Below are 135771 nucleotides of genomic sequence, written 5' to 3' on the forward strand. Positions count from 1 at the left end.
GGGTGCCCTCTCAAACGCGAGATCGCCTCCCGGAGATAGCTCCATGATGAATCCGAAGTCAATATGCATCAGGCGACCGCTCTCCACGGAGATCAAGACATTGCCGTTGTGACGATCCTTCACCTGAGAAAACACACACGGCGACAGAGACTGCATCCCCACAAGTCCATTCGCACCGCCTGCGGCACAGAGCCTGGAAAAGCGAAGCACGAAAAGACTGCGCAGACAAATTAAGCTGCGCGACGGCGAAGGAAAGCACTTCAAGCCTCGACAACCGCCTTCTATCGACGCGCACCTGCAGGAGATAGCTGAAGATCGCATAAGCCGCCAAAGAATCCGCGAAGTTTCTTGCCGCTGTCTCGTAAGCGATACGCTCAAGCCGCTTGCTCAGCAGCAGTGCCTCCTGCTGCTGCTGCTGCGACGGCGAGCCCACTCGCTGCGGCTCCTGTTGCTGCTGCTGCTGAGGCGGCTGTGGCTGCCGCTGCCGCTGCTGCTGCTTGTGCTTGTGCTTGTGCTTGTGCTGCTCTCCCCTCTGCGGCTCCTCTTCATCGTCAGTGTCGTACGTGAAGTTGAGCACACAAGGATCTGCGGCGAGAACGGCCAGCGTGCCCCCGTGTGCTGCTGCTGCTGCTGCTGCTGCTGCTGCCGCAGCAGCAGCAGCAGCATTCTGCGGATCAGCCGCGTCTGCAGCCTGGGGAGAGAGAGAGGGAATTCCCCCATTGCTGCTGCGGGAGAAGGAAGACAGAGCAGGGGTGTCGTTTTTCTGGAAGGCGAGAGAAAAAAATTCTACGAGAGAGCAACCAAAGAGCTTCCCAATTTGATGTCTGCTGTATGTATCAGGTACAACCGAGACAGCACCCCCCACACAAAAGCCACCCCCTTTCGCGCGAGCTGGCGATGAGGTGTCTGCTGCTGCTGTTGCGGTGTCTGCTGCTGCTGTTGCGGTGTCTGCTGCTGCTGTTGCGGTGTCTGCTGCTGCTGTTGCGGTGTCTGCTGCTGCTGTTGCGGTGTCTGCTGCTGCTGTTGCTGCTGCTGCTGCCGGCCAGGAGACGGCTTCGCCCTCCCCAGATGAGGAGTCGAAGGCGAAATTCAGATTAACCGATGAAGGGTGAGCGCTGCAGCTGCGAGCAGGAAAGACGGCTCTTGTTGCAGACGCTGTCAGCACGCTTGAGGAGGCTTCATTTGCTGCTGCCGCGGCAGCTGCTTTTTTTTCGCTGCTGCTGCACGACGCAGCAGAGGAGCTGCTCTGTCGAGGCTGGAAATTTCGAGGCTTTATATGCTGCTGCTGGGGGTTATTGTTGCTGTTGCTGCTGCTGCTCGCGCCATGCGGCGGCGTATGGACCTGTAAGCGCTGACTGACTGCGGCAACTGCGTATGGACGGAGCCAGGAAGACTCCCCCGCAGATGCCAGTGCAGAAAGGCATATCTGAATACGCAAAACGCAGAAATATTTCAAGGAGCAAGAATTTCCTTTCCATCAACTCCTCGACGCTGCACTCCCCAGCGCTGCCTCCTCGAATGGCAGAAAAAAGCAACACTGGCAGCCGCAGGAGCAGCACCGATCGTTGCGCAGCAGTAAACAGCACACAGAGACACAGACACAGAGACACAAACACAGAGAGACATAGAGACATACACAGACACAGAGAGACACACACACAGAAACAGAGAGACACACACAGACACAGACACATATACACAGACAAACAGACACACACAGATACAGACACAGACACACACACAGACACACAGAAAAGCAAACACACACAAACAGATACACACAAACACACAGATACAGATACACACAAACACACAGATACAGAGACTCACAAACACACAGATACACACACACACACATACACATATACACACACATAGACACAGACACACACACACACAGACAAACCGACACACACAAACACATAAACGAAAACACACAAACACAAACACATATATATATATATATACACATAGACGCGTCAACTGCAACAGCTACAAAGGGGTCTGCGCGCATACGCCAGCTGCTTGGACCGCAAGGGCATCTTGCTGAAGATCGTCGAACAGCTTAAAGATACATGCCGGATGCGAAGTTTGATCAAGAGACTCAAAAGACAAAAGAAAAGGTGCCTGCAGACGCGCGTGGCGACATCCCATATCCACAGAGAAGCAGCGCTTCTCTCAGACCCATACATACCACACATATGCATGCATGCCTCCTGCATGCATGCGACACAGCGGCCATACCTACAAGCGTAAGTCTATAGAGAGAGACGTATAGCGCGCATACTCAGCTAGGGGGATCCGTGTGTATGCCTGTTTACAATTAGATCTATCTATCTATCTATCTATCTCTCTCTCTCTATATATGTATATATACGATGACGTGACACCTCTCCTGCTCCTTTCATGGAAGAGCACCCCGCGACACCCCCCTGTCAATTCGCTGCCATCTCAATTCACGACACTGCGGCATTTTTCCAGGCGACGCATGCGGTTCCAAGCAGACGGAAGAGGGGCAGAGAGAGTGCAGATTCAGAAAAGGCAATGAAGAATGCATCGGCGAAGGCGGCAGGGTAGCTGCACACGAGACAACTTGCCTTGGCAGCTGATTGCATTCCCTTGGCTGTGGATGGCAAAGCCTTTGCAATTCGCACGTCTTCCGTGAGCAGAAAAAATCCTTCACACGAGAAGACTTCCTGAGGCGTCGTTGATAGCCAGCCAGACACACGCGCAGACCTACCCATTCAACAAATATTGTAAATGCATTGATCTTTTTCACATTGCAGAGCACATATTTTATGCATATATTTAATACTGGCATTCATAGTAGAGTCCGCCAGCAGGGATCGGAAGCGAAGTGGAGCCCAAGCAGCATGGCGGCTGTACATACAGTCGGTCATGCAAGCAACAAAAACAGTGAAAGCGCAGAGAAATCATGCTGACAGGACATGTCGCCAGTCGCCAGCACACACACGTTAAAAACTGCTTTTAAAAAAGAACTCGGGTGGAGGAAACAGCGCGAAACGTTGAGAAGCAACACGAAAGAGAAGGCCGTAAAGAAGAGGCAAGCGGCGAGACTGGGGTGTACAAAAATATGCAGACTACGCGTTTTTTACAAGAGAAAATTAGGCCTAGAAGGCGTGCCTGTATGCGTGCGAGCTGCTGTTTGAAGAAGGCGTTTCGCGAGGCAGGAGGAATTTTAACAGCTTCTCCGCTGCAAACATGCGCAAGGTGGACACGGTAAAATGCATGCATGCGGGCTGTTGCAAGCATGCATGCATGCATGCATGCAACAAGGAAAGGAACGCGGTATGGCAGCACTGCACGGAGAAAGAGAAGCTCCGCGCAGTGCTGCTACACCGCCTGCCCTTTCCCTCCAGCAGCCTTTCAGTTTACCCCTTTTCGAGAAGCTGGGGAAAAGAAGAAGAAGCAGACAGTCCGTCCGTTGCAGGGGAGGCAGCGGTAGGAACGACGAGAGAGGATTTCACAAAGGAGGAGACGCGGCAGAGAAAGTGAGAAGACGAGGCAAGGGCCGAACTCACTTACAGGGAGAGACTAAGAGAAAGAAAAAAAAGAAAAAAAAGGCACAAGCCACAAAAAAGATCGACAAAAAAACGCACACTTGATGAGGCAGGCAGCGAGGCCGTTCGCAGTAGTTCGTCAAATGGGGATATATATATATATATATATATATATATATATATATATATATATACATATACATATATGTATATATATACATCTATGTATAGATACATATATACATACCTTAAGGCAATTATGGCATTCCAGTAATGAAGTTGTTGCTGGAGCGAGGCACGCGCTTCTGGCCGCATCAAGCGGAAGAGCTCATGCTGCGAAATATAAAGCACGAGAACAACAGCAGCAGCAAAATGCGCTGCAGAATATAAAGCACAAGAGCAACAGACACAGCAGCAAAATGTGCTGCAAAATATAAAGCACAAGAGCAACAGACACAGCAGCAAAATGTGCTGCAAAATATAAAGCACAAGAACAACAGACACAGCAGCAAAATGCGCTGCAAAATAGAAACAACGAGAACAACAACAGCAGCAAAACGCGCTGCAAAATATAAAGCACAAGAGCAACAGCAGCAGCAGCAAAATGTGCTGTAAAATATAAAGCACAAGAGCAACAGACACAGCAGCAATATGCGCTGCAAAATATAAAGCACAAGAGCAACAGCAGCAGCAGCAAGAGCAGCAAGAGCAGCAGCTGCTGCTGCTGCTACGCGAGGCATCGTCGTGGAGTTAAAAGCCGAACACGTGGATCTGAAGTAGCGTCCTTTGCTGAAGGAGCCTCTCCACTTCTTGAATTGCATTCGCGCATTTGCAGCCTCGCAACTGTATGAACACGCTTTTAAAAAATGTCAGTGAAGACGCAGAGCTGCGCTACAACGCGAAGGCTCCATGTACGTCTCTTACTCGAAGGCGCCTTGCCTTAGCGGCTAAAGGATCTCCCTCTACCTACACCACAGCAGCCAGCGCAGAGTGAAAAAGGCGACGCAGCAGCTACAGCAGAGCGGCAACATACACCAGATATCGGAAATTCTCGAAAAAGAAAGCGATGCATGCGGCTGCCAGACGCGTGCGAATGCGCAACACTCCGTGAACAAAATATCGTGCACGAGAAACAGAAACAGCTGCAAAATTAGAAACAGCTGCAAAATCAGAATCAGCTGCAGAAGCAGAATCCGGTGCAGCTGCAGAATCAGCATCAGAAGCAGAATCAGCAGCTGCACAAAGAGCTGCACCGAAATCAGCAGCAGCTACAGCAGAATCAGCAGCAGCAGCGGAATTAGCAGCAACCCCACCACCACAACCACCATCACTAGGGAGCTGCGACAAAGGACAGCCGCCTATGGAGTGGACCGCTCGAACGTACGTTGGCTGCGGAGTCGATCTGCAGCGCAAACGAAAGCTGTCGGAAAGTGCAAGCGCCATCGTCTGTGGCACCGCTGCTGCATGGTGAACGGCAGCCTCCTTGCGTGTGCAGCTGCTCTGTCTGCTGCCCACAGAAGTCTGCAATCAATGCTCCTTCAAGTGCCCTTCCAGGATCGACACGCAGCGCTTGCAAGAGCTGAGGTTGGAGCAAGGCGAACAAATGCTGCTGCCGCTGTACCGAGCAGCGTGCGCTGCGGGAGGCTGCCTTGCTGCTGAGCATCAACACGTTGCATGCGGCAGCTCGCATAAGCTGCACGGTGCCGAAGGCAGCCAGTGCATGCACACGCGGCTGTGCTGCCTCTGCGAAAAGCCTCCCATCATCCGTCTCCTCGCAGCAGCAGCAGCAACACGCAGCGGCAACGGCAGTTGCTGTGCCTGGATGCAGCAGTGTCAAGACACCCTGCACAGGCAGAGTGCTGCTGCAGTACAAAAGACACCGAACAATCAGGCCGATGGCGGGAAGGCGCTGCTGCAGTTGCTGCCGCTGTAGCTGCTGCGAAGGCTTCTGTTGCTCCCGTTGCTGAGGCATACTCTGGGGAGACTTCTGTAGCGCCTCCGGAGACGCTGCAAAACTCCCCGTGCATGACACGGTGTCTCCGCAGATCTGCGAAGATCTGAGGCAGCGGACTACCTGCTGCTGCAGCAGCAACAAGAGTAATCTCCAAAGAGGAGCAGCAGCAGCTCCTGCCGAGTGCTGCGTCTCCTGCTGCAACAGTGCTCTTGCTGTTCGTAGAGGCCACCTTGCCGCGGCTTCAAAAGCAGCACTCGTTTCGCTGCATCCGCCCACAGACGCAGACAAGGAAAAGTGCAGACAAATAGTGACAAAATGCTGCTGCAGGATCGCCAGGGTGGCCTCTGCTGACTCTGCATGCGCTGCTGTGTGATATCTGGTGCGCAGGCTTGCCAGTCTCTGCTGGGAGAGGAGAGAAAAAGAGAGGCAGAAAGAAAGAGAGCGAGAATTAGAAAGAAAGAGACAGAGAGAGAGAGACAGAGAGAGAGATAGAGAGAGAGATAGAGAGAGAGATAGACAGAGAGACAGAGACAGCGAAAGAGAGAGAAAGAAAGAAAGAAAAAGAGAGAAAGAAACAGAGAGACAGAGACAGAGAATGAGAGAGAAAGAAAGAAACAGAGAGAGAGAGAGACAGAGAGAGAGAGACAGAGAGAGAGACAGAGAGAGAGAGAGAGAGACAGAGAGAGAGACAGAGAGAGAGAGATATAGAAAGAAAGAGAAAGAGAGACAGAGAAAGAGACGGAGAAAGATAAAGAAAGAAAGAAACAGAGAAAGAAAGAAACAAAGAGAAAGCGACAGACAGACAGGTACATAGAGACAGAGACACATACAGCCTTCGCAACGACTCCCGAACTTACGCTGCAGCAAGCAGAGCAGAGGATGCCTGGAGTCGCTGTGCTGCTGCTGCAATGAGCGAAAGCGAAGCGCCTTGCAGCACGACTGCTGCTGCATCCTCCGCGTCTGTCATCTTTTGCGTTCCAGTTGCTGCCCCCGCGGTGTCTTCGGGGATGTCGGTACAGCCGGAGAGTGTTTTTGAATTTTTCTTGCGGGATGCATTGCGCTTTGCCGTTCCCCTGCTAGTGCTGCGCCTGCCTGCTCCCGTTGCTGCTTGCTGCAGCAGCTCCTGTCTCCACAAAACCAAGTCGCGATGCGGCGTGGCAGCCGTAGACACCCAGGGCAAGTCTGCTGCAGCAGCAGCTGCTGCATGCGCTGCTGTCGACACAGCGCGTGCCAGCAAGGCGAACCGTCCTCGCTTCGCGTCTGCTGCTTGCTGGCTGCGCGCGAATGCAGCGACAGTCGCAGAATCGAGCTCTGCAGACATCTGCGTAGAAAACGCATGCGCGGCTCGCAAGGCGCTAGCCTCCGCATCTGCTGCTGCTGCTCCCGCTGCTGTCGCGACTGCTGCTGCTGTCGCTGCTGCCCCCTGCGCATCTTGGGGAGGCAGACAGCAGACGGCAGCCGCTAGGCGCTCGACTTCCTCCAGGAGAAGCAGCCGCATAAGACTCCGACACGCACTGACGTCTTCCTGGAGAATGCATGCGCTGCTGCTGCTCTCGGCCCTTGCTGCTGCTGCATGGGCATGCGCTGAAGCGGCTGCTGGCAGCCGCTGCTGCTGCCGCCGGTGGGCAGAAAAAGAGTTGCTGCCGCTCCTCCTGTTCCCTGCTAAGCTCAGCAACGCACATGCCCTCCAGCGCAAGCTGCTCCCGCACTTGCTCCTGCTGCGAAAGAACGCGCAGCAGCTGCTTGCGACAGCCCCCCTGCTCCTCAAAGCGTTCGGCTGCCGAAGTGCCTCTGCGACGAAACTAATTTCGTCTGCCAACAGCGCAACTCGCTGTCTTGGATAGCAGAAACACGCGCTGTCTCCCCCCCTGCGGGGGTACTCCCCATGATACCAACGCTTGCAGCCAGCGCCAGTAGCAGCATTAGCAGCGGCAGCAGACGCTATGTCCACTGCAGCGCGTATGTCTTGGCACTCGCAGAAGCGTAGCCAGATCTCGTGGGGTGCTCTCTGCAAGAAGCAGCACACTGCGGCGTAGGTACAGCGCAGCAGCAGCAGCTGCTGCAGGTGTATCCCCGAAAGTGCCCCTCGACCGGCAAGCAGAGCCTGCTGCTCAGCAGCAAGTGTGCTGCTGCTGCTGCTGCTGCATCGCATGAGCTGCTGCGGAGTGCTGTTCGCCTGCAGCAGCCTGCAGCACTGCGCGCCGCGCTGCTGCTGCCGCTGCGAGCTGCAGCAGCAGCAGCCGCACGCTGCGAGAGCGGCGAGGCAGCAGCGGAGGGCAGCAAAGAGCAGCAGCGCCGCATGCCCCCTTCCAGTAGCCGCAAAACTCCCCGTAAGGCTGCAACAAGCAGGCATCTGCTCAAGACTGAGCTGCGGAGACAAGGCTGCGCCGCATCGGGCAGCAAAGCGACACAGCAACAGGTGAGAAAACGGCAGCGACAGACTCCCGTCTGCTGCTGCTGCTGCTTCGCGCGCAGCAGCGCAGCAGCAGCAGCCGTCACTGCAGCCGTCACTGCAGCCGCATGCACTCCTCGGCACTGCTTCCTGCAACAGCACGTCGGGAATTTGTGGGATGGGGGAGGAGGGGACAGATGCTGTTGAGGCTGCTGCTGCAGGGGAGCGAGCACCCCACATTTGCGTTGCGAATGTTTCGACGCTGCCACGAAAAGAAGCAAGACTCCGTCTGGAAGCGGCGAGCTGCCGCTCCAGTCGCACGTGGTGCTGCTGCAGAAGGGTGAAGTACACGCTGAAGGGGGGTCTGGAGTGTGCGGAGGCGCAGCAGCGCGATGGCAGCAGCAGCTGCTGCTGCTGCTGCTCCTCCTCCCGCAGCAGCAGCTGCTGCTGCTGCAGCAAGCTCGGCAAGTCAAGCTGCTGCGCCATACGCTGCAGCAGCTCGTCGCGACGCTGCTGCATCAGCAGCAGCGGCTCGTAGAGCGCCGCTGCTGCCGCCGATGCAGCAGCAGCGCCTGTCTGCCCGTGTAGCCGCAAGAGCAAATCAGGAGAGGGTCCAGTGGGGGAGTCAAGCGCTGCAGCGGAGAAAGAGGCGAGCGAGGCTGCCGCAGGCACGCGCTGCTGCTGCAAGATCAGCAGACTCTCCCCCTCTGCACAGAGCTGCTGAGATTGCTGCAAGACTTGCTGAGCGCCCAAAATCCACGACGCGCGGAGCCAGCTCCCTGCCTGTGCGGCAGCTACATCAGGAGCCGCTAGACAGTCGCCCTCCACGCTGCAAGCCTCCAGCAGCTGCATTCTCTCGGTGTCTTGAGGCGAGATCGCGTGAGCAGCAGCAACAAAGGCTGACCACAACCAAGCAGCAGTCCACGGCAAGCCGTCAGTGGCGATTTGCTGCAGCAGCTGCTGCTGCAGCACCAAGAAGGTGCCGTCTCTCAGCGCCGCTGCTGCTGCAGCCGCGGCAGAGACGCAAGCTCGCTGCAAGGCAGCCTCCTCTTGGGCGGAGGAGGCTGCCTTGCTAGGAGTCGTCCTTTTCTTCCCCGCAGCAAAAACGCGACGCTGGCGCTGCCGCAGCGTGACAAGGACGCTTCCCCACAGCTCAGCAGCGAGCAGCACAAGCGCCATAGGCGTGCCGACTGCAGCAGCAGCTGCAGCAGCTGCAGCAGCAGCAGCAGCAGCAGCAGGACCTCCCGTGACAGCGCCTCTTGCTCCTGCTGCAGCAGCTTGTGCTGCGCTAACAAAAGGCTCCCCTGTCTCGCCACTGCAAGCCTTCCCCACGAGATTTACAGCGGGAGCCGCACCCCCCTGCGTCGCGGTAAAGGCATCCTCGCCAGGCAAGTGCTCACAAAATCCATCAGCAGCAGCAGCAGCAGCAGCAGCTGCAGCAGCAGCCTTGCCAGCGTCCGCAGAGACACCCGCGGCTGGGGAAGCAGACGCTGCAGCAGCGCCTGCGTGAGCGGCGATGCAGCAGCTTCCGCTGCTGTACAGAAGCATCGCATGCCCTTCTCGTTGGCAACGCAGCAGCGCATGCAGGTGCTGCACTTCTCGAGCAGCAGCACGGACTGCAGCGTGGCTTGCGAAGCTCTGCGGCTGTCGTAGCTGCAGCAGCAGCGGCGCTGCAGCCGCTGCTGCCGCCTGCGAGCACATCCCCGTCCTGCCAAGGCTTTCCTGCAGCAGCAGCTGCCAGCAGCGCTGCAGCAGCCGCTGCTGAGAGCTGCGCGCAGCAGCACTTGACACTCGAGAAGCCCCCTGCTTCGGAGGCTGCAGCAGCTTCTGCTGCTGCTGCTGCTGCAGCTGCAGCAGCTGCTGCAACAGCGCGGAGGCGTCGGGCATCGCTTTCCGCCACGCGCCTGCCGCAGCAGCAGCAGCAGCGGCTGTTGCTTCTGCTCCACTGTCTGGCGATTGCGGAGGCTGCTTTGCAGCTGCAGCAGCTTCCGCAACCACCAGGATCGCCTCTAGAGATATGAGGAGGCATTGGTGTCGAGGCAGCGACGCCTCCTCTTCCTCCTCCGCAGGGGAGAGCAGCAGCCTGCTGAAGAGACAGAGCAGCGGACTGGCAACGCCTTTGAGGAGCCATGCACGCAGCGCCAGCTGCAGCAGCTGCAGCAGCAGCGCCTGCTGCAGCGGTTCTGTCTGCGGCAAATGCTGCTGCTGCGGCTGGAGACCGTCTAGACGACGCTGAGTGGCTTCTTGCTGCTGCTCTTGCAGCTTCGACCCGCCCGCAGACACTTGCAGCAACACCTGCGAGCGGCACGACACACAGGCATGCAGACGAGCTCTCCTGTGTGCTGCAGCCTCGAACACAGCAGCTTCTTCACCGCAACATGCCGACAGCAGCCCTTCTCGTATTTCCGAACGAACCTCAAGCAGAGCGTTCACGAATTTGCTGCTCTGAGCCGCCACCGGTGAAGCCTCCAGAAGACGCTGCACCAACCCGATAATGCCTAATGGCGAGTCAAAGCTCGTACCACGCAGCAGCAGCAGCTGCTGCTGCTGCTGACAGGAGCCGCTTCGCAGCGCTGCTGGGAGCAGCAGCAAGAGCTCTGCTACACCCTGCAACAAGAGAGGCATAGCAGCAGCGAAAAAAAGCAGAGTTTGAAGCTGTGGCTCATGCCTTTTATGGTGGTCCTCAACCCACTAGAGCATCCGCGAGGGGGCTATGCATGTGCAGCAGCACCAGCAGGGTGGAAAGCAGCACAAGCCTATTAAGCAACTTCTCATGCAGCAGTAGCAGCAGCTTCATGCAGAAACATCAGCAGCATCATGCAGAAACATCAGTAGCTCCATGCAGAAACATCAGTAGCTTCATGCAGAAACATTAGCAGCTTCATGCAGAAACATCAGTAGCTTCATGCAGAAACATCAGCAGCTTCATGCAGAAACATCAGCAGCTTCATGCAGAAACATCAGCAGCATCATGCAGAAACATTAGCAGCTTCATGCAGAAACATCAGTAGCTCCATGCAGAAACATCAGCAGCTTCATGCAGAAACATCGGCAGCTTCATGCAGAAACATTAGCAGCTTCATGCAGAAACATCAGTAGCTTCATGCAGAAACATCAGCAGCTTCATGCAGAAACATCAGTAGCTCCATGCAGAAACATCAGCAGCTTCATGCAGAAACATCGGCAGCTTCATGCAGAAACATCAGCAGCTTCATGCAGAAACATCAGCAGCTCTATGGACGTGCTAAAGCCTGCTTTTCTGACAGCTGCACTTACACCTGCCACCGCAGCCGGCGCTTCCGCGCACAGCACAGCGCTGCAGCTGTCGCCTTTGCGATTGCAGCCTACGCTGCTGCACAAAGCCTTCCAGCATTTTGCAGTGCTACCCCTCGAATTCACACCGCTGCCGCCAGCACTGTGCTCTAAAGCAACTCTTTCTGCCCATGCCTCCGCAGCAAAGGCTAAAGCCTTCCCTGCAGCAACAGCGGCTCATAGACGGCTAGCTCTACATCCGCCGTGCAACGGCAAGGGCAGCTCTGTGCCTCGCCACAGCTGGCAACAATGCATCCAAAAGGGGAGCCGCTGCTTGTCAAAAGCCCCCACCCCCCAACCCCCTACAGGCAGCTGCAGCTGCAACTAGAGACATGCCGAAATTGAACGCGCAGCAGCAGCACTACTACCGGAGGCAGCAACAAACAGCAGAGAGCAGCAGACGCACACTGCAGATGCCGCATGCGCAGAGCGCGCTCGCTGCTGCATGCATTCTCGGGGATTCCGCATGTCACCCGATCTTGGAAACAGCGTAAGGCTTCACAGACGCTCACACCGCTCTGTGCAAAACATCGTGCAGCAAGCGAAACGGCGAAAAGTGCAGCTGCCATCAGGCCGAAACGATGCAGCAGCAACAACCCAGGGCAGCAGCAGTACCAATCACACAAAGGCGGGTGTGGGTAGCATGTATATAATATATGTATTTACATATATAGAGCTATCGCGTGAAGGCGCTCAGCAGCAATAACACTCACATAAAGGCGGGTATAGGTAGCATATATACATAGATCGACCGCGTGAAGGCGGGTGTAAGTAGCACATGTGTATATATATATATAAAAATCGCATGAAGGCGCTCAGCAGCAATAACAATCACATAAAGGAGGGTTCAGGTAGCATATATATATATAGATATATATATATATCTATCGCATGAAGGCGGGTGTAAGCAGTACATATATAAGTCGCATGAAGGCGCTTAGCAGCAATTACAATCACATAAAGGCGGGTGTAGGAAGCACATATATTTGTCAATCGCATGAAGGCGCTAGGCAGCAATAACAATCACAAAAAGGCGCATAGCATCAAGAGGCCAGGGCAGCATCACGATCAATCCCTTGAAGGCAGTGATCGTGAATGGCATTCCCATAGAGGCGTAAAACAGCAAACCCGCCACGCCACGCTTGCAGCGGACCGCTTTTCTATGAGACGCAGCTGCCACTGTGGCTGCAAGTGCGCATGCATCTGCAGCGTCTTGCAGACCCTCGACGTGGCTCTCCGTCTGGTGCTGCTGCTTTTTCTCTGCGAGTCTCTCGCGCTGCTGCTGCAGCAGCATCAGCAGCGGCTGGGGGAGGGCACTGGCGGCTGCGTCGAAAGACAGCGCTGCCTGCAGCAGGAGAGACACGCGGAGGAGAAGCAGCAGCAGCACAGCGCTCACTCTCTGCTCGAGCGAGCGGCTTGCACGGCAAGCACAGCAGCACGCAACAACGAGAGGGCAGTAGCAGCTGCCGAGGGGGGAGACAGCCCACCGCTGGTGCCTCTGTGAATGTGTCTTTGCCGCTGCAGCGTTTGAAGGAAGAAGCCTCAAATCCTGGACCAGTCAGAGCGCTCGCAGTGTGCAGCAAGGCAGCGAGGATCTCCTTCTGCTGCTGCTGCTCTTGCTGGTGAACAGAATGCTTCTGCTGCTGCAAGTGTTGCTGCTGCGTCTCCTGCCTATCAGCCTCGAAAGCGTGCTTGTTGCCGTCAAGGAGAGCCGCTTGCAGCCACAGCTGCAAGTTGAGTGCACGCACAGACGCACGCACACACACATACGCAGCAGCAGCAGCAGCAGCAAAACAGCCATACCACGCGATGCAGCACGTCTGTCAGCCCTCCTGATAGGCGCCTCGATATCCCCCCCCACTGCAAACGCTTCAAGAAAAAAAGAGAGAGAAAGCTTTCACACGCTCACCTCCGCTGCCGCTGCTGTCACAGGAGCTACATAGAACGGCTCATGCAAAGCGCAACATGCACTGCTGGCGCTGCTTCTCGTTGTGCACTCCTGCTGCTCTTGTTGCTTTCTCTGCTGCTGTTGCTGCCCACACAAAAGGAGTGCCTTCCCCAAATGCAGCAGCTCAAGGCGAAGACGCAGCGCAGCTGGTGCTGCAGCGATGCCACAAAAACACACATACACAGACACATACAGACACAGACACACATACATACACAGACACATACCAAACCGCACGCCATCTGCTGCATGCGAAAGCAGTGACAGCCCCCAAACACTAACGCACGAACGCTTACACCGCTAGCAACGCCTCTGCCTCAACAACCCCACCAGTACCACCCGCGAAGGGCAACCTCAGGGAAAGTACCGACACGTAGATTGCGACTTGACTTGACCTTTTAAACCCCCGTAGATGCGGAGGCTCAGATCCACACCTACGAAGAACACCCTGCAGCATCGACAGCAGCACCATAGGCAGCAGCAGCTTACTCGCCAGAAAAAGCCGGCCTTATCTCCTGTCTATCTCTGTCTCTGTCTATCTCTGTCTGTCTATCTGTCTATCTGTCTATCTCTATCTGTCTGTCTATCTCTATCTGTCTGTCTATCTGTCTATCTCTGTCTCTGTCTATCTCTGTCTGTCTATCTGTCTATATCTGTCTGTCTATCTGTCTATCTCTGTCTCTGTCTATCTCTGTCTGTCTATCTCTATCTGTCTGTCTATCTGTCTATCTCTGTCTCTGTCTATCTCTGTCTGTCTATCTCTATCTGTCTGTCTATCTCTATCTGTCTGTCTATCTGTCTATCTCTGTCTCTGTCTATCTCTGTCTGTCTATCTCTGCCTGTCCATCTCTGTCTGTCTATCTCTGTCTGTCCATCTCTGTCTGTCTATCTGTCTGTCTGTCTGTCTGTCTGTCAAGGCAGGAGCAAGGAGAGGCGTGAGAACGGCGGGAGTCAGAGCAGCATGCGCTTCGAAGAGCAAGGAATGACGACTACACGAGCAGCAGCAGCAGGACTGACGACACACGCACTGTGTGAGAAGAGCTCGAAAAGACAAGCACGGAGGGTGGGCAGCAGCAGCAGCCGCTGCTGCTGCTGCCTCGGCTAGCACTGTCAGGAAGCGGCAGCAAACAGCTGCGCCTACGGCTGCTGCTCCAGCAGCTGCTGCGCGTCGCTCTGCAACGAGAGAAGAGGAGACACCCCCAACGGACGATGCGAGCTCCCCTAGCAGAAAGGATCTGACATGCGACCCCTCAGCAACATCCATCTGCTGCTGCTGCTGCTGCTGCTGCTGCTGCTGCAGGTGCTGCTGCTGCAGCTGCTGCTGCCCTGGGGACTGTCTGCGTGTCATGAGGTGCTGCAGCTTCTGCACACGCGTGGCGCTGCCTTCAGCAGCCATGAACATTTCCTGCTGCAGCAGCTGCGACAAGAAGCACGCTGCAATGCCTTTCGCCAAGGGAAAGCCTACCGATTTCCACATGCAAGGCGCTGAAAATTCGCCTCCAGCTGCTCTGCCCGCTCTCGAGGCAGCCTCAACTGCGGCAGCTGCTCCCTGCACCATAGACTCAACTGCCTCTTCAGAAGCCTTGCAGAGTCTCTCCGCTGTCATGCTACGCACAAGCAAGGCAGCCGTGCCGCTGCTGCATGTGCATGTGCCGCTGCTGCATGTGCACGTGCCGCTGCTGCATGTGCACGTGCCGCTGCTGCACGTGCACGTGCCGCTGCTGCATGTGCACGTGCCGCTGCTGCATGTGCACGTGCTGCTGCACCTGCTTGTGCATGCGCAGGAGAACCTCTGCAAGGTCCTCCCCGCAGCGACGGCAGCTGCTGCAGTCGTCTGCAGCGCGAGCTGTTGCTCCGCATGCCGCTGATGATGCGCAGAGGCATCTACGCCGACAGAAGACGACGATACAGTGTCAAGGAAGAGCCGACCTCTTGTGAAGGCTGAATTCTTTACCGCCGCTGCAGAGGGCGTGGGAGCAGCTGCTGCTGTGCGACATGCGCTTTCCGCTGCTTTCCCCAAGACGCTGCCAGCCACATGCGGCGAAAAAGCAGACACCAGATGGCGCTGCACAGATCCCAAGAGGAGAGCCAGTGCAGGAAGGGGAAGGGGGTGTAGCAGAAGCAAACGCAGCTCCTACACGCACGCAGAGGTACACATTTATTTACCCTTACACATACACACTTACACTTACACACTTACACTTACGCACTTACACATACACACTTACACATGCCATGCACACTTACACACTTACACATGCACCTACTCATACACCAAAACACATACACCTAAACATGCACATACACCTAAACATGCACATACACCTAACACATACACGTACACCAAAACACAAACACCTACACATACACCAAAGCAGATACACCTAACACCTACACATACACTTACACATACACCAAAGCAGATACCCCTAACACCTACACATACACCAAAACACATACACCAAAACACATGCACATACACATACACATACACCAAAACACCTACACATACACCAAAACACAAACACCTACACATACACCAAAGCAGACACACCTAACACCTACACATACACCAAAACACATACACATACACCAAAACACATACACCTACACATGCACCAAAACACATACACCAAAACACATACACCAAAACACATACACCTACACATACACCAAAACACCTACACACACACCAAAACACATACACGTACACATACACGTACACATACACCAAAACACAAACACCTACACATACACCAAAGCAGATACACCTAACACCTACACATACACCAAAGCAGATACACCTAACACCTACACATACACCTACACATACACCAAAACACATACACCTACACATACACCAAAGCAGACACACCTAACACCTACACATACACCAAAACACATACACCTAACACATACACCAAAACACATACACCTACACCAAAACACATGCACCAAAACACATGCACAAACACATACACCTACATCTATGCAGACACCCCTCCATCTTCGCTATATATATATATGAATAACAACGCAGCATAGCGAATCCCTGGACGCAGCATGCTGACGACATGGGCGGCAAGCAGCGGGAGGTACGGAGCGCCTGCCTCTGGCAGAGGAAGTCTGTGCTACCTTGGCGAGTTGCAGCAGCGCGTGTCGAGGCATCTTTCTGCCTTACCTCGCAGCAAGCGGTTGCAGCCACATGCGCGATAAGTCCATCGTGAGCTGTGGCTGGATTCGGCAGAGAGTGTCGCATGCGTTTCTGTCGACCGTGCAGCAGCCGCAACATGAGCGCCAAGCAACGCGGTCCGTGGTGTTTCCACAGGATGGAGAAGGCATCCTCCGCTCGCACGTCGTTGTCTTCAAGTTTTCGGAGGCGGTCTGTGACACTCCAGCTGCTCTGACTACTGTCGCTTCGGAGGCAGTCGGCAGCGAACCTCTGCAGCACGCGTTCGGAGACAGCTCGTGAGACGCCAGGGCAGTGCGAAGCCTCTTCCCCCCGCGGAGGCAATTCTTGTCGTTCTGCAGGCTGCAGTGTTGCTGCAAAGAGGCAGTAAGTTGCGACTTCGAGCATGCGGATGCGATGGCGCAGCATCCGTTCTCCGCGGAGCAGCAGCTTTCGATGCAGCTGCGCCTCTTGCAGCTCTCGAAAAGCGAGCTCGTGGTGGGGGGGGGTGGGGTGTTTCTGGTTGTAGTGGGGGGTGGGGTTGTGGTGTTTCTGGTCGTAGGAGTGGTGCTGCTGTTGGTGGTGCTCTAACGCGCTGAACTCGCACGGGAAAGCTCGCCTGAAGGCGATTGCGCCTTGCTGCAGCTGCTGCAAACTCCTGCGAAACAACTCCAGCATTTGTTGCGGCGTATCTTCTGCTGCTGCCGCCTGTGTCGTCGCTGTTGCGTCTGCCGGCAGGAACCGCGCTCCTGGCAAACTGAGCAGCACCAACCATCGAGAAATCGAGCGAGCACTCCACCAGGTGTCTGCATCGCAGCGAGCCGCTGCAGTTGCTGCTGCTGCTGCAGCTGCTGCTGCCGTGGCTGTACCTGCAGCATCGCCAACAGAACGCGCAGCTGCAGGCTGCAGCAGCGAAGGGCTTGAACTCTCGTCGATATGCACATCCGCAGTGCAGAGCGAGACTTCTTCAAGCGCCACTGCAAAGAACAAACGCTGCAGCTGCCTCTGCTTCGTTCCCATCAATACATCCGCTGTCGTCAAAGACCTCTGCTGTAGCTGCTGCTGCTCTAGCTGCTGCTGCTCTAGCTGCTGCTGCTCTAGCTGCTGCTGCTCTAGCTGCTGCTGCTCTAGCTGCAGTTGCTTCTGCTCTGAATCGCCGACTCCCTCTTGAGGCACCGTCGCTTCAGGTGAGCGCACGAAGAAAGCTGCTGCCTCTGCGAGCGCCAAGAGGGAGGCATCTCTGAGCTCGCAGAGCAGCAACACCAGCAGCGGCTGCATGCGCAGCTGCATTTGTCGGTGCAGCTGCTGCTGCGGCAGAAGCGCAGCAGACAGCAATCGTGGCTGCCCATCTGCACTCAACAGTTCTGCCACCGATTGCGCCTGCTGCAGCAGCTGTGGGGTTTTTTGGCAGCAGCGATCCGAAGAGGCAAGCGCAGCGAGGAAGCCGCTGCGCAGACACCCGACTGCAGCTGCGACGACACTAAACAGCGCGCATGCAGGCAGCAGCAGCTGCCGCTGCTGCTGCAGCAGCTCGACGCTTGGCGCAGCTGCACCCCCATGCCGCTGCGGCTGCGCCTTTGCGAGCGGCTGCTGCAGCGGCTGCGTGCTGGCTAGTGCATGTCTGGCTGCTACGAAAGCGCGCGAGATCTGCTGCAGCCAGCACAGCAGCAGCTGCACGAGCTGCTCCTGCATGCATCGCTCCCAAGGGCCTAGTGCAGCAGCCACGCTGGTCGCTCTCCGACGCAGCAGCGCAGCAGCAGCGAGGAGGGCGACGGCTGCCGAGACAGCCGAGGAAGCCTCGCTCCAAGTGGCGAGAAAAGCCTTTCTGCGCAAGGCAACGAAGGCAGGAGCTTGCCCTCCAGCCTGTTGCTGCAGCTGCAGAGGCTGCTGCTGCTGCTGCGCCAGCGACAGCGGCGGGAGTGGCTGCTGCTGCTGCTGCGAAAGCCGAGGAATGGGGAGCAGAGCATCCGCTGCCTGCTGGAAGCGCTGCGCCAAATTCGCTTTTTGGTGCAGTCGCGCAGAGGCTGTCGCAGGAGCGGCGCCTTCAGCCGCCTCTGGCTGTTTCGCCGCTCGCGCTGCAGCGCGCTGCAGCGTCTGCAGCGCGCTGCAGCGAGCGACGTCGAGCAGCTGCCGCTGCTGCTGCGGATGCTGCTGCAGGGAGAGCACGCGTCTCCGGAAAGGCTTCCTCGCGCCGCTTCGCGCAGCGGCAGCCGCTGCCGCTGCAGCGGCAGAAGCGGCTGCCGCCGCTGCCGACGAGCATGCTGCCGAGAGGCTCCCCTCTTCTGCCGAAGAAGACACGCTGCGTCGCAAGGAAGCGCTTCCCCCCACGAACAGGGAGGGCCGAACTGCAGCTGCAGCAGCAGCAATCAGGCTGCTGCTGCTGCTGCTCAAGTGGCTCGCGGTGAGCTTCTTCAGACTCGATCCTGGAAGGGAGAGCTGCAGACTGACGCACGCACAAAACTTCTGCTGTAGCGCCTCGGGAAGCAGCTGCAGCAGCCTCAGCAGCAACGCGTAGAGCTGCTCCAGTTCAGACACTTGCGCTCCGCAAGGCGCAGCTGCGGATGCTGTTGCTGCCGCCTCGAGAGAGGCGCCAGCTGCTTCCTCGCTTGCAGCAGCAGCAGCAGCAGCGGGAGACGATCCTGCCCCCACACGCTGCTCACACTGCTGCTGCAGCTCGCGCGTCTGGCAGACTACACGCCGCAGCAACTCTGGTCCCACTGTCTGCAACAACTCTGGCAGCGCGGCAAGCACATTTCGTGGAAGCTGCAGCAAACACAACGCCACCAGCCGCCACACAGCAGTCAAGACAGAGAATTGCGCCGGAATCACCAGCTCCAGCAAAACGGCTGAAGCAGCAGCTCGCCAGCTGCCTTTAGAGCACGGGGAAGCAAGCCAGCTCAACCAGAAGCATATCCCCATGCAGAAGCGGCTCGGCACTCGGAGAGAGCAGCTCAATAAGAAGCAGCTCGAGCACTCAGAGAGCAGCTCAATCAGAAGCAGCTTGAGCACTCAGAGAGCAGCTCAATAAGAAGCAGCTTGAGCACTCAGAGAGCAGCTCAATCAGGAGCAGCTCGAGCACTCAGAGAGCAGCTCAATCAGAAGCAGCTCGAGCACTCAGAGAGCAGCTCGATAAAAAGCAGCTCGAGCACTCAGAGAGCAGATCAATCAGAAGCAGCTCGAGCACTCAGAGAGCAGCTCAATAAGAAGCAGCTCAAGCACTCAGAGAGCAGCTCAATCAGAAGCAGCTTGAGCACTCAGAGAGTAGCTCAATCAGAAGCAGCTCGAGCACTCAGAGAGCAGCTCGATAAGAAGCAGCTCAGCACTCAGAGAGTAGCTCAATCAGAAGCAGCTCGAGCACTCAGAGAGCAGCTCGATAAGAAGCAGCTCAGCATTCAGAGAGCAGCTCGATAAGAAGCAGCTCAGCACTCAGAGAGTAGCTCAATCAGAAGCAGCTCAGCACTCTCTCATGCAATCGGAAGCAGCTCAGCACTCAGATTGTTGCATCCGCGAATTTGATGTGAAAAAAGGCAAGAGCCTCTCACCTCGCCGTTGTCTCTGATTGTGCAGCAGAGGGCGTCTGCCGTAAGCTCCTGCAGCAGCTCGACTTCATCCATTGTGCTGCGAGCAAGTGTTGCTGTGCATGTGTGTGTATGTATATGTGTGTACGTATGTGTGGCAGCTCTATCAGACAAGAAGGTTCTTGCAAGGGGTAAGCCTCAGCCTTCCCGCTGCAGGTGCAGCGTGCTGGTAGCCGCGAGAAGGCAGCTGCACGAGAGCGGCAGCTTCCGATGAAGCGCAGTGAGCTGAAGAAAAGCTAAGGAGAAGCCGAAGTCAGCTTCAGCAGCAGCAGCAACAACAGCGGCAACAGCGCGAGCACCAGCTGGTGCCACTGCTGCTGCGACTGCTGAAGCTGCCACTGCAGTCAACTCCCATCCGCACGCATTCTTAATTCGTTGAGATTCTGTTGCGCGTGTGCCTTGCAAAAGGTCACAATTTTCCCGCGAATTGCTGCAGAACGGCAAATCAACTGCACGACGGCAGCAGCAGCGGCACATGCGTTCTCTCAGGCCTAGTCCTCTGGGGGGAGAAGCCGACACATACAGCGAAAAGGCGTTCCGCTGCACTGCCATCTGAAACAGAAACGAATGAGACAAAAAGCTTTACTGCGCTGTTTGCGTGTTTCATTGGGATGAGAGGCGTAGGCGTCAGCGACACCCCTTCCTCTATGCAAAGGGCATGCGCGACTGTGTGTGTGAGAGAGAAAGAGAAATTGAAAGAGGGAGAGAGAGAGAGAAATTGAAAGAGAGAGAGAAAGAGAGAGAGAAATTGTAAGAGAGAGAGAGAGAGAAAGAGAAAAAAATCGAAAGAGAGAGAGAAATTGAAAGAGGCTCTTCGCTGCTGACGACACGCACCTCTTCTCCATGAAAGGCCGTTTGATGCGCCTCCAGGGTATCCACAGCCACTCTGGTAGAAATCGAATTTGGTGGCATGAGCACTGCGAGAGGGGGGGAACAAAACGCGCGAAGAGCTGCACGAGTGGCAACTGCAGAGGCTTCTCCGAAACAAATTGCAGCTGTCACCACTACTTGTTGATAGCCGAAGAGACGGCCACGCGGTGGCAGCGCCTGAAGATCGCTACATCAACCGTCGTCTTTTGCTGCAAAAGAATCTCAGCAAGCTCCATTGCAAACTTTGCAACTAGCCCTTGCGCAAGCATGCGGTAGAGGAATTGCGGTTCGCAAGGCAAGGCGAGGGGATAGCAGCAGCTCTACGCCTACATATGCAGTGAACTCACAAAGCCGACATTTCTCCTGCTGTTCGCAAATCCTCAAGATGCAAGCAGCAGCCTCGAACGCTTCAGAGGAGAGCTCTTGCTCCTGCTCCTCTTCTTTTTCCTCTTCTTTTTCCTCTTCTTCTTCCTCCTGCTCCAACAGCAACAGCAGGAGCGGCAGCAGCGGCGCTGCTGCCGCTCCTGCTGCAGTCCGTGCAACGCTTTTTTCCGGCTCTTCCAATGCCAGCAGCAACGGCAACAGCAGCGATAAGGCTGTGATGCTCTCCTCGGCAGCAGAGGCTGCGTCTGCTTCGCCCCCCCTCTCGAGTTGTCTGCTCCTGCAGGTAGGCAAAATCAACTTTCTTGTGGACTGCCCTCTGCTGCTAAGAGACCTTCTTCCCGCAGCACCGATCGGCTATCAAACTGCCACTGCTGCAGCAGCTGCAGCAGCAGCTGCTGCAGCAGCAGACGCCACTTCAGAAGGCGCAACAGCTGCAGCAGCAGCAGCAGCAGATGCAGCAGCAGCAGCAGCAGCAGCAGCAGCGTCAGGTCGCTTCCGTTGTTCGACACGACTTAGCGCGCAGCAGCTGCTGCAGCGCCTTGAGGGGACCGTGTTGCATGCGATCCTCATTACGCAGCCTCAAGGATTCTTGGGAGTGCCGCTGCTGCTGCAGCAGCTGCAGCAGCAGCAGCAGCAGCTGCCGCTGATCTTCGCCACACGGCCTGTTGCGCTCTTCGGCTGCACAGGAGTAGCCTTTTTGCGATCCGAGCAGGGAGGCTGCGTACTTCCTGCTGCTGCTTCAGCGGCGCCGGCAGTTTTTTCCGCAGCAGCAAGGGCAGCTGCCGCCCCTCCGCATGCGCCCGCTGCGCCAGGCAGTCAGAACCAGCAAGAGGCGCTGCTCCTGCTAGAGGATAGCAGCGACGACTTTCTCCTGCTGCTGCAGCAGGGGAGCACCAGCAAAGCAAGTGACATCAAAGGCTTCGAGACGCTGCTGGTGTTGTGCAGCTACGGCCAGCGCCACAGCATTCGCGCTGCAGGTGCTGCAGCAGCGGCTGCAGGTGCTGCTGCTGCTGCTGCTGCATGTGGTGTAGGTACAGCAGCAGCAGCAGCAGCAGCAGGCCCAGCGATGCAGCAAGAATACGTCGTGACATCCTGCAGCAGTGGATTCTGCTTGGGAGGCGCCAACTGGATAATTGAGACGCCTTGCGGAAGCAGAATCTTCGTAGTCGGGCCGAGCAGCAGCAGCAGCAGCAGCAGCAGCAGCAGCAGCAGCAGCAGCAGCAGCAGCAGCAGTAGTAGTAGTAGTAGTAGTAGTAATACTGCAGCGTATCAGCGCAGTCCTTTAGAGGCCGACTGGAGTTTGCTGCCTTCTGCGGATGCTGTCGTCTTCTTCGAGTGTATGCCTCCGCCACGCAGTCGCATGCAGCCCGTCAACAGCAGCACAGAGAGCAGCACAGAGAGCAGCAGCAGTGCTGCTGTCAAGAACTGCTCCGAAACGCCAAGTGATAGCACAGCAAGAGGCGGCAGCACAACCACCAAGTCAGAGCCGGCCACAGATAACAGCAGCAAGAGCAGCAGCAACACAAGCAGCAGCAGCAAGAGCAGCAGCAGCAACAGTAGCAGCGGCGCAGATAGCAGCAGCAAGGGCAGCAAGAGCACGCCTGGAGACGATGCCGTTAGCAGCAACACAAGCAGCAGCAGCAAGAGTAGCAGCAGCGCAGATAGTAGCAGCAAGGTGCGCGGAGACGTGACTGTACAGCAGCGGCTAGAGCTGTTGCTGCGCGTGGTTGCTGCTGCAGTTGCTGAGGGCAGCAGTGTGTTGATTGCAACGGATCCTTGTGGCGTGCAGCAGCTGGAGTTGTTGCCGCTTCTGCTACGTCGGCTGCCTCGCACAAGTGCCTCTACGTCGCCTACCTGCGTATACACCGTTGGCTTGAACGCGCCTCTGCTGCTGCGCTGCGCAGACGAGGCCGTTGAATGGGTTCAGCCGCCTCTTCAGCAGCAGCAGCACCACTTGAGAGGCGACTTTTCAGGAGGAGCAGCAGCAGCTGCAGCGGATCTATGCTGCGATCCTCCCTTTGGCTACGCAGAGCTGCAGCAGATGCAGCAGTTGTTTGCTGCCGAGTTGCTGATGCAGCTGCCTCCTGTGAGACGGCCGTGTGTTGTCTTGGCGGCTTCTGCTGCTCTCCGAGTAGGTCCAGCTGCGCAGCTGCTGCAGCAGTGGCGTAGCTGCAGCAGCGTGTTGCTGCTGCTTATTGATCCGTCGTTTGCTGCAGCGGGAGACATCTCCCGACCGCCTCCTGCAGCGCAGCAGGCGGTTCTCAAGGCGCAGCTCGCGAGGGAATTGGCGACGCTGCAGCGACGGCATAGCGGAAAACAGAAAGCTCTCGTCGCAAGCAGAGACAGCGGCACTCAAAGCCTAGCAGCTGCCATGGAGGCACTGGCGAGACAGCTGGCCGTTGCCGTCTGCGGCTCTCTTCTATGGCCGTTTTTTTACGGCGAGTCTTTCCTAGGCCCCTTGATGATGCATGAGCAGAACCAGCAGGAAGCCGCAGCAACAGCATCCACTGCTCCGGCAGTATCAGGTGATTTGAACATACAGCTGGCCGCAATCCCCTTAGACTTTCGGCTGACAGCTGCGGACGTTTCGCTGCTAGTGCAGCAGCGTGCGGCTCCTACTGCGTCTGTCGCTCTGCCCCCCTCCTTCTTCGGTTATTTCCCTGCGAGCGCCTGCGTCACCACAGCTGAGCCAAAGCAGCCGAGGCTGTTGCAGCTCATGCAGCCCACTGCGCTGCTGCCTCTGGAGAGGCGGGTATGCTTGAGTGACGCAGCGCTTCTCTCGCGGCAGTTCTCGTTGTTGCAGCTGTCTGCGGAAGGGCTTTCGCTCGTTGCACACGAAGCGCCTGTGGCTCCTCCGCCTGCTGGTGCTCCTTGCAAAGCCAGTTGTGGTGGTAACGGTGTGAAAAATCAGCAGCGTGTTTCTATCGCGCCTGTCGCTGAAGGGGCACTGCTCTATTGCAAGGCGAATGGCGCTACCTTATTTCCTCCTGCCGCTGCAAATGGAGCTGCCATACGGCCTGCAGCCGTGGCTGCCTCCGAAAGCTGCCGCTGCCCCTCGCTGCTGTTCGGACAGCCCGCGCTGCACGAAGTAGAGAAGTTGCTGCGGCAAAAGGGGTTCAAAGATGCACATAGAGCGTCCGCTGAGTCAGCGGCAGGGGCGCATTCATGCAGTCTTCTAGCATCGCAGATCCCTTCCACTGCGGCAGCGGAAGCAGCTGCACTTGCAACCACCCAGATTCGTGTGCCTTCGCTGAAGGCCTCTCTCGTGCACTACCCTTGTTGTGGAGTTATTGATGTATACACCTCTGAAAAGGCAGCACGGGCGCTGTTGCGCCAGCTGCTGCAACAGGTTCTTCTGCAGGCCACATTACACGAGGCAGCCTGTAGCAACTCGCCAGTTTCGCAGTAGCTACTGGCTCCGGCTCTTTATTCTACTGCCCTGCCATTGCTGCTGCGCGACAGTAACAAAAGATGCAAGGCGTCTACGGGAGCAGCAGCGGGCTATATGCAGCCGATGAGACGATGGCGTTCGTTTTTGTGCCGTATCACTAAATGATCCAGTTTCACACGACTTCTATAGCCTACCCTCGGGGCTGTCTGTCAGGGAAGTGGGCGAAGGTACTCGCTGCAGCTGCAAAGGCCCTACCCTACTCTGCAGCAGCAACAGCACCGCGAGCAACACATTCGTCGACTACCCAGCAATTGAGGCTACGACAATGCCACAGACACCACCGAAAGGGCCTTCCTAGCCATCTGAGTCATCAGAAATGTGAGGAGGGAGGGCAGCACGGGGAGAAGTTCTTGCGTTGGGTATGGAAGACAGGAAGAATGCCGCGAAACTCAGAGTGGGCATTACGCGTCCTCACGCTTCTCAGTGTGCAGAGAGTTTAATTATGTGTTAGAATTCTGAGAAGAGAGAAACTTCTATTGCGGTGTCAATGTTCGTCTGCAGCTGCTGGTAGCACATGGAATAGTGGTATTGCGTAACATACAAGGTCGTGGTGCGGCAGAAATGCAGTTCCTCTGAAACCTATCTGCTGCGCCGTTCCAAAAGCCGCGAACGACCCAAGCGTCCTACAATTTGGAGAGCATTCGCAAATTGCCTCTCCAATAAAGTAATACTGTAGACTTTTAATGAGCGGCTGCGACGGGTGCCGGCAGCTCTGACAGCCCCAGTTTGGAGACCTAGTTCTGCAGCTTGACGGCTTCATGAAGCGCTTCACGTCTTGTTTTAGGAGTTTTAGTCTAATTTTATCGCACATATGCACGCAATTTCACACTTTCTCCCGGCGCTACGGACTCGGTTCTACCCGGTGTGCGTTCTGGATGCATGGCGAGTTTGCTGTCTAGTGGGACTGCGGTACCCCTGCAATTCCATCAGGAGGCTCCTTGAGACTATTCAAGGGCTGATTTCCAGTCCGTGTGCTGAGAGCAATGCAACGCTGCCTCTCTTGGACCTCGTTGTAGCAGCGATAAGTCGCCGCTCCTGCTGCCTTCTGCTGCCGAAGGGAATGGTGGTTGTGGTGTTTAACCTTCCCTAGATTTTCTTCGCTGCATTCCAGGCTAAGAGAATGTTGCACGTGACGCTGCGATGGCTAGCCCTGATAACACTTGCGGTCCTGTTCATCCTGCAGCAAGTATTTGAACCACTCGTCACGATTTGGGTGGCTCTGGGGGAATTCTTCCACTGCGTTAGCTTTATTCTTCTGTTGGACCTCTTGATCACAAATAAGGGCTACAAGGGGCTTAGCATCAAGACACAGCTATGTTTTCTTCTCGTCTACTGGTTCCGCTACCTCGACAACTTCTTCACAGATCACCCCAATCACTGGATCAAGGTGCGCCCGTGGCTTCTCTCTACCATAACAGTTGGAAGCACTGTACAATTTGCTTGTTAGCATACCCCTATAGGGTTTCTTGGAGCGGGGCAGCACCAGCATTGATGCATTCGCAGCCGGTGCAAAAAGACCAATTTTTTCCCTGATGTTCTGCGAAAACGGTGCCGTAGCGAGACAAAAGTGTTTGCGTTAGTCTGGAGACATTATCTGCGCTCCCTTCATCTCGATTTCACGTGCAGCCCTCGTATTTATTGGCAATCTGTAGGTGCCAATGCAGCTTTTTGAGAAGGCGGGAGTACGTATGGCTTTCTACTAATGCCTGTACGATCCACGTTGCTTGATGTGTTGTGAACCGACCATTGCGCATCGTCTCTAAATGTCATGCTGTGATCTTTCGAGCTGATATGTGTGTAATCAGGTGCTCAAGCTGTTCTACATGATGAGCTCCCTAACACTAGTTGTATCGATTTACTGGCTGCGTCACACGTGGGAGAGGAGAAAGGATTCGTGCTCCCTGCCAGTATTGTTCGTGCTCTCTGTATTATTCGGAACAATCAACTTCATCCTTGACACGCAGCAGCCGGGGTCTACCCTAGAACACAGCTTGCAATATTTCTGGATCGTTTCTCACTACTTGCAGGTGCGCCGTTACTGGCCCTTCGTCACTTGTGTGTAATTCTGCTCTTCTGCGATATTTGGGGGAACCCAGCTGTATGCGGAGCTTCGCTCATGGGCAAATTTCATCTCAAGTGAACATCCTGCTGTGCTCTTCTGTTTCAGGGCTTCGCAATGCTCCCTCAGTTCATTTTTTGTTACCGGGATCCGGAAAACAGGGACTCACTCCTGACAGCGTATATATTAGTTCTAGGAACATATCGTCTCTTTTATGCGTTGAACTGGATAGAACGCAAATACACCAATAATTTCTTCTACATTTCAGGTCCCATGGGCCTTGGAATTCTAGCTGTCTTCCTCGCCGACTTCATTGCGTATAAAATCAGGAAGAAGAGCTGTATATCGTCGCTCGTCTTGCGCCTAGGTCCGCCATTGCTTTAGTGTGTCTCTCCCCCCCTTGTATTTCCTACAAGTTGTATTTCACGGCTCAGTCTGCGTGTTTTTGGCCACTTCGCATGAGCAAGCGCCTGAGTGTTCACTCTTTCAGCACGCGTAGGAGTCGCATTTGCCTGCTCGACCTGGGTCAGGCCGTTCCCTGATGATGCGAGCGTGCAAGATGTCGAGTTCATGAGAACCTGCGCTTTTTGGCTTTCCACGTGTGCGCATTGCTTGCGTCATGCTCCAGATGATAGTATGCAAGTCTCGAGACTCCCTCTGCTCTCTGGATTCGGGGAAGAATATGAACGGGTGGACCCCGGCAGAGCCGGAGCTTCCTCAGGCCCCACGGTGATATCAGTGGGCCGCATATCTCCAATGGAATTAGACACGCGTTCCGTTCAAGTTTTCGGGAGACCTCGAGGTCCATCACTTTATGACGAACCACCGGGTATGTCTGTTCGAGAAGGACGGCTCTCCTGAAAAGCACTTTTGCCCATCGCGGCCAGCTAGTGGCTCTGCCGATTTCTCACTCTCACAGTGTTTGCGTTGTTCGGTTCCTCTGCAGAGCCCTATGTCGCCCCTCCCTTGCCCTCGCTGCCTCACCCCTCTGCTGCTGCAAGTGACGCAGTTCTGGACCCCTTAGATAAGCAGACTGGCGATTGTACAGCTTCGTCCACACCTGCTGCTCACGAACTTGAACTAAAATCGGTTGTTTAGGATTTGGGCCCGACCGCATAGTCCTGATTTATTTCATTGCGGGGAATTCAGCGGCCTCGACTCCGCTGCGGCGAGCAAGTGCCCGCTCCGCATCCGTGAGGATGCTCAAATGATGATGCTCAGAAGCACTTTTTTGTTTTGTGGGCATGGAGGCTCCAAACTGCCTTGCAGGAATCCAACTTGCGCACCAGTTAATGAACAAAGGAGTACGGCACTTTTTTGATGATAAAAATGCAGATTTAACTGAGAGACTGCTGCAGAAAGTCTCGGCTTCCTACAACAGCACGGGTAGGCACACAGTGGGTGCGAACTGGGTAACCACGCCACCCCCGAAGAAGGCGGTCGGAAAAAGCATTACTGAGAATCAAAAAGGAGTAGGCACTATAGCAAGAGACTCTCGAAACTCGAAACTGGGAGGATGCAGTCACACAGACCCTTGGTGCAGGGCCACTATACGTGGATACGCAAGAAACCTTCGCCACCTTGCAGTGCATGGACTATAAGTTATCCCTGAACTCCCATGCCTTCATTGAGTAGTACGCCATGTTGGTCACGCCGATCGTTAGCAGAATAAGTGGTCCTACCTTTTTTGACGCCTGCGTAGACGAAAGGAACGCACACAGTGTGTTTCATCTGCCTGCCTGTTGCTCCCATAGGACCTCGGAGCGATGGCTACAACACGGTGGTGGCAAATCGCTCCTGCTTATCTACGCAGTGTCTCGACATTACAGCATACCCGTGCGAATCGCCTCGCGCCTATGGCGGTGCAGGCTGCTCCGGCTGCAGCAGCAGCGATGGAAGCATAGCCAATGTGGTCTGTCTTCTGGATGGCAAGGCCCGTTGCTGCGAACGCACTGCCAAGGATCGTTCCCCCAACAAGCGAAGCTTTTGAACCCGCACGGAAATATCCATACATGCCGCTGCCAAGTGCTGCAACGGCACTGCTGAGGGCTATGTGGTGGGCCATGATGCCAGCGATTCAAGGGTGCCCTTTTATGACCAGAAAACGACTTGTGGTAGCATTTAGGTAGCAGCCACACCGAAAAGTCGTCCTTTTTGTCGAAACACGTTTGAATCATGCGGTTGCGTGGCATCGTATGCGGCTACTCTGGCTGGGCTGCCCTGCAGACGACTACGAGGCGGTACTTGGACCGAAACAGCTTCTTCAGCTGCGGCGCTCATTGAGAGCGCATTCCTTACCGGATTCTCCTATTTTCTGGCATCAAATTTGTATACCCTACAGATATTGTTAGCCCAGTAGTGCGTTCCTAGGATCACTGCATGATCTTTTCCACCCCCCCAGGGCGGGATGCTGTGACCATCCAGCATCCGGATAAAACGTCTTCTTTCGTATATTACCCCTAGTGACAATCGAAATTGGGCATTCATGTCTGTGTAAATTACGTGTGTGTGGAATTTAGTGCCTCCCGTTTGCATATGCCTCCTAGGAGGGCCGGATTGACAGTCTACCTTTACGCCTTACGTTTGATGCACGCCATAGGAGGCATACAACAACTGCATTAAAAGGGTGGGACTATCGATAACTTCGCTGCCGTTCCACCATATGCTGTTCTAGGAAATTGACTACATGCAACGCTGACATTGCCTGTAGTGTCTGCATGTAACCTTTCACGATGTATCTGCATCGGTCGCACACCACGTGAGTGGACCAGAAGGGGACTGACGGCCATCTTGAGCCATATAGCTTGGATAATCTAGCGTTGGAAGCTACACTTTAGCAGTTTCTAGCGTGGTAGTCAGCACGAACGAACAGTTGACCCCTGCGCTTTCCGTTAAACCATTTTATGTGTTTGTTGTAGGGCACAGTTGGGCCCATACTGTTGTAGTGCATGCTCTGCGCCTATGCACTGGGTTACTGTGTGCTGCGGCACACAGTAGTTAGGAGAATATTGCAGCTGCCTGCACCTTAGCTGTCATTCCTTCTCTAGGGCTGATATCCGATATGTCAAATTCAAGAAGACCAAGGTTACGGAAAGCAACACCTCGATGTATTATCGTGTTTTGCTCGGGCATTTTTTGTGTGCGGCCGCAAAGAAACTCCGCGGGAAGAGTTTAACATGCCGTTTCTTACATCCGCAAACACTCTGGAGAGAACCTAGATTAATTCAACCCTTGCCTGAATTTCTCACGTGACACTGGATAGGTACACTATCATGTCCATCACAAGGCGCAGATACGAATTGTACTATGGCATCTAGCACCCGGAAATAGTTCATGTAGCTTCATATTTCTTAAAGGTAGGCAAGTCAACTAGGAGTAGAGGGAAGTTCCTCGCAGAGTTTGTACAAAGACGCTTGAAGAGACTTCTACACTAGGTCAGAAATTATCATTATAAGCGACTCGAATGGTAGCTTCATAGCTCTCTCTTTAGTGAGCCACGCCTTTCCGCTAGCGGCAAAATTCCAGGCAGTAAAATAGCTGCATAATGCTGCTTAACCCCCCAAAGGGCTGCAGGCGGCTTGGCTATTCACTGGCTTCGCTCCTACATTCGCCACTCCAACCAGTGCAATACCGCGAGGCACCAAAAGCATTTGCTCACATTTGTGAGGCATCTTCGTCCAGTTTCGAATGCGAAATATAGAGCTATCTATCTGCTTTTCAACCTGTCGGCTTCTCTGGCATATCAGCTTCAACCACGTACAAATATGCCATGTAACTGTGTCGCTTGAACTGCCCCAGGACACGTGTTGCATGAGGCATTTTCTAATGTGTCGTCATCTTTCGGGGTTTTCTGTGGAGGCTTGTCTGTTCAGGAAACACCTGGCAGCAAGCACAATCGCCGTGGGGCTCGCCACAGTGCGCAGCTACCCTCTTCTTGCTGCACTCAAAATACTCATTATTCCCTCTAGACGGAATAATGGGGGAAAGAAGGTCTTTAAAGGATTACATAGCGGTCAAACACAATTAAAGACATCACTCGAATAAGTTCATGCATAAGAGTCCAGGCCCCACGGAGGAGCAATCATTGATCAGCATATGCATGCAAGTATCCCATCTAGCGGTTTCCAGTTTCCAAAGTATCCGCGAAAATTCGTAGGGAGCTATGGTAGGTACATTCGATCAAGAATCGTAAAAAATTAACTACTGCGGTTTGTTTTTTTCGCATGAATTCTTTGTTGTGAGGTTCCCTGAGCTCGAAACAACAGAACGCAATGCTGTGCGCATGTGCGCTTGATGTTCTTTTAATTTGCTGTGAATGCTAGAAGTGCTCCAAAGGGGTCTTTATGGACACAGACACCCTAGCTGTCCTTCTGCCTGCAGATCGGGACCATAAGGGGCGCAGCAATGGGAATGGGGAGACCTGTTTGAAACCCCTACTTTACTCTATATTGAGGCCCCAAATAGTCTGGATTAGAGCACCGTCATACGGAGGCCTCAATCAGACCATTAGTTGGTAGCACAGCATGGTTTGATGCAGCTGCTACCCCGCTGATCCACCAACTGTAAATTCAAAAGAAGGCCATGTTTCCCAACAAGAGCTTTTCAGCTTTGCTTGAGCCACTTTGGTAGTTTTAGCATTCTATCCCTTTTTAGCAATAGGCTTGGAGAAAAATTTCATCTGTCGATGGAAGCATACGGTGGCGAAAGGCTGTTTCGGGCGACTAATGCCTGACTGCAAGTAGATGCGAATCCAGCGGTTCCACAGTTATTCAACAGGCATGAACCTACAGTCGATTGAAAAGCTTATACATTTCTTGCTAAGTTTATGCTGACCAGTAAATTATAACGGCCAAAATGATGGGCAAGTACTCGAAGATTTCGTCAGCCCGTTGGAGAAGAACCTTACTTTGAACAGGTCAGAAGAAGAAACAGGAGTCCTTTTTCTGGGCACTATCATCAGGCAAGCGATCGCTCTAGTTGTGAATATAAGCAAGAAAAGCAAATAAAATACCTGTATGTATTATCACTCTTCAAGCCTTCAGTTACGACCTGGTCCATTGCTCTATGGCGAGATAAGCTTAACGGCAAGGGCCAGGACAGTTTGGGAAGCTGATGTATGGAAATTTATTGATAGATCGGTATATCGAGCAATACAAGTCTTTAGCTTGCAAAATCCGCAACGTAGAGGAACAGATGCTTTATCACTGATATTTCTTAGGTCTATGGCAGTGGTCCGCTTGGTGGTCACAATGTCAGTGGTTCAACGGTTAAGAAAACAAGAGGGGGGGTCCCCGCAAGGCATAGACTATCCGACGTTTCTGTCAACTATTGTGTCTTCGCCTGAAAAGAAAGAACCATTTTGGGGATTTTATCATATGAATGTCAAAGACTGTCAACCGGCTCTAGCCTACATTCTAAAACCAACGAAAAAAACGCAAGGAGCCTGCGCTTCTAAGCAGCCTCAGATATCTATTTAATAACGCATCTGCTTCCAGTGTGGTACACTGGGTCATATACTTCGGGATCGCAAGCCCATGCAAGAATCCAGAGAACATGAGCACCGTAACTAAGCCCAGCGAGAGTGGGCTGCCTGGAGAACAAAGAGGTGTATCAAGTAAAAGGCAGTGCCCCCACGCAGGCTGCGCTGCAGCGAGCGGGGCCTAAGACAACATAGCCTTAGTCAGTGGTAAACCGCGGGTCAGTTCCACGGCAAACACATTTGCACACATAAACAAGAATCGCTAGGTTTTTGAAACCAGATGTGAAGTGCCTGTGTTATTCAGAAGCGCAAAAGTGTAATCTGTCTATTCACTCGTTCGAGCAGCCCCTAGGCCTCTAGCTTGCTAACAGTTGGCAGAACGCAAGGGTTGCGAGGGTTACGGTGGATTAATCCTGCCTTAAATCGTTCCGAGTCCGTGACTTATATGCTGGACCCATGCCTCACTACGTAATCCTAGGTTCCCACAAAGTTGTTGGAAGGCATGCATGAGACCACAAATGAACGCCGTGTAAATTAGTGTGCTGGAACGCGCCAGGCAGATGAACCCTCTAGTCTCCTCAAGAACCCTTATTTAATCTGTGGTATGCATGGTAAAGTTGGTGCGTTCACCGGTGGAGCAAATCTTCATGCTGGTGGCTCTGCGGCGCACTAAAAGAAGGCGATTCTGAGCACGCATTCCGTTTTCGCGGTTCTGTAGCCGGTTTCTTACTTAAGAATATGCTCGAACTTTATGCCCCAAGCAACTGGGATGAAAAGCACCAGGGAGTTCGCGGATGTGTGTAACTAGTGAGCGCTACTAGCAGGTCGGTCATCTGATGGTTTTCAGCACACCGTACTGAGCTGATTTCCAGATATGCCCCAACCCACGTTCCCCACGGTATCAGAATCCCCCACAGCATAAAGAAGAGATTGAGCGGCATGCTGATGCCTTGTTGAGAAGTCAGCGTGCAAAGGTCGACACGCGCTTTGAGGCATAAACCGGTGTTCGTGCCGAAAAAGGCGGGGAAGGTGGCGGAACCGTGTGAGTCTCGTGATTCGAAATACGGTCGTTCTGCGGGAAAGATTGGAATGCCTCATCAGCAAATCGCTTGACAAACCACACGGAGCAACAGTCCACTTTGAATTTGAAGCCATTGACACGCCTTCGTACAAATCATGATCAGTTGCTCTAAGAATGCGTAAGGCTACATCAAGTTGCCAGAATTATACACCCCGCTGCTGCAACCTTCGCGGACGATCCAACTAACCGCGGCGCTCGTCTAGGGTCTGTTGTTTCTACACCAACTCAATCAGCCCCAACCGCGCCACACCGCACGCTCATGGAAACTCATTGCTCAAGACTCTTCCTGGGAAACGCAAGCCAAGCACTCTCTGCAACCGGAAAGGCGCGCTAGCTTGGAGTTGTCTGCTGTGTGCGCATGGTGCTGGCTTGTTTAGATACTCAGGGGACTGAGCTGTGTGTGAGCCTTCGGACGTAAAGAAACGGCTTCCTCGCCATGAGGCTACTACGTGGCGATGCAGTCTCTGTATAGAGGCTCCTAAGAATCTAGGGATAGCCTGTTTTCCTCAAGCTCCGAGCATCGATTTTTGTGGCGGAAGGCCATAGAGATTCTTTTGCATCTGTCTGCTCGTAAGAACGAGTGATGCCTTTTGTTGTGCACAGTCTAGGGTTTTGCGTTGCGTGTTTCGGCCATACTGAAATGCTTACGATTCTGATATCCAGCAATTTGGTGGCTTCTGCGATCGCTGCATGCGGCCGCTGCCACCGCATGCAGAGACAGCCCCGTGGTACCCCTCACCACAGCGAGCCGATCCTTTTGGCCTAAGCAGTACACCCCAAATGCTAAGCGCGGAAGGCGAATGCATGCATTTGAGATGCTAGTGCTGCGCCATTAGTGTGGCATTCGTATTTAGCAGGCTGTGGGCTTGTTTCACCCCTTCCAGTAAAGACCGCCTGGAGAGCGCCAGAGAAGTCTGAGGCGATTTGAGGCTGTTCAGCCTCTCGTCGCCACTTGCTACTATGGAGTTGAATGTCTACAGAGCCGCCCAAAAGGTTTGCCTGCAGAAGCCACGCACCACTGCAAGCCGTAGCCGCAAGGCAGTCGGACTTAACGCAGGATGCATTTCCCCCTCCCCCTTGCTTCTCCCCTTCCCCCACTCCCCCCGCCTTCCAGCACCAGAAAGCCTGTGAGTTGCGCTGTGTACCTTCCTCCTCAGGATGCGGCGAAGGCGGAATGCCAAAAATGCATGCAATACGGGCAGTAAGCACACGAATCCTGTAGAGGGGTTCAGGCCGGCAGTTTTCTGTCTGCCTGAACTGCTGAAAGCTCCTTTGGCAGCAGGCGCTAAATCCTTTCTTTTTCGAGTGAGGGGTCGACTGTAGCACGCACTGTGGGGGCGCCTTTTCTGCAGCTGGACGTACCAGTGCCGCAATCGCCGGGTGTATCTACAGCGGCCCACACGGACGCAGATCCTTCGGTAATTTTTCGAACCTAGGATTCGCATCTTCCCGAGCTTGCTAGACACTATCCAACTAGCCGAACGATGACAGGTGCGCGGTATTTGAGCGGGGGAGGGGCAAGAGGGCGCTAGTTTCGAGGATGTGCTTTGTGGTGCAGCAATCCACGCTTGAAGCCCAAGCACGTGAACGCCGATGATGCTCCCGAAATTCCGCTGTAAGATCGCCCGTTTAAACGCATGTATCTTTTGTCCCCTGCCTCATCAGAGCTGCGCTGCAAACGTCTAACGCCGTACGCTTGGTGTGCTGATCTTCAGAATAACTGACGGAGACTGGTATCGGGATAGGCGCTTGGCAGAGCAGATTAAGCAGGAAGAAGTGGCTCTTTATAAGAACACCAAGAAGGGTGCCGAGAAACGCCGACACAGCAGTAGCAGCAGTGATAGCAGCAGCAGCAGCAGCAGCAGTGATAGCAGCAGCAGCAGTAGCAGTAGCAGTGATAGCAGTAGCAGTGATAGCAGTAGCAGTGATAGCAGTAGCAGTGATAGCAGCAGCAGTGATAGCAGCAGCAGCAGCAGTGATAGCAGCAGTGGTAGCAGCAGTAGCAGTAGCAAAGCATCGTCTCGTGCCTCACGTGCAGTTGTCAAGAAGCGTGATCCCTCTCTCCCCGGAGGAGAAGTAGCCGCAGCTACAGCATCTGCAGCTAGCGCAACTGGGAGCAGCGGCGTTGCACCTCTTGGTGGGAGTGTGGCGCTGCATTCGGGATCAAGAGTAGCAGAAGAGCAGCTTTTACTGGCAGTCAAGTCTGAGCCAGTAGATCCTGAGGTGCTTGAGCAACAGAAACAGGTGAAAAGGCACCAGCAGCAGCAGCATCAGAGCCCTCTGGTCAAGTCGGAGACAGAAGTGCCTCGCAAGCGCCTCCAAGAAAGCAGCAGCAGTGGTAGCAGCAGCAGCAGCAGTGGTAGTAGTAGCAGCAGCAGTGGCAGCAGCAGCAGTGGTAGCAGCAGCAGCAGCGACAATGAGAGCAACAAGAGGAAGGCACGTCGGAACCCAAAGAAATCGAGACGATTGTGCAGAAGCAACGAAGTAAGCTCTGCTGTTCACCGCACCAAGTGGGAGGTACACCACGAGGCGAAGAGTTTGGAAGACGCGATGATGAGGGAGAAGCAGCAGCAGCAAGAGTATTCGCGAGGGAGAGCAGATGAAGGCATATTTCGAGAAGGAAGACGCGACAGAGGTGTCGAGCGAGACAGAAGGATGGAAATGGGCAAAAGCGAAGCAACACGGGAGGCTAGGGGAAGGTCAGGAGATAATTCTTATCGAAATCGGCGAGGATCTGTGCAAGAGGGAGAGAGAGATGGACGAGAATACTGCAGAAGGGATAGAGGGAGTGACAGAGGGCGAGAGAGGCATGTCGAAACAGGGGAAAGAAGAAAGCAACTTGCAGAAATTGACGGTGAAAGAAAGCGGCATGCTGGACGAGAGAGCGGCAGAGAGAGATACGCAGAAGAAGAAGATCGAGAGAGAGAGTGGCATGCTGGACGAGAGAGCGGCAGAGAGAGATACGCAGAAGAAGAAGATCGAGAGAGAGAGTGGCGTGCAGGGAGAGAGAGAGGAAGAGAGAGATACGCAGAAGAAGAAGATCGCGAGAGAGAGTGGCGTGCAGGGAGAGAGAGAGGAAGAGAGAGATACGCAGAAGAAGAAGATCGCGAGAGAGAGTGGCGTGCAGGGAGAGAGAGAGGAAGAGAGAGACACGCAGAAGAAGAAGATCGCGAGAGAGAGCGGCATGCAGGGAGAGAGAGAGGAAGAGAGAGATACGCCGAAGAAGAAGATCGCGAGAGAGAGCGGCGTGCAGGAAGGGATAGAAGAGAGGAAGGCGGAGAGAGAGGGGAGAGAGGAGAGAGAGACAGAGAGGTTGTGAGAGACTCGGAGAAATGTGAATCTCGAGACAAGCAGCGTGGCAGGGGGGAGAGTGAAAGGGTAGGGCGAGGTAGATAGGGGGGTTCCTAGGGGTATTTGCTGAGTGCCAGAAACGCCTCTGCGTTTCCCCAGATAGGCTTATTGGCACTTGTAGTGTTTCTTTGGAGAGGTGTGTGCACCCCCGAGTGTAAATAAGTTGCCTCCTTCCACATTTTATCCCTCGCGCAGGCACTTCTGTCGGCTTTGCCTCCCACGTTCCTCTAAGCTTTTACCTACGCCCCCGTCGATTTTCTGTGCCGTTGAGGCTTGGGGAGTTGCGGCCTTAGTGTCGTCTGTAAAGCTCCAAAAGAGCTCCTCCGTAGTGTGTTCGAGCAACCGCCATGGCGCATGTCGCGCTGGAAGGCGCCTTGACGGGCAACTGCCTCGTTTCAGTTGGGGGGAGTACAGACATTGGGGAGCGAGAGGCGGCTGGTGTTGCCTCTGAAGGCGCAGAGTTAGAATTCTGAGGAGAGAAGGGGCCTAGTTAGCTTAATGCGGGGGATAGGAGAGAGAGGGGGAGGATCTTGGAAGGTGGGGATGTCGCGTGTCGGTTGGTAGGGGAGTGTCTGCGGCGAGTTGTGCCTGAAACGGCCCCCTTGGCGGGGGAACGCCTGGGGAGTTCGTAACAGGGGTGAACGTAGACACTCCTGGAAATATATTTACGCACATTTATATACATATCTACGTATAAGCGGATTTCAGCAGCGAGACAGCTGCCGCATCGCCCTCGCTGACCCTTCTTAAGCCGCACGCGGGCTGGAGGATACAAATCGGGGGGATGGCGGGGGGGTTCCCCAGAGGCGTCGAAAACAGCGTCTTCTACGACTTTTCGATTAAAATTAAGGCTTTTCGTGCGGATTCTTCGCGGAAGGCGGTCGACACATTGCGTTTCGTCTTTGATTTCGGGAGTGCAGCCGCGAGGGCGTGCCGGAAGGCGCCGAGAGAGGAGCCCTCCCAACCCTCGCTCGAGGTTCAGCGGCAGTTCAAGTCTTCGAGCGCGTGCGAAAAAGTGCCCAAAAGTGGCCTCGAATCTCTGAATGCTTATGACGGCGGCGCTGTCTGAGCGTTTATTACCAGCAGGAGAGACGCAAAGCATCGGAGAACCTCGAGTGGCGTGGCGTTCCTGTGGGGTAGGAGCAGCGGGCAGGGAGAAAGGCTGGCAGGCAAGGAAGCCTTCAGCCGTTTCGCGGATGACTGTCCGAAGTTTGGCCTCCTTTTGGTGTGGTGTTCTCTTGATCGGCGGCTTCTCTCGCGCTTCCCCTGCGCTGCGCTGCTCTGCTGTCTTAGATGGCGAGCAGCTCCCTCTTGAGACTGTCGCCTCCCAGGCTGGCGATCTCGTTGCCTCCAGCCGACGCGTTTGCGGCGTCTGCTGACGGCAAAAGCTGCGGCAGCCCGCAGGGGAAGCCACGCATGAGCGGCTGGCGCTCCTTCACGGAACTAAAAGGCAGCGTCTTCATGTCTCGCCGCCTCTGGAGGACGGTGTCTTTCTACTGGGCAATCGCCGCCGTCACAGCCCTCATCGTCGTCACCTGCGAGCCAGTGAGTGGCGACTCTAGCGATGCATTTGCGGCATGCATGCAACCCCTAAAAGCCCCAGAAGGAGAACGGCCGACGCCTGCTACTGAGTCTGTCGCTGTCGCCGTCGCTGTCGCTGTCGCTGTCGCTGTTGTCGCTGCAAAAAGAATCGCTCGGAGGAGTCTGCTGCGCGTCAAACGGCCGTGCGTGTAGACTGCGCCCGAAGCAGCTCTGTGGAACGCCGTGTCTGTCACTGCCGACTGAGTGTGCGTCTAATGCGCAGGCTGCATCCTCTTTGCGCTTTGGAGGATTGCAAACGCTCGTAGACGGCCTTTCAACCCTCGTCGGATTCTTGCTTGGACTCTTCGTCTCGACATCCTTGTCGCGCTGGTGGGCTTTGAGGCAGCAACTCACGCTTTTCTCCGCTGCAGTGTACGACATCCTTATTCTAGCCTGCTGCCACCTCGAGACGCGTGCTTCGCAGCAGCCAGTGCAGCGAACAACGCAGCAGCCGGTGCAGCGGGATAGCCACAGCAGCGACAAGGAGAAGGAAGCAGCTGTGAATTTGCAGTTCCCCTTGCGACTGCAGCAAGGCCCCTTTGGCACAGCTCCAGATGCACCAGACCTCTATTGGTGCTCGAGCCGTTTTCGCATCTTGCGGCGGCTGTTGCGTTTGGGGTGTGTGAGCTTCCATCTCGTTTTCGACGCTGCGCAAGGCAGGAACGAACTGCAGTATCTCCTCCGTAGGCTCTAAGACTCCCCTTGCAAGCCGCTGCTTTGGAAGAGAAGGGCTGCTGCTGCTCAGACGCAAGGCGTAGCCAGCCTCTGGCCGTTGCTCGGCTGTACCTGCATGAGCAGGCTCTCTCGAGCTTCCTGCGAGGGCTTGTCTAATGTCGACAGCTCAGACGGTGCTCTCTGTTTGCGGGGGTAATGCGTGCGGCATGCTCAGATGACGGAATGCTCTCCCCCATGGAGTACAGGTGGCTATGCACCCTTTCAGAAGGGAGGGCGCTGCTCCCGTGGCTGTCTATGGCGAGCTGTGGCACCGAGCTAGCCAGGCGGGAAAAACTGCTTTTCGCCCCCAATGCCACGCGAAGGTGGACCGAGATCTGCTCGCGTGTAAGCCCCCCTTACCTCCCCAATCCCTACTTGCCACCACTTTTCTCCTTCAAAACAGGCTATTAACGACCTTTTCGAAAAGTGTCTGTATGTATGTATGTATGTGTGTGTCTGTGTGTGTGTATGTGTGTGTTTGTGTCTTGGTGTGTGTATGTGTCTTGGTGTGTGTGCGTGTCTGTGTGTTTGTGTCTTGGTGTGTGTGCGTGTCTGTGTATGTATATGTGTATATATATATATATATATAAATGTATATATATATAAATGTATATATATAAATGTATATGTATAAATGTATATATATATAAATGTACATATATAAATGTATATATATGTATGTGTATGTGTGTTTGCGGGAATATCTGTGGGGTTTGCAAAATGCAGGGATCTTCATGCGTCTCGCAGTGCCTCGCTTACGTGAGAACTCCGCTGCCGTACTCCTACGTGCACCTGCTCATGATCATGGTGCTTATTACCAACACCCTCTCAGCTGTGCTCTCTGGCCTCGCAGCAGGCAGCAGTTTCTGCCGTCTCCAGGAGGTTTGGGGGGGAAGTCTCGTGGCGGGAGAGGAGACACCCGTGGCATCGAGCGCAGTGCTAGGGCCTGCAGCAGCAGCAGCAGCGGCTGCTGCTGCTGCTGCTGCTGCTGCTGCTGTCAACAAAAACAGCGGACACCTACTTACTCCTGTCGTTAGGCCGCACGTGTGGGAGGCGGTTCAGGGTCTGTGCATGCACTTGGTGCTGCTCCTTGTGCTTCCTACATTTTATCACGGCATCATCGACCTTGCACAGAGGATAAACAATCCTTTCGGGTCAGTTTCGCGAGAACAAGGACTTACAGAAGCTTCACAAACAGACGTGCCTTCTCTTTCTATCTGCCCATCTTCAGCTGCAGCATGACTTCTCTGCATAGACGCTCTCTCCCCCTCAACATGGGTCTCTACATATATATACATATACATATATCCAATTCGCCCATCTTCAGCTGCAGCATGACTTCTCTGCATAGACGCTTTCTCCCCCTCAACAAGGGTCTCTATATATATATATATATATATCCAATTCGCCCATCTTCAGCTGCAGCATGACTGCTCTGCATGGGCGCTTTCTCCCCCTCAACAAGGGTCTCTACATATATATATATATATATATATCCAATTCGCCCATCTTCAGCTGCAGCATGACTTCTCTGCATGGGCGCTTTCTCCCCCTCAACAAGGGTCTATATATATATCCAATTCGCCCATCTTCAGCTGCAGCATGACTGCTCTGCATAGACGCTTTCTCCCCCTCAACAAGGGTCTCTCTCTCTCTCTATATATATATCCCGCTGTCTTATTCCCCCTTCATCTGTTCATTCTCGTTTCTCGGGAAGAAGTCTCTGTGTAGGGAAGGTTCCTCCGAGGCTGCCTCAACTCCCGAAGCCGCGAGGCTTGAGCTGTGCCTTTCTCTGAGGTTTAGAGGTTCGTCTGTCCTCTGGCTTTCTTTCCGCCATCGCGTCTGCCTGGTTGCTGTCTGCCGCGCGCAGGGATACCTCCATCAGCTTCCCCAGAGATCTGTACGTACAGCAGCTGGAGGCAGAAGGTCGCGCCTTCTGCGTGGCTGCTGCGGCTGCAGGATGGTCTAACGTGTGCGAATCGCAACAGCAGCAGAAGGAACGAGAGTGGGGTTTTAACCCGAGGCTCACGCACGAGGAGATTGCTGCAGAGACTGCAGCTGACGCACTCCAGCTACGCTACCTTATACAGCAGCAGTCGGAGCAGCAGCACCAGAAGGACAGGTGTGACTGCGCAGAGACGCAGCCTCTTCTTGCAACTCCCGTGTGACTAAACTGTCTAGTTTCTCAATGTAAAAAGCTCGAATGCCTGTTGCGTTCCTAGATTTTACATGCTAAGAGAGGTGGCTGCGGGTAGACCAGCCCTATACACAACACGACGAAAGAACAAGCAGGAATCGACGCTGGCAGCTTTCCCCTAAGGAGGTTGGAGGCAGCTAGCGCGATCGCTAGCTCGAAGCAGTAGTAGCCGTCACAGCCTTCCCGAGAAGTGTAGCAGACTGTCTAGGGAAGAAAGCCTCTCTTCGAGTGCTACGGAGTGTGCCTTGAGCCACAGCTGCCGTAGATTCGCAGAATCTCCTCAAGTCTGTCCGCGTCGCTGCACCTCACACAAGCCAGCACCAAATGCATCGCACATGAGCTCTCAGGAAACACCCCACCCCACCCCAGTGCAGCATGCAACGTGCGTCTTGCTTGCTTGCCGTCCAAAACCCTGCCTCGACTTACGCCGTAAAGATCCACACTCGTGGGAAGGCGGCAGCACCCCTGCCAACAGACATCAGCGAATACGTGGCATCTGCTGCAGACATGCCCATCTGCTGATGATGCTGTTGCAGCGCAGCGGCAGCAGCAGCTGCTGCTTGTGCTTCTACGGGAGGCAGCATAATGCGCTTGCTGGTACTGCTGCTGAAGCAGAAAGCCGCTGCTGCAGCAGCGGCCAGTGTCACCTCCGACAAAGGCATTCGCTCCACTCTGAGGGAGAGAGGCTGCTGTTTCGGATACAGCGCGTTCTCGCTGCTAGAGGCGATGTGGCTACGGCAAGAGCTTGCAGCGACAAGTGCCGTCGTGGCAGCTTCCGCAGAAAGTTCGGCTACGCCTTCGTCTGGCAGCACAACCCCGCATATGAGGGGAGGAGCAACGTAAGCCACGAGAAGCTGCAGCGCACAAAATGCTCAACACACGTATATACACTCCCCCCTTCTCCGCAGGTGTTGTTGCAGCACCGAGGCAGGAGCAATCACGGCAGCCTGCACCCTCCCACCAATCCACCCTCGAAGCCAAAAAAACGCGCACCTCCGACGCAGTGACTCCCACCCCTGCTGCATGCAGCTGCCACGTCAACGGTTGCTGCTGCTGCTGCTGCTGCTGCCGCACATCGCCGACCTTGCTGCTCTCGCAGCTGCTGCTGCGAGGCTGCAGCACCAGCAACCAGGAACGACTTTCCCAGTATCCTAGGGATGCATCCGCTGGTGTCGAGACGTTCTTCCTGCAGTGAGCACTGCTGCCAGTGGTGTCGCTGCTGAAGGCGTTCTGCAGAAGGATGACAGGGAGAAGCCGCGTGCCGTCGCTGCTGGCTCTGCAGCGTCCTTCGCCTTCCCGCGGGAGCTGCTGTCGCAGCTGCTGCTGCAGCAGAGCTTCTATGCGATCCGGCTGCAGCATGCCTCGAGCAGCTTCGCTGGCATGCTCGAGGAGCATGTGCTGGTGTCGCCGCTGCTGCAGCAAGAGGGTGTTGCACACGCTGCAGCAGAAAGGATGCTGCTGCTGCTCGATTGCGTCCACAAGGATAGGCGCGCAGGCAGAGGAGACAGTCGAGAGGGCAGCCAGCAGCGCATGCAGCGGCAAGGCTACTGCACCCATGAGCGCCTTGGCTGCAGTCTTGATAATCTGCTGCTGATCGCGCTGCTGCAGCACCAACTCACGCAGCGGAAATGAGGGCAGCAGATGCCGCAGCGCGGCAGCCAAAGATCCTATAGGGACCAACGCGGCAGCGACTGCGTGCGCAGCAACCGCCCCAATAGCCGTGGGCTGTACATACACCGTACGCGCAGCAGCCACTGCGTGCTGGAGGGAAGCTCGAATGCTCCCCAACGCCCTTGCAGACACCAGGATTTGCGGTGTCTGCAGCAGCACCAGCGCAGTGTAGTGTGCCAGCAGCTCGCGCTGCAACAGTGACGGAGGGGCGTGCAGATGGCGCAGCAGCAGCGCAGGGAAGTAGACGCTGCAGCTGGAAACGTCGGCGAGAGCAGCAGTTCCTTCCAATTCTACCGACACGCAGAAATGACACGCAGAAACTGTCAGCTCCGCGATGCTGCATGCGCGCAGCCGCCGACCTCCCCACGTCTCAGAAGGCGCTCCTGCCACGGCTGTTGGTGTCGCTTGCAGCTGCTGATGCTGGAGAAGGGGGGAATGTAGGAGAGAGACTGCTGCAGCAAAGCTCGTTCCCCATCGCAGCAGCTGCTGATCAGCGCGCACGCACACGACGTGCCCCTTTTGCTGCTGCTGCTGCGGCTGCTGCTGCTCGTCTTGGGGTGTATCTGCTGCATCTATGGAGAGCAGCGGCAGCTCCGTCACAGCCGGAAGAAAGGCTGCCGCACGCATCCATGGAGGAAAACGCAGCTGCGGCTCGCAGCCTGTTGCTGCAGCAGCTGCTGCAGCAACAGGCTGCGTTGCTGTGTGCTTCACTGAGGCGACGAGACAGCTGATAGCTGGCAGACAAATCCACTGCTTCGTGCTGTTGTGCTTGCCGCTTGGGCTGGTAAGGGCAGCCGAATCAAAGAGCAGCGAATGCTCTACTCTGCGCGAGTCTACGAGGTGCTGCATGACTCCGCTGCTGCTGCGCCTGGTGCTCCCGCTGTGGCAGATGTAGCGCAAGCGCTTCCAATGAGCGACCGCAGTCTCCACGCGTTCCACGTCGTCAGCAGCAGCCGCTGCTGCTGCTGCTGCTGCCACGAGAGATGCTGCTGGCTTGCTACCAGCGGCGACAGCAGCAGCCGCAGTTGCTGTAGTGTCTGGTGCTGAGAGAACCGCAAAAAGCTCGTCGGCTGACACCTCCAGTGTGAACTGCGGCTCCCACTGCCTGCTGCTGCTGTTTCTGTGTCTGTTCGCGCTGCTGCTGCTGCTGTTCGTGCTGCTGCCGCTGCTCTTGTTTGTGCTGCTCTCTGCGCTGCGAGGTAGAACGCAAGTCTGCAGCGAGTTCGCCGCTGGATGGGCTGCAGCTAGCGCAGACGCAGCCTGCGCCGCTGCCGCTGCTGCCGCATGCACGAGGGTGGGCGTCGGAGTCTCACTTGGAGCAGCCTCCACTGCAGCGAAGGCAGCTGCAGCTGCTGCTTGCCGCTGCCGCAACAAGAATTCCACTTGCTGCAAAGGGCAAGGCACGCAGAGCTGCGTGAGTCGTTCAGCAGCTGCTGCTCCAACTGCGGCAGCGGCAGATGCCGCCAATGCCTCCCACACCAAAGAGCCGCGAAAAGGAACAAATTCCACGACGAGGCACTGCCAGCAGCTGCTGCTGCTGCTGCTGCCTGTGCTGCTGCTGCTCAGCTGCATGACAAGGCACCCGCCAATAGGCTCCACTGCGAGGACGGCTGCCGCTGCTGCTGCTGCGGCTCGCGAGGGAAAGAGAAGCGACCACGGCGTGGGGTAGCTAACAGCAGCACCTGCTGCACTGCGAATCGCGGAGTGCCCAGAGACACTGCTCGACGGAGATAGTGCTCCCTTCTCTCGTTCCGTCTCAAGATGCAAACTTCGAGTTGTCGCTGTTGCTGCCGCAGCTGCGTACTCGGCGGCGAACGTTCTGGGAATGCGCGACACGAAGAGACGAGTTTCGACGTCTTCTGCTTGCCGCAACAGCAGCGGCTCTGACCACTGCCCGCGCGATCTGATGCTGCCAAGGCAATTGCTGCTGCTAAAATTGCTGCCGCTGGGGGGAGTGATGCTGTTGCACAGCGGCAAGCACGAATTTTCGACGGCGGAGGAGTCTGCGAAGAAGAACGGCGCCACGCGGAGCACACACGGCAGTCTCGCACGACTCCCCACTCCCCCCTCTCCCTGCCCATCGTAAATCTCAGTCGAGCCACCTCCTGCACAAGGGAATTTCGAAGGCGACGGCAGCGCACGAACCTTCTGAATCCTCGTCTTCAAGGGCACATAGCTGCAGAAAAACTCCCTCCTTCGACGCCACGGCTCCTCTGCAGCACCGCGAGTTTCTGCATGCCGTTTGCTTGCTGAGGGCGCGCTGCAAGAGCGGCGAGTTATTTCCCTGTATGAAGACGGTTTCTTCGGCAGCTTGCTGCTTGTGCTGCCCAGGCAGTGGCTGCACGGCAGCTGGAAAGAGAGAGTCGCTGCCGATGGAGGTGGGAGACTGAGCATGCGCCGCTGCTCGCTGCCGCGGCTGCACTAGGGGACTGCCTTCCTGCGCAGCAGCTAGGGAAGCCGTCTCTCCCGTGGCAGCCTCGAAAGCGTCTGCGGAAGGAGCCAGCTCGATGTCAGCCTCTGCCGCTGCAGAAGCGGCCGTCGTGGAAAACACGGTGAAGGGCTGAAGGAGACTCGTCGCGATGTGCGCAGCTGAGAAGGGAGCCACGCGCTCAACGAGCAGCTTTCTCTTGCCGCTGCTCTTGCTGCTTTCAGAGACGGCAAGCCCAAAAGGCGTCCTGTTGAGCAACAGCAGGGGAGGAGACTCTGCAAAGGAGAGGCAAATGCAGAGACATCCAGACACGTGCAAGCCGAAGGAAACATGCAGCAGCCGCAACAGCAGAGGCGGCAAGCAGCCTATACTGCAGGCTGCTGCAGCACTCAGCGCGTGCTCCTGTCGCCGCTCATCCTGCTGCTGTTTGAGCCATCGGGTGTCTTGCAGCTGCAGCAGCACGTCACGCACTGTGCCGCCAGCTCTCCACTGCCGCTGCTGCTGCTGCTGATGCTTTTCCGCCGGAAAGCCTCCGAAAGAGACACCAGCGTGCAGCACAAGGGCCATGCTGCCAGTCCAACGCAATGCGGTGCGCTGTCGCGGTTTTCGCCGCTCTTGCTGCTGCTCTTGCTGCTGCTCTTGCTGCTGCTCTTGCTGCTGGAGGAGATACTGTGAAGCATCGGCAAGGCGCAGCGACAACGGGGGAGCGATCTGCTGAATTGAAGCCAGGTTGCGTGGAGTGCGCTGTTGGTCCTGCTGCTCTTGCTGCAGCTGCTGCAGGAGCTGCTGCTGCTGCTTGCTCACCTGGGGGTGCGAAAGGAGAGCTTGCGGGAGCGCTCCCGTGGTGCTGCTGCATGCGGCAGCAGCCAGCGCATGCAGCGTTATCGCCGTGAGGGGATCTAGGCAGCAGCAGGCAGCCTCCTCCGCCGCGTGCCTGTCGTCCTCTTGCCGCTGCGCCCGAACGAAAAACTGCGACGGAGACACCTGGGCTCTGCAGACAGCAGCTGCTGCTGCCGCAGGAGCTCCGAACTGTAGAGACACCTCAAACGGCAGGCTGCTGCGAACACGAAGCGGGGGAGCAACCTGCAGCAGCAGCTGCTGCGCGTCGAGACTGCAGCAGCAGTCATGTGGACTGCGACGACCTAGCGACAGCAAGAGCACCACATAGCGATCGACGGTTTCTGCTGCTTTTGCTGCTGCGAATCCGCATTTGTTGCTGCAGCTGCTGCAGCAGACTTGCGGGATGCAGATGCGCGCAGTCTCGCCCACCGCTAGTGTCTGCAGCGACTCCGTCCAGCAGATACATGTGCATGCAGTGTTGCGGCAGCCCGTGCTGCGCACTCCAAAGTATGCGAGAAGCGGCGCAGTCTCGCTTTGTCGCAAGCAACAGAGAGCCGACAAGTCCTCTGTCGACGAGGCTGCTGCTTCCAGGTTGCCGTCTTTGCTGCTGCTGCTGCTGCTGCTGCTGCTGCTGGGGCATGCTGCTGCTGCTGCAGGCAGCGTAGCTACAGCTCCGTAGACGTCTTTGACATAGACCTCCAAGGGGCAGCTGTTGCGAGCCAAGCAACGCGGGTAAATCTGCAGCTTCACAATACGCTGAGCAGAACGCAAGAGACGCGCATGCACCAGCACTGCCCCTGTCAGCTCCTGCTGCTGCTCTTGCTGCTCCTGCTGCGGCTGTTGTTTTTTCCGGGAAGTTGGATGCGGCTCTGCTTTAGCCGCTGCTGATTCTGAGAAGGTCGCTCCTTCGTCGCTGCGCTCGCCTTCTCTGTCTGGAGACTCCTTTTCTGCAGGCTGCCGTTCTGCCGCAGAAGAGGCACTGCCGTTACTTGTGCTGCTGCTGCTGCTGCTGCTGCTCTTGTGGGGCCGGTGAGGGCGTTGCTTGTAAAGAAGCAGCGGCATCCAAACACACGCGAACGTAGATCGCGATGCTGCTGCAGCACCGTTGGAAAGCCGTACAGCTGAGCTGCTGGCGTCACTCTCAGCCTCCAGAGACGCTAGTTCTGCTGCAGCAAGTGGTATTGTTCGGCGAGACAGCAGGGTAGCATCTAGAGACTGCTGCGCCTCCTCCGCTATGACCGATCCTTCCCCCGCAAGAGCAGCTGCACTGACAAGATGGATTGCTGCGGTACAAAGCTGCGGAGTCGATGGATCGATGAGCTGCGACAACGCCACACAAAAAAGGGTAGTAGCAGCCGGCAAGCAGTTCTGGAGCGCATGCACGCATGCACACATGCACACACACACTCCACGGACAGAAAACGAAGGCTCTACACGCCCTACGGCATGGACGGAAAGACTACAAGATACAGCAGCAGCAGCAGCATCGAAAAAATCGCCTTTTTCCACACCTGGAGAGAAGAGTGAGGAGTCAAAAGGAGTTCATCCGTCTTTTCTGACGGTTCGTGCTGCAGCTGCAGCAGCACACTGCTGCGTGTGTGGTTGTCTACACTTAGAGCTGCACGAATGCGCAGCATCAAGGGGCCTGCCTCGCCGCTGCTGCTGCTGCTGCTGCTGCTGCTGCGGCTCGAGCAATCCAGGCAATCCGTTTCCAAGCCGCCCGTGTAGCAGAATACGGCAGCCTGTCCTTGTTGCTGCTGAGCGCGTGGAAGCAGCTTCTGCTGGTGCATCTGGCACGAGAAGGCATCTCCCGCGGGGGAGAGAGGCACCAGTAGGAAGCCTGCCTGAAAGGGCTGCTGGTGTGTCTCCTCCGGCAGAGGTGAAGGCTTGAGCCACTGCAGCAGACTCGGCTGTCTCCGCGGGGGGAGACGCAGCAGACGCCGCTGCGTCTCCGTCTCGGAGACGAGCAGGAGCGGCGTGCTGAAGCTGCCGTCCGTGTCTGCAGCAGGGGATGAAGACGCTGCTGCTGCTGGGGGAGGGAGAGGAAGGCATGCGAGAGAAACAGACAGCAGCGCAGCTTCGGGCGGAAGTATTGCAGTAACAACAGAAGCGTTAAGGCTAAGTCGACCTAAGGAGGAAGCCGTGGCAGTCCAGTCGAAGGCGTCCTCTTCCCATTGCTCTTTGGCGTGATGCTGCTGATACGGATGCTGCTGATACGGATGCTGCTGCTGACACTGCTGCTGCTGACACTGCTGCTGCTGACACTGCTGCTGCTGATACGGATGCTGCTGATACGGATGCTGCTGATACGGATGCTGCTGAGCTTCTCCTGAGATTTCCTGCGCTTTTTCCACTTGTTCGTCTGCCCGTAGAAGACGCTGCGTCTCTGGAGGCAGCAGGAGTCGCAACAACTCGTGAAACGCAGGCACTTTGCTCTGAAAGCAGTGCCCTATGTCTCCGCGATGACGGAGGTGTGGCTGCTGCTGCTGCAGCACCAAGGGAGCGCAAATAAAGCAGGCAATCTGCAGTGGCGTTCGGTGGAAGGCTCCAAACCACACTTTATAGCTGACGCTGCTGCCACGACTGCTGCTGCCAGTATTGTTGCTGCTGCAGTTCGCTGCGAGAACGACGCAAGACGCTCGCGATCCTGCAGGCAGCAAGAGCGGCGTCCAGTGCACGAGAGACGCAGCGACAGCAGCACCACTGGCAGGTGACTTCGGAGCAGCAACATCGACACTGACATCGGCAAGAGCCGCGGGAAAGACGGGAGACGACCAGCCCCCCCCGCATGCAAGAGCAAACTGCAAGGCTCTCTTGTTCTTGCTGCTTTTTCTGCCGCTGTTGCTGCTCCCGCTGCCGTTGTGTCGATGGTGCGAGGGAGGCATACACCAGACTGCCGCTCTTGCTGCGCCTGGAGGCAGCGGCGCAGAACCTCCGAATCCGCTCTGTCGCAGCAGCAGCGGCACGGGGAGCAAATTCGTAATCAGCAGAGGCACTTGAGGGGGCGCCTGCTGCAGTGTCTCTGCAGCTTCCTGCGTCTCTTTGCAAAGCTCCTGATCACGCCACACCGACGTCTTCCTCCGTCTGTCAACGTCGCGTTCCTCGGGAGCAAAGACTGCGGCTGCCGCAGAGGCAGCAGCTGTGGCGCGCCACAGCCGCACGGCATCGAGGTGTATCGACAGCTGCTGCTGCAGCAGCAAGCCCACAGCGACGCTCCCCGGTTGGACTCTCAGCAGCGCAGGAGAAAGCGACACTGCCGCCTTCGCTGCGGCTGTTTCAAAGTGCCGTGCTGCTTCTCCGAAAGCCACGTGAAGAGTCGCTCGCGAACTGTGCAGCAGCTGCAGCGACTGCAACGTGGCTGGGTGCTGCACACGCGCTCTCAGGTGTCGTAGGATCAGCGCAAGCTCAGTGCCCTCTACTGCCCTCAACGACGACGGAGTGTCAGAACCGCGAGGTGCTGCTGCTGCTGCTCGTGGGGGGAGAGGCGACAATGTCGTGCGGTGTATGCACACCTGCAGCGTCTCTGCTGCTGCTTCCAACGCGGGAGCTTCAAAGCCTAAAGCGTCGAAAGGATACTGCGCAACTCCTCGAGCTGTGGCAGCCTCCGTGCCGCTTGCCGCTGAGTGTGCAAACGTCACGCAGCAGCCGCTGCACTGCAGAGAGAGTGCCCAGTGGTGCAGAGGAGTAGGCAGCAGTGGAATTGCGCCCAGCAGCAGCAACTGCAGGGGAGGCTGCGACGCTTCGAAGTGACTCTGCAGCAGCGGTAACTTCGGCGGGGAGCGATGCTGCTGCTGCAGCAGAGTCACTTTGAAGCGTCGAGATACGACATGGCTGCCTTCAGCTTGCGGCATTCCTAGTGGAACTGCAGCAAAACGCCGCTTCTGCGCGTCATACGACTCGATACTTCGCACCAACCAGCCCTGGTGTCTAGACACCTGCGTCTTCGCGTCGTTGGCATGAGGGGTGCTGCTCGCTGCAGCAGAAACGAGAAACACTGGCCTAGGGAGGCAGAGCAGCACTGTCAGCGTTTCGCAAAGCTCCTCTTCCTGTTGTGGAGGCTGGAGCTGCTGCTGTTGCTGGAAGGCGCATGCTGGATTTCCTGCGCCTACTGTCGAGGCTGCTGCTGCCTCCACTGCTTCAGCAGCTGGAAAGTTGGGCGCAGAAACTCTGCGGCAACAGATTGCCTGCAGGGGTTGCAGCGCTGCAGCCGCTGCAGCTTCTGCTTCCTCGTCTTCGAGGCGCTGAAACTGAGGAGGCAGCGCAGCAGTGACGTACAGCTGCAGGCAGTGAGGGCATGCAGAGGAATGCGGTGGACGTAGTGCTGCTGAAGAGCATGTCGCTGTCGGCTGCAGTGTCAGTGCAAAGGGAAGTAGCAGCCATTTGAAGTTCGCCGTGTGCCTCTCCTCTCGCTGCTTGAGCGCTGCTGCTGTTGCTGCCGCTGCTGCTGTTGCTGCCGCTGCTGCTGCGCTTGTTCCTTCGAAGCCTCCTTCGTGCCGGGCAGTAACAGCATGAGTATGACTATGAGTATGAGCATTTCCATCAGCAGCTGCACTTGCAGCAGCGAAAGTTGCAGCCATCTTGGAGGCGGAGCTGGCCAAGTCGCCTGCACTCGATAGGGTCTGTAGGAGCAGTCGAAGTTTCCACGGAGACAGCCGGAGCAGCAGCGGAGACACTTGGAAGTCTCCGGTTCCTTCCGTGTAGAGAAGGTGTTTCGTTTCGGCAGGTTTTGATAGGTCGACGTCGTCGCTTGTCGGAAGGGAGGCTGCATGCGCGGAGAGGTCTGCTGCGCTGTGCAGACACTTGAGGCAGTCGCAGCAAGTCGCGGCAGCAGCGCAAACGGTAGAGGTAGGGGAGCTTGCAGATTGCGCTTGCGCAAAGGCGTAAGCGGGAAGGTGAGCCGACAGGCGTGCTGCTGCTGCTGCTGGTGTTGTTGGTGCTGCTGCTGTTGTTGGTGCTGCTGCTGCCGTTGCTGACAGCCTTGCCGGCAAGACAAGGGCACTCCGATACAGCGACAAAGCGCCTGTAATTCGCACAGGTGAGAGCAGCGGGAGGTGCTGCAGCGGTGTGACTGCTGACCAGCAACAAAGAGACAGCGCAGCAGCAGCAACGTCTGCAGAATCGACGCTGCTGAGACTTGCAGAAGCGGCAGTTTTTGGAGACGCAGGAGAGCTGCACAGGCATGGAGTGCCTTGCACTGCGCTCCGCCGTCGCAGCGCATACGACTCAAAGGAGGCAGGGGAGACACGAGGCTCTCTCTGCTGCTGCTCTCCGCGATCTTGCGGCAGCTGCTGCTGCTCCTGTAGAGGCCAAATCACCACCGCTGCCTGGTGCAGCAGCAGCCGCAAAGCCTGCAGCTCCCTCTTGCTGTTTCCGCTCGCCATGTGCAGCAGCAGACGATCCACAAACAGCTTGTTGGTTTGGCATGGCTGCTCGCTTCGCGACGACAGCTGCCCTCGCTTTCTTGCCTGCGGAGAAGCGAACGACGCTTGCTGCAAGAGCGACACAAGAGAACTGCGCGCAAGCTGCTCCAGCTGCCGCTGCGCTGCATGCGCATGCAGCAACAGCGACACACTGCTGATGCACACTGTCTTCTGATAGGGGGTAGCTGGCGAAACAGCAGCTCGCCACGTCACCTCCAAGCCAACAGGCAGGCTGTGCTGCCTTTGCTGCTCGTGCTGCTCTTGCTGCTCTGCTGCTGCTGCTGATAGCGGGTGTACAGACAGCCTGAGCGCTCGACCGATTTGCACGACCACGCTCTGCAGAGAAGCTCGCGTGCTGCTGCTGCTCCTGGTATCGGCAGTTGCATGCTGCAACTGCAAGCCTCTAAGCCGCAGAGCCACTGGCGTGGCAATCGCTGCTGCCACTCCAGCAGATGGATGCTCTCCACGACGCAGAAGCACCATTTCCTGCAGGCAGAGACGATCCTGCTGCACACGCTGCAGCAGCAACGTGAGAGGTTCACCTTCTGCATCTTCCGACAGAACGGCATCTCCAACTGCGTCCTCTGCTTGCTGCTCTTGCGCTGGATTCATGCGTTTCGGGAAACTCGAGCGGCGAAAGCATCTTCGGCTGCTCCTCCGATTTCCGCCCTTGCTTCCACAGCAACAGCTGCTGCTCACACTCTCTCCGCTGCTGTGTCGAGTCTCCCCACCAACGCCTCCACACCACAGCGGATCGTCCAATGCGGCAGCACTGCACCCTCCATACGCATCCTCCGTTCCTCCTGCTGTTTCTGCAATGGCACAAGAAGAAGCTACCAAGGCTTCCAAGCCATCAATCTCCACGCACAGCTCGCGCTGCTCCTGCTGCTCTTGCTGTTCGTAATGCTCTTGCTCTTGCTCTCGTTCTTGCTCTCGTTCTTGCTCTTGCTCTTGCTCTTGCTCTTGCTCTCGCTGCTCCTCCTGCTCCTGCTCTTGCTCTCGCTGCTCCTCCTGCTCCTGCTCCTGCTCTTGCTCTTGCTCTTGCTCTTGCTGCTGTTGTTCAAAGCGTTGGTTCTGGAGTCTCGTTGATTTGTTGGGCTCAAGCTCTTGCGTAGACAGCGTTTCCAAGGCATTCTCTTCGCTGCTGCTTGGAGGATCTTCAGCTCTCAGTTCTGCAAACGCTGCCGCTTGGAGCCTCAGCTGCTGCACTAACTGCGCCAGCCGAAGCAGTACGGCATAGTTCCTCAGATCCACATAGACTGCGGAGGCGTGAACATAGACATATGCGCCGAAGGGCATTATGCTTCGCCGCTGCAGATGCCGATACTGCGTGTCTTTTTGCGGATGACGCTGCGGAAGCTGGCTGCACTGCAAAAGCCTGTGCTCCCCACAAGCAGCGCTCTGTGAGGCGCAGCTACACTGCGAGCACGCAAGGCAGCAGCAAGACTGCAGCAGCTTGCTGCAGCAGCAACAGGCTTCAAAGTCGCTGCTCCTGCAGCTGCTGTATCCCCCGCGCTTCCGCTGGAGCCTGTGAAGCACGATGCTAACGGGATGAATGAACTGAGTCTCGCAGCAGCTGCGCTGCACGACCTTCTCGACTGACGCGTGTGGCGTTGCTGGTGGGGTTGCTGGCGTGGTTGCCGCTGCTGCACTAACACTGGACAGAAAGAGCAGTTCTTGCTCCTGCATGGCATGCATTGCTTGTTGCTTCTGCTGATGCAGCGTGTGGTAAGCGTGAAGAGTTGAGAACGTTCCGAAACAATCGGAGACAGTCACTACGACGCTTGCCTCTCCCGCTGCTTGTGATGGCAGGCGCACTGTCAGATCTGCTCTTGCTGCTGCCGACGACTCTGCAGGGGTGACTGCAACAGGCAGATGGAGGCTGAGACAGCCGCATCGCAATTCCCAGCTGCTGCGCCTCAGCAAAGGCTTTGCGTCTTCTGCTGCTGCTCTTGCTGCTGCTGCTCTTGCTGCTGCTGCTCTTGCTGCATCGACGAGCACTTGCCTCCGCTGTCTGGAAAGCTCGCCGGCAATCACGGCAGCGGCTTCTGCAGCCTCTGCTGCTGCTGCACTGGCGGCGTTGCTGCCTGCATCAGTTGCAGCAGCAGCAGCAGCGAACGCCCGAAGGAACGCACACGCTGCAGCGGGAGCAGCAAGCGGCAGCTGCACAGCTAGCGGCAACACCACTACTCCACACGCATGCTGGAGCATTAGAGCTTCTCCGTCGAGACGACATGGGCTTGCAGGAGACTGCATCTGCTGCGTAGGTTGCTGCTGCTCCGAAGAACAGTCTCTTGAGAGTGAACTTGCAGCAGGCAGTGGCGCTCCTTCCTCGTTGTTGGCTGCTCCTGCTGCTGCTGCAGAGAGTGCTGCTGTTGCTGCCACTGCTCGCTGCGACTGCTGCTGCTGCTGCAGAGAGTGCTGCTGCTGCTGCGAGTTGTCGGGCAGCTCTAAAAAGCCTTCCCGCTGCGCCGCAGCCACAGCAAGCCACCAGCTGCATCGGCTGCCGCTGCTGCTTTCACTGCAAACAACAGACGGAGAGACACGGGGGAGACAAACGCTGTTGAACTGAGGGGCGGCAACTTCCTCCTCTGCATGCAGCAGCACTGCATTCGGGAGATCCGCTGCTGCACCCTTTTCCGCTGCCGTTGCAAGTGCCGCCGTCGCAGTCGCAAACTTGCCGAACACCCTGCCATGTGCTCCTTCCTGCTGCTGCTGCTGCTGCTGCTGCTGTTGCTGCTGCTGCTGCTGCTGCTGCTGCTGCTGTGCATGCAGGAGGCCAGCGTACGGCTTATGAACGAGAAGATACCAAGCGCTGCGAAGAGGAAGTCTGCTCGTGCTCTCGCGGTTGACGCGACTGCTGCGCACAGAAGGAGGCTTGTAAAATCCGAGCTGCATCTCGCCGAAGCCAGCAGCGAAACAGCAGTGCCAAGGCAGCTGCTGCTGCTGGGAGATCAAAAGCTGCACGGCGACGCTGCTGCTCACTTCCACGCCAATCTGTTGCCACAAGCTGCTGGAGCGCCTTCTGCTGCTGCTGCTGCTGCTGCTGCTGCGCTTGCTGCGGCTAGACTTGCCCTGAGGCAAAAGCTGGCGAGCTTGCGCGTCCTCACAGCAGCACGCTGCTGCTGCCGCCTTCTCTTGAGGCTGCATCATCATCGGCTCCCGATGCTGCGCCGTCAATATCCCTGCATGCGGATGCAGTTTTTGCAGCTGGAGCCACCAGAGAAAGAGGGCAGCAGCCTCTGCCTCCGTTGCATGCAGCAGCACGCCCTTCTCCCAGGTGAGCGAAATCTGCAGCGTCGGAACGCCATCTTCTGGAAGCCACGCAGCGGAGCAGCAGGCTGCTGCTCCTGCTGCAGCCTCCGTGGCTGCGGAAGCGCTGCAACTCCCCCTCCAGCGGCAGCGGCTGGTGCGCAGGTGTACAGACACTGGACCGATCTCGACGCGCTGCTGCCACTCCTTGAACTGCTGCTCCTCTTCTAGCAGCTTCAGCGGGCGGCTCCAAACGCGGAGTGCACTGCAACGCAGCACAGACCCTTCCAAGCGCATCCTCGGAAGTGCAACACACAGCAGCCTGCCGCACGCGCCGTCGTCGTCTGCTGCCACTGCATGCGGAGATTTGCAGAGATACAGCACAAGCTGAGGCCAAGTGCAGTCCGCTATTGGATCCAGCAGCAGTAATGCGCCTAGCCGCGCTGCTGCTGCTGCTGCTGCTGCCGTTGGGCTTCTGTTCAAACGCATCGCACCGCAACTGCTGCCTCGGCTGCTCGATAGACACGTCGCTTTGCTGCACGAGGACTGGCTCGCTGCGACGGGGAAGGCTGTGTTGGGAGTAGCAGCTGCTGCAGCGGCTGTGGCAGCTGCAGCAGCTGCTGCTGCTTCTTGCTGCATGCCTGTACAGGCGCTTTGCAGCAGGGTGACGACTTCGGGGTATAGGAAAAGGCAGCTCGCGCGACTGCTGCTGCTGCTCTCGCAAATCGCGAAATGGAAAAACGGCCGCTGCAGGGATGCGCCAGTCGCAGCCTCGGCACGCAGCAGCTGCAGCTGCTTGTGCCAGCGCGCAGTGTCTGCGGTGGGGAGAGCTGCTGCAGCTGCTGCGTGCTGCTGCAGAAGCTGCTGCTGCAAGGGCAGGAAGGAGGCGCAAGGCGGCTGCGGCAGCAGCAGCAACAGTGTGCTTGGAGGCGCTATCGCATCAAACGTTGGCAACAGGCACTCCCTGCTGCTGCTGCTGCCAGTGCTGCCAGTGCTGCCAGTGCTCCGAGGGTGTTGCAGGAAGGGCCGCACGGCAAAGCGCATGCAAATGAGTGCTATGGGCTTTTGCCTCCGAAACTGCTGCTGCTGCTGCAGAAGCTGCTGCTGCTGCTGCTGCTGCTGCTGCTGCTGCTGCTGCAGAAGCTGCTGCTGCTGCTGAGCTGTCTGGGGGGGCCTTTGGATGGCTGGCTGCCGCAAAGGCGTTCTGGCACGCCTCGCGATGGCGTCGACAGCAGGCGGATTTTGAGCTGCGCTTTCTCGAGTGGGCTGTCTTAGAAACTCTTCTAGAACGTTGCCTTGGCTGAAGACAGGGAGAGGTGTCGATCGTAGCGGCAGCAGCAACTCGGCGCTGCCGCTCGCAGCGGAAGCAAACACCTCCACGAAGAGCAGCATCGCGTCCCTTCTGCTGCTGCTGCGGCTGCTGCTGCTGCTGCTGCGTATCAGCTGCGAGCGGCTTCCAAAGGCGGACAAGCTGCTGCTGCTGCTGCTGCTGCTGCTGCTGCTGTTGATTCGACTGCGCATGTCGTAGAGGGCGCAGCGGAAGCTGCAGCATGCTCCTCTGAGGCTTAGCTGCAAACAGCCTAGCTTCCGTCCCCTGGCAAGCGTTGCAGCAATCTTATCGTCGGTGCAGACGGCGGCAGCGGCTCCTGCCTCCGAGAGAGCGTCTAGCCTCCCAAGGGGAAATCCAAAGCAGCCGACACAGCTGCAGCAGTTGCATGCACTGCAGGGGACTGCTGCTGGTGCAGACTGCGTGCCTGCTTCGGTTGCTGCAGCTGCAGTAGCGCTGGCTTCTGGGGGTACAGCCGCAGCAGGCGTGTTCAAGCAGCAAACGCCACACCCCCCGCTTTCTCCCCGCAATGCACAAAGCTGTTGCGACTCCTTTGGTCGAAGAAGACGCTGAGCTACAGCATACACTGCAAACGCATGCGTCAGCAAACTCCGCGCAGCTGCCGCGGCAACCTCCACATCTGGCGCTGCTACTCCAATTGCCAGATGTCGCAATTCAGCAGCTGCCTTCCAAGCTGACGTGTAGGGGCATCTCTGGCATGTAGAGCTCCCGGGGAGGATGCTGCTGCTCAATCTGCTGCTGCTCAAGCTGCTGCTGCTCAATCTGCTGCTGCTCACGATACTGCCGCTGGAAGCGCTCGAAGGAGGACGTCGAGGCTGTGGCAACGCCGTGTGCTGCAAAGACGCTGCTCCAAGCGGGTAAGGAAGTGCTGTTGCTGCTGTTGCTGCTGTTGCTGCTGTTGCTGCTGCTGCTGTTGCTGCTGCTGCTGCTGTAAGAGTCCCCTGAGAGGCAGCAGCAAAGAACGCACCGGAGCGACTTTCTAACGTCTCCTCTCGCATCATCTCAGCCTCCAAATCCTGAAGCAACACCAGCGGTATTTCCTGTCGAGCAGCAGCTGCCATCGTAGCACCCCCACACGCTGCAGCTGAAGGCGCGCGAATAGGCGTGGCTGCACTTGCTGCTGCACTTTCTCTTTCTGCTTCTCTCTCTGCTGCACTTGCTGCTGCACTTTCTCTTTCTTCTACTCTTTCTGCAGCGCTCTCTCTCTCTGCTGCGCTTGCTGCTGGATTCTCTCTTTCTGCTACTCTTTCTGCTGCGCTTTCTCTGTCTGCTGCACTTGCTGCTGCACTTCCTCTTTCAGCTGCACGTTCTGCAGCGCTTTCTCTCTCTGCTGCACTTGCTGCTGCACTTTCGCTTTCTGCTGCTCTTTCTGCAGCGCTTTCTCTGTCTGCTGCACTTGCTGCTGCACTTTCGCTTTCTGCTGCATTTGCTGCTGCCTGCTGCTGGAGTGAGAGCTGCAAACGTCCAACGCTCAGCGTGAATCCCGTGCAGCGCTGCTGTCGCTCCTGCCGCAAGGAGGCGGGAGATGCAGCAGTGCCTGGAACAAACAACCCCCTGCTCCCTTCGAGTCGATGCGGAGAAGCCTCGGCAGCAGATACACCGTGACTGCCGCTGCTGCTGCTGCTCGCAGGAAATGCAACATGCAGCACTGGAATAAAGCAGGGGCACCTGGAAAGCAGCAGCGGCAAGAGATCCGTTTCCACAAAAGCCGGTAGAGAGCTAGAACTCATTCTGAGAGAATCGCAAAATCACCACACACGCGACTCGCGCTGCTGCAGACGTTCGATCCGAAGGGCTCTTTACCTTTATTTTGAGGCTAGAGACATGCGAAGTGCGCACAACCTTTCAAGCAGTCACGAGACGTAAGCCCACTCGAGACAGCAAGGCGTAGGATTGCCCACTGCCCCTAAACACCCCTGCATTCATTCAGCGCCAACACGCTACAATGCATCCCTTCCAAATCGAGGAGGATGAGGCTCACTTGACAGCTCGTACGGCAAGCTGCAGCCACTGCAAACGGGGAAGTGGAGCGTCTTCAGCAAGACGCGATAGCCGCCTCTGCCGTAGCAGCGGCTTGCAGCCGCGCACGTCTCTGGGGGCGTTTCTGCCGCTGCCTTTGGAAGTGGGGAGCTGCAGAAGCAGCTTGACATCTACACTTGGTAGTGACACAACGAAATGAAGTTCGCCTGCAGCACCAGCAGCCGTCTCAGGAGATGCTGCTGCTGCCGTTGCAGCCGATTTCTCTCCCGCTAAACTCCGTGTAGCGTTCTGCTTTTGCAGCTGCCGCCGCAATTCTGACTCCTGGCTATCTAGAGAGCGGCAGAAGAGGGGTGGCTGCCGACCACTGCCATCCCTATGACTAATACGACCACTACTGCTGCTGCTGCTGCTGCTGCTGCTGCTGCTGCTACTACTGCGACAACATGTGCTAAGACTGCTGCTGCTGCTGCTGCACGTGCTGCTCCGGCTGCTGAGAGGGAGTGCAGCGAAGGTCTGCTGCCGCTGCTGCTCCTGCTTCTGTTCATCACGCTGCATGCAGTCTCCCGTTGGCTGCTCTTGCTGCCCCTGCTGTTCAAGAAGCGCTTGCTGCTGCGACGGCAGCAGCAGGAAACGGCGCAGCTCATGAAGCAGAGTCGGCGTGAGGCGCAAAGAGAGAGGGCCGATGAGGATACTTGCACGGCACCCTGCACCTGCAGCAGCGGCAGCAGCAGCGGCAGCAGCAGCGGCTGTGTTGGCAGCTGTAGCTGCAGGCGCTGCTTCAGCAGCAGCTGCATCTGCAGCTGCAGCTCTAGCACTGAGAACAGAACCTGCGTCGGATGGCAGGAAAAGCAAGCCGCACTGCAGCGCAGCTCCTCTAGCCGGTGTGCTTGCGTCTTCTAGATCCTGGAAGTTGTTGCTGCTGCTGCTTCGTGCACACGGAGGCGCAGCAGGCAGCAGCACTCCCTCTGCAGAGCTTGCAAGACGTGCAGCGAATTCTCTGGAAAATTTCTGCGCAGGAGGCGCTCGTCGTCGAACTTCTGGCAGCGTCGTCGCCACTGAGGGAGTTTTTTCTCCGGCTGAAAGACAGAAGAAGCCTTTCTCCTCGAGGAGAGAGTGCTGCTCCCCCGTCGGAAGCGCCTCCTCCTCACTCCCCGCAAAGCGCCGCTGCTCCTCTTGTCGGCGCAGGCAGCACCCTGCTGCAGTTGCGTCGCTCGCCCACACATGCAAAAGGTGTAGGTACACCTCGGAAACACCCAGTGCAGCTGGAGGTCGAGAGATCAGCAAACGCCCACCCTCAACCCCAATTGCGAAAAAAGGCACTTTCCCACTGCTGCTGCGCAAAGTCGCCGGCTGCTGCTGCTGCTGCCAGGGAGCTCTCCTGCTGCAGTTCGCCTTGCTGTGCTGCAGTCGCTGCGGCTCCTGGAGCTATTAGGGTGAGCGAGAAAACGGGCATTTGCACCGATATAACTGCATGCATCAGAGCACCCCACAGCAGGGGCTGAACTGGCGGCTGCTGCTGCTGCTGCACCCAGTCTTCAAGCAACACTGCGTCTCTCTCCTCCACACTGCCCTCCGAATCTTCTCTGCTGCTTCTGCTGCTGCTTCTGCTGCTGCTTCTGCTGCTGCTTCTGCTGCTGCTTCTGCTGCTGCTTCTGCTGCTGCTGCTGCGGCGGTGGCCATTGCTGCTGGTGTCTGAACACCTGCCCGAGCCACTCAGATGACTGCCCGTGTTGACGCTGCTGCTCGAGGAGCTTAATTTTCTTGCCACTTCATGCCCCTGCGCTTCTTCCTGCAAAAGCAGCTGCTGCTCCTGCTGCTGCAGGAAGCGCAGACTTTGAACTGTCTTGTCGACGGTGCTCGTGTTGCACATGCAATTTGATGCTGCTGCTCCTTCAGTCCCTGCTAAAGCCTCCCGCTCCAAGTCTGCCCGCCGAAACTCCTGCAGCGGCAAACGCTGGTGAACTTCCTGCGCGTGCTTCCCCTGCTCTTCTTGCACATCTGTCTCCTCCTTATCAGAAGAATCTCCTAGAAGGGCGTCCACAGCCCAATCGATCCAGCGGCGCACTCTGCTGCCACGCATGCTGTTGCTGCTGCGGCAAGGGGCCGCTGCGCTCACTTGGGGAAGTCTTAGCCAAGCGTCGCTCTGCAGGGAAAAGCGCGACTGCTTTTCTCCTTGCCTGAGCCAGTCAGGCTGCGCATGCTGCACCTGCTGCTGTTTTTCCACCCCAGCTGCCTGTGAATGCATGCAAGTGCTGCGTTTCCACCTTTCCATGTCATTTTCCTTGCAAACAACCTCTTCTTCGCGCAGCTGCCGCTCGCCGTATTGCCCTTGCTGCTCCTCCTCCTCTTGCACTTTTTCTTCTTGCACTTTTTCTTCTTGCACTTTTTCTTCTTGCACTTTTTCTTCTTGCACTTTTTCTTCTTGCACTTTCTCCTCTTGCACTTTTTCTTCTTGCGCTTGCTCTTCGTGCTCTTGCTCTTCTTGCACTTGCTCTTCGTGCTCTTGCTCTTCTTGCACTTGCTCTTCTTGCGCTTGCTCCTCATGAGAAAGCGAAGGCGGCTCTTCAAACATAAAAGTTCTCAGCGTCTGCAGTTGCGTGCTGTTGAGCCGAAGGTGCAGCGGCTGCAACAACACATCCAGGCAGAACCTTTCGTCCGTCGCTTTTGCTCCTGATCCTGTTGTCTGCTGCTGCTGCTGCTGCTGCTGCTGCTGCAGGGGCACAGAAAAGTAGAGGCTACATGACCATCGACGTAGCAGCGGCTCTTCAAAGCTCCGCTGCCGCGGCTGCAGCTGCACCTTCTCGCCGACTGGCGTGTCGTTCGCAGCCACTGCAGCAGCAGCTGCTGCAGCCGCTGCTGCAGGATCAAGAGGTGAGGATTTTTTGCGATCTTCTGTTGTTCTCGCCCCTGTTGCCGCCGTTGTGGAGGCGCTTCTTGGAGTCTCTGATCCGTCTGCTCCCTCTGCCGCAGCAGCAGAGAATCCTGTTGTCTGCAAAGTTTGCGCACACTCTGCTGTGGCGGGATGAACCTCAGAGCAAGCGTCACTTGCCAAGGCCGAAGCAGCTGTTGCTGCGTCTCTTGCTGTTGACGCTGCTGCACTTGTCGCTGAAATTTCATCGGAGTGATACACCGAAGCAGCCTTCCCAGTTGTGCTACCCGCTGCTGCCGTTGGTGGGCTACGTCGGCAGAGGGAGCTGCTGCTGCTGCTGCTGCTGCTTTTGCTGCTGCTTTTGCTGCTGCTGCCGTCGTTCCTGCCTCCCCACCTATTTTTACGCGGCTGCTGTTGCGTCTGCTCCCTGTCGATGCAGACGGTAAGGTCTGTAAGGATGCACTCTCGCTGCAGAGCATGCTGCTGCTTTTGCTGCTCCTGCTGCAGCTCAAGAAGCTCCGAAAACTGGTGAGGATGGTGTGTAGTGCTGCTCTTGTTGGCGTGCGCCGTAGTTTGCTGCTGCTGCTGCTGCGGGAGACGGACGCGGAGAGAGTACAGAGCAACCGACACGGAGTGAGAACCTTGCAGCAGCTTGATGTTGCAGTTTGTCACTTGCAACTCAGCGCTCAGCAGCAGCGGCATCACCAGCGAAGCACCCCACTGCCGCGTCTCCTCCATCAAGCTGCTGCTGCTGCCACTCCTCCTTGCCGCTGCCGCTGCTGCGCCAGCAGCAAGATCTCCGTCCGCATCGCCTTCACCTGCAGCGGCAGCAGTGGCTGATGCTGACGAAGGCACGACGTCTGAGAAAGTGTTCGAGTGTCTCGATCGGGCAGTCGCCGCTGCTGCTGCTGCTCCTCCTCCAGCAGAGGAATTAGCCCCCTCCGCTGCCGCTGACGGCACAGAAGCGCCATTGCTAGGGGAGCAGCAGCTGCTGCTGTTGCTGTTGCTGCTGCTGTTGCTGTTGTTGTTGCTGTTGCTGTTGCTGCTGCTGTTGCTGTTGTTGTTGCTGCTGCTGTTGCTGCTGCTGTTGCTGCTGCTGTTGCTGCTGCTGGTGCTGGCCTCTGCAGGAGCGCACTTGCTGCTTCCAGCCGGAACGTTTCCGTTCTCAGCGCAGCTCCCGCCAGACTTCTTTCTGGCATGTTGTCTCTCGAGAACGATATTGAGAAAGTGAATGGAGAGCAGCAATGTGGGAGGTCGCCCCCAGCAGACTGAAGCCTTTAACTCCTTGGCACGACCTTCAACGAGCCTGCGCATAAGACAGCCTCGCAGCAGCGCCGCTGCCGCATGCGTGGAAAAGTCTCCTGCGTGGCGTGGAATCTTTAGACGCGTGCAGTCGTGACGCTACTACAGCACGCGCAGCCGTAAAGAGTATGTGTGTGTGTGAATCGCAGCCACCATAAAAACCCTCAGCAAGTAAGCAGCACCGCCTCGGGAGCTTACTGTAGGTCGGCGAGTCCAAAGAGACTCTGCAGTGCCTCCTTCTTGAATTTCACATCGCGGATGACGAGAGCGCCTCTCCACAAGGAGACTCTTTCAGCGCTGCAGTCCTCCAACAAGCTGCTGCAGTGCTGCAGCAACAGCCTCTGCAGCAAGCCTTCCAGCATCCTTCTCCCCGTTGCTGAGCACGCTGCCAATCGAGGTAGGCAGCAGCCAGCTTCCCGGCAAGCCGTGCATCACACACTGGCTGAGAGCACTCCCTCGCCGGAGCACTTATACCGCCAGCGTCGAGTAAAAATTACGCATGCGCAGCACAGCTAGTGCATCGGAAGTCTCGATGCTTCGGCCCCCTTCAGTGCAACTGGACTTGAGATTTCGCAACCTCTGCTGCATGCACCACCCTTGTTGTGTGGCTGCTGGCGCTCTCAAGCAACGAGCAGGACGGCAAAACGCCTCTGCACACCAGGAAGAGAGCCTGATCTTTGCCTGCGGCTGTCGCTGCTGCTCCCCTGACACTAGAGCTGGAAGCAGAGAAGAGCTCGAGGGAAGCATGTGAAGAAGGCTTCCAAAACGAAGGGCACGCAGAGGCAGCAAGAAGAGGCGCAAAGCGGTAGCTGACAGCCCACAGGCAACAGCAGCAGCGGCGCCGACAGCAGCAGCACGCTGCAAGACTCCTCTGTCACCTCCTCGAGAAACGCATCTGCGCGAGAGGATCTTCTCAAGAAACTTGCACGCGCAACTGCTGCCTGTCCTACAGTGCCGCTATCGCTGGCAGTGGACGGCTGTGAGTCATCGAACGCTGCACCGCCTTCCCCCGAGCGGTCGGCTGCCTCTGACGCTATTGACTCCTGCGAAGCTTGACGCTGCGGCGCAAACGCCTGAGACGGTATGCCAGCTCCACTCCTGCTTTTGACCAAGACGACTCCGCTTGTGTTGCTGCTTCTGCTGTGGTGGTAACACCTTCTTCTGAAAGCCATAGGCTCGGCTGAGGGACGCCTCGCGCTCTGCCTTTGCGCTTGCCTCTTGCGCTGCTGCTGAGACTTCGTCGGCACTGCCCACTGCTGCTGCTTCGCTCGCTGATCTGCCGCGAGCTGCTGCGGGAGCGACAAGGTGGCTTCGCTGCTGGCCTTTCGCCTGCCGCTGAAGTGGTACCAGCTCAAGGATTGGCACTGGACATGGTGTTGCTGCTTTCGTGCTGCTGTTTTATCGAGGGAAGCAGCAAGACTAGGGCGAGACTGGCCATAGGAACTGCAACGGCGCAAATGCGGTCAGAAGGGACGATGAGCTGTCTCAGGAAGGCTAAATGATGTTAAACAAGTTAATTTTTGTGTCTTTCCGAATACTGGATACTGGTGCCCTTACTCCTGCTTGTGCTGATATGCGGTGGTCAGTCTTGTGCCCTGTCGGCAGCATCTCCTAGCATGCGCTGCTGCCGCTGCTGCTGCTGCTGCTACTGCTGCGTCTGATAGAATTTTACCAATCAAATCCCTTTTTACCAGTTGAAAGTAACGCAACTGTGTCGCTGCTGCCACCATTGCTGCTTTATCGCTCTCGTGGCTCTTGCTTCCCAGCTTCTGCGGCTATGATTGAGCTGTTGCTGTGCTTCCAGGTGTGTCCTCTAGTAGTTTTACGGCTCTTCCACCCCAAAACTCCATTTCCTATCTTTCATGGGCATTAATATCCCAAAACTCACTCCGTTACCCGACTCTGCCGCCCCCAATCCAAAGGGCGCGCAGTTGACCACTGCGTGTCTTCGCGTCAAAGCGGCGACTGTTCCTGTTAGGTTTGTGAGGCTCTCTGGGATTCATTACGCTCGTGTACATCCTTTAGGGTACTTCTGAAATGCACACGTAGCTCTCAGGCTTTGTAGAGATCTACGTCCGTAGGGTTCCTGAGCTGAGCCTCTGCGCTGAACTCCTTCGACTACATGCATCCGATGCTTTCGCTGAGAGTTGACCGCTTGATTTGGCTGTTGTTACGCACTATTCGCGCGAGCATAGAGCTATCTTCAAGTTATATGGGTGATCCGTGTGGGGTTGTTCGTCAGCTTGCCGCGTGCAATTGGGTATGTAAGCTCATACCTCTAATCGTGTGCAGCAAGGCTCACGCTCCCCATCCCCTTCCTACGAACCCTCCACCTGATACACACTATTACCTGGCACTGCTGGCTCTATGAAACATAAGAAGACCTTTTAAAACTGGAAGATAGCTTTTATTCACTACAGTCATGGCTTGAACTGCAAGCTTCCTAGACAACCGTGCTCTTGTCTTCCTAAGCTTCATTTGACTGATGCAAATAAAGCTCGTTTAAGGCTTTAGCACAGTGAATTCCAGCACCGACTCATATCAAATGACTGCGATAGGGGATATTCCAAATGAAAAAGGACATTTTTGTTCTGGTTATTAGGATTGATTGCTATCAGCTTTGCAGGCTTATATGGAATAAGACTGTTAAACGTTCTTCAGCACTAGAAATCCAAAATATTAAACATTGCAAGCAGCAATGCTTGGGATCCCGGCAACTTGGGGCTTCGTGGGGAACGACGCACCGTGGGTCGTACATTTGCAAACTTCTGGCTGCCTGTGGCGCTGGCAGACCTGAGCGAGTCGTTTGGCGTGGCGTTTTGAATTGCATGAGCGGCATGTTGCAAGGCATTACTTGGCTGGAATCTCGTCTTCTAGCGTATGGGGACAAGCAGCAGCGATTAGGAAGCTCGGGGAACTCACCAGATTCTAGAAGTAGCCTGCTGTAGGTACTTGAGTGGTTGCGCAACAAGCCCAAGCAGGGAGGTAGAAAGTATGCGGGCGGACTTGCAGCTCGCCAAGCACTAAAGCAAGTCAAAGCCAAAGAATTCCAAAGTGTTAGGTGACAGCTCACGGAAAAGGACGCTGGGAAAGTACGTGGCTGCCCGCGACAACCTTGGAAACTGCATCTATGTAATCCCTTGAGCGTGCCCCACTCCATCTGTTAATGACTTTCCTAGCAAGCACTCTTACGCAGAGTTGAGCACCCTCAGGATCAAAGTTTCTCGACTTTTTTTCCAGCCGGTGCCGCAGCTTTAGGCCATGTAGCTTTCTGCCATGCTACTCTCTCGGTCTGAACATCCACGGCCTCCAACCGCAGCCTGTTCTTGGACTAACACTTCCTGATTAGTTCCAGTGCCCTTCCAAGCCTCTTCGACGCGACGGAGTAGCAAGTATTTCTAAATGGACATCCCAAATCTGATGAACATTTTGCTGAAGGTTTTTTAAATGCTCATGCAGACCCATTTTTTGTGCATATATCAATTTTCTGGTTCAAAAGAATTGCATTAATTGAAAGGCATCATCAAGTTTAATCTGTTACCTCACTTTCACGCTCTCTAGGCTGGCTGGAGGCACCTACAAGTCAGACACCACCAGCAATAACGAGGGTTGCCAATACCACTGTACGGAAAGCAAAGCCTCAAAAGCTGGTCGCCCATCGAAGGCAGACTCTGTGTTCGACACTAAATATACACCAAGTTGGGATTTCGGGTTATGTGCCGCTTCAGCTACACACGCAGATAGCGAAAAGGTAGTAAATCTGCTTACTTACCCATTGTTCATACCTGGCAGTCGTGAAGCTAAATTTCGTTGTCAGGCCGCTGTGTATGGAATAATACACAACCAGAAAAGGGCAGATATGCCTGCTTTTCCCGCAACTGTCATAATAACCACGCCAAATCCGTTAATGTGTATGCTATGGACGGTCCAGCAAAATTCGCTAGGTGCTGAATGCCCTGATACACTATGTGTAGGCGTACAGCGAGCGCCTGTAATTCTCTAAATGTTAACGCTTGGGGCATGCTCTCAACTGCGAGGCGAACTGCTGAAGGAGCGATTGGGGTGTTTCTAAACTACACTGTCCTGTAAGGGAAGTTTGGCTCCAGAAAATGATCGCCAGCTGTAACTGCTTAGTGAGCTTATTGGTATTGAGGGCTAGTGTGTGCCAAAGGTTTGTTTTGGTGCCCCTGGAGTGCAAGGCAAGGTCCGTTCTTTAGGCTACTTGTTGGATCGACCGCAGTCGCTGAGGGCCTTTGTTATAGTCCTCCTTCTAAGGTCGTCGTAACGCTCTCTTGGCATCCCCTGCCCACTCCACTCAGTATTCTAAATAAAGGGGGAGAGGGACGGCTATGCTGCGCGTAGACGTACCTTCTTTGCACTCCGCCAATTACACATAGCACCTAGCGCAATGGGACACAAAATCGCGTCGTATTGTATTGAACTAACGCTGCTCTGCAATAGATGAGATGTACAGACAGATTTGCCAATCAGTCAATCATTCACTAACTACTAGTTGAGTGTAACTGGCTTAGCACAAAGTATTTAGGAGGAGCTGCACCCGCAACATTTAGCACCTGCAGCTGTAAAAATAGCATGTAAAGGCGAGACTGTACTGTCAGCTCACTAAAACATACCTCTGCACGCAGTCTGAAGCCTTGATAACGCATTGTGCTTGCAGAGGTTCTTTCCCCCCTTCCTCCCCCAAAGCCTAATGCACCCTTCTTTGCAAGCACTGCATCTTGGAATTCCTTCTATCCATGACTTCTCATGGTTCAAATCCATTTCATCTTTCTACGTAGCTAGAACCACAGGTTACAATTTTACCAATTTTGCTGACAACATGGTGAATAGATGAAAAATATAATTTGGTCCGGGCCAGACGCCTGCTTCAAGATAAAGCTCTTAGCGTAATAAACAATTCACCATACATACACCCACACTAATAGTTTCTGTAGCACAGTCTTTTCTTCGCCAGCAACATGGCCTTCCTAATGTGGTGCCACCCCTCCTTACCCCCCATCCACCGCCTTTACCTATGACAAAGGGCGCTCTTGGTTTTCACGCATCTGATAACGTTTTGGAGGCTGCATCATTCAGCATGCCAAAGCATCGTAGACGAAAAGAGCGCTTTCAGCCTTCGAGCTGGCTTGGCCCACAGCCCGGTGGAACGCAACAGCAAGAGGGTGGTAATGAGAAACTGAATATACTGTACCCTGGCACCTGATACTCAGCTAAAAGTCTGGTAAAGTCGAATACCCACGCAAGGTCACCATTTATCGGCTGCATTTGTCATTCACCTCATAAATTTTCTTGGCGTACAACTAAATTTCAGAAGAGAATTGGGCAAGGGTGGTCTTACATTACAAGTGTTTGTGTAGGGACATTATTCTCCCTAAAGCAGCAGAAAATCCTGCAGAATGTTTAAATTATCTATAACTTTTCGATGCATGATTTCTATTCAGTTTTGTAGTTCTTAGTGGCCACACGGCTGAGTGAACAATCATAACGGCGACTAGTGCCTCACGGCGTGTCCCCATGAGGTGTTGGTGAGTTCATAACACGTAGTTTATGCGCAAAATACTCAGAGAGACGCGTTTCATGTGCGAGCTATTCCTATCGAATTTGCGATTACCACAGAATCTTCGTAGTGATTTTTTAATCGCTTTTTGGTGCACAGTTTTTGCTCGGCTGGTCGGAAAATATCGAGTGTTGTAGGAGAGCGAAAGTAACCTCACGACTGGGGATTCACCGGCGACTTTGGGCCCTTTTATTCATTCGAGTTCAATAGAAGATCTAAGCTATTTGTAACTTGGTTGCTACCTCGAATGGCAAGACACTTTCAACTTAGGATGGCATGTTCGTCCGAAAAGCTGACGCAACTTCGCTTTTATGTCCTGTCTCACAATATCAGCTCCTGCTCCCATGAATGTTTGAGGAAATTGAGAAACACACTTTCTGAGCTTTTATCGTCCTGCGGTGCGGACCCACACCCATAACGCCACTAACAAAGGCACGTTTGCTTGGTTCTCTATTAGAGTCGCTGGCCCCAAGTCTAGAAGAAATACCTTGTTTGCACGAAGCTGCCCATCGATTTTTCCAAGAAATACAGGTTTGTCCCTTTCTCTTATATCATGCAGAGTCTTAGCTTAAGAGAGTGGAGACAATGGGCAAGTACGAACTTGCACTTTGATGGGTTTTCCCACAGTCGCACATTCGACTTCGGGCAGACACACAGTTACCCTTTCCCCTTTAAAAAAGCGGCGGGCACATGGGGGCAGGCAAGCTCATGCACAAATACCGTAGAAACGAAGTTAGCCTCGGATAATCAACGCCCCTACCCTCATGTGTAAAGCGCATGTCAGGCCACGGGGTTAACTCGAATATCCCATCTCTCCAAGAGTTGGTTGATGATTGTCTGATTAATGCTTGCATTATAGCTGTGAAGCGATTCGCTACCAGTGCGTCAGTAACCCACTTTTTTTTTCTGATACGCCATAAAAGTTTTAGACGCTCAATCTTACAAGACTATGTCAAAGATCGAAGCCATATAGGTGAGGCCAATTATTTGAAGGGGTACCGATGGAGTGTTTTTGGAAAGCAGCTTGAGACTGTAAGATCTCCAAAACGGCTTACATGCAGGTAGACCGCACGCAAGTATAGCCGGGGCCAAGTCAGGCGAAGGTGATTCTCAAGAGTTGTAAATACACAGACACGACAAACAAGGCACAAACTCTTCCGAAATGTATGCGTGCACAGGGAACAGAAGCGGACGAGGAAAAAGGTGACAGAAGGACGGATGTGGGGTCGCAACTGTAGGCGGCAGGTGTCTAAAAGACGGGCCGAATTAAGGGTTCTTGCTGGCCTTGATGCCTTATTCATATCTCTACGTCCCTCTGTATTTTCACTCTTCGGTATCTTCCCAACAGCGCTGTAAGTCTGTGGTCTGCCCGCATGACTGTCTGGTAGCTAGTCCTACCTCTTTTCCATCCTCTTTCTGTTGGCTTTGTGTAGCACGTTTAACTGCTGATCCCGCATATATCAGCTATCTGATGCACTGTGATGGATAGCGGTGCTGAAGGTTCCTGGGGGCAGTAGAGCCTCAATGCCTGTATTCTCCTTCAGAGGATACCCCTCCTTCCTCATTTCGGACAAGTGCAGTACCACCGGTTTCTGCTGCTTTTGGTAGTGTTGCTGTGGTGGGTGCAATGCTGCCTTTCCGCTGTAGTGTAGAGAGAAGTACAGTAATCTGAGCAGCCGTTTGCTGCTGCAGATGCCTCTCCTTAGAGTCTGTTGTCTCTTTTACCAGTACACCCAGGTGTGTCAGCTGTTGCTGCAGATGCACTTGCAGCAAAGGCCTCAGTAGCTGCCTCAAAGATGGGTGCATTGCCAGTATCGTGGCTAGTTGAAGGGCCTGTTTACATGAGAATTCAAGCATGTCCCCCATAGAGGCTAACATTCAAAGAATTGAGCGTGGTGTCTGTGGCAAAAGGTCTCTCTAGGGCTTACCATGTTGAGGTTGGCAGGTTCCTGTTCAAGTAGGCATGCGGCTGCGACGAGGTGTGCCAGGGACTGCGGGATATCCTCATCTCCCTGATGAAGCTGCTCTTTTGCTTCAGTCGGCATGCAGCAGCAGCACAGACAACTAAGGGCCAGGAGTCTCTCTGTGGCGTACGCGCATGGCGGGGGTGGGGGAGGTCCCTTTCGTGGGCCGAACAGGATGGCTTTATACTCAGCCTGCATACACAATTCACAAGCCATCAGCGAACGCCTTGTTCGCTACCAAGATAGGCTTAGGAGGCAGGCCACTTTTGCAGCTGAATTTGCTGCACCATCCGCGGTGTAGCTTTATCAGATAAAAGCCCAGAACCTACTTCGCCTAGATTGCCATGTGGGGTGAACAGCTGGACAGCAAATGCATTGGACGGTACCATGTTCACTGATAGCTAGGGTGTACATTTGGGAGCTTAATTATTTCCAGAAATGTGTGCGAATCGTTCCAGTTCTAAAGCTTCCAGGCCCAACCATTGGCACGCGTCCCTACTGAGCACGAGCCTCCGCTGTTTTGCGGAGCTTCGTGGCCTTCTAGCAGCCAGCTTACCACATACGATGGCACTATACTAGCATTGCACTGCTCTGTGTAAAATTCTCGAATACAGTCCTGTTTTCTTACAGTAAGCGCTTGAACAGCTTCTGAGGCCTTCTTGCAGTGCATCAACAGCTGCTGCTTCCCTGTATCCCACGGAGTGGGGAGTGTCAAGGGGTGCAGCGACACGGCAAGCCACTGCCCACCTGTCTTTGGGGAAGTCATTCTGCTACAGCTACTGCTGCTGCTGGCATTCGCAGCACCACATAACAGCAAAGACAGCAGAGCCTCTAGCCGCGAGAGTAATCCCGCGGACAGCAGCACATGCTTCTGGTTCTGCACCTTTAGGCCCCCCACAAGGGCTATGACGCGCAGCAGCTGAGTAATATAAGCCTTCCTTGAGGCGACATGATTTTCTGTAGCTGGTGCGTGTGCTGCTGCTGGACTAAGATTGGCGTTTTTAGTATCTGCTACGACGCATCCAGCTGCCGCTCGCACAGCGGAAGCTGCAGGAAGGCTCCGGGGGGTACTTTGGTGCGTGCCCGCAACAACGAGGTGCTGCTGCTGATCATGATGCAGCGGTCGCTCTAACGAAGGCTGAAACGAAACAGCTCCTGCCATATTCGTTGCTCTCCCTTCTGCTTTCTTGGTTACTGCACCTGCACCGGTGGACTGGTCCGATGTAGCACACATACCAGCGGCAGCAGCAGTCACCTTGATAGCAGCACTTGCTGGTAGTGGGCCGTGCATTTCTGGCACAGCTTGTGGGCTACCCTGAGCTTTGTTCCGTTGGCTGTTGTTGCAAATGCTGCTGGTTCGTGCCGCCCCTGCAGCACCATCGCATATTGGGGAGTCATTAGCAAAGCTCCAGTCAAAGAGCTGCTGCAATGCGGGGGCTTTGATGTCAGCCACCACGTCTAAAGCTGTGGGACACACCGCGGAAAATGCGTGGAGGAGCTGCAGAAGCGCTGCTCGTTCTTTCCTATTTTCTGGACAAGGAGTGCTGCTGCATTCTGCTGCACATGGTGCTGGGGTGTGCGCTGTTGTGTCTCCTGCTGTCTCGGTTGCTCGTGGACTGGCTACTCTGTCGTTGTCTACCGAAATTGTGCTAGCTGTAGGATTCGGTTCATGGTCAAGACAAGGGTCTGCTGGTTGTGGGGCTGCTGCTGCTGCCGTTGCAACAGCTGTATCAGACGAATTTAGTGTGACGGTTACTGCTACTGGTACTGCCGGCGTTTCAACGTGCTCGGGGTCAGAGACGGAAACAAGTTTATCCATGCGCTGTTGCCGCAACTGTTGCAGCTGTTGTAGCTGTTTTTGCTGTATCAACAGCTGCCGCTGCTGCATCAGCGGCAAATCATCAGCAGGTAACCATCTGCGTGTTTGTGCGTGCCATCTTCTGGGGTGCTGCTGCGGCTCTACGACTTCATAAAACGCCCAGCAGCAGGGAGATCCGTGCATGTAAGGAATGCGATTGCTCTGATGCTTGTGATGTTCCTTCTGATGGGCTGCTGCAGCTGCTGTTGTCAAGAATGGAAGTGCGGTGGCCTCCCTGACAAAGCCGTACGCACCATCAATGAAACCGCTACTATGCTCGATACTGCTCTTCACGCTGCCGCCAAAGATCCCAGAAGGAAAAGCAACCCAGCCGTAACCCCCGTCTGCCAACATACAGCTTTCCATTGAAATTTTGTTGCTGCTGTTGCTGTTGTTGTCACACAGGGCACAGGGGGCACAGCTGGGGTAGCTGCTGCCTTCACAGTCCGTCAGGCGTACATACCCGAAAAACCCGTCAATAAGCAAAGAGTCTGGGGTGTATGCACTAAGGTTGCTGCTATCTTCAGCCTCTACTTCCTTTGGATAGATGCTGCAAAATCCAAACTGTCCTTCCACCATTATAGTTTCTGATCTCTGCACGAGCTGCTGCAAGAGTCGGGCCTCGAGTTGGCACTCGCTGGTGCATTTTGCCGCTTCTCTCACAAAACCGTAGGAGCCATCAAAGCACCCCGGAGGGTAATTAGTCGAATTACACTGTTCCTGAAGCTCGTTATACATGTGCCCCTCTTGCGGCTGCTGTTGCTCCTGTTGCTGCTGGTTATTTTGACCTGTTTGCTGCACACTGAAGACCTCTGATTGGTCCCTTGTTAACTCGGACTGGCTTTGATGCCGTTGTAGCTGCTCTGGTTGTTGCTGTGGTTGTTGCAGCTGTTGGATTTCTCTCAGAGCTTGCTTTTGTGCTAGTTGCGCCAGCAATTGCTGCTGTGGATGTTGCTCCTGCAGTTTCAGCCGTTGCTCTATCCACCGCTCGTGGAGCTCTTCAACAAGAAGCGACACATACGTCTCGCTCACGGATTCGGGAGGTAGCAGCCGCTGAAGCACTCCCTGCAGCAGCCCATTCACTGTAAGATATTCTGCGCCTGCGGCAGCACGATATATTCAGAGTCGCAATCCCTTTGCTGCTATTATTTTGTCACCTCGCTTGCTGTCGTGCTCTCTGATGTTCCAGGTACTTGACTCTGCAGTCTGCTTCTGCTCTCCAGTGGCTGTTGCCATTATTGGCACTGCACCCCGTCCAACAGTATCAGCTGCTCCTACTAAAGGTTGTGCTGTTAGACTTAGTGTACGGCATATTCACCTTCCCTTCTTGCTGCAAGGTTCAGCGCAAACTGAAGAAAGGACAGCCTGGTTTCAAGGTCCGTGTCGTGCAGCAGCTGCAGCAACGGCAGCAGAAGCTCTTTTTGCGGCTGCTGCAGCAGTTCTTGCTGTTGCTGCTTAATTTGAAGCAGCTGCAGCTTCAGCTGCTGGTGCCGCTCTTTTGAAGCCCCTGGTTGGCTTAAATACAAACAAATTGTCTGCTGCTCTTGCAATAGTAACAGCAGTTGCTGCTGCTGATGCTCAGCGGGAGGTAGCAGGAGCAGTCGCCTTGGACCTTCATGTGCAGAAAATCTGCGACCGCAGCACCAGTGCGATCACCGCGCGCTTGAGACGTGGGTCGTTGCGGGAGGCAACGGAAAGCACAAAACTCGGCTGAAAGGCGGGCGGTGCAAAGACACACATGAGCAAACATCGAGACAAACAAAGAGCTGGAGGCTATTTGCCAGAAAGGAAGTCAGAGCACCAGATAAAAGGACAAATCCCAGCAGAAGGAGCGAATACAGGCATGTGCACAGGGGAAAGAGAACGAGAGAGGCGCATATACATGCAGGCAGATGGCCGGGCAGGAAAGGAAATTGGGTTACGACAAAAGAGCAGCAGCACTGGGCAAGCTAAGAGTCAGGTGAACAGTCCGGAAGCCAACAAGACGGACAAACCTAGTCAGTGCCTTGATGGAATGGCGACGCAGGGGCTGTTGCGCTCTGACGGCGAAGTCGATCAGTAGAGGAATCGCCCCTGAGGGGTATCAGGCGCCGGTTCGGAAGCTCCCTGCTCCCCATATGTCGTACGTCCCTGTCTGCCTATTGTGCGATGCTCCATGTGTATCGGGCTGCTCGTATATGATGCATACAAGTATTTGATTGTGGCCTTTCCCAGGCCTCGCTGTATCTCTGCGCATTGCTCTCTGTCTCAATTTCCTTCTCTTTTTGCTGCCACTGTTTTGAGGCCTCTCCTATGTTTGAATCGCTACACGCTGTTACTCTACGTGTCCCTAGCTGCACAATTTCTTAACGCGCACTCTATAATAGAGGGGCTTCGTTATTCGGGATGCTTCTTCCCGTTGATGCAAGCAGAGCAGAATTTACAGCCCTGTATAACGGGGAATCTCAAGCCTGGAGTGTAGGGTTTGCTCTTACCTGCTTTGTATGCAGCAGCGCATTGTTCAGGGTCCCTAAAAAGCGTCTCGAGAGAGGACACAGCCTTGGTCTTGACACAGTTGTTGTTGATCCTCAGCTGCTCTACCAGGGCAGCGGTCCCCCTATAACCCCTCTGCACGACTGTGGAGGGCGGAGGCGTGGGGTTCCTCATCACAGTTCCAAGCCTTGGCAATGTAGAATTCAACATTTTCTGGGGATCAAGGCCAAGTATTTCTGGTGCAGAATCGCAGGGCAGCGGATTTTTGCTGTTTACTGATGGTGGGATCGGCCGGAATGGATGGCCCAGAGCGCTGCTTTGCTTCAACAGCCAAGTGAATTGAAACTGTGATTTTGTTAGAGTTTCTTTATCCTAGATGCATCAAATAGTATAGAACGACAATTTCATGTGGGCTTACTAGTTTAAAACCCAAAGGCGGTGAATCCGTAGTCTCCCACAGGGTGCGAGGTCACTTCACAGCCTACTCGAAGGGAGCGCCTTGTACTTTAAACCCAACGTCAATTACCCATATGCTTTACACCACGGACTCTTATTGAATCCTCACTCGCGCTTTGGGGCTTTTGCGGCCACTTCGTTCCGAAAACTTCGTCTCTGCACTCGAGACCCCAGTCAACGTGGAGCCTCGGTGGCGCTTCCAGTACGTCCTTCGAAGTCAAACGCTGGTTTTATGACGAAGCCCAGTAGAGGTACTTCTTTATTGCTACAAAACACCTGTGAGAATTGTTCGCATGTCCTTGAGCCAACTCTCTGGGACCCTCCAGGTACGGTGTCGTCCAGGTGCTCGTGGATCGGATGCTGCCTAGAGTTTCTACAGAAGACTTCAGAAGGGATTCAGCCAACGCGTCATTGTTTCACTGGTGTAATTATCATCATATTTTCTGCTGGAGCAGCCAAAATTTCAAGCGAGGGCTCACCGAAATCACAGCTTGAAGCGGGCAGTGCAAAAGGCTTCAGTGCAGCTTGGTCCACAACATAGACCACCTTTACCAAGGCAAAACCCCTCAGCGTTTTTGAGCTAGAGTCACACAGTGTTTTGTTCTAAGTGAAGCCCACAAAGCGGCTTAAAAAGGGCCCCATACGCTCCTCTCTCCTTATCGTGTGGATCTACTTGGTTTTCGCTGGAATGCATACATCGAAGAAAGTTTCCTCCAGAAACAGCTTCTGGGACACTTACGGATCAAAATATCTCGGCCCAGGTCACCCTTCAGAATCCACTACCAAAACATTTTGGAGGGTACTCTCATGGCTTTCGTGAATTGCGCTCCTTTCGGCAGACATATAGAGAGCAGCAGAGTGTGGGCGCCCTACACGCCGCTGCATCCAGCGTCCTACAAGAGCATTTCGGCCTAAGCACAGCGTTGAGAACTACATACTCTTATACACACACACGCCCACGAAAGTGGCAGCCCCTCAAAAGATCCGTACTGCCGGCACTGTACACGAAGAATTTCTTCGCCAGAATTCAGTCACTTGAATTCACATGCGGGAAACCGGCTACTTGACGAGCATCTTGGGGAGCTAAAAGCCTTTCCCGATTGCTTGGGTAAGCCCTTTTACCGCCTGCAAAGTAGTGGAGTAAGAATTCCTACTCCAACTCGTGGATCTCCTGAAGCTGCCCCTGTGTGGAGGACAGCTTTTCACCCACGTATGCTCTTTACTCATTAAGGAGCCCTTGCAAATTCCCTCCTCCAGGTGCGGAGCCCATACATGTAATGCCTCCCCTACATAGGACTCTTCAGTATTCTTATGGCTGAACTCACCCGAAGTGCTAAAGTTTTGGAGTCCACTGGCTGCAGTATGATGCCGTCTTTCTTCAACTTCGCTTTTCGCTCATACTGTTCTTCGTGGCAAAATACTCATTACGGCTTATGATGGAAGTGACCGCAAGTCCGTTATTGCTAGCAAGTCCGCATTAAATTGGGGCACTAGTAATTCAGAAAAATGGGAGCCAGTTCATGGATAAATTAGTTCTTTTTCCGCATGCGGAAAGCCTGATTAAAGGCTTCCTGGAGGTCACAAAGTGGAGAGTCACCCACATCTAAGGCAGCTGATGGGTGACTCATAGAGCTCAACATCAGCAGATCTATTCCTTCATATGTCTCCCTAACCTATGATTGATGAGTGTTCCGATTTTTTTGCCATCCTGACGAGCACAGGATAGCATCAGGCGTGTAGGGATATCCATTTGCTTCCTCACATGTACAAAGAAGACTTCCGTATAGCGCTATGTTGCTTTTAGAACAACGGCGGAGACGCCCTAAAGGCAGGTGCACAGAGAAAGACATCGAGAGTATTTTGCAAGCGGAACAGGAAACTACTGTGAAGCGTCCATACGGAGCCTTCCACCTTCCGTTGGACAGTACCTTATAAATGTCTAGAGAATGGAGCAGAAAACTGCAATTCTGCACGGCAGTACACAGGGTGGAACAGGCACGACAAGTTCTCAAGAGATGTGTTGCGTATAAATCCTGTGCCGTCGTTTGGCGAAAGACACGCATGACCCTGCGCCCCTGAGATTGTTGCTTCCTTGAGCTCATTTTTCTTTTGTTCTGTGCCTTTTGCTCAGTAGCCATAAGGCTACTAGTGCCTGCGACTTGAGGGCCTTAGGCACCATGTACCCAGTAGAGCCCACCTGTGGCCATGCCTCCCCTGCAGCAGTCTAACACTCCTTGAGGGGGGGCGAGGGCTCCGAAGTTCCCAAGCTGCCCACATCCGTGCCTGTTTCCTGCCTTAGAGCGTGAACAGGCAGTGTGGGTGTTGCCACCCACGAGTCAAATGAGAAGCGCGCAGAGGCCTACTCGTAGTGTTCTGTGGAAAATACAGGGGAAGCGCCTGTTCCTCCTGCTGTGCTTGCTATTATCTTCAGCGCTTCACTGCTTGGTGCTTGCGATGACGCTGATGCCCTTCCTCCACAACTACTGTGATACTTCTATCGGTGCAGAATGCCCCTGATGAGCGCATTTCTTTCGTAGGGTGTTGCAAAGGCTGTTGTTTGTCCGTTTTACTAACTTTCCTTCTAATGAGCCAGGACAAGGAAACACCTTAGAATCCGGCTGCTACGCTTCTTCGTGCTCTGCTCCACGCAAACTCCCCCTTAAGAACGCTTTCTGATGCGCAGTATCGCTCGACTTCAAAGCATACCAGATGGGGACAAATCAGGTTTCCACCGACCAGGTATACTTTTATCTTGAAAGATGAAAGGAATCTAGGACTCGAATAAGCTATCAATGTGGTGGAGGCATAAATCTGGCTATAGTTGTCGCGGCACCCTGCCACAGACCCTGCTGTTCAGCAGGGGCTCATCAGTACCTAGCATTCGACAGGAAACGCCGCATTCGCTATGGTAGGAAAACAAATCAGAGCAAGCACGAGCAAACAGTGGGCATGAAATAGAGATGCATGGACAGCATGCACCAACGCAGGAAACCAAATCTGGGCAGACAGAAGCAAACGAGGGGCATGCAGAAGAGATGCACAACAGCATGTAGCAAATGGGCATGATCGCGGGCGGCAGCGACTTCAGCCAATTTCACTTGGCTTTTAGTGTAATCATGATGAATATTTTCAAGAACTTCACCTGGTTTTGTTTCCACTTTTCGCACTAAAACGGCACTTCGATCAATTTTGCTGACTTGCGCTCTAGTTTTAAGTGTAGCATCTTGCTGTAATTTGCAAAGAATCCCAAACACCGTTTGAGGGGCGTTCCTCTGTGTAAGCCTGTTTGCCTGCTACGAATCTCTCACTTGACTTTATGGCGCCTTTGGCTGCGTCTTCCTCTTCACTCTCTAGTAGAAATACTACAATGCTCATTTTAAGGGCTATGCCTATATGCTTACTCCTTCATTCCTAGACACAGCTTTGCAAATATTGCATGGGCAGCGAGAGCGATCTCGCAGGAGACCCCATGCCTCTCGATAAGCTGCATAATATCAAATGAACGAATCAAGGCTCACGCTGCCTTTGACAAATGTTGTTTCCTTTTAAAGATGCACGAATATCAGCTACTTTACTTGTGCGGTATCGCCTGCTCGCGATGAGGGGGACCCCAAACCGAAACCGTGTCACGCATTAACGATAGCACTTGCTTCGTTAACCAGATTTATCGCCTTCCTTGCCCTCAATCGAAATACTATCCTAGCTCAGCGGCAGGAGGGGCTGCCGGAGGCCTACTCAGCCACCGAAGTGACCTTCTCCAGGATCACAGCTGGGCACAACTCCAGTCAGTCAGAAACACAGGTGCCGCAGTCTCGAAGCGCTTTGGCCAATCGTGCAGTGTCGCATGCAATCATGTACTTCACAGGCAGGCAGCCTATATTCTCCTGCTGTAGAGTTTTCCCCGCTCCTTTGCACACAGACTACAGGAGCCACAAAGCCATGCCACCTACTGCCAAATATATTGTACGGACAAGTCTAAGAGGAACTGTCGAAGTGTGGCTCAGCCGGCTTGAAGCCGTGTGCATTCGTCTCCCCAGCCATCTTTATGGGCTCCCCCCACCCCCCCCGCCTGCTTTGGAGCATCGAGGCATGGTCCCTCCACAGCTTTCTGCGATGGTGTAAGGCGCCTCCAGCAGGCTGTCCTGATCTGGGCGTCTAGTACGCACGCCACTGGCTGCTCCCGGTGCAGCAACTACTGTTTGAAACCCTCCTGACAGCTGGCGTTAAAGTGTGAACCCCATTCCCCAGGCAGAAACTGCAGTCAAAAACAAGCACTTTAAATCAAAAAATATGACGTCACTGGTGTTCTGTGTTTGCAGAAAAAAACAGCAAACCCAAATCATCAGGGAGAGGTGGACCTGAGGCAGAGACTACACGAGTCTTCTTTCAAGTGAAAAATCGCCATACACGGGGCCCACCGCTTTAAAACCTATCGAACAGAATAAGTAAAGGCGTATAGAGACTACCCGTCGCTTTAAAGCGACACGCAAGTCGGGGAGTATCCCCCAGAACTTCCCACAGGGTTCCTTGGAACCTCTTTAGATGGCCGGCATGAAGCCCACAAAATTCATTTGGGCGTTGGTCGTCTGCAAACTAAAGCTGTCATGTTGACGTACACCAGTGGGGCTGTAAGGAGGCCCTTTCCTAGGATGCCTCGCTCCAGCACATGCTAAATTCATTTTGGACGTAGAAAAACTCGACAGCTTTTACGATGCGGGGTGCACGCACTGCTGCTATTTCTGCTAGTGCTAAATGGGTTGCCCCTGGAACTCCTCCCTCAATGGTGCTGCAATTGCTGCGTCTACTGCCACCGCTGCTCGTGCACTGTCTGTGAGGCTGCAATAATCTCGGAGATTTGCTGGAAAGGAACTTGGAACAAGGATATAAAAGGCTCCGGGCCGGCAGAAGCACCCGGAGGAGAATCTGTATCTCCACCCCAAGGAAAACTCGGAATATGACGGGTGGAAAAGTAGAGCGCGCGACCAGGTATGGCAGTGTCCTTGGTTTTAATCGCAGCATCGGTAATAAAGAGCTGAAGATCCCTGGGGTTTCGTAATTTACAGTTCTCGCCATCTTCTGCCTGCTTGGTGAGATCGACGAACAGGACAGGTGCTGGTGCCTCGCCATTTCCCAGATTCCAACCAATCTGAAGCACGGAATGAGAGGCCCACAAAGTGTAGAAGGAGGCAGCAACAACCCGAAAGAGGCATTTTCCAACTGTCCGCACCGTTCCTGGAATGTCTACTGGCGTCGGCAGCTCTTCAACGACCTTCGGCACCTTGCACATAGGACCAGACCAAAGAGCGAACCTCGCATAGACAGGGGGAGCACATCGCACGAAAATCGTGTCGATGTCTCCTTGTTGATTCGCCGCTACCGCGTAAGCAGGATTCTCGTGCAGCTTCACGAGTCGGCGGCAATCACAGTCAACAGGCATGACCCTCTCTACAGTTATTGGCAGCAGCGCCTCTCCAAAAAATTTCTGAAACAAGCCTGGAACCTTGGAATCATCCCATCCGCTGGGATGCATGGTGAACCGCAGCCTTCCAGACTGGCTCGAGCATGTCACCGAGATGGAGCCTGAGCTTAGAGCGCTCGCAGCTCCATCAGTCAAGTCTAGAACCTTAAACGTCAGCACCTTGGGGTACAGCGGGGTAACCAAGGTGAAGGGGAGTTTCAATGGCCGCAAGGAGGAAGAAATATCAATGTACGTCTGTTCGATCGCCGATGCTTCGTTAACCACCGAACTTGCACCTAGCTGCTCGCTGCTCTCTAGTCCACCAACCTGCGCAGACATAGAATGAGACACACCAGCGCCAAGACGGCTTCTTCGCATTTACTCTGCGCTGCGGTTGGTGCGCACCTGCTACCTCAGGGGAGAGGCTTGGATTCTTTGCGCTTACAACTCGAGGTCTTTCATCTTTGGATAAAGATGCACTAGACGACGCAGTACTGCTGTCCGAATCGCTGCTTTCTTCGGAGCTTTCTTCTGTACTATAGACGCCGACAGCTTCGTCAAGCTCGATACCCCTTGTGTTCAGGCTGCCATCGTCCGAATTCATGTCTTCGTCATCTGGTGCACCCCCTGTTCCGTATTTCTCCAAATCCAGCACCGTTTGCGGAATGAATTCCGATCGAGCTGGAACCTGTGCAGAGGTGGCTGGCTGTGGAAGCGCTGACACCTCGGCCGTTTTCGGTGTATCCTCAGGTTCTCGCTCTTCGTCAGCCACCGACGCCATCCCCAATACCCTCTTTACGGGGTCAGAATCTTCTGACGCTTCATCTAAGAGGCCAACCTGCATAGGCGAGCGCGTATTCACTGCTTCGTCTTCCTCACCTTTCAAGCCTGTTCCTGCAGCCGATGTCACTTTCTCTTCTGCAACATGGGTGCCAGGTGGGAGCTGCGGCTCAGAATCCCCTGCCGCTTCCCCCAAGCGGTTTGAAGTCAGCATATTCGCGGCCGTTTTCGTCTTGTCCTCAGTCGGGACAGACTCTGGCGCCGATGCGGGTGTCTCCTGCTCACTGCGGGAGTCACCGATTTTAAGCAGTTCCTCATAAAGTGCCGGATCCTCTGAGGCGTTTGATGCAGCATATTGCAGAACCCAAAGAGTTAAAGGCACGTAGGTTAAAGCTCTTAAAAGCCTCGATCGTCGCATCTCTACGCACAGTGACACTCGGAGAGAAGGGAGAGGCAGGAGACTGCAGAAGAGGGGGATACTCCAACTAGGCTCCCACGAGGTTGGGATGCACACAAAATGTACTCAGTTTATGAAACGGGCAAAGCTTTCCGTTTCAAGAATTTGCAGTCTGCCAAGGAGGGGGATGGCAACAGGAGGGGGGGACCGCAAGCGATCGAATGAAACGCCGGGGAGCGGCTGCTCTAGAGAGTCCATAAGAGACAACCACCGGGGGATGACTTGCATTGAGGAGAGCAATCGCTGCAAATATTCTAATGCCGCAGCACTAAAACCATGCGGTAAGAGGATATCTGGCAAACAAAGTGGATAACATGAAGAATAATTCCATTTGCACACACACCCCAATTCGAAGGGAACCCCACCCTCCACAAGCAGCCTGTACAGGCCGTCAAACTTGACACATACCTAAATGGCATCATGAACCCCTGGAAGTGAAGGAAAGTTCCCGTTACACAACTTGTGGCTTCCATCGACTTTAGCGAGTGTAAGTGCTCTCTTAACTTATTTCCTGCTTTATCTCCAGACATTCGCGCACGAACCATGTACGCTGCGATCGCGACAGCCTAGACACGGGAGCCTACGGGTGTGGGGCCAGGCTTTCTGTTCCTTTGCCCCACCTACCTTATCAATGATTAGGGAGAGGCATTTCTACACCTCTAATATGAGCGTTTCTTCAATCCTCTCCCCGTGTATGCCCCTCTAGCCTGATCTACTGCCCAGCTTCACCCCACTTGCAGGCTCCCAGCTCCATGCGTGTTCCTCGCTTTTCGGCCTCAGCAGCTCCGCTGTTGGTCGTTTGCACCTTGCTTCCGTTTAAAATCTTCTCGCGCGCGCGTTAGACTCTACAGAGGCACTCAATGGAGGTCGATGGCGCGGAAGCCTCGAACAGAGAGGGCCCCTCACCAGGAGCCTTCTCCAGTCATTCTCTCTCCGTAGGCAAGCCAGCCTCTTTTTTTCTATCTTCTGCGGACGACTGCCTCAATGCGTTCCCTCCCAACTTCAAGCTGGCCGTCAAATTCCTCGAGAAGGGCCTATCAATACACCCCAGCAATGTGGACCTGCTACAGCGCTTGGCGGGAGAATATGCAGAAACAGGCCAGACGCAAGAGGCCAAGCAGCTGCTAAACAAGGCAATCGAGCTAGAGGTATAGTCTGGTGGCTTCCGAGCAGGGATTTGCTACATATTGTGGGCACACAGCGCAGACTTTGAGTTTAAGCATCGAGCTGTAGTGCTCTTGGCGCATAGTTTGCGGCTCAAATATACGGCCCTCATTTTAGGCTATGCCGTCCCGTTCGAGACGCTGCATTCGGCGCATCTACGCCCCCCTCGTGTCTGTCACTTGCCATAGTTCGTTACGTGACGTGTACAGGGTGCGTAAATGTCTGCGTATGTGTTTACATAGCGCGATGCATGTGCAGACACCATGTGCATCCTTGTCTTGCGGAGCGCGCGCACAGCCTCTGACATCCACTGTTGCTTTCACGGTTGCCTGTGCCGATTTTCCCGGTGGCTTCATACCCCTGCGTTGATCCATACCACACGCGTTTCCGCGCGCGCTAGCTTCTGCAGTCCTGCCGAATTGCTTGCGCGTCTGAGTATGCTTGCTACTCTCTCTCTGTATTGGGCTGTCTGTCTGTGGTTGTGCTCTCCTTGACTACAGCCCTCCTCCGGCCCTCTCAAGTTCCTGCAGTTGGCGCAGCTAGAGGATGGTGTCTCGTGTCTTTCGCTGTATCGCAAAGCCATTGAGATGCTCGAAGCCGTGCTCTCCCAGTTGCTCGCCGCTCCTCCCCCGAACAAGCGCAAAATGTGCAAAAGCTCGAAGGCTACAGTGGCTTCGAAAAGGGGGGACCCCACAGGCTCTCTGAAGCACCGGGAGGCGCAAGAAACGAAGACTCGTTTGGTGGGGGCTTACTGCGCTGTAGCAGAGCTGTACTTCACCGATTTGTGCGACGAGGAAGAGGCGGAGAGAGAGGCAGAGAAGGCCATCCAGAGAGCCCTTGAACTAGACCCAAAAAACCCTGAAGCGCTTCTGTGCGATGCACAGTACAAGAAAGTCATAGGTGAGCAGCGGCTGCAGCTGTGCCCTCCTGCGATACAGCGGGCTGGCTTTTTTCCGCAATCTCCTGATGCGCGAGCGCGCGCTCCTGGCGCTGTGTCTGCTCTGAGACTCAGATGACGCCGAAGGAGCTGTCGCTGCGGCGCAGCGAGTGTTTTCATCTCTGAAGGCCACCCACGAACGGCTAAATGCCGCCAGTCTCTTAGTGCCGGCGTCAGGCAACGAAGAGGAAGCACTGGAAGCGGGAGATGAAGTCAGCGTGGAGACTCGCATCAATGCTTCGCGCCTCTTCGTCGACGTGGGGATGCACCAGGAAGCCATTGAAGTCCTTAAGGCCTGCCTCGAAGAGGACGAGGAGGACGTATGCTGCTGCTGCTGCTGCTGCTGCTGCTAATCTTAATGCTTCTGCTGCTCTTGGGGCTGCATGCTGCTACGTGTCTCTTTAAATCCTTTTCCTCGATTGTTTGTCGCGGCTTGGTCGGCGATCCTCGCTGTTAAGCTCCACGCTTATTTGTGTTGCTCTATTTCATTGTAAGTAGGGCCGAAGCCAATCTTTGATCCCCACTGTCGTCTTGCGAAGGGTTGGGGGCTTTTGTGGTGCATGCAGCCTCAGATTTGGCTTGTTTTGTGTTGCGCGCTCTTCAAAGCCGAAGACTTCGGCTCGTGTCTACACTGCCTTGAAGGGCTGCGAGAGGTGAACTCCACACTGCTGACCTGTCACTCGCGCAGGCTGTGCGACAATCGCGCTAGCTGCTCAAGTGTTGCTGCAGCCTGTGCAGTCGAAACGGCCGAGGGCTTGTTTGATCAACTGTAGATCGCGTAGTTGCTGCTGTTGTTGCTGCAGCGGCTGCTCCGGTGTGGCCTTCCCGACGACCATCCAATGGCGCAACATGAGCAGAAGCTAAGGGATTTAGTGCAACAAGGAATCGCAAAACAGCAGCAGCAACACGAGCAGGACGGCCAACAACAAGCGAGCTCCTCTGAAGTTTCCTCCTCGGATGATGACGAAGGGATGGACATGGCATAAAAGCCGTAAAACTACGACTTTGTCTAGCAGCGTATCTTGACTTTTACGCGTCACAAAGCTTATTCGAGCAGCTAGTTGCTGGCGCGTAGTTGTTGCAGCGGCTGTAGCACCAGGTTTGCTGCTCGAGCCCAGGCCAAAATCCGGCTTGCTACTACTGCTGCTGCTGCTGTTCATTTGTGCTGCTGTTGCTTCTCAAGAGCTGGGAGCATTTTATCTGTACCTTGTATGAAGTGTTTTTCGAAAACGCTGCACTGCAGCTCTTGTTGCTAGGTGCCATCGAGTGGGATTTAGATGCTGGTAATTACAGGCGGGTTTATCTAAAATTGGTCTCCAAATTCAATGCATGTGTAGCCTTGTCGAGTCTTTCAACGCCTTAGCTCCAATGACCCATTCTGCACTCCAACAACGCCTTAAGGCCGTAGCCACAATTCGTAGACGAGGCTTGTGCTAACAGGGGCGAAACTTCGACGCGTGGACAGGCGGCATCATTTATTTGGGAATCAATAAATAGATAGGAAGGCGAGAGAGCCGTGATCGCGGGAGCAGCCCAAGAGGTAGCGTTGAGGGAGTTTGCCTTCGGTAAATCCCTGCTGAAACTTCGCCTTCCCTCTAGTCACAGCCGCATTCTTCCTTAATGTCCACTTCTTAGAACGCACTTCTCAGGGCTACACCTGGTTCAAACGTATGCGCGTGCCTGAAAAGCTGTTTCGCTAGTACGCCCCCGGAGGACAGATTGGATAGCAAAAGCTGGTCAAAGGAAACACTTGTGGCGCGTTCGTTCTCTCAAATTCTGCTCCTGCTGAACGCCTTTGGTTCCAGAAGTAAGTTCATAAAAGTTTTTGGCGGCCTTCAAGCGTCGAAGAGCACCTTCGAGCAGCAGGAAGTTCACCGCTGCTCCTGATGTGTGGTCATTGCTGTGTCCACTATTCGCGAATGCTCTAAATTTTGACTCCCGGTAACTGTGCAGTCCGCTGCAATGGAGCCGGCTTCACCTTGCTAAATCTTGGAGGGCAAAACGGCTTTACCCTTGATAATTTTGCAAATTTATGAAAATCCGTTGAGTTCTCTTTCCACAATCTTGCCATAGAAGAGTACCAGGCCCCATGTTTCAGCACCAGTTTTCTTTTTTCGCTTCCAACTGCCTCGAATTATTCAATAAGAGGCGTTTCAGCAATAGGAATATCCGCTCATCGCCTGATCTGAGACGGACTAGAGATCCCTGCGCTGCTCTTCCAGCAGCAGCTTCCAGCACAGCACCAGGCATGCACAGCTATTTTCTGGCATTCCAGCAGCTGCTCCTGACACATTTCATGATCCACCGGACCAGTTCAGCGCTTTAGCTAAATTCCTGCCCTTTATTCCAGCTGTGGGTAGCTGCGCTAACCGTTCAACATACTTGCGAACACATGCTCTTTAAAAAGTTTCTAGTGTAATGCCACAGAGGTAGTCGTCGTATTGGTGATTGAGGGACTTGAGAGAGAAGTTATTAGATAGAGAGTCTCTCCCTGGTGGAACCCCAAGCCTCAGTTGTGTAGTGAGGAAGCATGCAGCTTGTATCAAAGTCTATTTATGACGATCGAACAAACGTCCCATGAATATGCGCTATGTCAGTAGGGCGTGGAGACTGTCGGAAAGTGCATCTACAACGTGGGTAGAAGTGTGATTAGCTGCAGCTGGCCAGCGCTGCCGTGAACCCTGATGTTCAATGGATGAGTCGACTCTTGGGGGTGCCCAGCTGAGAACAGAAAGCTCTGATGCGTTCTTGCGAGAGTATCAAAAGGTAGATCTTCTTTTCTGGCCAAACACGCAAAGCGAAACCAGGCTTTTGTATTAAGTTAGGGTGCACTTACCCATGTTCCACTACACTATTTTTATTCGACTAACATTTAGGAAGGAATTCGACTAGCGGGTATGCCTCTTTGTCTGTCTTGTTTATTGTTGAATACTTTAAGCTTCACCCAGGAAGACGCAAGCTTTTGTGTGCGTGCCTCGGGTGCAATGTACAACCAGGTGTAAATGCTTGGAGTGCTAAGAGGGTGCAGCAGCTACATGCACCCTACCTGTGCCCCTTTCTTCATACTTGGAACCCAGCGGGGCGCGGCAGGGGATACTGGGATTTCTCTCTGGCTTACACTGTAAACGCTTTGTCAACTTGTATCAACTCTGGAGTAAAGCGTCCCCCTCAGGAAAGTTTAGACGTAGCGTTAATACCCTGGAAGAGAACGGCACATTCATTCTCCAGGACGACCCTGGGCCCCCCAGGAAGTGTAGAACCTTTATAATGCAGACTGCGTTCCTCCTTTGGCTCAAAGTCTTCTTTGTTAAGTATTGAAGCAAGCGAAGTGTCACGAGACTTCCTCACCATGGGTTCCCCCGAGGCTTTATGTTGCCCCACGGTGCCCCGTTGCCTCGGTTGCAGGTAATGCTCTCTCTCTTTCTCTCATCATTTAATTTGTGTAGCCACGATATACTTTCGCGGGAAACCATATGTGACGCAGAATTTTAGGTCCATCCCAGAGGTGGCTATTCTGAGGTATGGATCTTTGAAACTCGCCGGCAACTTGAATTTTGCACGCCTCAAACTGCTGCAGCACAATTCTGATTGTATTACTCTTAGGCTCTCTATACTGATTATACATCCTTGGCCGAAAGCTTAAAAGTTGCCGCAAGCAAAGGAGTCGCTCATAGGGGTGCAGGAACCTACAGTTCGGGTTTACTGGCGAAGTATGCGAGAGCAAGTCCTGTATATGGTCGAGTTAGAGCCTCGGCAATTGTACAATTGCATTTCCTTCATTGTGTTCAATGAATAAAGGGGAATGAGCCCAGAAACACTCGCAACTAGTCTCCTGCGAGAACGGCTGGGGGGCCCTGAGATCCGTCCACGGGGGCACGCGGTGGGGCCCCTAAGGCCCCAGCCGCATGAGGCCACATAGGTCTTTTGGTAGCTAAAAAGAGCAACAAAGGAGATCCTCTCTCCTTTTGTTTGCCGATTCTCCGACCACCATAGGGCAACAAGGGCTCATCAGGATCTCGGCAAAAATGCTCAGCTTCGTGGATGAGGAAGAAGCCGAAGAAGCAGCGGCCTCACCGTCGCTGCTTCTTCAGCCTCACATGCAGCAACAGCCGCAGAGACGCCGTCTTCTCCTTGCTCCTGGAAACGGGGATGCCAGCAGCAGCAGCAGCAGCAGCAGCAATGACGCTACAGCAGCGGCTCCCGTGTTTCGGCCATCACGGAGCGCCAAGCAGCAGCAGCAACAGCAGCAACAACCGCAGATTGGTCCTTGCGCGAGGCCTGCCATGACTCACAAGGATTTTCTCAGACTGCGTGCCGTGGAGTTGGCAGCAGCAGAGGCAGACACTGAGGGAGCAGCAGAAGCTACAGCAGCAAAAGCGCCTGGAGGTGCCCCCAAACGCCGGCGTCGCACCGGCTGGAGCGTTGTGGAGGAGGAAGAGGACTCTCAGAAGCTTCCTTCTGGGGGCCCCTCGGGGGGCCCCTCTGGGGGCCCCTCCGGCTCTGGTTGGGGGCCACCCATAGACCCCAGGGTGCGGGAGGAGCGCGTGAAGGCTATTGAGCTGGCTGTCGAGAGGGACAAAAAGAAGATAAGCGGGGGCTTCAAAGGCATGACAGAAGAGGAAAAAGCAGAGACTGCTTTGCAGCGAATGTGGTAGGTGCCAAGTGCGATGCGTGAATTATACACCGACCGATGTTAATTTGTCCTACGGAGAAATGCTGCCTCCAGCACCCCCCCTCCGCCGCTTCGTCCTGACTGGCTGTGTGCTATTCAACCCTTGGGGCATGCTCCTCCGCCCTTTGTGTCTCTCCCTACATTTCCGTTTTTAAATAAGAAGATGCGTTAGTGCTCCTCTCCCTTCCTCCCCTCCTCGCCCGCGAATTTCCCCTCGCAAGTTTGAATCCAACACCTGAGGGGCACACATTGGCCTTTCTTCTTCCCTCTCGCTGCGTCTCGTCTGTCACGCGCCGCGCACTAAGTGCGCACTCTCTGCAAGAGGCAGTCTAATTCCAGTTCGCCTCCCCTGCTTCACGCCGTTCGCTTTTCTCAGGTACGACAGAGATGACTCCTCGGGCTTGCAGCTGGGGGATTACGAAGACGAAGATCCCCGCAATGCCGCGCGCGAAGAAAAGCTGAAACGGCTGAAGGGAGGTGCCCCCAGAGGGGCCCCTAGCCGCTCGCTAGCTGAGCAGCAGAGGCATAGAGATAATGAACTCTGGGAAAATCTCCTCATGCACAGGGGAGGGGCAGGGGGCCCCAAGGAAGTTGCGTTTGACGGCGAAGACGAAGAGGAGACAGAAAAGGAACATGTCGTCTGCAGAAACATTACGCCTCCCTTCCTCAAAGGCTTCAAACCCTCCGAGAAACCCCTCACGGTTGTTAAAGACATCACCAGCGACATGGCCATGCTCGCCCGGTAAGGAGGCAAGTCATGACAACCACGAATTTTGCACTGAACGGCCGTGCCAGTAGCCCACCCTTAGTGGCGTGTGCTTTGCAGCCTTCTTTATTCGTCCTTGTTGTTTGCGCGACTCAGAAAGGGCAGCGCGGTCTTGCGCCACACAAAAGATGCGGAGGATCGCGCAGCTGTTCGCCAACGATTTTGGGAAGTTGCAGGATCGACACTCGGCAGTTTGCTGCAGGGTGCGGAGGGGCGTGAAGCAGCAGCAGCAGCTGCTGCCGCGACATCAGAAGCGGAGGCAGCCGCAGGGGCAAGCCGCTCTAAAGAGGGATACGCGGCTGCTCTGAAGGGCAGTAAGCAAGCTTGTGTGTCAGAGTTTAGTCGTACCAAGACGAAGCAAGAGCAGAGAGAAGCCCTCCCAGTGTTTCAAGTGCGACAGGCCTTCCTCGATGTATGTAGGGAGCACAGGATCGTGGTAGTGGTGGGGGAAACGGGCAGCGGCAAGACGACGCAATTGACGCAATATCTTCTGGAAGATGGATATGCTCGTGCCCCTGCGGAGGCGGCAAAAGCAGCAACCTTGACAGCCTCAGTGCACCCTTCCTCGATCGCAGAAGCGGCAACAGCAGCAGCTTTAGCCGGCGTTTCTTCTGTGGGTATTATTGGCTGCACACAACCGCGGCGTGTCGCCGCGGTGTCTGTTGCGAAGCGTGTGGCCGATGAGATGGGAGTGGAACTGGGAAGCATTGTAGGATATTCCATTCGCTTCGAGGACTGCACTTCGGCGCAGACGGCTATCAAATATATGACCGATGGAGTTCTTCTCAGAGAAAGCCTTAACGATGCTGACCTCGATAAGTACTCCTGCATCATCATGGATGAAGCACACGAAAGGTATGCTTGGCAAGGGGCTGATGCTCTTGTCCCTGCTTCGTTGCACACGTGCTGCTGGTGCTCCTTTCGTTCTGGTCTTGCTTCTACTGCTGCTTTCGCGCTTTTCAGATGAACCACTTTCCATTGCACTTGCTGCTGCGAACGCCGTTTCACCGACTGTCCGTGTTGTTGCACGCTCAAGGAGAACGAGCGAGCCACACCTATATACACACACGGGTTGACCACGTATCACAGGATTAGCAGCATATGTCTGCACGCATTGCTTTCTGGGTGCTGTCTACGTGTCTGAGCTTGGTGCGGTAGCCGCAGCACCAACAAAATTCCCCACGGAGGCGTCGAAACGCACACCCGCCAGCTTTATGAGAACTCCTTCGCGACTCTGTGTGGTGTTTTGCATAGGTCTCTGAATACAGATATTCTGTTTGGGGTTCTCAAAGGGGTAGTGGCTCGCCGGCAGGATTTCCGTTTGATCGTTACCTCGGCTACGATGGATTCGGATCGCTTTTCTGCCTTTTTTGGAGGGGCTGTTGTCTTCAACATCCCTGGAAGGACGTTTCCCGTGGAGGTGGAGTTTGCTCGGTGTCTGCCAGATGATTACGTTGACGCTGCAGTGCAGAAATGCCTGACGATACACTGCAGCACGCCTTGCGGCGGGCGAGATCCAGACGGGAAGGACACTGAGACGTCGGAGGAAACGGGCGATATTCTGGTTTTCATGACTGGTCAGGATGATATTGAGGTGACGTGTCTGCTTCTAGCTTCTCGCTTGGAGCAGTTGGGGAGTCGCGCTCCCCCCCTGACGATTCTTCCCATCTACTCGCAGCTTCCTGCAGACTTGCAGGCCAAGATATTTGAGCCGTCGGCGTTTCGCAAGGTGATCGTCGCAACAAACATTGCCGAGACATCTTTGACGGTAGACGGAGTCCGATACGTAGTCGACTGCGGCTTCTGCAAGCTCAAGGTCTTCAACCCGTCCATAGGGATGGACTCATTGCAAGTAACGCCTATTTCTCAGGCAAATGCGAATCAGAGAAAGGGGAGAGCTGGAAGAACCGGGCCAGGAAAGTGCTTCAGGCTTTATACCGAGACAGCATTCATCAGGGAGATGTTGCCGAACACGGTGCCTGAGGTGCAGCGCACGAACCTCAGCAACGTTGTCTTGCTGCTCAAGAGCATTGGGGTGGATGATCTCCTTGACTTTGACCTTATAGATCCTCCCCCTCAGGATACACTTATTGACGCAATGCACCAACTGTGGGTGCTGGGAGCTCTCGACAACCTCGGTGCCCTCACTCCCATAGGCAGGAAGATGGCCTCCTTCCCCCTAGATCCTCCCCTCTCCAAGATGCTTCTGACGGCTGCCGAGCTAGGGGGAGCGCGAGAGATCGTCTCCATCGTCTCGCTGCTCTCTGTTCCAGCCGTTTTCTTTGTCCCCAAGGAAAAACAAGACGAAGCGGAGAGTCTCAAGGAAAAATTTTTTGTCCCTGAAAGCGACCATCTTACCCTCCTCAACGTGTATCAGCAATGGAAGCGGGCTCAGTACAACGCACAGTGGTGCCTCAAACATTTCGTTCAGCCCAAGGTAATCTGAACTCTTTTTGTCTTGTCTCGTGACTTTTTAGCGCTTTGCACCCCATCTTCTGCGTGCGCGTCGCACTTTCTCTCACTTGTCAGCCACAGCCCTCGCGTAATTTCTTTCTTACCAGTTCCCCCGCTCGTCTCCGCGCTTCTTGTATTTCTGCGTGTCGCGCTGCCTGTAATGTCTCATTCAACGCCACTCCGGTAGCTTATTTCTCCTATCGGCGCCCTGCTGTTCTTTTTACTTGTTGTTCAAAGGCAATGGTGAAAGCTCGCGAAGTTCGCGAGCAGCTCATGGACACAATGCAGCAACAAGGCATCCCAGACACCTCATGTGGCACCGATTGGGATATTCTCCGCAAAGTAAGAAAGACTTGGAATCTAGAAACATGTCGTGTTCTCAGGCAGCTTTCGCTGCTGCTGTCTCTGTCTTCTGGTAGCTGTGCGGCCCATTTCTGTGCTTCGTGTATTCCTGTATGTCATGCTACCCTTGCTAGCGCACCGTCTTTCTGGTAAGATTTCTTTCGTTTACCGGCGCCATCTTAGTGTCTGCACTTTCTTCTTGTCGTTCGAAGGCAATGGCATCTCTTTTTTTTGCCATGCAGCTTCGGCTGTCGCTGTCTCTGTTTTGGGGGGCCTTTCAACGACGTTTCCCGCTCTGGGTTGATCGTAGTTGCTCTACTAAGTTCATTCGCGTGCACAGCTGCTTTTCTCGTATGCTGTGAGGTTTCAGTGCGCATTGTCTCCCGCTTATTGTAGCACACGACCCTATGTAGCGTTACGCATTTTCAACGGCTGTTCTCCTCCGTATCTCCCTCTTCTGCACATATGTGCGTATGTACTTGTATATTTTGTATGCGCATGTATGTATGTACTGTATGTAATGTGTGTATGTATGTGTTTGTTATTTGTGGATCAGGCTATATGTGCAGGATACTTTCATCACGCTGCCAAACTACGGGGCATCGGCGAATACGTGAACCTCAGGACTTCCGTTCCTTGCCACGTGCATCCAACTTCAGCTCTCTACTCCGCTGGTTATACGCCTGACTATGTTGTATACCACGAGTTGCTCCTGACAACGAAAGAATATATGCGAAATGTAGGCAACGCGTTGCTCATGCCTTAGGTGTGCAAAGACGAGCAATGCTTTCTGCCACCTTGTCTGTAGCTATGCCCATAGTGGGGCCCCTCCTCTTACCCTTGCGCTGCTGGAGGTGACACTGCGCCTTGTGGCCTTGTGCATACGCACTTGTACGCGGAAGACTGCCTCAAGGATTTAAACATGGGTGTCACGCAGACGACATCTTCGAGGAAGTGTTACTTCTGTCCCTCTTCTTCAGGTGACGGCAGTGGATGCTCGTTGGCTAGCCGACTTAGGACCAATGTTTTTCGCACTGCGAAGGATGGGAGATGGAGCAGCCAACCTTCTGGCAGAAGACCAGGCAGATGCAGCGGGTAAGAATATCTACAAGCTTCACCTCTTCTCTCCGCCTTTCGCTGCCTCTTTTAAACTTGCCCGTCCGCGCCTTTCAGCTATTCTGTGCGCCTTAGCTTTTGACACCGGCAACAGCAGATCTTTGGAACTGCGCATCCTTATAAAAACTATCCCTCGCCAGTGGTTGCTTTCTCACCCTCTATCTAAGCAATCCTTCGCTGTCTGTCACTCGTCCTCCTCTGCGCGGCTGCGTTGGCGTCGCCTGTACTCGCCTTGTGTCTGCCCTTTCCTCTCTCTTGCTGCGCAGCGTTCGAGGCGCAAATGGAGAGGGATTTGCAACAGCAGCGAATGCAACAACTGAGCGCAGCAAAGAAGGGACAGCGCACATTTGTAGAAGCAACAGCAGGGCGGAGGAAAAGGGCAACAGGGCTCTCGTGTGTACCAGTACCTCCCACCTCGTCACTATCTGAGCTGCCATCTGTGGCCATAAGCAAGGGAATAGAAGAGACTGTAGACGCAGGTAACGACAAGATGGAGCAGGCGCACGGCGAGAAACACCCGCAAGAAGACATAGAGGCAGAAGCAGCCCTCCACAAACTGAAGTTGTTGCGGAGAGCTACCGTCCGTCAGCTTCCAAAAGTCAAGAGCGAGCGAGAAGCGATAATGCAGCCTTTGGACTCTGGAGGGGCAACAAAATCGCCAAAGGATGAATGAATCACCCGCATAGAAGCAGGCACATGTACACTGAATGCATCTTCTTCCGGCGGCCCTCCGTGCATATTTCTAGCACCCCCGTTGAACTGTGCTATTCCGTCTCTCTGCCCTTCAAAAGCTCACTGTATCTGCCCTTCAAAGGCTCACTGTATCTGCCCTTCAAAGGCTCACTGTATCTGCCCTTCAAACGCTCGCTGTACAGCTTAGGCCTGACGTTGAGCTTCCCCAGGGTGGCTTGAGGCTGTAGCGCCGTAAAGCGCACGGGCGCTCGAAGGCTTTGAGGCCTTAAGTCCTCTCTGACTATCCTGTGCGGGGAATGCAACTTGGTCTTTTTTCGAGTTTGAACTTAAGCAAGGGAGGGCGGAGGGGCCTTACTGGACGAACCACAATTCACTTGTGTGGATATGCACGTATGCTTACACTTTTGCATGGGTACATCTAGACAGGCAAGGCATATTGCTGGGGCTATAAGCAACCATGCGCACTAATGATCCTCGTCTGCTTTGCGGTGCTCTCCGTAGGGCTTTTGCGCATGGCAAGGCGCACACTGGTAGGTAGAAATATAGTGGAGACTTGAGCCTTTCAGCATCGTTTACAGAGAGACTTTCTATTGTGTACTGCTCCCGTGTCTTGGAAACTTTGGCAAGAGAATAGAGCCATTTTTCCAAGGTTTCCCGTCGCGTGGCAGGGATCAGCATGCCGAACAAGATATATATCTACTCCTACTAAAAGGAATGTACAGGGGCGGATACATAGATGAAAACCTCTTCACGAAAGGCTGATGGAAAAATTGGAACTGGTTGATCTTTGCATACAGATCGAGGCCGGAAGGTTTTAGGGTGGCCTTCCCCTCAAAGTTTCTGTTGTTCGCCTTCCCACTCGGCAACAAGTTTCTGTAGCTCCTTGCTGCCGTCTTCATTGACAAGCGGCAGCCTTGTCTCTATATCTCGCAATCCGCTATCATCTTCTCGCTCTGTCCCCGCGTCTCCGTCCCGCTGCTCTCTCTCCATTTGTTCCCTCCCCGTCTCCTGCCTCATCTCTAATGCGAGTTGTCGCTTTCGAGCGCTGATGCGGGGGCCCCGGGCCCTGCAGCAAAATTGCACGCCAGGTGTACAGGCACTTGCATCTCTTCCCTACTGTGACAGGTATACGAATGCATGCATCCTAGCTGACGAACAGAGGCATGCAGAATTCAGTGAACAGGCAAACACGAAACCAGGAAACTGCACGGAAACGACCAGAAAAGCAAGTCGTACAAACAAAGCAACCCCAACGGCAACGTCACCGTCATGTGAAGCCCCCATTCTGACCTCATAGACTTTCCCTTGAAATGAGTCACCCCGGTGCGTTTGATCTGACTGGGAATCATCGCAGGCCTCCTAAAGAGCTTGACTCCCTTGGGAAGCCAAACGTCTAGCAGTTTGGAGCCACTGCCCCCCACAGACATCCAGCCCAATCCCCCGATGCTCAGGTCGTCCTGAGGCATGCTCCCTGAACTATACACCTTTACCCTGCGGCAGAAAGGACAAGACATGAGATACCCTATGTGTAGACGCGCACCAGGAGGCAGAAGAGGCACTGACGGAGGCACGAAAGGCCGGCAAGATGCAGGTACAAAAAACCTTAGCTACACTGGAGATACACCGAATAGAGGCAAGCCTTATCTGTTCTCAGGGGGCTACCTTCCGTGAACTAGATGAACAGGCGTAAAGATATCTACAGATATTACTTCCTGACAGGCTGACCTGTGTCTGACTAGAGGCTGCAGCCGCTGAAACCCTTCAGGCAAATGCGGTGGGTAAAGAAAGGCGCATGCCTTGCGACGCAACAGATCTGTGGCGCGACTTGTCCTGAAAAGAGAACAGGACGACAGGTGTGTGGCATATAATGAGGGCGAGCCTTAGTAACCAAGAAATCCTCATTCAGGCCCATATACAGACAAACAACGAAAGAGATATAAACAGCAATCAGCAGAGGGGGAAGACTCTGATCTTGTGCAGAAGCACGGAAGACTACAGGGCAAGAGGAACAAAACGTAGATCAGCGCGTATCGATCCGTTCGTCCACCCTTATCCTGTACTATCTCTGTATGCAATCCTTAAGCCCTCTCACTTGCAGATGTGAAGCGTGATCTTGTGGCTGAAAAAGCACGTGCACAGTGCTGTGCGTCCTTCAACAAGGTCTATTCTTGCCATTGCGCCAATCAACAAGCTCTTTCCTTCTGTAAGCGCGTAGGTAACCGGCTGCAGCCGCTTACTGGGGACGACTGCTAAGAGATCCGGACCGTGCGGTAGCAAATTTGTTATCTGCAAATAGAGAAGGAAATCCAATCAGCATAGGTCGAGAGAGGCTCAGAAACCTCCGCTGGGGTACAGGCAAACGCAAGCCTTTGGGGAGGCTTGCATTCACGACCAGAAACTCTCGCAATAGGGCCGTATGCCTCAATCTTCACCTGGCTACTAGAGGGAATGCCTGGAGTATCAACCAGCTTGAAGCCTTTAGGAAGGCCGAATGGCATGAGGTCTAGAGTGGTGCCAGGCAAAGCCGATCGCGTGGCGCCGCCCACAGCCCGCTTTAGAAACAGCGTGCCGAAGTGTCTGTACAGCAGACGCAGTAAAAGCCATGGCCGCAGCGGCAATTCAGCAGCACCAACTACGGCCCAAGAACCGTGAAAACAACTGTATACCACCAGCAGGACCCTATAGTACGCCTCCAGCAATTACACCAGCGGCATCTGCAACTTCATCGGACGCGTCTCCATCAGGAACAACGGCAGAAGCGCCCTCTTACTTGTATCCGACAAATTTAAGAAATCGATTCACGAAGGTTGACTTCCCCGCGTTTACTCTGCCCACAACAAACATGAGGCGTCCGTCTGCTTCCGTGTGTATGCCCCCTGCTTCGATATCGCCTGCCTCTGCTGAGAGCAAATCCCCTATTCGCTTCTCTAAAGCCTCAAAGCCAAACCCTAAAGCGCAGACAAAGCAGGGATGGGAAGGCCACAAACGGAATATAGGAATGGTATGAGCGGACGGTGAAGGAAGCTGGATTGCATACAAGCGTCAAGACTTTGGTCCGGATGAAACCAGGAGAGCAAACGGCATGTTCTAGAGCAGAGAGTGGAGGGGGAGTTCAAATTCAAAAAAACAGCAGGCAGAAAGAGGAAGAAGGTATCGCTCGTCACACATAAAGAAAGTGTAAAAGAGACACGGATGATATAAGGGCCTCGGATGGAGCGCAGAAGGCACGGCCAAACTAAGGCATTCCCAAAAAAAACGGAGGTTACAGGATAGAAACTCTTGAAGAGGGAAACAAAGTTGCTGCTGAGACTCCTACGCCCATAATTATCGCCACGGCTTGATTTCACGCAGTAAGCAAAACAGCCCTAAGCAGCCGAAAACATAGAGCAAGGGACGAGGTAACAAGAAGCGACGAGAGGGCTTGCCAGTAGCTGAGGAGACGAGGAGGCAGTCATCAATGTGAGCATTCCTAATTTGACGAACCATTCGACGCACCCAATGCTTCACCCTGAGGAGGAAAAGCAGAACACGTAGAGCGATTCAGGCAGAGAAGCAAGACAGAGAGTGACAAGTAAAATTACCGAAAGACGAAACCAGACAGAGCAAAAGACAGGGACGAGGTACAGACATGCTTTTAAATCCCAAACGCGGAAAGCAGATGCCAGCAAATCTCTCATGGGCCTGACTCATTTAGGTTTGTATCTCTGGGGAGACAGTCAACTCTGTTGATGATCCAGAGAGTCTTCAGCCCTTTTTGCCGGCAGGCCTCGAACAGCTCTGGAACCACAGAGAGCTCAAGGTCGCATATGTCAACAATCTTCAGGATGATGGAATTCTTGGGCATGAGGCGCGTGAGATGCGTTATTACGGAAGAAGCAGAAAGGGCAGGAAGCATCCCGGAAGAAGTGACGGCCGAAGATTCCCAAGCGCTGTCAATGTTGCGGTAGTGCTGCGTTCCACAGAAAGAAGAGGGGAACTGATCACTTGAGAAGAAAAGACATAACAGCAATCGCTGGGAGAGAGACGATAGGGGAAGAAAGCGAGGCAGCCGTAATCAGGTATGTGAGTGGGCACGTGTGCCGGAACCAACTAGGTGCCTAGAGATACAAAGTCAGCGACAGAAAACACAAAGAAGGCCCAGCAGAATATGAGTGAAGAAAGGTCGAGGAGACTTCAAGTGCGAAAGTAGAAGCCTGGAGTCAGAGAGATGTACGCTGCGGACTAGAGGGAAAGCAAGAAACCTGTCAACATGAAAGCATTTGCAGCTTTGCTTTGTTGTGGTGTACCTGCATCCTAAAGCACCGCTGACAAGTTAGGAGACGCGTTCGCATCCGGAACTTTGGGGATGTCATCTGCGTGAGTACCGAGAAACATGCAGTCTACATCTTGGAACGCAGATTCACACGCTGTCTTCCTGAATGCTCCCCTCCTAAATTCCCAAGACGTAGGATCCCAACCGTACCAGCCGTCATAAGGACAGCCCCGACGCCGAGTTCTTGAAGCCTAATTCCTAGCGCATGTAAGGTTACCTGTATGACTTCTACTCCATCTGGTACCGCGTCCACCACTTCCCCTCGAGGGCGAGGCAAAGCCTTGATTCTCCCACCTAGACACACACGCTTAACCCCAAGCCAGAAGCTGTAGGAGGTCGAGAGCGGCGTTCAACAGATACTCGAGATGCCCCCATGCCCCCCCCCTTCGCCATGAGTCGCCTAGTTCGATACAGCTCTTATGCCCCTCCCCTCTAGTAAGCCATCCACTGTGGCCATAAGGCCTCTTAGCACTTCTCGACCTTCACTCGTGTAGCAGCCAAAGCACTGAAATCACTTAATTTTTCATTAAAATTCTACAGGCGACTCTGCTAGGCGTCGAAATGGCGCGCAGCTACGGGATAAAATGGCTCAAAATAATTTCGGAAACCCAAATGAACACAAGCGACCCCTCCCCCCTGAAAGGCTACACCGCGGCGATCCCAACAGTGCATGGGGTGTATGTGTACCCGAGAATTCATCGAGTTTGCTCTTGGGAACGAAGCCAATTGCGTTTTCATCGTCAGTCTGGAGAGGGGCGCCGCAGCCAGAGCATCGCGTGGGCTGCATCCTGTCCACCTAAAGAGAAGAAAGGGCAGGAGGGGACAGAAAACTGTGGGATGCTGCATCTCCACGCAGATGTTTGTCGACGCAGGTACATGCACAGGCGTAATCAGGTGCACACGGGCTGGCCGTAGTCTCCGTAGTCGCAAAGACATACACATGCGCACAGACAACAGGAGGATACACACAGAGACTCACGCTTACGCATATCGACGCGTGTAGCACATAGGCAAGAACATACATACGCAAGCAGGCAGGCATCCACTCAGAGTTGCGGGAAAGACCAAGAAGGGAAGGAAGTGGCGTGCACGACTCTTCCTTCCCTCACACACAGCAATGCATGCAAGGGATGTGTCTAGGAACCCGCTCATCCAGAGACACGGATCCAATGCGGTTGTACCGCATCACTACACGTGTATGCATTCATACCCATGGACATATATATATATACGAAAGGATATATTTTACCACATAGAGCCCCGTAAACTCTTGCACGCAACGCACGCTTGTTAGCATTCCGACACAAGCAGATGCAACACACATGTGCAAACGCTCGCAAGATATATATGCATGCACAACACATTTGCAAACACCCAAACACAAGCGCTGTGCATGAAAAAACCATGGACCCTTTGCTTGCCGCCTTTTCATGCGCACCCAAAATAAATCTGTTGGTATCCCCTGAAGCCGCCTTGGTCCTTGCACCTCGACTGCATCCGAGGATCCTACGGCAGCCTCTTGAGAACCCCGAGTACCCGAAGTTTCATCGAGGATCGCTTTCGAGTCTTCACAGGAAACAAAGTGACGGTTTGCTGAAGGGGCAACTCCTAGAGCAGCGGACGCCTTTCCAACATGTCTTGGGGGGAGGAAGCCCAAACATGGTGAATAGCCCAAGAGGTGTGATACATCCGGCAAATGCTTCCTTAAGCGCCTCAGTGGGGCCTTAAAGATTCCGAAACGGCCTTCTGAGGGCTTGGGTACTCCAGTGCCAGGAGATTCTCTCTGTAGAAGTGCTACAGCTCTTCGGGTGCCTGCTGGTGGAAGGACCCCCAGGGGGTGGACAGCGCGTGAGATGGCATTGCAGGCAACCATATTTGCGCTGCTAATCTAGAAGCGAGTCGGCTTTATCGGTTTTCGCACGGGCAGGACTTCAGTGGAAACGTAAGGAGACAGAGATGTCGGTAACCGATGTGCTCTGAACTGAATACGTTGAGCAGTACCTGGGAGTGGATGCACTCACCCAGACGGCGGCATCACTCGCTACTTTTATGTATTTCCAGCCACATTTGCCCCGTGAAAGAGGAAAAATGGATGTATAAACAGCAATCACAGCCGAAGGTCTGACCCCTAGAGCACACCATAAATTCAACCAAATCCACTATACGTATATCAGCAATGAAAAATACAGAGGTTGTACCTACCAGCAGCGAGAAAAATAAGTGTGTCCAGAGCGAATCCCCAGTCCATGGACTTCTTAGGCGGGCCCCATCAGCAATGTGGGGCCCCCAGCAGGGCCCCTGAGAGTGTTGTGGTCGTATGTCTAATGAATAAAAAGGCTAACTGAATGAGCTCTCTGTGAAAGAAGAGGGTTGCTACAGAGCTGTTTTCTGGTCATTTTATACAAGGGTGGTTTTGAATGAAAGCTGCAAAACGCAACGGTTTACCCGACACCGATACAGTGCAAATAGTGTGCATCTATTGGACTGTGCATTCCGTGCGTTGAATAGTTTTCCTTGCTAGATACAGAGGAAACGCTAGTGGCCGGTATTACCACATACTCAAAGGACACTGTTGCCAACAATGAGCACAACGCTGTCGCTCCTTACAGCTACCTCAAATGGAGTGGGCAGCAGTATCAGTAGGTAGGGGCATGGGAATTGCACCCTGATCTTGGCAACTGCATAGAAATATCGTGTTTTCTATATACAACCTGCCATCTTTTACTCCTCAGAGCCCTTTACCCCTGTGAAGCGCAAACACTAAACTGCATTCATGCCCTTGACGATATAGTGCATTAATTAACTCAAAAACACCATAGCTCCTTGGCCTGCGCTATTCGCTAAGCACTTTACCAGTGCAGACATGAAAAAATAAGCACGATACAATACGACATATCAATATGCATCGTGGCAACTGCTTTTTGCCAGCGCCGAGGGCAGGAACAAGGCAATTAAGATTAATGCTGAAAATAGGCCTCAGAAGCTTAGCAAACGAGCAAGTGCCATGAACGCTCAATTTACCCCTCAAATCCTCAATTTTCAGTGCCCTTCGATGCTGTGCGGCACCTCAACTGAGTTAAAACTAGAAATAGGGCAATTTGGGTCTCTCTACGCATGGCTGTTATGTGCATTTGCAACTGGACGTGGTTGTGTGCTCTTCGTGCTGCTACCTGTATCAAGTGTGGTGACCTGTTATCCTGGGTCGACACTACGCTGTGCAGTTTCCTGCACTGTTCCCTCGTCCAGGAGGGGCACATTTTGCCGTCTATACACGCACACCAGTTACGTACCACAAAATCTAATCCCTGCACAGCCAATACACTTCGTCACAATGCCCCATCATTCCTGTCGGTATCTGCTGTATCCCTGTGGTGCGAACGCAGAAAATCCAGCAGCAGCTCCGTAGAACCCATAAGTGACTTTCTAGCCTTTGGACGTACGATAAGAGGGAAAAGAGTTTAGAATTCTTGGCTTCTAGTCTAAAGTAAATTTTACAGCAATTGTGTTTGAGTGTTTTGCGCTGCTTTTAGGCGGCAGACCTTTGCGAATCATACCCTTTCAATTCGCGGCGTCCATAGCACAATGCTAAGCGCACACAATGAAGTTTTAGGTATGCGTCTAAAGGAGAGGGCTTTGTATGTACTCTTGAGCGGATTTCCTAAAAGGAAGAAGTACAGACGGTGCCACTTGCCCAGAGCATCTCGCTCTCTCTCATAATTAAACTTCGTGATTCACATTTGAACGCTGTGTCATTGCCTTCCAAAAATGTTCTCTCTTATCCAGTGGAATAGGGTGTACAGCCGTAAGAAGTCTTAGATCTTTTAGCCGTGCGTCTGTCGTTCCCCAAAAAGCATTTATTTCTGCTTGAGGGGCGCTATCTTGGGGTGTAACTCCCAAAACTTGGAGAGACAACCCCACAAAACAGTCCTCATTGCTTAGGAGGGGCAAGGTCGAAAATTTTGCTGCAATCTTTTCGACCAAGTCCATAGACAGGACGTAGCAAGGCCCAGCAAGATATGGAGGATACGTAGGGTGCGGATAGGTCCAAGGATCCTGATAATTTGGGTGGGATAGGTCTCTCTCCACCGGGATTTCTCTTCTCAGCACTCCAACCGCCACATTTTTTTCCGTTTCCTTGGAAATTAAGTAATCTCCCATCTTCTGTATATCCAAAACAGTGTCCGTGTCCACCTTGACCATGAATTTGGCTTGAGGACAGGAGGCTGCCAGCCACTGAACAGCGGTAATGAGCTTATAAGTCAGGTGAACGTATTTTTCCGGAGCTTCATGTTGTATTATGTCCTCAAACTCTCGTGCTTCTGCCTCTATTGCTGATTGGACAGAGGGGGATTGCACAGCCCCTAAGACAAAGACGAGGCGCACGCGACGGTTATTGACCCTGGACACCCCTCCCCAGGTAGATCGCACTAGCTGCCGCCCTCGAAAATCTGATGCAGCGCTTAGTGATACTAGCGCAATAAACGGGGAGTCATCAGCGCAGCTCTTCTCGGGGCTTATCAACAAGCGCCAGCCCGCTTGTACGGGAAAGGACAGCAGCACGCGAGTGGGGAATGCGAACGACCAATTGCAAGAAAGCGCTGAATCAAGGGACAAAATGACAACCAGAAAGAGGCCTAGTGAGATAAGAAAAAGCCCTGAACGCGGAAGCATGGGAAAGTCGCGGAATATCGGACGGGCCTGAGCAGATTTCGCCAACAAATACGCACTTCAGGACGGGGAACCACGTAAAATACAGCTCTCTCGGCCTGTTTAGCTCACACTTTACTCGTAGACCAAAATTTGCACCTATACACTTCGCGAATCTTCTAAGCCAGAGGTCTCAATGAATTCAGCCTAGTGATACTCCTGAAACTATTGGCCTGCTGCTGCATCCGCAGCCCCCAAGTCAAACCCGAAGACTGGTCCTTTTGCTTGTCTATTTGCCTTAGCTCACCTCTTTGCAGTTCAGTTTTTCAAAATGTGGGGAAACTCCGCAACCCTCCGCATGCCCATCAGGAATAACAGCCAGTGGTCCAGACGGAGATGGATCCAAGCTTTGCAGGTGGATGCGGAAAAACATTGCAGTGTTTTTCTGCACCCACCCAGAAATCGCCATGAGTAACCTTTTATTTAAATAAAAAAGGCGTCTTCAAGCAAACGAAAACAACACGGTGGGGCACGAAACCTGTTTGTGTCTTGTATGTCCAGTCCCTTATTTCCTGCATTGACCTTCTCTCCCACCCACAACAAGCAAGAAAAACCATATGATGTGTTCTTATTTCCTCTTGATAGGTTAAATGCGTCAAGCAAATATTGTTTTGGTGTTTTGTTGAACACGTTCGAGACGCACGATGACAATTTCAAGATTTTCCTCGGTGCCCTGAATTTCTTTTTAATGCACGCGTTTATCAGGAAACTAAACCTACATATTCTTGACTATAGCTAAAAATGCAAAGCTCGCAACAGCATAGTGTCCTGTGACTTAGGTATTGGACTGGGCCTTTATTCGCAATGTCCGGTGGCTCAAGGAGCACGGATGCCGGAACGCCGTTGGGGCCCCTGGTGGATGAGCACGACGAACTTCCTAGTGTAACTCTCTTCGAAGGCTTAGCATGTGAAAACGGCAAATACTAGAAACATCAAGTATTTATCTCCGTAAATAAGCACATTATCCCAGATTTTGCACGTTACCGACCACTTGCCCTGGGGGACTAAGGAACAGCTGCTGGCCCCCACAGTGAAAAAACATAGTCCATGGTAGTTCAAAAGCCTTGTGCCCATGGCTGTGTATCGTACCATAAAATATGTAAGTTATCGCCGCACGGGTCTTGTTGGTTGACCATAGGCTGCTAGCAATGGCATTTGCTGTACCTTTGCACGCTCTATTACACTAGTTACGTTTAGTCAAGGTTTTGCGAAGAACTGACTAATTCGTGTGGCTGCTTGTATATCATTTACTACAATATAGCACTAGCTGGACAAGATCCGAATTGATGCCGTGTCCGTGTGCACTGAATTCTACTTGCGGCTAGCTGTAAATGCTTCATGTGATTTGAAAGCGCAGAAACGCAGGCCTTAGCCGTCCTTCCCTCATGTCAAATCCCCAAAAATTAAGGGCAGAAAATTAGAAATGCACTATTCAAACACATCCAACGGCATTCCATAGAGTTTTACTGAGAACGAAATGGCGTGCTTTCATACAAAACCTTGCAATGGAGCGTTGCAGTTGGTAGCACCCCACAATAGGATGCGTCTTTTTCTCCGCTTACCCACTGGCTGTGATTGCAGTGTAATTTCGATTCTCCTACAAAAGCTGTCTGGTTTTGATATGGCTAGATGATAATTAAATAGCTGCAACTACAGCCAGTGGATGAGCGTGGCAACAGACGCATCCTATTATGGGGTGAGTGTAATGCTACCATGTAAGATTTCTGTAGAAAATCACGCCACTTCATTCTCAATAAAAGCCTATGGGAAGCTATTGGATGTACTTTAAAGAGTACATTCTTAATTTTCTGCCGTTAATCATCAGGGATTCGACATAAGGGAAGGGCGGCTAAGGTCAACGTATCTGCGCCTTCCAATCACAAAAAAAGGCCCATTTGCGATTGGAACTAACTATGCCACAATGCCTGCTGGGGTGAATGAGGTTAGCCCACAAGCTAATGTGAGCGCACTAGGTCTACAGCTGGCGGAGATATGTGATTCGTCTGCCGCTAAAGCGCTTGTAAGTGTGCAGATTAAGTAATGTTTGTCAGAAAAGGATGAAGGCCATAAGGATGAACAAGTCCCCCAAGATTTCATGAGCAATCAAAGAATGCCTTGCATCGTACCCCTGACTGAAGAAAACAAGCTTTTCTAGCTAAACGTTTATTTGGTAGAGAAGCACTTAAGTGGTACTTTGCCCATAGGGAGAAACTAGTCCAGCAGGACCCACTACAGCTCAAGCCTTCATGCAAGCCTTGGCTCATCGATTTATGTCACAAGCACCTCAGACACACTCACATTCGTTTTTTTGCCAGATCCGATGAGTGGCATAGGCAAAGGAAGGATCCTCAATAATGTTGTAAGCTTTAATTCGGCTCAACGATTGCCCTGAGCCTTTGCTTTAGCGCAGATAGTCGCCATGCAGCTGGAAAATTAGTTATATTTTCCGATTTGTGCGTACCACCCTTGCGCTGTGGCCATGATTTTCTTCTTTACCAAATCCTAAATGACGTAAACGGCAAGAGGGACGCAGGCTTCGATCCTATCCTCATACAGACATTCGTATCTGTGCGCAGATGTGGCCCCTCAGTCGTTGCTATTGGCGAAACGGATCAAGGGCCTATGAAAGCAGGGGAATCGATCAAATAATTAATATATCAATTGATATGAAGCTTTTATATCCTGCAGACTAACATCTGCTTTGTCAATGGTATTCTCTCGGGTCTCCGCAAAGTGTCACGTAAGGTCCCAGGAGGAGCGGAGGATCAGCGACTACCCAGCATAGCCAGTGATGTTTCTGCAGGTGACGTGCTGCTTGACGCTTTATGCGCAGATTAGACCAACTATCGCCTTCTTTGGCTGAGAAGGACGGGCGAAGTCTGTAGCTGAACCCTATGAGTGTCAGGCCTGTGCCAGCCAGCCAAAGCCAACAGTGTATTAAATAGGAATGCAGACTTTTCCACCAAAATCCTAGTGCATGGAGTGCAACTAGGGTGGCGATGTGTCCGAGCGGTTAAGGGGGTTAAACAGAAATCGACAGGGCTCTGCCAGCGCGTAGCTTTTCTTTGCGGATGACCTAACTCATCAAGCGCTCTCGCTCACAGTTGTATGATTGCGATGTATTAGCGTACCTCGCAGACACCCTAAATATAACAGCCAAGTAATAGAGTTCCTTGGCCCAAAGAACCACAATGGTTCTCAGAGACTCCGCTCAACCGACTGCTTGGTTCCTGGTAAATGCGAGCCCACCATGATAAGTCTCTCTCCAAACCGCTGTACTCAGTCGTCTGCCGCTAATCCCAAAGTCCTTCCACACGATGTGGCATGTAGCGCACATTGTGCGATGCGCTGTATGCAGAGACCTGCTGCAGTGCGCAAAGATCATAAAATGACCAAACACCAGTTCTCGTCTAGCAAAGGACCATATGTCTCTTCTTAAAACCAGATAACACTCCACTTCCGACTCGGATAAAGTGGCTATCAGGCTTAGTGCTCCGTGACAGGACGGCGGCTGCATGGCAACCCTACAGCAAAGCTTGTTATATATTCTTATAGGTCCTTTTCTGTTCTAGCCTCACCCATTTATCTTTTATTTCAAAGTTCAAACGCTTGCTGACATGCTTATGCAATTGCAATGCTGTGCACTACAGATCCTCCCTCCTCTCGAGCACCCCATAAATCCTTAATGTCGGTTTCTTCAGCTTCGTCAAGGGGTACAACTGTAAGTTTGCTTCGAGAACTTCTCCCTTCGCGTGACCTGCAAGCACCACTGCGAGTTCCACACCTTTGTCTCTCCTACTGCTGCCTGAGCAAATTTGGGCCCGAAAGGCCGCCTGATTGTAGCCATCTAAGAGCTCCCCCATGTGGCTGCTGCCAGAGTCGCTTCTTTGTCCCCGCCCAACCCACCCATCGTCGCTTCTGCGGGGGCGACGAAGTCTGCTATTTTCTAATGGAGTCGTTTGCCACGGTTTCGTGACCAGGTGCGCAGGAATGCCTGGCAATTGGTACGGTACCTGGCGGGTTCTCAGGTGGCCTAGTCCTGTGGCGTGCTACACCATTTGCCCAGATACTGAGTGCGATCGACCGTGCTCTTATCAGGTACAACGTATTCCACTTCAACGACTGACGCCTACCCTATGGCCTCCCAAACGGGCAACCATCGACCGCTGCCTCTTAAGAACTCATACTAGGGTTGTGCGGTCAGTCCCGACAAGTAGAGATACGTGTAAAACATCCTCACAAGTCTATTATGGAGGTAAGGCGACGTAGTAGGCCACCTTGCATATTCGCTTGACCATCGAAAATGGGCCGCGGTAACGAGACTCAAAAGTGGATCAGATGGAAAGAATCGGAAGTCTGCGCCTGCTGCTATGCACTTTTTCGCCCACAGCAAACTCAGCTTTCCGTCGCTGGGAGTCGATGCAGAACTATTGCTGCGACTTAGCTCTAAATATATGACTTTGAGCCCAGTCATACAGCTGCCTAAGCAGCTTCGCGATATGGGCTGTAAGCGTGAGCGTAAGCGCTATCAACTTCAATGGCTGATGCGATAAAGGGGTCGGGCAGCTCATAACTTTGAAGGAACTAAATTTGGCAGGCGAATCGTTGGTGGTGTCGTAGACGGGCTCAAAAAAGGAAACAAGCGCTCTTACTCGCTGTCGTCGGATCTAACGTATGTCCGCAGTATCTGTTTAAGCGTTCTGTTGGTGCGTTATGTCTAACTGTCGTATTGACGGTGGTATGGGGATGGCCTTGCCTGCGTAATGTTGAAATGCTGGCATTGCTGCTGCTACAACTCAACCTGGAACCGGGGGTTCTGAACAGAAATGAAGACCTGTGGAAACCCATGGTATTGGAAAAAAATCGGAGACAAGTCCGGTCAAATCCTCTGTTGCAGTAGTCTTGGTATTCGAAATGAAATGTGCTATCGTACCTGCGGAGTCCACCAAGACGAGATTTGAGCTGTTGCCGCTCATCGTATATGAGAGACCCGTAATGCACTGTACTCCGTGTGGCTCCAAAGTATGCAAAAAACAAGTAGTGGCTGACGGAAGCCTCTCGATTTCTGGTTAAATGCCCTCGACGCTCGGCACTCCACCTGCGACTCCACATAGCCATTCGTATACGCCCCCATACGCGGCCAGAATAAGGGTCTGCCCAGAGCCTTGGGAGTACACTTTTGCCAGCGATAGCCCTTAGTGACGTAGTCATGGGCCGGTATAGCACGTAACTTAGAAATTCTGGCAACAGGGACCCAAATGAGCCACAAGCCATTCTAGACAAATGTGCCGACAGTGGGGGCTGAGACGAAACGCGTAATTGCTGGCGTTAGAGAATAGACCTCTTCGCCTTTTCGCTGCTCGGGCTCTTTGCAAAGCACGAAAAACTCATAGTACTTTGCATCTCATAAGGCTGATACCGTTTCAAGTTAGCCTCAGGGGCCTAGAAAGCAAGCCCTCGGAGTCCGGGGGCTGTGGTTCACCGGTGGCAAGCGCTTCTGCCTCCAACGCAGAAAGGTCCAGTGACTGAGGCTTAGAAGCACGTGTTGTGGCTGCCTCGACTGGAGGCACTGGCTCAGGCGTCGGTTGGGTTGGGGGATATCGGCGCTGGTGAGTCGACCGAGCTCGCAAGCTGGCGTCCCCCCAATTGTTAGCCGATGTCACTGATTATTCTACATCTGTGCTAGTGCATCAGCGGCTGCTTCAGTGAAAGTATTAACGCTTGGGATGTGACGCGGTCAGTGACCGGCAGCTGCGGAGAGTCAGCGACAGCGGTACACTGCGGAAGGCGAGCGAGCATCCGTAACCTGGTCGCACGTGCCCTCCGGGTAACAGACCATGAGGTCTTGAAATTCGGCTAAAGCATGAAGCCAAGGCATCTTACATCCTCGCATTGGCTCGGATGAGGTGAGTTAGTAGATCAACTTCAGTAATCAGTACGGGGGGCATTCTTTGTGCAACGGGGTACATGTTACCTCTTATCAAAGACGTGACCAAAGCCAAAAACTCCGGGTCGCTAATGGAGTAGTTCTGCTTTGCCAAGATCATGACCTGGCTACGGAAATCGACTGACTTGTTCTTTTGTTTCAGCAGTGCACGTAAGGCGGAGCCCGATGCACCGTTATATAGGTGGTAAGGTTTGATGAAGTCGGGAGCTTTCAGAATCGTATATCCAGCTAGCCCCTCCTTGGACTATTTCACAGTGTGGGAGGGTAATGGCCCGCAGACAAGCCTTGTCTTTTTATCAGGTAGTTGTGCTACGTCAGTGGACCTAGTCCCATTAGCATAGGGGAGTAGCAGGCAGTCCTGAGGATTTACCGCACCTGCGTATCGTTAGTAAACACCTCTGGTTAGATAAAACAGGAGATGTCCGTTTTGGGTGAAGGCGTTAGACCCTTACCACTAATAATGTAGCTGAGATACTCCAATGGGTCTTGCGAGCTTACATCATGAATTTTGCGTAGAGTTAAGGCTTAAGAAGGTGCTCACCACCTCCCGCATGAGGTGCACGCGAGGATCCAGTAGTGGAATGTAGATAAGAACCGCGTGTAAGTAGGCCATATTGGGCCAAAATTAAACACAATACGCATTGATATTAGGATGAAGCGCGGTGGTAGCACCCTTGAGACCGAACGGCATCCTCGTATATTCAAATAGACCCGTTGCTGAGCGGAAAGCGGTCTTCCATCGGTCTTTTGGCGCCATCCGTTTTCGAGGAGCCTCGACTTCCAGCTCAAGTACAAACTCATACACCGCTCCGCTCAAAAGTCCAAGAATAGCTTGCAATGATGGCACTGCATGTTCCGGGGCTATCGTCACGGCGCTTAGCTCTTCGTACTTGACCATCATTTGCATATGCCTTTGCCTATGTCTCATCATCTTGCTTTCCACCATGACTGTGGAGGCACAGCTAGGCGAATAGGCTGAACCCATCCACCCCTTCCAGGTCAACTTGGCAATCTTCTGCTTGTGCAAAGTAAGGTGATAGGGTGGCATGCAGCAGGAAGCGGCTCTCGTTGGTAGTTTGCTCTGTACGAATAACGTGATGATCGTAAGGACGCTTGGGAGGCAACCGCTCTGGGAGGCTAGGTTTTGAAGAACAAACCCCAAACTGAGAAGGCAGTCCATGAGCTTGCTCCGAGTGTAACCAAGAATCGAAGTGGTTGTACACAAAGGCTGCAATAAGCCACAGGGGCTACTCCTCGGTCACAGCTGGGGCAGTAAGGGGTAGCTCTCCAGCAAAGGATATTGGACCAAGGCTACGCTGATGCTCGACGAGCGCCCAGATCAAAAGCCCCTGTACCCAGTAACGGGCAACGTGGGAGTGTTGCTTAGCCCCTGTAGTGCCAACTGAGACTTTTCATTCTGAATCTGCGCCTGGTGAGAGAGAGTTTTTAGGAACCCGTGTTTTGACCTTGTACTGAGTTGTACCGTTCAGGACAAAGTCATAATAACTGTGTCACTTGGGCCGCTGACACGCGGGCAAGCTGCAGATCTTCATTGCTCAGTCGTGGTAACGGGTCTTGAGAGCAAACTCACGTGCCTGCGGTATCCCCGTCTCGTGGCATTGGCGTGTCACACCAGTGGCCAATCGCACACGTACGCAGCATGTTTGACTGGGGATACCATGGAACCTAATGTGTGCTAAGCCAGTCTAGTTCTCAGATAAGGTCATAGGGAATAGGCCCTACCAGAAAGTCGCCCCAGTAATATTTTCTGCCGCATCATAGATAATCGCGAAACAATACGATTGGTATGAAAGCTTTCCCCGTTGGCCAAGGTAAAGCCACATTCCTTGCGCAAGAAACCGGCCTCATGACTCAGGCGCTGTATCATTTCTGGCCTAATAAAGCAGCTATATGCCTCCATGTCCAGCAGCACTTTGCACTCTGCGCCACGCTGTCCATACATAACACTGCTACTCGCCTAGTAGTCCACAGCAGCACCGAAACCCCAGTGGCCTTTCTCCGGCTATTGGCATCTTTCCACAAATCTCGAGTATTATGGCAATCCGCGTCACGAGGCTTCCCTGCTGAAGTCTACGACGTACCTGCGTCTATCCCTTTACCGCCGTTTCCCTTGGATCGAATGGCTTATGGCTAGCCTTCGGCTTGGCATCCTCTGGTATACGGAACTCCTTCAGGGCTTACAATACTGTTTCATCCTCGCTCTCCGTCCTTAACTCTTCGTCTACCTACTGTAAACAGACAGAGTGCCTTAAAACTAGGCAGATTTAGATGGCGTTTGGTCCCGCGGTGGCAGTACACATCAATCCATCCTTAGCACTGCTGCGACTGGTACGGCTGTCTCCTACAACGTGTAAGCTTGACCATTTAAAGACTTCTGCTGCTCATCTCTGCTAGTTAGCTCCTAAGTGATTGGTGCTCCCTGTGACGACTGAGCTCCTCCTCATCGTGCTGCGTAGTCAGCGCCGTGGCGACCCCTACCCCCAAACATACGCCACAAATCTCCTGACCCGCACTGAACACAATCCGCAGCCGCGGCTCCTCACAAAGCATCCTCTGCTGTTGCATTTACAACAAGCCAACTCGTCGGCCTATTCTCGTTGAGTTTTTGCTACCGACGCTCGTCCGAGTATATGTCTGCTGGTAAGTACGCAGTGACGCTGGTTAGCCGCTTTCACTTCCCCTTTCCTCCGTTTAACCTGATGTCGGACCTCTTCTAAGTACCGGCGATCTCTGCGCTACTCTGCGCAGTCCTGGCCGCTAGGGATTTCGAGCTCCGACAACCCGACTGGCACATTCTCGCAGCCAGTAAATGACTCTTTGCTCTTCATTTCGAGCGTTGGCATATGTCCTCTGGCAGGTTGGCTAACAAACGCCTTAAGAGCTCCTTTGGCGGTAGCACTACGCCCTGGTAGACTATCTCCGACACTTATACGGAGTAATCACAATGCCCTTCTGTCCACTCGTTGTCGGCCAGCTGAAGCAGCACTTTCTGGTATGTATTCCCACAGAAGTCTCTCGAGAGGCATTCTCTCAAGCCTTCTTAATCCTGCATATATTCATCCCCCTGAGTATCCCTGATTTCCCCTTCTAAAATTCTGACCCCTTCGCATCTGAACCTGCTGCCTATGGAACTTCCCACTTCCAGCTGCCATGGGGATATAACCTTCATCGTCAGACTCGTTTCTACTATTTTCTTCTTTGAGACACATTCAATATGAGCTTGCGTCCAAGCAAGCTCATATTGAATGTGTCGTTATTATCTAAACTTTCACGGCGCATGTGAAGACATGGCTCTTGGTCACCTACTGCACACTGCTCGTCAGCATCAGACATCTTGATACGCATGAAGATAGCGGCTTGCCATCTTCCTTCGGCACTCCGTCAACTGCTTTTTCTAATAAAGCTTATCATAGAAATCAAAGCGCGTTGAGATCGAGAGCCTGTGAGGCGGTGAAGCAGACGAGATTGTGCTTCACTGCGTCCGTATACGTTTCTGCTCACTGGAACTCCTGCCGCATGATCATGAAGTCAGCGTCAGCCTGAGACAAGCCCACGTTTGGATTTCAGAAAAAAATAGAGCTCATAGTATTCAAGGATCAATTTACTTGGATGCTTTTGAAAAGCCACTTCGGCCAGAACTCAATAACCTTGATTTTCAACTAAATGGGGTTAACTTGTTCGCTGCTTTTACTGTATCCGAGACACTCATCTGAGAACCTGCCAAAAAGGCATCTTTTAATGTGGGTACTTTGTGACTGGGAGAAGTTTTAGCACATGGCCTAACAGCTTGATGTGGGAGGCTCCGTCCGCTTCGTAGACTAGAATGCCGTCTAGGTAGATTATTCCGATGCCAATCCAGGGTACGAGCACATAACATTTTATCGCTTGGAACGTGCGTGGAACTACTTGCGGGCCAAAGGCCTAGGCGTTGAACGCATTTTGACCCGTATAGCTGAGGATGTCGGCCTTTTACGGATCCATTGGTATCACGCGGACCCGGAAGAAGACTCCTGCTCCATGTCCATCGACGTAAATGCCTGTGCGCTCTTTATTATCTATAGAACCTTGATAATTGTGGGTAGCAACTATTTAGGCGATATTGCGATCATGTGAGGTTCCTTTTTAATTAACGACCATACCGTACTGCTGTTAGCCCAACGCAGCACCTTCCTCGGCCATGATCATGGATTGTGGGACAAAAGAAGTACAAGTGATACGACTCTTGTCCCTCAGCTTCTAAAAGGCACTTCTCTGTGAACAAAGTTTTTCCTGACTTACGTGCCAGATTACTCTTGTCCTAACATCTTGCTCGGCACCTACGAAGTTGCGTGACTGAGGACTTTCTCAGGTGGCGTCCGTTGAAGGCAGCAAGGCCAACCTACTTCTTCTGCGCAACTCATTCTCTCATGCAGTATTTATTCTTCAAGGAAACGATAGCTCTCCCCGGTGGCCTGCGTCACCACGCAAAATTCCCACTTTCTTCCATTTCCCTAAACTCGTCGATACTCTCTTTAATTTCAGATTATTATGCTTCGCCAATGCTTTAAGATTTACACTACATGCGCGCTTGTCATCGTCGTATTACGTAATAAAGGCATCCTCCATGGTGCCAACAGGGCAGAAACCCAGCTAGGAGGGTTGATTTTGCTCTTGTTCCTTCCACTGCCGCTCACAACCATCTGTGCTCTTGGCACGATCTTTATGTAACTTTCGACTAGGCTGTCTTTCCTGGGACTCAGTCGTACGAGGATTGTTGCATGCTATGAACCCAGTTCCTGAACGTCATAAGCATCTGACGGTGTGCTGCTGCTGCGGCTTAGTGGGCTGCTTCCATTGCTTTGTTTGGCATCAGCTGTTGCGTTCAGTGTGTTGCTGCTGTCAGGGCTTTTGCTCACCAGCCACACTACAACGCCACCATCCCGGGCCTGCAGCTTCCCCTCTCTGAGCCCCCAGATGCCTCGTATCATCAATAGCCCAAGCACCGAGGAGCGTTCGGTGTGGAACGTAGGGGCCCAGGAAGCTGTGATGGCTCCGGAAGCCTTCTACTCATAACGTAATAGCTCCAGCAGCAAAGAAACAAAAAAACTCATCCACGAAAGTGGCTCAAAAGTGAATGCTGGAGTAACGCTCGGTGAAGAGCACCGCCAACTTTGCAACAGCCTCGGCGCAAGACACAACCTGCTGCCCCGTGTGCTGGCTGAAGCCAGAAATGCTTGCCTCAGGAATCTACGCAGTACCTACACTCGCTCTTTGCCACCCAAAGCGGCCGACAGCCATGAGGTTGGGTAGTTCCTTAGCAAGGACACAGCTCATCTCCGCCGATTGGGGCCAGGTCATCCTGTGTCAGCATCCTGGGATGGGAATTGTCGAAGCCCGCCTTTGGCTTCATTTTATCAGTTACTGATGCCAGTTGGTTTTGAGGGCATCTTCAAAAACTCTCTGGTTATTTAGGCCCACTGCTTGGGGTTGAGCCGTTCTACATTACCGTATTCGTGCTCGTCTTGCTTTGGACCATCAGCCTGTTTCTTGTGGTGCTTTTGCGCCCCACCGGCATATCGCGTCTCCATCTCGTTCAAAAAGACTGTCTTCCTTGACGCATAGTCTTGTGGCTTTGGCGGATGTTTTCTCGCTGCTGGTGTGCGCTTCATAGATCGGTCGTTCTCCTTCATTGTGCGCTCCTCTGGATGATTGCAATCATCTCCTCTTTATGCATGGCCCCATAATCCATACGCTGCCGCGACGGTTTGGTAGGAACGGGCTTAATTTTTAGGAGGGCTCGGTCTGTGCCGTATCCGCACACTGCGACAACAGCTTTAAAGATCATGAGGTCTGGTCCGAGTAGCGTCTCTGAAGATGGCCTGCGATGGCTTTTATCTTGAGATCACCTCTTACTCCTTCTCAGCCAAGCCATGGACTACTCTCAGTCACCCACTTTCCAGCGTGGCAATGCTTGAGTTCTCTTCGCTGAGCCGTAGCACAGCTCGGTGAACGCTTTAACTCTTGTAATCGGGCTGCTGACTTCGCTCGTCCTGAGGTTGATCTGTTCGAATGCTTCGTCATTCCGGGTTGGAGTTCACTTTGCTTAATCGGCTGTAGTAGAGTTACGTTGGCCTTGTGCTTACATGTGCCGTCTTGGTTGTCAATGGGATTCTTTACGCCGGGTATGCCTCGTGGCCTCGGCTGCTGCTGTGCTTATAGGTTGAGTTTCACGGTGCCACGGAGGGTCACCAGATACCCAGGTAAAAGGTGACTGATTCTGAGTCTTTTGGTTTGCCAGGCTGGCTTATTTGCTAGTCGCCATGGCCTAGGTGTCCCTTGCTTGGTCTTTTGCGCTCAATATTCACGCTCGAGCCATCCATCGCCTTTTTCCTGCGGCTGCATTTAGCACTACGTTAAGACATTATTCAACCCCCTGACTAACTTCGTCGGCTGCCTCCTGATTATGCTGAGATGTGAGCACTTGGGCACTTTCGGGGTCAGTGTTCAACGCCATTGCATGTGAAGCCCTTTGTCCAGCTCGTTGCGGCGAGGGCTGTTCCCCAACCTTATTCTCCGTGAACCAGCATTCCTAGCAGCCTATTGTATAATGGCTGTTCTTGCGAAAGACTCTTTCAGTCACGGCCGGCCTCAAGCCATGGCTTATCGGTACCCTTGTGGTTTGGTTGGCCTTTGCATGCGGTATTACCCGACGAAGTCGGGCTAGTTCTAGCGTACACCTATTCTCTCTTTAGAATCTTGCTGTTGAGCGCTCATTCCACCTAGCAACTCTACTGCGCTTAAATTGCATTCAGCCTGAAGAATCTCTCTCTTATTTTCACCGGCCAGCTTGAGTTGTGCTGTAGTACCTTCTATGCCCTTTCATGAGGAAAGTGCGGACAGCTTCTCAGCCACCTTCTCAACGAGTTCTTCCCCTCTGCAAAACCATTTTTAGCCTTATCAACTACTTTCTTAAAGTCTCCTGCATACTCTAGCCACTTCAATAGCTTGATACTAGTAGCCACTCCCATGACCCCGAAGCCCTGCGGACCGAATAAGTGGGAGTCTTCTCACATGCAGCACTCCAATCTAGTGCTCTCATCTTCATTGTCAAGGCTTTCCTTCTTTACGTACGGAAGGATCAACAAGGTGTTCCTCTATAGTAGGATGAGTCTTAGTATTGAGCGATATGTATCAGCTTATCCGTTGCATCACAGGCGAAAAACGGATCGCCGTGGCCTTGCCCACCAGTACCAGATGCCAAGGAGCAAGATATGCATACCAAAGGAATCTCTACTACCTTTTGGAATCACCTGTGTATCTTCAACTTCCGGGGCTCCGCCTTTTCGTCTATGCAGTGGTTACATGTCAGTATGAGCAGACCCGACATCTAGATTTCCTTCACTGCAAGCCATGTGATGGAAAACCTCCTCTGGGGGCTGACTTGGCTGCTGGGTGAACGGAAATATGCTGACTAGCTGTTCTTGAAAGCCCCCTTCCCAGTATTCGCCCGAAAGAAGCTGGATCAACGAGACAAAGTGGGCTCATTCTTGGCATCTGGATATGACGTCTGGTCCCGATATCTTCGTCAGACCATTCTGCACCAGCAGTAGCGACTGTTGATTCGAGAGTTGACTGATGCGTCGTGGACCCGTTTTGCTGTCTTACTAACACCCCAGTGTGACGCTGGACACCTTTCTAGTTGCGAAGCATCAGCCTAAGAAGGTGCACAGCCATAGGTCGCATTCTCGGATGCGGCCTATATCACAAGAGCAATCGCAGTGAAAAGGGGGTTACTTCTCCTTTCGAGAATAGTACTAGCTGATAGTAATTGGGATGAGTAAAAGCATATCTTCTCGGACAACTCGAATTCCACTTCTCAAGTATGAATGTTTTCCCAGGGTAACCGCCGCTTAGGGTCACTGTGGTGTCTCGTAAGCTACCTTCGGCATTCAGCGAAGATTCTGGGGACCCCGCTTAATACCCGATACAAGGCAGAAATTAGGAGTCATACTACTCGTCAAAATGCCCCGCTAGGCACTGCGCCCCAGAAAATACCTAAGCTTTGGGCCAGCTAGCTCCTATAAAATCATACTGCCTCCGTCCTCAGAAGCGGGCTCCCAGAGCCTGCCCGTTCACAAGCCAACGCTCTTCAGTGACTCACAGTGCTATCCCAAGCTTCCGCAACACGATGCGATAGCAAAGGTATGTAATGTGGGGTGAATACACACGTGTGGAGATGCCAAATTCGGTAATCACTCTACTCGACCTGCCTGTAAAACCAGTGCGAATTCTACCTTAGAGAGAGCCAAGTTTATGCAGCAATCGAAGTCTCTCTCAAAACCACCCGCGGGATTATTTTCAGCCCCCACAAGGTCATGCTTATTGGGTCGGCTACTGCACACCTGCATATTAGACTACAACACCCGTAACAAGGACCTTCGTTAGTATAAATGACTTTCTGCGCCAGCGGAGCACCCAACCCCACGCAAATTTAACGCTTTAGGACTGATTGGCTGTCGATTATTGTATCTCCGTGCCTTGCTACGCCCAAGCCATATTGGGGCCTCGGGGTAACAGCTTCCCATTTGGCTTTTTACGTGTCAGTGCCGCTGTAGCCACAAGCACCTCAGTGCAACCCTGCTCACAAGTAAGTGCAGTTTCATGGTGAATCTTACCTACGGAGTACAGCACGCAATCGTGACAAAGACCGGATCAACACCGCTTACCAGGAGCAGTCTGGTCACGCAAAATTCGTATCACTCTACGAGATAGCCCAGTATTCACCTACCCTAACATGTACCAGGAACTGAAGCCCCTGAAAGACTTTGAAAGTTCAGAGCCCTTCCTTGGTTCCCTGACTGGTACTGCCTAGAGCGCGCATGCAGCTGTGATCACATATAAAGACATGAGAGTAGCACGGTCAAGCTCAATGCAAGCTTTTAAGAAAGCCACTGAGTGTCCTCCTGGAGAGCTCCCGCCTTCTCACCGCGCTCCTCAGAGATCACGACATGCGGAGCGAGCTCCAGCTAGGATGCGAGCACCTCTACCCTCTTCGCAGTCCGAGAGCTCACAGATTGTCGCACGTTGCATCGAGGGCTCTCACACACTACTGCATCTTCTCACAAACAGACAAGCCAGTTACTTAGTTCACTATTAGTTCTTTGCTGAAGATTACTAGCGCAGGCGCGTTGGTGAAGCTTGGCCCCCTACACCTTCCTTTGCCTTCACTCGTTTCAATGTATGTTTTCTCAATTATTATACCTGTCCGTCGGAACCAGCAGTTATCAGGACAGCTGAAGAGTTCTCGCCCACTTGCCACTTCGCAGACATGCGGAAGTGCGGAAAACAATAGATATGGAAAAATCTGATGTCTGCATCAGCGTGAGCCGCGAAAGCAAATCTGAAGGGAAAAAAGGACACGTACAGTAGCAAACAAGGTAAGTGGGACCTGACCAATCCACGTCGGCGCGACGCTCTGTTGTCGTCGGAGCGCCGAAATTCTTGAGCCTCCTGCTGCGCTAAAACACTAGACAAGAGAAAAATGCATAGGCAAGCAAAATGTGCAGTCTTAGGACAGTGCTTCTGTGCCTCATAGAGCAGCCTCTGCATGCAAATTCGGCTGGCGCATGCAGGATAGTCGACCTCAAAGTCCCAAACGAGACATATGGGAGGACACAAAGGCAACATACATGAAACTGCCTGCGCATGGATCTAAGTGTATATAACAGCTGACGATAATAGCCAAGAGCATTTGAAGCAATACTTGAATGAGGAGCGTGCCGCCGGAGGCTGGAATCAGAGCACGAAAACGCGCCCCCTGTGGTGCATTGCGGGGAACGCGGGTGCTCAGGTCACAGGTATTTACCCGTTCCGAGCAGAGCATGCTCTCGAGTAATAGAATTTCAGAAGCACGAGGAATACCAAACATAGCAACTAGACTTGTAAGCTAAGCAGCCGCAAATCATCTTGAGGCTACGAAGCCCACAAATGTTCTTCCGTCAATCACTGAGGTTGGCTTGCCACACGTCGTTTAACTGGTACCTCCCGTCTAATATTCTTTCGTTGATCCATAACTTTACAATTTAGCACCACTACGGCACCGATCTTTTACTTCCACACAGGTGCCTGCGCTGCAAAGCCCCCGAGTAATTTGGAACGTTCTATTTCCCTTGAAAATTTTTCACTCTAGGGCAGTTCTAACTTGTAGGGAACTTTACACTATAGCAGAACGATTGACTAGAGGACTGACTCGTAAAAAAAATAACAAATGGTATGATCCACTTGGCCGCAAACTATGTGTGACGTCTTCAAACGCACTTCGTAAAGCCTACCGATCCATCAGGACCAAGCTTCTAGGCTCCAAACACATCCCGGAGCTTGCCTCTCTCGAGCTTTGCGCACACATTAGCATGCACTAGAGAAAATTTTTCCGTCCATGAGTGCTGCTGCTAACCCCAGGCCACTATGTCCAGGCCTGTCTATGAGACCATCCTCACTCTTACCAGTGAGAAGGGCAACCGATAGAAGAATGCATCGGTGTGTTCTCAAAGCACTCAGCACGAGGAAGAAAGTTAAGCCTAGCCGTTGGAGTGTTGTGAGCTTAGAGTCTTTAATATTGCAAGAGAGTGAGACTGGTGCGCTTGGCCTGCAAACCTAAGCGTGGCTTGCACTGGGTACATTATGATCAGTAATGGACATATCGTAAAGGCATACTCAGACACACTAACAAACTTTGAATTTCTACCCTCCATGGTACTCTTGAGATATCCCTGGGGCTTCAAGGCATTAGCTACGCCAACTGAATGACCTCATGGGCCGTCATAGACCGCATGCAAAAGCGAAACGATTGCTTCTGCGCAGTCTGTGTACAAAGGCGAAGATGCTGCTTTTGCCCTTCATCTCCCTTAATCCAGCAATCCAGTTTATAGTCCAATCAGTTTACGCCTCTCCAGAAACCTAAAGGCTTTGCAAAGTCATGGGTGGAGGAGTATTTCGCGGCTTTGGCGGCGAACAATCTGGGCATGACAGTGCATACTCATCTACAGTAGGACGCACCCCGGGCCACCGGAAGGACCGTGAGAGCTGTGCCACTGTGATGTGATTTCCACCAAAGCCTAGAAGAATATGACCATGTGCTTTGCTCAAAACAGCACTGCAAAGTCAAGTTACAGTAAACAAGTGACAGAATCCCCACTTATTCGATCCACATCAAGTCATTCTGAACGTGACACTGCTTCACCCTTAAACGATATCGCTTTGTCCTTGATGATCGACTGTTTCTATCTAAATTGCGTGCGCCTTCTACTTTTGGATCGCCCACGCATCTGCTATTATTGCCAGGAGTGACTGCGCTGCACAATGTAAAATTGCTGGGGCATTATGAAAGCGCGTCAGCGACCAGGTTGGTGCTGCCCGTAGTGTACTTCACTGTAAAGCCGTACCGCAGAAGGCACTTGAACCAGTAAACAACCTAAATTTCCTATTCCTGACAACTCTTGGTAGGGGGCACCGAAGACTGATGGTCACGACAGTCAGTGAAATTGCGCCCATACAAATAGTGCCTCGATTATTTCACGTCCTACTACACCACATAAATATCCTCTTCCCATACTGGATAGTGCTGCTCGATGTCGGTGAAGTGATGAGAACGACAAGCCATATTTTGATACTTTCGAGAGCCCGGAGCTTGTTGAGAGAATATAGGACACACCGCTATGTTATTATCATTGGTCTCCTAAAGGAATGACTCATAATCGGGCAGTGCGAGTACCGGGGGAGTCGCAAGACGGCCGGTGATACTATCCCCGAAACTAGCTCTCCCCATGCCGAATTGCCTCTCCTTACGTGCACCAGTCAAATAAGCGACGATCCAAGCAATTCCAGACATAAAATTTTGGTAACAAGATTGACACTCGTGGAACTTCGCAGCGTTCTTGCCGGTGCACAACGGAAACGACTAAACCTTTAATTGCCTTAATTTTTTGCCGAAGCAGGCACAATTTCTGCAGACAACATATGAAAACCCACAATCATTACTGCTGTTTATGAAGCAGTTGTGTGACTTCATGTACTTGTACCGTAACAGCAAAGCACTTGCTGTAAGTGCTTTACGTGCTTTTGAACGCTTGGTATGAAAAGTCTGAGTTGTCCATCCGGACAGCCAACCATAGCTCCCTAGGGACTCATATTAGAATCCCTACTAACTTGGTGTTGCAGCTCAGCTCGTGCATAAGCAAGTTTAAGCTGCATACATGTACACTCTAGCTCGCTCAGATGAGTGCGGAAAGCCGTTTTGTGCCCGTGAGCAGGGTGAATGGCGGTTTTCAAGGTGGCGTGCATGAAGTCAAGTATACGGTAGGCTGCTGATCCGTATAGCTCGTAAAGTAAGTCGCCAAGATGTGCCACTTGGAGCCTCTGCTTCACAGTAGTCTTCCTTAAGGGCATTAGGCTAACGCACTTGCGCCACCGCCTGGCTTCCCCGACAGCAACTCTAGGTTCTGCCCAAAAGGGGTCTGCCGTTCCTGTACTTTGCACTTTTAAGCGAACCCACCACACTTCGCCCAGCCTCCCATTAATTCTGTGAGACCTTTTGATACCGCAGAACATAGCTTAGGACAAACCTGTAAATAAGCTTAATGCGATGCGCTGAATGACCAGCAGGCCATCTGCCCAGTATGTGCTTGTCAAGTTTTAAAGCATCCGCAATCTCCTCCTTAATATTTGTCTAACGCCTCTGTTTCTTAGCTAAAGGCTCAGTTGGCTTCCTGATGCGGCGTAGCGTAGCCACCAAGATAGAATGCATTTTTAGAGCCGTCTTCTCGTGCTGACCTGGCTAATCGCCGTCGTGAAGACTCTGCTTCACCTCCTGAAGACACCGAACTTTCCCCTCTCAATACCAATAAAATGGCCGCTATCGAGGAAAAGGAAAGTTTTTTGTTCCTAGCGCTTTTGCTGGACAGTCATTGACACAGCCCGCAGGTGTGGCTATATGCGCCTCCCATTGGGTCACCCACCGCACACTTGTGTTTACTTCATGGTTTTATGGTCCAATATAGAGGTGAAAGACCTTGATAAGGATCCACTCCTGATTTTGAAAGTTATTTTGTTGCCATGGCCTTGCTGATCCTTGCGTTGTGCCGCCCGTCACCAAACTGGAGTCTTCGAGACTGCGCTGACTAGTGAATAGGCGAATTGCACTGTTGCGGCATCGCCTTCGAAAAATGATCCAGTTTACATCCGGTACCACGTACCGCTAGCACTTCTTCACCATTACTCTGGAACTCGTAGCCGTGCGTGTGGTTATGCCCTTTTGTTAAGTCTCAACCTGTGGCCCTAACCTCGGTAATCTTCACTGTGCTGCAGCCCGCGTCAAGGGCTTTTGGGTTTTCTAATGCCCCCACTGCACCCGTTTCGTAAGCTGCTCTCGCTTGACCCAGTCCCTGCGTTCTCAAGTTTGTTGGCCGTCGCACTTTCAAGGTATATGATGTATTATTTCACGATAGAAGCATGTGTATTGTTGGGGACTATATAGGGCTGCCTAAGGGTGCTGGTTTTCATAGGTTTTCTTTTCTCACTCAATCTTGACTGTAAGCTAGAGCTGGTTGACGCCGCCCCGACACACATAGGTGCTAAATTCAAACTTGGCTCCTCCTTCTGAGCAAAGTATTTTAGGCGTCGGGTCTATTGGCTTCCTAAACTCAAGTGGTCCATCATCTGTAGAAATCCCACCCTCTGGCCGGCTACTCAGTGAGTCGCTGCCTATCCCGGGACCACCTGACATGACATGGATAGACCCCCAAAAAAATGTTAATGGCAAGGCGCCTCTAAGTCTCCCTTGTAAATCTGTAAACGAATGATTTATATTTCTCTCACTAAAGCGATATTTAAAGATTTTTCCGCTTCAGCTTTCTCAATTTTTTCAATGGCTGCTGCTGAAGTTTCGTTAGTCCGATAAGGCGGAGCATGTATGAAGGGGTTACCTGTATCATTCCCCGTAGGCAGACGACTTTCTTTGCCTGAATAGAGCCGCTACTGAATCGCATCTCCCTTTATCTGCCGCAAGGAGCACACGTGCGTCTTCATCTGAGGATACAAGACCAGGTACACCTTCAATCGGCTGACGAAATCTCTGAGTACATGCACATCCTAACGGCCGTCATATTTTTCTGGCGAACGTTTCCTCATCTATGCATCCATTAGTATTTTATTGATTGACAGGCCACTCTTTTCACCAGGTGTGGTACTACTGTGTTCACACTAGCTTGCAAGACGGTCTCCGCGCCACTAATAGGCATTTCGTCTCCTTCAACTTCATTTGCCAAAGGCCTTTTGGTAGCCCCTGCCCTGCTGTAAGAGAATGCCAAAATGTTGAATTACGTATTGACTTTATCCAAACCAGGCATATCTGGTACAAAGATATGCATTCCACTGCACCCACACCCAGTGGATGAGCGAAAATTAGCTGCGTCGAAGCAGGCGTCGCTACTTATTGCACCGTTTATCTAAGATTTTTGTAGAGAAACACGCCTTATTTTAGGCTCAACTAAAACTTACTAGTTCATTGAGCGTTTCACTCAAAGAACTCCCGCATTTTCCTTCCGCGTCCCCCAGAGTTTTCGACATGAGGGAAGAGAAGCAGCTAGGGTGCGCGTAACTGCACGCTCCAAGCGCTACGAGTGTTTACATCTAGTTGCCCATAGCGTCTAGTACACAAATACACAAAGTGATTTCGCCTTGTAGCGAGCTCACAGTATTCTGCAATGAATAGAATACACGGGCTGACAAGCCAGCTAGCAACTTTTTCTAGCTCTTAGCTAGATAGAAATAGTGTAGCGGGAGAAGTTTAAGCGTAAGTTAGCCCGCTACTTCCGCAACGATCATAGTACAACTATTAATAAATGAATCCACTTCACAACATATATCACAAATGAAACCCCTCGCCAATCAGTCGTTGGTATCCCAAATATTCATTACACATAGGCCACTTTGTCGGCAAGCGTGCGGACGTTGCTCAATCCGCTGCAGCATCCAGGGAAGTGCTCGGTGGGAATCACAATGCTGGAAGGAACGTAGGCGAAAAAAAGTTGATCACCTGCAGGTTGATGCTCTTAACAGGTGAACAAAGCAGCGCTTTCAAGGACCAGCATTAAAATGTAAATAGAGTGTTTCCTGAAGAAACCATAAGTCGACGGATACCAGGCACTTGGCACCAACTGTCGTGGCCAGTCACGGGCCAACCCACCGATGGTCCCACGCTTATGTGTCCTTCTAATGCTAAAATTTTTAGCGCAGTGATAGGCTTTTGAATAATCTTGCAACCGAATGTCCCCACAATGGTTATTTCGGCACCCCTGTGCTCAAGACAACAGCTTGACACTAGTGGATGCCCTTGCAGGCACGCATGCCACTGGTGTATGCCACTGAAGCTGTGGCAATAATGAAACATTTTGAAAGTATTATTATGCAACGTCCAAAACTAAGGATATCGACAAACAATGAAGCATTTCCATACTGCTGCTGCGGTAAGGCATCCACAGATGGGGCTACAGTAGTCTTGGTTTCCTACAAAGATCTCAGTCACATCTTTCCCGTTTTTCGCTCTAATGCGTTTATTGCTTTTCTTGCTATATTTACCCCCACCTTGTCATCTGCCGTGCTTCTTTCTGTGAAGTGCGTGTTCCAGCGATGCTAAGCGTGGGCTATCAACGTGTAACGCATTTGGGGCTTCGCGTTTGCTGGCGATCTTGCATCGAGGCAAGCATATGGCCTGTATCTCAAGAGGATTGTTTCCTGCTTGACCAATCTGCTGGAGTCCTGACACCAGCAAATCGACCGAAACAAGCCGCGGCACACGCCCCCATGGTTTGCGGAGTCTTTCTTCAAGTAGACAGAACAAAGTCTGAAAAGGATAACATTCCCGGTGTATTTTCGCGTACAATGCCGTATGCATGATGCACTATCTATGTCCCTTAATATAGGGTTTAAGCATGGAATTCATATGGTGCACCGGGACATATCGAGAGCTTAGCCTGATTCAAAAAATGTTAGTTAAACGCAATTTGTCTGCATATTTGAAACAGACAATGAGTGTAGCAGCTTCATAGCCGAAGAAGAAGCTTTTTCTATGATCGTGAGGATACAAGGAACCTAGACCCCACACCCTTGCTCGTTTCTTTTCCCAGTACAACCCTTTTTGCTTATTCTAGATTATGCAGCAGGATGAACTCCAGGGACTGCCCCCGTTCGGCAGTGAGAAGACATATAATGCCAGCGTGGGGTTTGATAAGGAAACCGACACCGGTAGCTCCTCTCAATCCGAGGTTTGTATCGGCGTCACAGGTTCTACTCAGCAGTGTACAACTATGCAGAAGGTATGCAACCAAGCCCCTTTCGTGCGATTTGTTTCATCCCAGTTCACATAGGTGAACGGGACAGTACCGAGCTCTTTGAATTTTGCGGGCTATGCAAAAATGAAGGAAGCGGATCGCATTTCTGTTTCTTCGTTCGTGTCGCAATTATGTAATCGCACTCCCTTGAAACGTGCATTTGCTTGCTTACATCTCATGAACTGCCTTTTCTGGTCCGCTAACACCTTTAGCCCATCAATTTTTCAGCATTATTAACTAGCTTTATTTGTGGGCCTTATCTTGATGCCACGGCAATAACAGAATTTTTCATGCGGGGACTAAACGCACCTCGACCATTTTGAGTGGTTACACCTTTGTACCATTTGCAGGCTCTACGGCATCTAGTGTAATCATCCGGATTCTCGGTGCATGGTTTGCTCATTGTATATATTCTCAGGATCTGCATACTTTCAAGCCTTCTCCCCAACTCAGAATCAATCGTACCTGGCGGAGCATTCTTAGGAATTGCTTTTTCTCCCTCGTCTTTACCTGTACTTTGATTGTGTTGGTATTGGTGTTACAAGCATACAAGTGGGACTGGCATGGGGAAGCACAAGCCCCTCTTCTGTCCCTGCCCGTACAGACAAGTTGGCGTTTACTGGTTCGCCCTACTGTGACCTGTGCACGCGAACCCCCGTTTGCTGCATTGGTGATCCTGAGTAGTGCACGGGACTTCTCAAGGAGAAAGCTGGTGAGGGAAACCTGGGGAGGGGAGTCTCAGGTTCATTCCCGGCATGTGCGCCTCTTTTTCATCCTAGGGGCTGCGCACTCCCGCAAAGCCCAGGCGGCGGTAGAGGCGGAGGCAAGACAGTACGGAGACATACTACAGCACTCAGCCCCAGACAAGTACAACAATCTAGCGGCAAAAACAGCCACAGCTATTCAGTGGCTAGCTACTTCATGCCCTCAGGCCAAGTTCATGATTAAGTCAGACCTAGACACTCTCGTTAATTTGGATCTCATGATTGCTTATCTAAAGCAAATGGAAGGAAAGGGGGACCTGGCCCTTGGAGTGCGGATTGGCGGGATGCCTCTAGTGGAGCATCGGAGCAGTAGAAACTACCAAGACCCCCTTGTGTACCCCCGTAGTACGTTTCCTCCCTACCTATCCGGTGCCTGCTATGTCTTGTCCGGCAGTTTGGTGCAGAAGCTTCAGAACGTCCTACGGGAAGTCCCTGTGGTGCGGAATGAGGACACTTTTATTGGCATGTGCCTTGAGAAGTTGGGGATACAGCCCAGCAACATAGGGTCACAGGCCCCCATTGAACCCTGGTTTGATGCCTCCAGGGGCCCCTGTGCCGCATTTCGCCTTGCAGCTGTCCATCCATTAAGACCGGACCTTATGCACGCCATGTGGACGTGGTGGAAGAAAGAGGGAGCCAAGTTTTGTCGCTAAGAAATACATATGCATACTGCCCTCAGAGAAACATGGTTGGCTACACTGGCTACAATAATTCCAGGTCGAGAAGGTCGCTCTACGATCAACGAGCTAGTGCAGTTTCGCTACCCCCTTTTATCACACTCTCACCCCCCCGTGACCCCTTGCCTAGTGGACGTCGCCGCAAAGAGGCCGCCCAAAGGCAAGAACTCCCAGGTGAATAGAAGTTCAATTTATCATGAGAGAAGGTCTTTTTAGCAGTGGGACACCGTGCCGCGCCTTTCGCAAATCATGCCTTCATTTGCACGGCACTTTTAGTGTGCTCAGCACATTCATTCGTGCCGGAAGCTTTTTTTGCAGTCTAGTGTGCGCGTACTTGTGATTTCCAATCGATATTTAAAGCAGCTCATACGGGGGGGCGTGTGTATCAATAGCAACAGCAGACATTGGAGAAAGCATTACGAATCTTTCTCTCCGTTTTCATTTTCTAATACAGACGAAAGGCCGCAAGGGTTGGTGCTTGTTTTATTTTGGCACCCGACCGAAGCGGGTAGAATCTTAAGTGGGCATAATATCTGTTTATTGCCCAGAACAAAAATCCATGTTCAAGCTGCGAACTTTATGTGAACCGTGAAGTCAATATTTTAGTACCTTTAGGGGGACAGTATGGGACTTTGAATTCCACTTACTTTTCCTCGGATTTTTCTTCGCTTTTTCCTTCGTTGTGCCTTCATCAGATCACTAAAAGTACTTAGTGTCTATACAAGTGAAAGTTATCGCCCTTGGGGAAACGCATTTCAGGCTGCTCCATATTCAATTTCGCAACTGATGTCACATGCACAAAAATAGCCTGAGGGCCTTACATCGCATGATTTCTGAGGACTGAAGCCAGTTTTCTTCTATTCACTGTTTGCTGAGATACTAGGAGTGCGTACAAGCTGCATCTGCGGAGTGGAGACGATTCTGGGTGAGGCACTGAGGTGGGACCGGTTGACGACTGTCCCCTCTTCTATTCCGTAATGTATACTATACTGGAAAGCCAAGGATCGCGGAGTACCATTCCAAAATCAGAAAGAACATTGCATTAAGACCCGGTTGCTCTTTTTGGCATCTTGTTACCCCTTCCATGGTTCCCGAATCGTAGCTACTTTTCCCCTACAAAGCTTATTTTGTCAACCTTTAATTGGCATGCCTATGTAACATGTGCCGACAGGCGTAGCCTTACTCCTAAGCCTCCGGGTGTAAGTGCACTTCGCAGGCACTGAAGCACTATTTTTCATTATGTAACATTCTCACCTTTGTTTGCCTCCCCGTATAACTATGAAGTGAATCGTCTATGTCGGCTATGTTTCGTGTAGGACACGGTAAAGCAGCAAATGAATCCTGAATCAAAGCGGACAATTTGCGTCCTGTTTCCAATCACAACACCAGAAAAACTAGGACTTCACTTCACGGATCACACATTTGGCGCCGTATGGCCTAAATCCTAATACCTGGATCATTGCCACAAACCCTAGGCCCTAGCCGTTGCGTCAACTAGTGCTTTGTATCCAAAACAGGCACACTTCACACCCTTCCGCTTCTTTTGCATGCTAAGCCTGAATAAAAGGTGTCATAGGTAATTTATTGTGGCATTACGTACAATAATTTGCGGCTGTTCTCCCATACATCTCGCAGTCCGCCAAGGGACAGCCGACACCGATCGCCTCATTCGATTCAGCTAGCGTGGTGCAACGCCAAGCCGTTGGGTTTGTTGCGTTTCTGTTGAGAAAAGAGGATATTTACCCATTATTCTGCTAGTTTCAATGCGTTTGAGGTGTTATTTTCTTCACTTTGACTCATTCCTCGCTAAAAAGCCTTCTGGTACTCTTCTTTTCTTCTTACCCACGCTGCGGCCACTTGCCGGAGGACCACTGCCGCAGTAACAGCAGTAACAACGACAAAAACTCTACCATTTGTGTTTCCCTTTCTTCCTTTTCCCTCTGTTATGTATTCCTATGGTTTAAAAGTGCCTTTTTTACTTTTTGTATCCAATACCAAGAGTCAGGAACACCCCAATCGACAGCAGTCAACGGCGGAGCCGATTGACAGTGTCGTCTACGACGACGGCAGACCAGTCAACTCAATAGGCAATCTTCTTCCCAAACAAACGGAGGTAATTTTTGCTCCAATTTCATTCGTAAGTTTTCCCTCAGTCGGTGCATTTTGAAGATCTGGAACCGGCACAACGGGATTGAACTGTTTCCTGCTATCGTCCTTGATCCCAATAGCATAGCACTCAGCCTCCAAAAGCAGAAACTAGCTGGCCAGTACGGCTCATATATCTTCTCACATTCCCACCTTCTTTGAATCTAGCCATGTATCAGGAATCCGCACTGCTCTCGGTTTTCTCACCCGTTTGACTGCTCCCTGGTCTGCAGACTCAAGATGAACCAGCAGAGCAGTGATATGAGGGCCGCTGGCTCTTCCTCACCCTCGGCCCATTCAGCCGATAGCTCACCCTCCCAAATTTCACCCAGAAATACAGGCCAAGGATCGGTCCCGCAAGTAACTTACCCTCTGGACACCGCACGGAGTATCCCAGAATCTCGTCCAGCCCGTCTTATATTGCCACCCCACGACTTCGCATCAGCAGAAAATGCATCTGGTATGGCATCGCAGCACTCTCCTCAAGCAGACTTCATGCACTATTACAGCGCACAACGCCATCAGCAGCACTACCAGGGAGTTCCGCTGTACGATAGTTCGGATAATACACTCCCCATAAAGAAGAAAGCCCTATTTTCTGCACCCTCTAGCAGCGGGGCTAGCAATACTCACGAAACCGGCCTAGGCATTCCCTACTCCTCCGGAGCCTGGCGTGGTACAAAGCCTGTCACCACGACCCCCACCAAGATATCCCTACCCCAAAATGCGTACCCCCTTCCTCAGCCTTTGCTAGAGAACAAGCTTCCCAGGGAACAACTATTCCTCGAGTCTTACAATCAAACAGACCACGCCGGTGCGGTGGCTACGTGCCGTCTAGAGCGAGTGCCGTTACCGATGCTGGAGAAAGTCCCTGGAGGCCCTACTCCTTGCCGCATGCGCGTGGACGGGCCCTTGGTGCGGGTTCGCCTGCCCCATCTACCGGAAGTAGATGGTGACATAAAACGCTTCTGTCAGAGAGTAATGATGGCAATCAGCGGGGCAGCCGATGACTGCCGCCGGCTTGTCAGTCCCTGCACAGAGCTGAGGCTCCCTAAGCTTAACTGCTACGCCCCACAGCCCACAGCCATCCAAGAGTGCAAGGAATGCGGATACAAGGGACACTACTGCCCAGAGTGCGGATCAGGACAAAAAGCTGGGGATATCCCTCTTGTTGGCGCGGCATACGCAAGGATCCAGCCATCTAGGGGCATCTTGGGTAAGTTGATGCGAGAAATTCCAGGCTAGTGACGAAGGTTTTCAGGTTTAAATGCAACCACTTCATATCACACCAAATTTTTGTTCGAATAACTTTTTTTCAAAGCTGATTAAGCTGCTGCTTCTCTCTTGTTTCCTCTTTCTCCTCTGGGTTTCCTTGATGCAGCGCACTCTGGCCGTATGTGTGCCGCCGGGACGCAAATGTGTTGTAGCCCCTATCGTTGCTCAATTTTACAATCCCCAAGCCATGCATCTGTGCTATGTGCGGTTTACTAGTACCCCAAGAAGGCTACCTCGAGCGTTGCATGCGTTGGCACTGGTCGCTGTTTGAAGAAGTGGGTAGCGCAATAGACCAAGAAATCCTGTGCGACCGGACGGGAGGCCTCTTCAGGGAGTTCGGGGAGTTCGTTGACAATTTGGTAGCGGAGGGAATACATGCAGTCAGTTTCGGCTTTGCGGGACTATTTAGCGCTATACCTGGAAGAAGCCGCACTATTGTTGAAGGCTACCCAATGTATGAACCCGAACCGAAGTTCATTCGCAAGGAAAGACCCACTAGCGCAACAGGTTAGGCAATAGGAGTGGGCGCACAAGCATATCGCTGGCTGTGCCCTTCTCCTTTTTACCCCTCACTTTTCCGTTTACTGAACATCGCTCCATTTGTGCCTGTACTGCTCCTATCTGTATGTGCCTTATCTCGAAGAAGCTGTTCTCGTCAGTGGAACCCCCTCAGCCGTCCTGCTTGTCAATATCTGAATTTTCCGCATCCTCTGTGTTCGGCTTTGTTTGTTCGGTTACATTTAAGCAAAAGAATAGACAGACGCGTTGTTTCGCGTTTTGGTCATGGCACAAAGCGAGAATGTCTCCTTGTGTTTTTAAAGGTTTTTCTGTCTGCCGGTGCCTTTTTACTCTCCAGGTAGCGCTTGCGTAGACCATGTGAACGCCTTTCTGGATGCCTGCCTCACCAATCCCTCAAGCTTCCCACTGGAACTCCAGCCTCCCCCAGTTCCGGATACCCAAAAAACTGGCAACTGGCTCATTGACTCTGCCAATGCTGCACTTGACTACTGCCTCCAAGATGTAAGCCCTTAACAGAATGAACATGGAGAATAAAAAAGGGCACTTTAAATCTCAGATTCCGTTTTGGAGTGGAGGGGGAGGGGGGCGGAGGTATCGACTCTTCAAAATTTTGCATTCCACAGTCACTGAACGGAGATCGTTATGTTGTCATAGCATGTCATTTGTGCTCGACTTGTTTTTACGTTTGAGCCTAAAGACCATTAGACCAACATTACGTGGAACGAGAAGCAAACATCCCTGCATTCCTAACGCATCTCTCTGTACTGTCTTCCTCAGCGCACACCGCCGCCCCTGCCGCCTCTTAAGAAAAAGATATGTCCAATTGAAATGCTTATTCCTCCATGCTGTCGCGAACGACCTTCTGTCCCCCCGCCTTCTCCAAAACAGCGTAGGTTTTATCGTAATGACAGAAATGTGGGGAACGGGGACGGCGCATCCTTACAGATACAAGGGGTGTTTACCCAGCTTCTGTGTGGCAGAAAGGGACGATATTCATTTGTGAGTATTACATTAATAATTGCCTGAGGCTTTGTTTTGTCGGTCCGGTTTTCTGATGCAGCGATGTGCCCTCTTTTCGAGCACTGCATGGGCAAAGGCCGCAACTGCCCGCATTGTCATCAGGCGATCCGTCCATCAGGGGGCAAATGTCTGTTGTCTATTTCCATTCCACTTCCATTCCCTACTCCCTTTATTTTTGCTTAACGCTGCCACACACAACCGAACACCGCAAACCCCAAGAGTGCTTTGCTTCCTTTTGCAATGCATGGCCCCCTGAGAAGTGTGCCCTCCAGTGAGCAAAAGCTGATTCCCTGGTATAGTGATGTTGTTGCTGTTGCAGGTCCTAAGGAAGATGTAGGAGGATGCCAGATACAGCTTTGTCCGATGCAAGAACCTGAAATTGCCGTATTTCCCACCGGTCCAGCTCTGGTTTACCCATACACAGAGGACGGTAAGCTGGACCATACATTAAACTGGGATGCCTATGCTGTTAAAGTTGAAATGTGGACTGCTTAGGTCGAATTTCATTTTTCGTCGGCAGTAACATGAAAAATGCTGGAGCTGAAGGGTGGAGCAGTCACAGACTTAGTGCCGTATAGGTTGTTTGTGGTCTGCAGCGTTTGACGTGAGGGACAAATCTGGCTTGGTTGAAGTGCTGGACGACAGTGCGGATGGAACACCCTGCAGACACATAACCGTCCTGTCCGAGCCAGTCAAAAATTACTAAGGACTGCTTCGTTTCCTAAGCATCCAAGACATGCTTCTCGCCTTCAAGCTGCACAGTCAACAGGCACTCTTTTCACAATCCTCGCGAGTCCAGGGGGGGCAATTCCTTACTTCCTTCAAACCGCCCTTTGCATTGCTTTCTTGACTTGTATCAAAACCTCTCCTGTTTACACTTCTGAGAGAAGGAAGCACAACGGATCTCCGTTTATACAGCGTCTCTGCAAATTATAATTGGCCAGCTAGCACTCACTGCAGCATCTGATGCTGCGCAGGACGTATACCTCAAGAAATGGCAGAGACACTTAACTGGTCTCTAGCTCAGAACTGGTTCTCATATGTAAGGTATTCTCATTTTGGGGTCGTCTGCGGCCGTTGCAAGCAATAAGCCTTCTACAGTATTAGAGCTAAGGTGTACGCAAAAATATTTATCACTAAGTGCACATGTGTAGCGCTACGAGTTAGTGCTCTCGAAGAGGTAAAATGTAATTCATTCGCTCGCATCCCAGAGGCTATTAAGCAGGAAAACTCCGTTTGAGGGGCGCTTATGCCCAATGGCCAAAAAATTTAAACTAAATGCTAGCCGTTGCTTTTTGGAGTTCCATCATTGCACGCGCCTTCTGAACGCAAAGAATCAGAGGCTCCCCACCTCTGACGGTGGACAGTTGCTGATGCTGATGCAATCACCATAAATGCCCTGATTTGGGGGCCTGAGTAAAGCCACAAACTGCAGCACGAAGAGAGTGACTAGCCAATTGCTCCCGCCAACAGCATCGATGGTTAGAGGCTGGTTACCGCAAGTGACCTTGTTTCGGGCTGCGGCAGGTAAGTACGGGAGAGAAGTATCCGTGTGTATACCACGCGGACTTGATCACAAGGGCCCAGCTGCCTACCCCTCCCCTGGGTCATCCCTCTTTGTATCCCTTTGTCTTCCCCTCTTCTTCTCACCCACTATTGGGAACCTCACATAAAATCAAAGTCTACGAACTCTTCCCTTGGCGTTTCCATGAAGAGCCAACACACAAGGCAAAAAGCTGCAACAGCCAGAGACAAGGCCTTCGGCAGCAAAGACCCATACATACCCGCCTGTTCGTTGCAAACATTGAAACTTTGCAGAGAACTGTGACCTCCTCTCCTTCCGTGTGCCTCAGAGAGCGTCAACCCCTCCAAAGAAGTGGAACGAGGAACTCCACCAGGAACGATACTCTTATCACGATGCACATGACAGCTCTGATCCTGTTGTTCGTGCTGGTGTCGGTGCGGCGCCTGCCGTGCAGTGATGCGGTGCAGCAGGCTCTGCGATTTCAGTGCTGCGCCGGCCTCGCCATTTGTCTTGCGCATTCCCCCCACGCCTAGCTGCGATTGCTCGCCCACCAGCCCTTCTCCTATGAGGCTTTCCCCGGTCATTTGAGCCATGAAGGACTCTTTGAACTGTCGCGCACTCCAGGAGTCGTAAGAGGTATTGAGGAGGCGCCAGAGGCAAACAACCAGCACCAGGGCAAAGCGTGCGCACCAGCCGAACAGCCCAAAGAGGTTAGCCATACCGCTGTAGGCACCCTTTCCCTCTGGAGATTCCTCCCCAAAGGCAGACACTCCAAAGGTTGATAAACCCACACCCCGCCTTCCAGAAACTCCGCTAAATTTCCCAACCTCTGCAGCCTTCCCAGGTTCAAGGATGTCCACGCTTGGAGTAGTATCCTGCTGTTGAGGACATGGCCAAGGACGCGACAGCGGCTGCTGCTGTTGCAGTTTCTGCTGATGCCATGAAGGTTGAATTAGATGGGGTAGGATCCCCTTCCGTTGCTGCTGATGCTCCGTCGTCCGTGGCACGAGAGAGGTCTCATGAGACTCCTGGAGTAACGCAAAGCCAGCTGAAGTCTGGTTTTGTTGCCGAGTTTTCGGCTCAGCATCGACAGTCCCGCTAGCAAGAGGACCTTGAGTTGTCCCTGCTTGTGTACTGTACGTGGTCGCAGATCGCGGAAAGAGTCTGTGCATCTCGAGAGAGGCAGTGATTTGAGACAGTTCTCTTTGGTCTGAAGCATCCAGCTCCAATGGCCCGTCGTCCGATTCCCCTAAGCCTGCACGCATAGTGCCGGCACTTTTTAGGGGATCCTGAACAGTCCAGCTACTGCTTAAACTCCTTAACTTCTGCTGCTCTTCGAGGGAATCCTGGTGCATCTTTTTAGCCTGCCACGAATAGAGAGACTTGCCGACAGTAGGAGCATCGTGGTTACATGCAGTGTGGTGCTGCCGAGTTGCAGAGTGCTGTTCCGCATCGACGCTCCTCTGTACAAAGGGGCGCCTGGCTCGAGGCAGGGGGGGCTGGCCTTGGCGAAGTGTGGCTGTGCGTCCTGTTGAATGCGTTGCAACAGCAGGCACTGAATTCATAGATGCCACTCTGTATGGACTCGGGCTACGGACGCGAGTAGAAGAGGAATACTGAGGCTGAGATTGATGGGGGGAGAGGTCATTACATTCTGGAAGAGGATTTCTGCTTCGGCTGCGAGAACTGCTCGTAGTCCTCATATAACTCTGTTGTGCCCTTGAAAGTGTCTGGCGCTGGAGCTGAGCTGAGAAGTTTGAAGAAGAGCGGGATATTGAGGGAGACCGCATCTCTGGGGGTGCAGTAGTTCTGAGGTTTCTTACGAATAGCTGCGTCTGCCGGTCTGTGCTGCATGCACTAGGGCGGCGTAGAGGGGGTGCATCATCAAAAATGGTACTGCTGCGCTGTTTTGCTGCAATACTCTGGGCCAAGGCCCCAGCAGGTGTGGTTGGTAGAGGCATCTTCTAGCGCAAGTAGTAAGTATTTGTGTGGATGAAACCGTGGGTAGGTTGTAAAGGATGAGTGCATCCGCACGCTCGAGGCAAACTACCACAAAATCAGATCGCCGCCTCAAGCCCTTGCAAATGAGGCTTTTAGAGCAGGGCGTGCTCCTACATGAAGGCGGCGGCTGGGCAAGACAAAACTTCCATGCAGTGAAAGAGAGACAAAAGAGAAAAGACGGTTCAGAAGGAGCCAGACACTACCTAGCATATCCAGTAATCCAGTTGGAATAAGTATAGCTAATGCAATAGAAAACCGGAAGTGGAGAAATCTGTAAATGCTATAAGAGTGCGAGTTTGTGTTCTTGACCCCCGGAATGATTTGAGCAGCTCAACGGCGGAAGCAAGGATCTCAGGGAGAGCAGCCAGGCATTTTGGAACCTCAGAACAGAACTACCATAGATTGAAGAAGCTATTACATTATTGTTTCACGGGAAACTTCGTGTGAAGGAGGATCGTCGCATTTTTTCTTGGGGCTTTTGGTACCCTCCAGGAACTCGGCGGGGTTGGTGGTGTTCGCGCAATTCCCCCAGTTTGCCATGTGCCAAACGGGGGAATGTTAGGCTGTAGTTACTTATGACTGCCATGTTTCTAATATTTCATTTTGTGCAAAAATCGGGTGTCTGTCCAGAGATTACTAGTTTTTCTTCTGTCAACTCACCCCAACCAGCGCGTCAGAGGAGTTGGTTTCGGGGCTATCTTAACCGTCATTACCGTCACAGGGTTGGTTTGTTTTCCGTCAAAAGCAATTGACAATGTGCTCACCTGAGGCAACTGCTCTGGTGATACACTGATCTGAAAGTATACTACTCAATCCCGTGACACAGCACGCTATGTCGAGCCGACTGACCCACTCATAGGTAATGCAGCGAAAATAAGCTTCACGCACACTTTCTGCCACATTGGCTATGCAATAACTTCTGATGGGTCGGGTAATGGCTTGCTTGCTTGTACATTTTCCTTGCAGAGTACTGCTAGCTCGATACAAGAAGATGCAATGCTGTGCCCATGTGCGCTACTTTGTATGAAGAACTTGGCTTAATTTCTTGCAGTACTCATAGGGTGTGACTGCGCGGACCCTAGCTGTGCCACTTACCTAATGTCGGAAACTTGGAGGAGCACGGACAGGGAAAGGTAAAGCTCCTGTGGAAAGTCCAGTAACTTTCTATCGGGTCTG

At 53.2% G+C, this 135771-nt stretch overlaps 14 protein-coding genes and 1 pseudogene across 14 annotated transcripts; 8 read left to right on the forward strand and 7 right to left on the reverse strand.

The window, feature by feature from the left end:
* Window positions 1-8259: 8259 nt before the first annotated feature.
* LOC113146515 (angiomotin-like) lies at window positions 8260-13122 on the forward strand. The gene is made up of 3 exons (XM_026334054.1): window positions 8260-8331; window positions 8766-9255; window positions 13019-13122. The coding sequence occupies exons 1-3, from the start codon at window positions 8260-8262 to the stop codon at window positions 13120-13122; spliced, it is 666 nt and encodes a 221-aa protein (XP_026189839.1).
* A 4574-nt stretch (window positions 13123-17696) lies between these two features.
* Window positions 17697-28703, reverse strand: LOC113146516 (annotated as a pseudogene).
* A 5455-nt stretch (window positions 28704-34158) lies between these two features.
* Window positions 34159-36594, forward strand: LOC34623741 (suppressor protein SRP40). The gene is made up of 6 exons (XM_026334055.1): window positions 34159-34191; window positions 34356-34399; window positions 34551-34616; window positions 34757-34813; window positions 34914-36052; window positions 36452-36594. Exons 1-6 carry the CDS (start codon window positions 34159-34161, stop codon window positions 36592-36594), a joined length of 1482 nt encoding a protein of 493 aa, XP_026189840.1.
* A 1004-nt stretch (window positions 36595-37598) lies between these two features.
* On the forward strand, window positions 37599-41163 carry LOC34624413. Its single transcript, XM_026334056.1, has 7 exons — window positions 37599-37718; window positions 37843-38184; window positions 38297-38817; window positions 39078-39189; window positions 39571-39998; window positions 40715-40939; window positions 41082-41163. The coding sequence occupies exons 1-7, from the start codon at window positions 37599-37601 to the stop codon at window positions 41161-41163; spliced, it is 1830 nt and encodes a 609-aa protein (XP_026189841.1).
* A 3638-nt stretch (window positions 41164-44801) lies between these two features.
* Window positions 44802-57061, reverse strand: LOC34624414 (AF4/FMR2 family member 4). Its single transcript, XM_026334057.1, has 12 exons — window positions 56918-57061; window positions 56384-56665; window positions 51930-52426; window positions 51359-51522; window positions 50887-50978; window positions 50405-50442; window positions 50090-50107; window positions 49816-49979; window positions 49393-49599; window positions 48237-48415; window positions 47825-47894; window positions 44802-45415 (listed from the first exon to the last, which is right to left on the reverse strand). The coding sequence occupies exons 1-12, from the start codon at window positions 57059-57061 to the stop codon at window positions 44802-44804; spliced, it is 2469 nt and encodes an 822-aa protein (XP_026189842.1).
* A 2525-nt stretch (window positions 57062-59586) lies between these two features.
* On the forward strand, window positions 59587-61006 carry LOC113146517 (insulin-like growth factor-binding protein 1; the record flags this gene model as incomplete). The annotated part of the gene is made up of 3 exons (XM_026334058.1): window positions 59587-59649; window positions 60759-60851; window positions 60908-61006. Coding segments are annotated over 3 exons (255 nt in total), but the record flags the coding sequence as incomplete, so codon positions are not given.
* Window positions 61007-61154: 148 nt separating this feature from the next.
* LOC34622064 lies at window positions 61155-72787 on the reverse strand (the record flags this gene model as incomplete). Its single annotated transcript, XM_026334060.1, has 6 exons — window positions 72681-72787; window positions 72426-72549; window positions 72295-72361; window positions 69658-69743; window positions 69344-69562; window positions 61155-61235 (listed from the first exon to the last, which is right to left on the reverse strand). Coding segments are annotated over exons 1-6 (684 nt in total), but the record flags the coding sequence as incomplete, so codon positions are not given.
* Window positions 72788-82034: 9247 nt separating this feature from the next.
* LOC34622066 (probable assembly chaperone of rpl4) lies at window positions 82035-84261 on the forward strand. The gene is made up of 5 exons (XM_026334061.1): window positions 82035-82322; window positions 82839-83238; window positions 83351-83595; window positions 83842-83928; window positions 84079-84261. The coding sequence occupies exons 1-5, from the start codon at window positions 82035-82037 to the stop codon at window positions 84259-84261; spliced, it is 1203 nt and encodes a 400-aa protein (XP_026189846.1).
* A 3039-nt stretch (window positions 84262-87300) lies between these two features.
* LOC34622067 (probable pre-mRNA-splicing factor ATP-dependent RNA helicase mog-1) lies at window positions 87301-93298 on the forward strand. Its single transcript, XM_026334062.1, has 8 exons — window positions 87301-87926; window positions 88324-88689; window positions 88810-89568; window positions 89968-91150; window positions 91405-91509; window positions 92066-92248; window positions 92490-92604; window positions 92892-93298. The coding sequence occupies exons 1-8, from the start codon at window positions 87301-87303 to the stop codon at window positions 93296-93298; spliced, it is 3744 nt and encodes a 1247-aa protein (XP_026189847.1).
* Window positions 93299-94149: 851 nt separating this feature from the next.
* Window positions 94150-99503, reverse strand: LOC34622068. Its single transcript, XM_026334063.1, has 11 exons — window positions 99069-99503; window positions 98318-98426; window positions 97776-97924; window positions 97651-97697; window positions 97005-97268; window positions 96744-96826; window positions 96089-96266; window positions 95865-95895; window positions 95411-95604; window positions 95044-95148; window positions 94150-94384 (listed from the first exon to the last, which is right to left on the reverse strand). Exons 1-11 carry the CDS (start codon window positions 99501-99503, stop codon window positions 94150-94152), a joined length of 1830 nt encoding a protein of 609 aa, XP_026189848.1.
* A 1844-nt stretch (window positions 99504-101347) lies between these two features.
* LOC34622069 (beta-1,3-galactosyltransferase 5) lies at window positions 101348-102746 on the reverse strand. Its single transcript, XM_026334064.1, has 3 exons — window positions 102585-102746; window positions 102410-102443; window positions 101348-102228 (listed from the first exon to the last, which is right to left on the reverse strand). Exons 1-3 carry the CDS (start codon window positions 102744-102746, stop codon window positions 101348-101350), a joined length of 1077 nt encoding a protein of 358 aa, XP_026189849.1.
* Window positions 102747-108216: 5470 nt separating this feature from the next.
* Window positions 108217-109185, reverse strand: LOC113146518. Its single transcript, XM_026334065.1, has 2 exons — window positions 108916-109185; window positions 108217-108522 (listed from the first exon to the last, which is right to left on the reverse strand). Exons 1-2 carry the CDS (start codon window positions 109183-109185, stop codon window positions 108217-108219), a joined length of 576 nt encoding a protein of 191 aa, XP_026189850.1.
* Window positions 109186-124492: 15307 nt separating this feature from the next.
* LOC34622073 (beta-1,3-galactosyltransferase 5) lies at window positions 124493-126086 on the forward strand. The gene is made up of 3 exons (XM_022735253.2): window positions 124493-124654; window positions 124882-124941; window positions 125106-126086. Exons 1-3 carry the CDS (start codon window positions 124493-124495, stop codon window positions 126084-126086), a joined length of 1203 nt encoding a protein of 400 aa, XP_022589932.2.
* Window positions 126087-126095: 9 nt separating this feature from the next.
* Window positions 126096-131775, forward strand: LOC34622074. The gene is made up of 9 exons (XM_026334066.1): window positions 126096-126284; window positions 128110-128223; window positions 128424-129471; window positions 129747-130037; window positions 130387-130550; window positions 130827-130938; window positions 131110-131196; window positions 131389-131499; window positions 131666-131775. The coding sequence occupies exons 1-9, from the start codon at window positions 126096-126098 to the stop codon at window positions 131773-131775; spliced, it is 2226 nt and encodes a 741-aa protein (XP_026189851.1).
* Window positions 131776-132734: 959 nt separating this feature from the next.
* On the reverse strand, window positions 132735-134555 carry LOC34622075. The gene has a single exon (XM_026334067.1). It carries the CDS (start codon window positions 134553-134555, stop codon window positions 132735-132737), a length of 1821 nt encoding a protein of 606 aa, XP_026189852.1.
* Window positions 134556-135771: the final 1216 nt, after the last annotated feature.

This window comes from Cyclospora cayetanensis, unplaced genomic scaffold (assembly GCF_002999335.1).
Source record: "Cyclospora cayetanensis isolate NF1_C8 unplaced genomic scaffold, CcayRef3 CcayRef3_contig_35, whole genome shotgun sequence".
Lineage (NCBI taxonomy): Eukaryota > Apicomplexa > Conoidasida > Eucoccidiorida > Eimeriidae > Cyclospora > Cyclospora cayetanensis.

Excerpts from the sequence above, each read along its gene's own strand:
- LOC113146515 (XM_026334054.1), top strand. The coding sequence starts at position 8,260 with ATGGCAGCAGCAGCTGCTGCTGCTGCTGCTCCTCCTCCCGCAGCAGCA. Across the intron at positions 8,332-8,765 it reads CTGCTGCTGCAGCAAGCTCG|GCTGACCACAACCAAGCAGC; the intron begins GCAAGTCAAGCT and ends GCAGCAACAAAG. Across the intron at positions 9,256-13,018 it reads GGTAAAGGCATCCTCGCCAG|GCGCCTCGATATCCCCCCCC; the intron begins GCAAGTGCTCAC and ends CCCTCCTGATAG.
- LOC34623741 (XM_026334055.1), top strand. The coding sequence starts at position 34,159 with ATGGAGTTGAATGTCTACAGAGCCGCCCAAAAG. Across the intron at positions 34,192-34,355 it reads TCTACAGAGCCGCCCAAAAG|GATGCGGCGAAGGCGGAATG; the intron begins GTTTGCCTGCAG and ends CTTCCTCCTCAG. Across the intron at positions 34,617-34,756 it reads ACACGGACGCAGATCCTTCG|CAATCCACGCTTGAAGCCCA; the intron begins GTAATTTTTCGA and ends TTTGTGGTGCAG.
- LOC34624413 (XM_026334056.1), top strand. The coding sequence starts at position 37,599 with ATGACGGCGGCGCTGTCTGAGCGTTTATTACCAGCAGGAGAGACGCAA. Across the intron at positions 37,719-37,842 it reads GCAGGGAGAAAGGCTGGCAG|ATGGCGAGCAGCTCCCTCTT; the intron begins GCAAGGAAGCCT and ends CTGCTGTCTTAG. Across the intron at positions 40,940-41,081 it reads CGCTACCTTATACAGCAGCA|AGAGGTGGCTGCGGGTAGAC; the intron begins GTCGGAGCAGCA and ends TTACATGCTAAG.
- LOC34624414 (XM_026334057.1), bottom strand. The coding sequence starts at position 57,061 with ATGGCAGCTGCTGCTCGACAGGAAATACCGCTGGTGTTGCTTCAGGAT. Across the intron at positions 48,416-49,392 it reads GTCGTTGAGGGCAGTAGAGG|AGCAAAGTGCCTGCGTTTCA; the intron begins GCACTGAGCTTG and ends CACTGCTTTCAG. Across the intron at positions 45,416-47,824 it reads CACACCAGCAGCCCTTTCAG|AGTCTCCTCCCCTGCTGTTG; the intron begins GCAGGCTTCCTA and ends TCTCCTTTGCAG.
- LOC34622066 (XM_026334061.1), top strand. The coding sequence starts at position 82,035 with ATGGAGGTCGATGGCGCGGAAGCCTCGAACAGAGAGGGCCCCTCACCA. Across the intron at positions 82,323-82,838 it reads ACAAGGCAATCGAGCTAGAG|CCCTCCTCCGGCCCTCTCAA; the intron begins GTATAGTCTGGT and ends CCTTGACTACAG. Across the intron at positions 83,596-83,841 it reads TCGAAGAGGACGAGGAGGAC|CCTCAGATTTGGCTTGTTTT; the intron begins GTATGCTGCTGC and ends TGGTGCATGCAG.
- LOC34622067 (XM_026334062.1), top strand. The coding sequence starts at position 87,301 with ATGCTCAGCTTCGTGGATGAGGAAGAAGCCGAAGAAGCAGCGGCCTCA. Across the intron at positions 88,690-88,809 it reads GACATGGCCATGCTCGCCCG|AAAGGGCAGCGCGGTCTTGC; the intron begins GTAAGGAGGCAA and ends TGCGCGACTCAG. Across the intron at positions 91,151-91,404 it reads AACATTTCGTTCAGCCCAAG|GCAATGGTGAAAGCTCGCGA; the intron begins GTAATCTGAACT and ends TGTTGTTCAAAG.
- LOC34622068 (XM_026334063.1), bottom strand. The coding sequence starts at position 99,503 with ATGGTTGCCTGCAATGCCATCTCACGCGCTGTCCACCCCCTGGGGGTC. Across the intron at positions 97,698-97,775 it reads TCCTTATGACGGCTGGTACG|ACTGCATGTTTCTCGGTACT; the intron begins GTTGGGATCCTA and ends TCCAAGATGTAG. Across the intron at positions 96,827-97,004 it reads AGAGATACAAACCTAAATGA|GGTGAAGCATTGGGTGCGTC; the intron begins GTCAGGCCCATG and ends TTTCCTCCTCAG.
- LOC34622069 (XM_026334064.1), bottom strand. The coding sequence starts at position 102,746 with ATGGCGATTTCTGGGTGGGTGCAGAAAAACACTGCAATGTTTTTCCGC. Across the intron at positions 102,444-102,584 it reads AAAAACTGAACTGCAAAGAG|TGTATAGGTGCAAATTTTGG; the intron begins GTGAGCTAAGGC and ends AGATTCGCGAAG. Across the intron at positions 102,229-102,409 it reads TTTTGGTCTACGAGTAAAGT|CGCTTTCTTGCAATTGGTCG; the intron begins GTGAGCTAAACA and ends CCCTTGATTCAG.
- LOC113146518 (XM_026334065.1), bottom strand. The coding sequence starts at position 109,185 with ATGATGGTCAAGTACGAAGAGCTAAGCGCCGTGACGATAGCCCCGGAA. Across the intron at positions 108,523-108,915 it reads CTAATATCAATGCGTATTGT|GAGGGGCTAGCTGGATATAC; the intron begins GTTTAATTTTGG and ends AAATAGTCCAAG.
- LOC34622073 (XM_022735253.2), top strand. The coding sequence starts at position 124,493 with ATGCAGCAGGATGAACTCCAGGGACTGCCCCCGTTCGGCAGTGAGAAG. Across the intron at positions 124,655-124,881 it reads AGTGTACAACTATGCAGAAG|CCCATCAATTTTTCAGCATT; the intron begins GTATGCAACCAA and ends TAACACCTTTAG. Across the intron at positions 124,942-125,105 it reads GGCCTTATCTTGATGCCACG|CCTTCTCCCCAACTCAGAAT; the intron begins GCAATAACAGAA and ends CATACTTTCAAG.
- LOC34622074 (XM_026334066.1), top strand. The coding sequence starts at position 126,096 with ATGCATACTGCCCTCAGAGAAACATGGTTGGCTACACTGGCTACAATA. Across the intron at positions 129,472-129,746 it reads GCCATCTAGGGGCATCTTGG|TACCCCAAGAAGGCTACCTC; the intron begins GTAAGTTGATGC and ends GCGGTTTACTAG. Across the intron at positions 130,939-131,109 it reads CCCGCCTTCTCCAAAACAGC|CGATGTGCCCTCTTTTCGAG; the intron begins GTAGGTTTTATC and ends TTTCTGATGCAG.
- LOC34622075 (XM_026334067.1), bottom strand. The coding sequence starts at position 134,555 with ATGCCTCTACCAACCACACCTGCTGGGGCCTTGGCCCAGAGTATTGCA.